Raw genomic sequence first — 144,179 nt, 5'->3', positions numbered from 1 at the left:
CCCCAGGGGTCTAATGTGTCCATCTCTCCCCCAGGGTCTAATGTGTCCATCTCTCTCCCAGGGTCTAATGTGTCCATCTCTCCCCCAGGGGTCTAATGTGTCTATCTCTCCCCCAGGGGTCTAATGTGTCCATCTCTCCCCCAGGGGTCTAATGTGTCCATCTCTCCCCCAGGGGTCTAATGTGTCCATCTCTCCCCCAGGGGTCTAATGTGTCCATCTCTCCCCCAGGGGTCTAATGTGTCCATCTCTCCCCCAGGGGTCTAATGTGTCCATCTCTCCCCCAGGGGTCTAATGTGTCCATCTCTCCCCCAGGGGTCTAATGTGTCCATCTCTCCCCCAGGGGTCTAATGTGTCCATCTCTCCCCCAGGGGTCTAATGTGTCCATCTCTCCCCCAGGGGTGTAATGTGTCCATCTCTCCCCCAGGGGTCTAATGTGTCCATCTCTCCCCCAGGGGTCTAATGTGTCCATCTCTCCCCCAGGGGTCCTGCTGCCCGGCCTGTTCGTGCTGGGCGTCGGTTTCCTAGACTGCACCAACTCGGTCTGGGCGGTGACGCTCCTGATCATGGGCGTCTCGATGAGTGGGTTCCAGTATGGCGCCGGGTTCCTGACGAACCCCTCGGACATTGCCCCACCCTATGCTGGCATCATCTTCGGCATCTCCAACACTTTTGCTACACTGCCCGGGTTTATAGCGCCGGCTGTCATAGGCTACATCACCAAAGATGTAAGTGTCATAGGCTACATCACACAAGATGTGTCATAGGCTACATCACAAAACATGTAAGTGTCATAGGCTACATTACACTAGATGTGTCATAGGCTACATCACACGAGATGTGTCATAGGCTACATCACACAAGATGTAAGTGTTATAGGCTACATCACACAAGATGTGTCATAGGCTACATCACCAAAGATGTAAGTGTCATATGCTACATCACACAAGATGTAAGTGTCATAGGCTACATCACACAAGATGTGTCATAGGCTACATCACCAAAGATGTAAGTGTCATATGCTACATCACACAAGATGTGTCATAGGCTACATCACACAAGATGTGTCATAGGCTACACCACCAAAGATGTAAGTGTCATATGCTACATCACACAAGATGTGTCATAGGCTACATCACCAAAGATGTAAGTGTCATAGGCTACATCACACAAGATGTAAGTGTCATAGGCTACATCACACAAGATGTAAGTGTCATAGGCTACATTACACAAGATGTAAGTGTCATAGGCTACACCACACAATTTGTAAGTGTCATAGGCTACATCACAGAGGATGTAGTCCCGTTGTTTGTTGTCGTTTGTTTTTGGTTTATTTTCAATTGTATTTAGGATGTAGATGTTTTGATAAATATTTTATTACGCAAAAAAACAAAGTTTTTGCCTCAATATTCCTAAATACCTCTACAGGTTTAACTTTTTACGAAACATTGAATTTATTTATTTTATATTCCTCTTTGGATTTTGCATTTCCCCTTGAAAAAAATCTTTAGCTTGAAACTTTTCTGGATTACACCTCTACATCCATAATATAAATTTTTAATACTCTTGTTTATATTTCATCTTTTAAAATTTTTCTTGTTTTAAAATATTTTTTTTCAAATCTGCATAATCCGACATTTTAACAAATTTTTGCTCCAGCAAACACAAGCCCAATGGCAAACTGTGTTCATCATTTCCTGCGCGATCTACGCTTTTGGCGCGCTTTTCTTCGCCATCTTTTCTTCTGGTGATGTCCAGCCTTGGGCCAGTCCAAACCTGAATCTGGAGAAGACGGTCGAGAAAGACAGCTCACTAAGTCCAACGGTCGAGAAAGACAGCCAACTAAGGCCAACAGTCGAGAAAGACAGCCGACTTTAGTTTAACAGTCGAGAAAGACAGCCGACTTTAGTTTAACAGCCGAGAAAGAAGGCCGACTTAGCCCAGAAAGACAGCCAACAACAACCTACTTTGAGTTCAACCGTGTGGATAATCTGACAGCTGCTGTCTCCACTGATATTCACGTGACACCAGATATTGACGTGACATCAGATATTGACGTGACACCAGATACTTACGTAACATATTGACGTGATAAAATATATTGACGTGACACCAGATATTGACGTGACACCAGATATCGACGTGACACCAGATACTTACGTAACATATTGACGTGACACCAGATATTGACGTGACACCAGATATCGACATGACATCAGATATTGACACCAGATTTTGACATGACATCATATATTGACGTGACACAAGGTATTGACATGACATCAGATATTGACGTGACACCAGACAGAAGAAATTGATATTCTGACAAACGGACCTGACATTACACTGTACGACATTCAGTTTCACTACAAACTAACCATGCACTACAACTTTGACACCATAAATTGACAATTCACTACGCGTATGACACTACATATTGACCAGACCAGTAATCGACCGGACGCTGACCTAACATCACCTAATGACCTGACACCACCCAATAACCTAACTCCATTAACCGACATCATGTTTTGCTTGTTATTTAAACCAGTGCTACTCTATTTTCTAGTCACAATAAATGAAATATTTTTTTAAACAAGACAGTGTTGGTCGATACAATTTTAACTGTTTAAATATTTCAAGAGGGACCGATTTTATGTCTCGAGGAAGCAATAATAAATTATATTTTTAAGTGCACTTTGAAGCTTATGGAACGGTTCAAATTCATCGTTTATTTTTCAAACTTTCAGATAGTTGAAAACTTTGCATACACGCTCGTTCATTGTACAAAAAAATTAGGCTTTGCGTGTGCAGTTAATAATTTAAACAATCTGTTTTCTCTATAGGGAAATTTGATTTCCATAATTTGAATATTTTTAAAAAATTGTGTACTGGGGATGGGATGTGTTTTGGGGGGGGGGGGGGAGGAGGGGAGGGGGGGGGTCTAGACATAAATCATAAAACATGAGTGATATATAGATATGTTAGACCACATATATTATAAGTTGTAGAAGATGGGTGACATTGTAATATTAATGTATTACAAAAACAACACGATCGGTTACGTGAGGGATTTATTTAACAAATGTCTCATGTTGTTCGTATTGTGAGACTTTGTTTTGACATCCCCCCCACTTCATGTGAAACGTTAACAAGAGCGAACGTACACGAAGGCACCAAATTATTTCCTCAACCAAAAAAACAACAAACTGCACCAGTTTACAGCCTCGGGTAAGGCAACGACGTGGTAAAAATTTCCAATAGGATGCATTTCACTTTTGGTCAAAGGTTATCACGTGACAATTACTTTGCTTTTATTTTTCTTCTTTAAGACTATTCTGCTGCTATTTTGGTTTAAGGCTAGGTAGGATTTGTTTCCTACCGTTGAGCAGTAGCCTTATAACGGAACCGCTTGTATTGTTCATGATAATTCCTAATCATAATTTGAAAAACCAGGTACTATGTGTGATACTAAATGTACGGCCTGTTATATATTAATCCGGTTAGGATAGTAAGAGTTAAGTTCTCTTTTTCAGACCAAACGATCCATAGTGCAGATGAAGTAGAGTTTATGTGTTTCTTGACATTGGCATATGAAGGGATAGTGTGGTCAGCCTAGCATGAGTCAAGCACCCATCGGGACGCCCCGCAGTCACGAGTTCGGATCTCGAGACTCTCGGGCCAACAGTCGAGTTCTGGTTAGGATAAGGACTAGGTTAACGAACCTGACGCCGAGCCAGGATTGCCTGGTACCCTTTCCCGCTACTGTACCAATTAAATTGAACCTAATCTAATCTACATTATCAGTCACGTAGATTTGGTCTCAACAATACGTGACAGTGCTTAGCTGGCACAAACAGAGCAAGATACAGCACACTGAACAGACGTGCCACATTGGCCCCAAAAAAAAAAAAGAAAACTGTAAAAACAAAAATGTTTACACAACGAAACAACTCGGAAAACCACAAAAGCGACCAAGACCCTTGGTACTTTGAAATTATTTCGGTTAAAACTAACAACACGTGACCTTTCAATCTACTTTTTTTTCCCTCAATCGGGAATATTAGTCTTTCAAAAAAGTAATAAAGTTACCGGAGAGATATTACTCAGGGGACGTATCATGACCAGTGGCGGAACTAGAAAAAAAAGGCTCCCCCGCAAAAAAAAAATTTGGGCCCCCCCCCTATATGTATATATATATATATATATATATATATATATATATATATATATATATATATATATATATATATATATATATATATATATATATATATATATATATATATATATATATATATATATATATATATATATATATATATATATATATACATACAATCATACATATATATATATATATATATAAGTAGCCCGCTCCTCTAAATTTTAAATAGTGTATTACCTGAGTATTTTAATCAATTCTATAGCAATGTATAACCACTCTGAGATAACGAGCCAGACAACAAAGTCAACAATAAGTCCGAACTCATTTCGGGCCCGTAATAATCGTGTTTTACAAATGATTGTATTACGCCTTATGGTTACCGAAATCACCAAATAATGTTGGCTGGTCAAAATTATATAAACACGTAATCTTGATTTTGCAATGGTTTCTCGCGTTATGTTTATTTTTATGATTTTTTGTATTTATATTATTAGTTTTGAATACATTCATTTTTATAGCTATAGAATTCTTTAGTATGCCTCATTTAAATAATAAATAAGAGAATAAATGGCTCTTTAATTTACATAGTACAAAACTATTTAAATGAGCTTTATGGGCACTTGTGTTTTAATGAAGGGCAGTAAGTCATGGAAGTAGTGTGAACGTTTGCCTATCTTTCAAAGCAGAGCTCTTGTAGATTTTATATTTTTCTACGCAACAGTGTGTGTTAGTTACTGTAGAACAATCACTGCTATAGTAGACCTGTTTGTTTTTTACAAAACCACTATCAAGGTGCACGAAAAACATTATTTATGAAAAGAAAATTCATTGTTTTTTTGGTCGGAATTGGGCCCCTAAACGTCGTGGGCCCCCCCCCGCATTGCGGGGTCTGGCGGCACTGTAGTTCCGCCCCTGATCATGACTGTGGCACTTTTAGAATGGGCGGTCCGAACTACAAGTTGACCGCGGGCCGAAGTGGCATGTCGATGTAGGTCAAGCAATTTTTCTTCAAGCTCTGGAATCACTTCCATATTGTGCATGATCACGTCAATCCCTCCCATATTGTGCAAGATCACGTCAATCCCCTCCATATTGTGCAAGATCACGTCAATCCCTTCCATATTGTGCAAGATCACGTCAATCCCTTCCATATTGTGCAAGATCACGTCAATCCCCTCCATATTGTGCAAGATCACGTCAATCACTTCCATATTGTTTAAGATCACGTCAAACACTTCCATATTGTGCATGATCACGTCAAACACTTCCATATTGTGCATGATCACGTCAATCACTTCCATATTATGCATGATCACGTCAAACACTTCCATATTGTGTATGATCACGTCAATTGTGCATGATCACGTCAATCACTTCCATATTGTGTATGATCACGTCAATTGTGCATGATCACGTCAATCACTTCCATATTGTGCATGGTCACGTCAATCCCTTCCATATTGTGCATGATCATGCCATTAATTTATAAAACTAATAACACTAGATTTAGTGCATATTTGTAATAACGATAGACACGATCATGGAAAGACAAAGCATCGAGGTGGTGAAGGGGTGGGAGGCACCAAATAGAGTTAAGTCGCAATTTAGAAACAGTTGTAAGAGGAGAGAACTGGTTGGGAGGGAGAGCGTATGATTGCAAACTTCAAAAGTCGCGAGTTCGGACCCCAGCCAGACGAGGCTCGTTAGCTACAAACAGAGACACATCTGATAGAGAAAACTTCAAAATAAAAGAAAAATGCTGAATAGAAAAGATATGGAAGCGAATTTAGAAAGAAAAGTATGCTGAAGTCAGAGTCAACAAGACATATGGCGCATAACTTCTTCGTTTTTAACACGTTTTTAAAACGTTTTTCTTAACTCAGCTTCGCGTTTGTTTGTTTGGATGTTTGTTGTTAAAATTGACATCGAAAATTAGCCCACTTCTGATTGCTCTACAGACCTGAAATTTGGCATGCATGCTACTTTCGCCTAACAATTTCAGATGCAATCATAAAAACTAGCAATTAGTGACCGTAATTAGCTTAATTTAATTACGCCCCAAGGACCATAAAATTGAGGACATGATTTCTAAAGATACCGACAAGACTTGAAGCCTATTGACACAGTTACTTCGGCCCCAATCGATGTGAGCGCGCTGGCCGTGATCGTATAGTGGTTAGTACTTCGCGTTGTGGCCGCGACAACCCAGGTTCGAATCCTGGTCGCTCAAGATTTTTAGTCCGTGTATTTATAAACACTTTTTTTAAAAACCACGTTTTTCATGTGTAGCAACGGACTAAAAAGGAGAACGGACACGGTAACACATTGTTAACGGTGACACGGTTGGTACGCTGGGCATGCTAAAATACACATAAACACGTTTTTCCTTAACTCAGCTTCGCGTTTATTTGTTTGTTTATGGGAGATTTGATCACGTGATTCGTGAGTAGATCTCCACGCCAGCAACGTAAATTACACCCTTTCTCTGTTTAAAGCGTATCGGTCGCTCAAGATTTTTTTAGTCCGTGTATTTAAAAACACTTAGTCAAGTCATACTTAATCAAGTGATTAGATAAAGTAGAAAATAAACTATATAAAAAACTTTTTAAAAACCACGTTTTTCATGTGTAGCAACGGACTAAAAAGGAGAAAATAAAATACTTAAAAAAAACTTTTTAAAAAACCACGTTTTTCTTGTGGACTAAAAAGTAGAAAATAACTATTTACATACATTTGATGACAAAAAACGTGGGTCGGGCAGATGGGTCGGGAAATTTGATGGTGAACGTACCCACGTTTTTTGTCATCAAATGTATGTAAATAGTTATTTTCTACTTTTTAGTCCACAAGAAAAACGTGGTTTTTTAAAAAGTTTTTTTTAAGTATTTTATTCTTAACTCAGCTTCGCGTTTGTGGATTTGTTTGTTTGTTGTTAAAATTGACATCGAAAATTAGCCCACTTCTGATTGCTCTAGAGATCTGAAATTTGGCATACACGCTACTTTCGCCTAACAATTTCAGATGCAATCATAAAAACTAGCAATTAGAGACCGTAATTAGCTTAATTTAATTACGCCCAAGGACCATAAAATTGAGGACATGATTTCTAAAGATACCGACAAGACTGTAGGCTTATTGACACAGTTACTTCGGCCCCATTCGATGTGAGCGCGCTGGCCGTGATCGTATAGTGGTTAGTACTTCGCGTTGTGGCCGCGACAACCCAGGTTCGAATCCTGGACGCTCAAGATTTTTTTAGTCCGTGTATTTATAAACACTTAGTAAAGTCATACTTAATCGAGTCATTAGATAAAGTAGAAAATAAACTATATAAAAAACTTTTTTAAAAACCACGTTTTTCATGTGTAGCAACGGACTAAAAAGGAGAAAATAAAATACTTAAAAAAAAACGTTTTTAAAAAACCACGTTTTTCTTGTGGACTAAAAAGTAGAAAATAACTATTTACATACATTTGATGACAAAAAACGTGGGTACGTTCACCATCAAATTTCCCGACCCATCTGCCCGACCCACGTTTTTTGTCATCAAATGTATGTAAATAGTTATTTTCTACTTTTTAGTCCACATGAAAAACGTGGTTTTTTTAAAAAGGTTTTTTTTAAGTATTTTATTTATTTATTGTATTATGTTGAAGGGGATTTTCCAAACACTCGTTGATCAAATGCGTGTACTTTTCTTTCACGCCTGAGTGGATTTCAATTGAATAATCACCCAGTCACGAGCGTGTCCCATTTCTCTACCCGGATGCTTGCAACACGTGTAGAAAAAATTCGACCGAGATCAATAATTAGGTCATAGGTTGTAAGATGACACGCTGGAAGTTTGACACAATGCAATGTCCGGGTCAAGCCGACTGTCGCTGTAATCATGTATCATTAGTATTAAGTGTTTTATACTTGTCTAGTTCGTTATTGACTGTATCTTTTTCCTATTGTAGATTAGATCGTTTGCAATCTTTGTTCACGTTTTGTAATTTATGATATGAAATTAGGTTTAGTATGTGTTTAATAATCAAATACATTTATCACTTAAATTATCAAGTAGAGGATGCGTATATTTTTCATTGATGGTCACATACGGCCCGCGGTTCGTCATATAAACGAACAGCAAGTCCCAAGTATCGCTGACTCGAGTACAGCTGCTCTGCCGGCACGTGCGATTGTTTACTCCCACTCACACATCGAGCACAGCTAAACTACTTACACACCAGTAATCTGGGTAGAAATTATGACACGCCCATCACAACTGTGTCCCAATTGTGGCTGTCCGAACCGTCAATATTTAACGGTTTTACGGTTTGCGTGTCGTCAAATCTGTGCCAAGTAACCAGCACACGTTCTTCAGAAACTGGGTCACGGCGTATGGCGGCCGAGCACATCCGTTATTTTTTTCTGGGGTGACCTAGTTGTCGGTGGAACAAGTAATATGAAAGGTGAGAGTCAATGTCTTTTGTGTTCGTTCAATTTTGTAATGATATCGTTCAAATTTCTAATGTAAGACACCGGTGTAATTACATCTGTAATGGAATATCTTTCTCATGTGACATACATATATATATATATATATATATATATATATATATATATATATATATATATATATATATATATATATATATGCATACCTACCCACACTTTATAAATATGGATATATATAAAATTATGGATATATATATAAAATTATGAATTTTGATATCTACATACATACAATCACTATATTCTACATAGCACTATTTATATATCTGACATTGTATAACTACACCAACATACGCACATGAGCCTTCACTGTGGTAAATCCCCCACGGACTCCACGTGACAAGTCTGACGTTTTAAGCTACAGTACAATAGTACAGTCAATTATTGAGCTCGTGTTCCTCTCAATCCTGTTGGGGATGTAACAACTCCTCAACTTTACAAGATTCACAATATATATATATATATATATATATATATATATATATATATATATATATATATATATATATATATATATATATATAATCTTCTAGCTGCACCACTATGGAGATCGACGAGACTGACCCTGGCTATCTTTGCATTTTTGGGGTTCCTCAACTTCTACGCTCTACGGGTCAACATGAGTATAGCTATCGTCTGCATGGTCAATCACTCCTCCCAGCATGCCTCAGTTGGACAGAACTCATCAGCGTCGTTTGATTTGTGTCGACCAGACAAGGATGATAACTCTTCCGGTCAGACTGGCTTGGAGGTGAGATTTCATCTTATTACGTGAGTGGGGGGGGGGGGGGGAGAAACTTGAACGGAGGCGCAACTACAATGTGGATTACAGAAACTTTTTTTAAAAAAAAACAACTTTAGAATAATCAGTCAGGTGTAACGAATTTATTTGAAACGATTCGATCGAGTTTCATTATTTTAAAATGAATAGCATGCATTGCTCGTCTTAGATTTGAATTGCAATTGCTTTCAAGCGTTGGACAATCGTTATAGCGTCTTTATTGTCTAGTTATCTCTCTAATGCACGGTATGACGGGACAGGGCTAATGGTCTGAACAATGTTTCTTTCAGGAAAGTCTACCCCCCCCCCCCCCCCCCGACGAAATTTATATAGAAAACATACACTTTTTACTTTTTACCACTGTCCGCCCTCCGGAAAATGTCCGTCCCCCAGAAAATATCAAGTGCCCCCCCCCCCCCCCCGGAGAAAAAAGTCTGGAAGAAACACTGGCTCTGACACATGAGACAGTCTACAAGCGGGGTGTATATCTTGCATTTCTTACATCCCTGTTGTTGTTTATTTTCTTCCGTTGTCCTTGTGCCCCCCCCCCCTTTCTGCGTGTTTTAGGATGGCGAGTTGAACTGGGACAAGGAGACCCAAGGGCTGATCCACGGCTCCATCTTCTGGGGCTATTTGGTCACCAATCTGGCGGGCGGCGTGCTGGCCACCAAATATGGCGGCAAACACGTGATCGGCCTCTCTCTGCTGGCGTCGGCGTTGTTGACCCTGTTGGTGCCGGTGGTTGCCAGGAGCAGCGTGCAGGGTCTGATGGCACTGAGGTTTTTCACAGGTGCTTCACAGGTAAGACAATCACAGGTAAGACAATCACAGGTGTCATCATAACACAGGTAAGACAATCACAGGTAAGACAATCACAGGTGTCACCATAACACAGGTAAGACAATCACAGGTAAGACATTCACAGGTGTCACCATAACACGGGAGTAGTGTGCAGGGTCTGATGGCACTGAGGTTTTTCACAGGTGCTTCACAGGTAAGACAATCACAGGTAAGACAACCACAGGTAAGACAATCACAGGTAAGACAATCATAGGTGTCACCATTTAGCACCATATAACACTAGTTACAGGATGTGTCACTATACTCATCACCAGATTTCTCTAAGCTGCGGCTTGCGCGGCCGCGCAGTATTTTTGAGCTGCCGCCCAGTCATTATGTAAAATACATATATCCTTTATTAGGCTTTTAGAACACCGGGCACACAAAATACGTAGCTCGTCACTGCTACCAAACCTCCTTTATGTCACCACATCATACCAACACACTTATCGGACTGTGTCACCAGCCATGTCACCATGTTATCGATTCATCACTCCATCAACTAATCACGTGATCTCTGCAGGGGTTCGTGTCACCAGCCATGCAGTCCCTGTGGTCCCACTGGGCGCCTCCATTAGAGAGCAGCAGACTGAGGAGTATCTGCTTTGCTGGTAGGTTCTGTGGGGAGGGTCGGTCTGCAGCCAGGGGACCGTAATTTGTAGTGGCCCCACGGTGTTGTTCTAACGTATTGCTATAACATGGCAAAAATGTTCTGTAGTGTTTCACATGAGCCATTGATGCCAACATCACCCACCCACATCACCTGTCCACATCACCTTCCCACATCACCTACCCACACCACCTACCCACATCACCTGCCCACATCACCTACCCACATCACCTGCCCACATCACCTACCCACATCACCTGCCCACATCACCTACCCACATCACCTACCCACATCACCTACCCACACCACTTGACCACATCACCTGCCCACATCACCTACCCACATCACCTACCCACATCACCTGCCCACATCACCTGCCCACACCACCTGCCCACATCACCTACCCACACCACTTGACCACATCACCTACCCACATCACCTACCCACATCACCTACCCACATCACCTACCCACATCACCTACCCACATCACCTACCCACATCACCTACCCACATCACCTACCCACATCACCTGCCCACATCACCTGCCCACACCACCTGCCCACATCACCTACCCACACCACTTGACCACATCACCTACCCACATCACCTACCCACATCACCTACCCACAGCACTTGACCACATCACCTGCCCACATCACCTACCCACATCACCTACCCACATCACCTGCCCACATCACCTGCCCACACCACCTGCCCACATCACCTACCCACACCACTTGACCACATCACCTACCCACATCACCTACCCACATCACCTACCCACATCACCTACCCACATCACCTACCCACATCACCTACCCACACCACCTACCCACATCACCTACCCACATCACCTGCCCACATCACCTACCCACCTCACCTATCCACATCACCTGCCCACACCACCCACCCACACCACTTGACCACATCACCTGCCCACACCACCTACCCACACCACCTACCCACATCACCTCCACACATCACCTACCCACACCACCTACCCACACCACCTACCCACATCACCTCCACACATCACCTACCCACACCACCTACCCACATCACCTACCCACACCACTTGACCACATCACCTACCCACACCACCTACCCACATCACCTCCACACATCACCTACCCACACCACCTACCCACATCATCTACCCACACCACCCACCCACACCACTTGCCCACATCACCTCCACACATCACCTACCCACACCATCTACCCACATCACCTGCCCACATCACCTACCCACATCACCTACCCACACCACCTACCCACATCATCTACCCACACCACCCACCCACACCACTTACCCACATCACCTGTATATCATCTCCCAGGTTCCCAGGTGGGCAAGGTCCTGACGTACCCAATGACGGCACTCCTGTGTGAGTACGGCTTTGACGGCGGCTGGCCGAGCTTGTTTTATCTGCAGGGTGAGTAGCACACACCGCTGTGTCGGGATTTGAACCCTGACCGCTGGGTCGGGATTTGAACCCTGACCGCTGGGTCGGGATTTGAACCCTGACCGCTGGGTCGGGATTTGAACCCTGACCGCTGGGTCGGGATTTGAACCCTGACCGCTGTGTCGGGATTTGAACCCTGACCGCTGTGTCGGGATTTGAACCCTAACCGCTGTGTCGGGATTTGAACCCTAACCGCTGTGTCGGGATTTGAACCCTGACCGCTGGGTCGGGATTTGAACCCTGACCGCTGGGTCGGGATTTGAACCTTGACCGCTGTGTCGGGATTTGAACCCTGACCGCTGGGTCGGGATTTGAACCCTGACCGCTGGGTCGGGATTTGAACCTTGACCGCTGTGTCGGGATTTGAACCCTGACTGCTGGGTCGGGATTTGAACCCTGACCGCTGGGTCGGGATTTGAACCTTGACCGCTGTGTCGGGATTTGAACCCTGACCTCTGTGTCGGGATTTGAACCCTGACCGCTGTGTCGGGATTTGAACCCTGACCGCTGTGTCGGGATTTGAACCTTGACCGCTGGGTCGGGATTTGAACCTTGACCGCTGGGTCGGGATTTGAACCTTGACCGCTGGGTCGGGATTTGAACCTTGACCGCTGGGTCGGGATTTGAACCCTGACCGCTGGGTCGGGATTTGAACCTTGACCGCTGTGTCGGGATTTGAACCCTGACTGCTGGGTCGGGATTTGAACCCTGACCGCTGGGTCGGGATTTGAACCTTGACCGCTGTGTCGGGATTTGAACCCTGACCTCTGTGTCGGGATTTGAACCCTGACCGCTGTGTCGGGATTTGAACGCTGACCGCTGTGTCGGGATTTGAACCTTGACCGCTGGGTCGGGATTTGAACCTTGACCGCTGGGTCGGGATTTGAACCTTGACCGCTGGGTCGGGATTTGAACCTTGACCGCTGGGTCGGGATTTGAACCTTGACCGCTGGGTCTGGATTTGAACCCTGACTGCTGGGTCGGGATTTGAACCCTGACTGCTGGGTCGGGATTCGAACCCTGGGTCTAGAGATAGTAGTTGTTAGTTTTAGTCTGGGACTGTGTGGAGCCTTGTTGAGCATTGTGAATGTATACATGATACGTTATTGTTGCTATATCATTTGATACAAGTTATGATGTTATATTGCGTTATTTGTGATAAGTATTTCCTTGTTTAACGATGTTTAGCTATCATTTAAAAGTGAAATGATAATGTTCTTTGTGACCATATAGTTCTGAATTATGATCACGTGTTGTGCACATGATGTGGAGTGATTGTGTGGGGGTAATTATGTTTCTGTATGAGAATATGTCAATATGTCAGAATCAGGATGTTATATATATATATATATATATATATATATATATATATATATATATATATATATATATATATATATATATATATATATATGTGTGTGTGTGTGATATGTTAGTTAAGATAGTTTGTAGAATGTAGTCCTGTATTGTCTCACCCCACCCACCAGGTATTGTTGGGGTAGTCTGGTTTGTTGGCTGGTGCCTGACGGTCTACGACAGCCCCTCCCAACACCCGAGGATATCTGCACGTGAGAGAGACTACATAGAGACCAGCCTAGCCGGCATGGTCAGCGGCCGATCACAGGTGAGACTAATGTCCTTGTGGCAGGTCACAGGTAAGTCCTTATGTCCTTGTGGCAGGTCACAGGTAAGTCCTTATGTCCTTGTGGTAGGTCACAGGTAAGTCCTAATGTCATTGTGGTAGTTAACTAGTCACAGATAAGTCCTAATATCCTTGTGGCAGTTAACATGTAAAAGGTAAGTCCTACTTGAAGTAAACAACCTGTCACAGGTACGCCCTACCAGCCTTGTTGCATTCAGTTAACGATAGGTTATACACTGAATGGACAGTATTGAAACCAGTAGTGATGATTACAGAGAAACTTCCAGTAGAGTATTTAGACCAGAGAAATTCATGTATTCAAAACAACAGAAAAGACGTGTTTGTAAGGATAGTGGATTAAATGGAGGCTATTACCAATCAGTTATGTTGTGAACACACTGACACACTTGTAAGAGCAGTCATGCGCGTCACACACCAGGAACTATGCAAAGTCTCTCTCTCTCTCTATCTCTCTCTCTCTCTCTCTCTCTCTCTCTCTCTCTCTCTCTCTCTCTCTCTCTCTCTCTATATATATATATATATATATATATATATATATATATATATATATATATATATATATATATATATATATATACATATATATATATACATATATATATATATATATATATATATATATATATATATATATATATATATATATATATACATATACATATATATATATATATATATATATATATATATATATATATATATATATATATATATATATATATATATATATATATATATATGCTTTTTTGTTTCCGAAAGAATTAAACAGATATGTATAGACAGACCGACACTGATGTTACCCTCTTGCCTTTCAGACCAAAACACCGTGGCTCTCAATCCTTGGCTCCGGTCCGGTGTGGGCCATCATCATTGCTCACATGTGCTGTAACTGGGGGGAGTACACGTTTTTAACCAACATCCCCACCTACATGAAGGAGGTGTTAAAGTTCGACATCAAACAGGTAGGCACTGTAGTTTAACGCTACAGGGATTGAATATTTTAACATAACACAGGCATTATTCTTTAAAATCCATGTCTTTGCAGTATCTCTCTTATTAAAAATAAACCGGGAGTGATCTCCCCTAAACTTTCTCGAATATTTTTATATGAAATAACAGGGGATGGGAACTCGGGCTATAGACATGATTTTTAACCCATTTTAAATACTTAAAGTTTTAAAAATAGAATAAAATCTCGTAGACAAATTAATTGCACACCAAGTGAACGCGAAATAAAAAAGCGCATAATAGTGCGCAATATTATTAGTACTTTTAAAATTTACATTAGTTTTTTGAGAAATCGGAAGTAGCGTAAATTACTACTTCCGGTCAACGGAAATTACTCAAAATTTAACAGAAGGTAGAGAATTAGATCTTTTACTTACATGTGAAATTTCATTTATCTATCTGAAATAGTACTCAAGTTATAGGCTTTTGAAAAATTCAAAGCAGAAAAAGTACCACTTCCGGTTATCGGAAATCGCTCAAAAGTTGATACGGATCTACGATTTTGATAAAATACTTATATATGAAATTTCATCAACCTAGCAGTAACGGTACTCAAGTTATCGTGTTTACACACGGACACACAGACACACACACACACACACACATACACACACAGACATACGGACAAGATTGCAAAATTATGTTTTTCCGTATCAGTGAGGTGTAAAACGTAGAGATTTGTAAAAATCTCGAATTTTTTTTTGCACGATTACAATACTTTCTCTATACTACGTATATACGAGAAAGTAAAAAATGAAGCGGGATTGATCACCCCTAGCCCTTCTCGTATAATAATAGTATATTCTTAAATAACAGTAAGGGTGATGGCACTTCTACTGCTATCGGTCTATATAGAAATGTTTTTGATTATTTTTAATACTTACATTTTTAAAATAGAATGGAATGGCATTGAAAAAAATACACTAAATAGACGGCAACAGATGTATGTTTAATGGAACGGAAAATTAGTACTTTATAAAGGAGACCTGGATTAATTTTTAAAAAGTTATTTAAACAACTAATCGAGTCACATTCTATGTCACAGTGCGTTGTCATCGAGTCTTAAGCTACGAAAAACGTTTGAAAGAAATCGGTCCGATAGAAGTGGTCGAATTTTTGCTCACGAGTTTCCCGTGACGGACGATAGACAAAGGAATCAAGTTATATAAATAGTGTAAAGTACTACTTCCGTTCACCGGAATTACTTAGAATTTGACAGATACCAGTGAATAAGATCTTATAACTATGTGTAAGATTTAGTCCACTTAGAAACCAGAAATTGAATAAAGCACCACTTCAGGTCCTTCAAAAGTTGAATTTAATTCACTTATAAGATATTTTACTGTTAGGTCAAATTTTATCTACTTATCTGAAACAGTACTTGAGTTATCGTTTTCCCACGGGAATAGAGAAAGCAGAGGCGTAGCGACCCTTCCCGGCGCCCGGGGACAAACTTTTCGATTTGCACCCCCCCCCTCAAACTTTCGATTTGCACCCCCCTCGAGATTTCAATTTGCACCCCCCCCCTCCTCAAACTTTCGATTTGCACCCCCCTCAACCTTTCAATTTATTTTTCCAACCCATTTTGGCGCCCCCTAAGGTCGGCGCCCGGGGACATATGCCCCCCCCCCCTTCGCTACGCTACTGAGAGGAAGTAGCTCAAAAGTAGTTAGACAATTGGGCATATAACTTAATACTTATATGTAAAGTTTCGTTCGCCTAACTTCAACGGTACTCAAGTTATAGGCTTTTGAGAGTCACTTCCGGTTACCGGAAATTGTTCAAAGTTTGAAAGAAAACTACTAAATAAATGTTATACATGTATGAAATTTCGTCGACATTACTGAAACGGCACTCAAGTTATCGTGTTTACATACACACAGACAAACAAACGGACAAGTTTGCTCTGTTTTTCGACGCAGGGAGTTGTAAAAAGTCGAGATTTGTAAAAATATGAAATTCTATTTTTTGCATGAGTACAATACTTCCTCTATACTCCGTATACGAAAAAGCTAAAGAGACTTAATTTAATAGTTCAGCTTAAACCTGATTTTAAATGGAATTAAAAGTGTTCGATGTCTATATAAGACAATCAAAGGAGATTGACCGTAGATTAAATGCTCGCGACGCTTTTAAAAATTCCAGAATGGCTTTCTCTCAGCACTGCCGTACCTCGGCTTCTGGCTTCTGATCACCGTGTCCAGTTGGCTGGCAGACCTGGTCAGGAGCAAACAACTCTTGTCAACAACAGCAACCAGAAAACTTTTTAACTCAGTCGGTAAGTCAAACAAAATTGAGGGGATTTCCTCTAGGCTTTCTCGTATGTTTTTATAGAATAAGGGTTGGGATGGTACTTCCAGTGGAATCTGACTTTAGAAATGGTAGCTGACAAAACCGATGGGTTTTTTCTTTTTTATTTGGGCAACAAGTTCTTAGATTATGCTACTTAATGACATAAAATTATCAAACACATTCTGAAGGTTTTTGAAACATCGAAGACGAAGTAATACTTCCGGTTACCGGAAATCGCTCAAAAAGTTAAAAGATACCTATTTACAGTATGAAACACTTGTGTCAAATTTTGTCCACTCTAATGACACAGTGCTCAAGTAATTGGTAATTTATACACCAGAAATAGAGTAAGCACAACTTTCGTTTACGGGAAATCGTTCAAAAGTTGATACAAAAACCTACGTGGAGGATCTAATCCTTGTGGATCTATATGAAATTTCGTCTACCTTACGGAAACAATACATAGCTTATCGTAATCTAACTCAGAAATTATTGTAAAACTGAGTTTTTACGACACAGGAAGGTGCAAAAACGTCGTGATTGAGAAAATTTCAATTTCAAATTTATGCACAATTACAAAACATCCACTAAACACCGTATCGGAGAAACTAAGAACACGATCCCACACAATAGCCAACTATCCGACTGTATTGAACCCATCCGGTCCGTAAAAAAACAAGCACCATCTAAACCAAGCAATGACACCACGGTGGTGGAGACTATGTCACGAGATGGCGGGATGGTTCGTGTTTTTCTGGTGCCCACTGGGACCCTGCAAGTAATAGCTGGGCGCGACCGTTGACTCTAATCAAAATTTACTGGGCGCGTGAATCTACTGCTAGACGCGCTTGGGAGCACAAGTCTTTTTCCCGCCAATCATCTGTCCGTTTTCTCACAACCGCACGCGTCTGTTAAACGTCTGCGGGGAATTCCCGAACTCGGGTATGACAGCCTAGGGCATTAGTAAATTAGACCGTTTCACAGCGTATTTCTGGCACCTTCCTTCGGCAGGGTTTCCTGAGTGGTATCTGGCACGTTTAATATCTCCAATTGAATTAGTCGTATCGGTTGCATTTAAAGCTAGAATTGTATTTCCGCTGCACAATTTAGTTTTAGCTGAGCAGCTTTTAGCTTCTAGAGTGTACGACTGGAAAATTATTCAATTAAGATTAGTTTTGTGGATGTGAAGCCGTCAATATTAGTCTGTGACGTCAATTGCTTGTTCACTTGTACAATTTGTTGTCTGCGCTGCTTGGCGAAAATGTCGATATAATATGACTAAAAATGTCCTTGTTTTTTCGTAATTGCGATATAAATTATGCCGATATCTGATCAAAACAATGTCCATGTATCCATATGTCGATACCTGACTCAAAAATGTCCATGTATCTTGGTAGCTATTGACTCGTACGTCTTATACTGTCATTATAACTTGTGTATGTGTCAATACACCTGTATCTTATGATGTTTTTTGTTTGTTAGCGTGTACTGATGTCTGTTGTGTCAGTGTTAAAATGTGAGCCTACTAGCTGTTTTATACGTGTTATTACAAGTCTTGCATGTATGGTTTCCAGTGTATTAATGCCCATCTTGCATGTATTAATGCCCACCTTGCATGTATTAATGCCCATCTTGCATGTATTAATGCCCATCTTGCATGTATTAATGCCCATCTTGCATGTATTAATGCCCATCTTGCATGTATTAATGCCCATCTTGCATGTATTAATGCCCATCTTGCATGTGTTCACGCCCGACTTGTTTGTCCCCAGGTAAATTTGTCCCTGCCCTGCTCCTGATTGCCGTGAGTTTTGTGGACTGTACCCAGCCGTACCTGGCCGTGTCCCTGCTGGCACTGGGCGTGTCCATGACGGGGTTCCAGTACGGGGGCGGGCTGTACATGAGTGCCGGGGACATCGCGCCCATGTACGCGGGGGTCATCTACGGGATCTCCAACACCGTGGCCACCATCCCTGGCTTCCTCTCACCCCTGGCCATTGGCCTCCTCACCCCAGACGTGAGTACACTCTCCTACCTTCTCTAGAACATTCTTATTGGCGGGACAAGGTGTTTGTGAGGTAGAGTACACTCTCCTACCTTCTCTAGAACATTCTTATTGGCGGGACAAGGTGTTTGTGAGGTAGAGTACACTCTCCTACCTTCTCTAGAACATTCTTATCTGCGGGACAAGGTGTTTGTGAGGTAGAGTACACTCTCCTACCTTCTCTAGAACATTCTTATTGGCGGGACAAGGTGTTTGTGAGGTAGAGTACACTCTCCTACCTTCTCTAGAACATTCTTATTGGCGGGACAAGGTGTTTGTGAGGTAGAGTACACTCTCCTACCTTCTCTATAACATTCTTATTGGCGGGACAAGGTGTTCGTGAGGTAGAGTACACTCTCCTACCTTCTCTAGAACATTCTTATTGGTGAGACAAGGTGTTTGTGAGGTAGAGTACACTCTCCTACCTTCTCTAGAACATTCTTATTGGTGGGACAGCGTGGTTGGGAGGTAGAGCACACGCTTACTAACCTAAAAGTTTCGAGTTCGATTTCCGGGCTCGATTCCTCCAACCACGAAGGGTACCAACTCCAGTCGTGGATAAAAGGACGTCTAATCTTATCATAGCTCTAACACATTACTCATTTACTACCCCGAGTCATAGAAATATAAATGGACCTCCAGAGCTAAAAAGGAACTTTATTTTTCGCCACCCATCTTGACTTAACAGAAACATAATTTCCTCTTCCTGTTTCCGGCCTACAGCAAACACAAGAACAATGGCGGCAAGTGTTTTACATCGCCGCGGCCATCTACGTGTTCGGGGCCATTTTCTTCATCGTCTTCAGCAGTGGTGATCTGCAGACGTGGGCCAAACAAGAGATGCAGGAGGCAGCTAGTCTTGAGCTCAAGGTCGATCTCTTGGACAGTGAAGCTTGTGGTGTTGCCAAACAAGAGATGCAGGAGGCAGCTAGTCTGGAGCTCAAGGTCGATCTCTTGGACAGTGAAGCTTGTGGTGTTGGTACGGACACGCCTAGAGACAGGCGACACATAGAACCGTGTGATACAGATATACGTAGTATAGAAGCAAGTGATAGAAACACACACGATATAGATCTTACTGATACAAACACACACAATATAGACCATAGTGATACAAACACACACGATATAGACCCTAGTGATACAAACACACACGATATAGACCCTAGTGATACAAACACACACAATATAGACTCAAGTGATACAAAAACACACATTATAGACCCTAGTGATACAAACACACACGATATAGATCCTAGTGATACAAACGCACACAATAGAGATCATAGTGATACAAACACACATTAATATAGACAGTCGTGGAATATACATTAAAACTAGACACACAAATGTTCTTGAAATACGTGTTACTGTTATTGAAGCATTAGATGGGGTATAACAATGAGCATTATTTGGTATCCAAATAATTTTAACAGCTTAAACTTGAAGTCTTCCATATTTATTTGTTGTTTTATAACTTTTTAAAATGTTACTGTATATTAAACACTTTAATATTTTTTACACTTGACTGAACGTTTTTATTGCACGAATGTTATCAACCATTTTTTGAATAAGTTATTGTTTATACCGTACTCACGCTCTAGGTAAAACCTACTCCCCACTAAATTTAGCCACACTTTTTGAACATGCCCCCTCCCCTCCCCAAACCACCACACATGCAAATGTTAAAGAAATTCTGAATTTCATATCCCCACTAGAATTGGCTCTCACTTTCTCTTTAGAAAATATTGAAAAGCGCCTCACGGGAATCCAAGTATCAAACAAAACCGCCACCCAAAGCGTTTCTCGCTGTCTATCAAAGCCCTTTCGTTCATCGAATATTTTATCCTCTCCTACCATTAAAAAAATTCGCCAAGAAATCTTCGATGTTTACTACACAGATAGATGGAGCCGATCTTATGGAATCGATGTTTTCAGCCATCGACAAAGTACTCATGCTAAACAGCACTACCCATTGACAAAGTATCCATGCTAAATAGCATAATCCGTCAGTAAATCCATACTGAACAGCGTTATCCATCGATAAAGTATCCATGCCAAACATCATTATCCATCGATAAAATATCCATGCTGAACAGCATTATCCATCTATAAAGTATCCATGCTAAACAGCATTATCCATCAGTAAAATATCCACGTTAAACAGCATTATCTTTCAGTAAAGTATCTATGCTAAACAGCATTATCCATTTACAAAGTTCCCATTAAAAACAAAGAGGTGTATCAACAAAGCATCGATTTCAAAACGCTATAATCATTGACAAAATATCCATTTAAAACTGACATATTTATCCATTAATCAAGCATCCATTTCAGACTGACATATATATCCATCAACAAAGCATCGATTTCAAAACGCTATAATCATTGACAAAATATCCATTTAAAACTGACATATTTATCCATTAATCAAGCATCCATTTCAGACTGACATATATATCCATCAACAAAGCATCGATTTAAAAACGCTATAATCATTGACAAATATCCATTTAAAACTGACATATGTATCCATTAATCAAGCATCCATTTCAGACTGACACATTTATCCATTAATCAAGCATCCATTTCAGACTGACATATATATCCATCAACAAAGCATCGATTTCAAAACGCTATAATCATTGACAAAATATCCATTTAAAACTGACATATTTATCCATTAATCAAGCATCCATTTCAGACTGACATATATATCCATCAACAAAGCATCGATTTAAAAACGCTATAATCATTGACAAATATCCATTTAAAACTGACATATGTATCCATTAATCAAGCATCCATTTCAGACTGACACATTTATCCATTAATCAAGCATCCATTTCAGACTGACACATTTATCCATTAATCAAGCATCCATTTCAGACTGACATATATATCCATCAACAAAGCATCGATTTAAAAACGCTATAATCATTGACAAATATCCATTTAAAACTGACATATGTATCCATTAATCAAGCATCCATTTCAGACTGACACATTTATCCATTAATCAAGCATCCATTTCAGACTGACATATTTATCCATCAACAAAGCATCCCTTGGAGGCCGACAGCCACAATCCCATCCATCGATCCACGGATTTCTTCTCTCCTAATTTCCTGAGTCTAGTCAAGCGAGACAACCGATTTAGGATAAAAAAAATCTCCATATGAAATTGTATTAAAAACGCCATTACAAATGGGTTCAATTTACTAACAGAGAAAACTTTATATTTAGCTTTTTTCACATCATTTACAAGAGCGACATTCGCTTTTTTTTAACAAAGTTGAAATATCCTATCTATTTTTGGCTTTAACTTTATGTTATAGTTTTCTTTGTGTGCTTTTTTTTGCACCTGTATGTTCTGTTTCTTACAGGTATATATATATATATATATATATATATATATATATATATATATATATATATATATATATATATATATATATATATATATATATATGTATATATATGTATATATATGTATATATATAATATATATATTTTATATATATATATATATATACATATATATATGTATATATATGTATATATATAATATATATTATTTATATATATATATATATATATATATATATATATATATATATATATATATATATATATATATATATACATACATACATACATACAAATATAACTGCAAGAAAGTCTTGATTCTATTCCATCTTGATACTGATAGAAATAAAAAAAATAACAAAAGAAAATCGAGTCTGAGAGACAGATTAGTTTGATAAGTCCGTCCGCCCCCTTCCCCTCCCCACATTATACAGTGACGTCCATCGCTTGAGCTGTTCCTCTGATGTTTAAGTCGATGCTTCCACGCTTCACTGCTCTCGGTGGAACTGACCAATCAGGACGTCATTCCAAATTGTCCAGCCATTTTTTGACCATGCCCAGCCGAGCAGAAGTCGTCGTTAGACCGATGTCCTCCAGATTCTGGGTCTCTAATCTCTTGTCTGTCGCCGTCTGCTGTGTCTGATGGACAGAGGCGTATCGTGTCAAGGTACAACGTGGGGTGCAGGACAGATGGGGTGGGGGGGGGGGGGGGGGGCTGGTGTCATTACATCAACACAGTGGGAATTTTTTGTCAAGATGACGCGAAGATTTTAAAATAAAGTGTGTTGTTTACTAGGTTATCACTCCCCAACAAAGGAGCCCTAGTTTTTATCTGACACAGATGTTCTAGTACTTGTTGATTAATTTATGAACCCCTCCCCCCACCCACCCGAGTAAACATGATCTTGCCATCGTCCATGGTTATTAAATGAACATTCGTTATATCTACACACCAATAGCCAGCCACGGCAAATGACATCTGTATGACACTAGCTAAAAACCACCTAAGACATTTGTATGACACTAGCTAAAAACCACCTAAGACATTTGTATGACACTAACTGAAAAACACCTAAGACATTTGTATGACACTAGCTAAAAACCACCTAAGACATTTGTATGACACTAGCTGAAAACCACCTAAGACATTTGTATGACACTAGCTAAAAACCACCTAAGACATTTGTATGACACTAACTGAAAAACACCTAAGACATTTGTATGACACTAGCTTAAAACCACCTAAGACATTTGTATGACACTAGCTGAAAACCACCTAAGACATTTGTATGACACTAGCTGAAAACCACCTAACACATATGTATGATACTAGCTAACAACCACCTAAGACATTTGTATGACACTAGCTAAAAACCACCTAACACATATGTATGATACTAGCTGAAAACCACCTAAGACATTTGTATGACACTAGCTAAAAACCACCTAAGACATTTGTATGACACTAGCTAAAAACCACCTAAGACATTTGTATGACACTAGCTAAAAAACCACCTAAGACATTTGTATGACACTAGCTGAAAACCACCTAAGACATTTGTATGACACTAGCTAAAAACCACCTAAGACATTTGTATGATACTAGCTAAAAACCACCTAAGACATTTGTATGACACTAGCTAAAAACCACCTAAGACATTTGTATGACACTAGCTGAAAACCACCTAAGACATTTGTATGACACTAGCTAAAAACCACCTAAGACATTTGTATGACACTAGCTGAAAACCACCTAAGACATTTGTATGACACTAGCTAAAAACCACCTAAGACATTTGTATGACACTAGCTAAAAACCACCTAAGACATTTGTATGACACTAGCTAAAAACCACCTAAGACATGTGTATGGCACTAGCTAAAAACCACCTAAGACATTTGTATGACACTAGCTGAAAACCACCTAACACATATGTATGATACTAGCTAAAAACCACCTAAGACATTTGTATGACACTAACTGAAAACCACCTAACACATATGTATGATACTAGCTAAAAACCACCTAAGACATTTGTATGACACTGCTGAAAACCACCTAAGACATTTGTATGACACTAGCTAAAAACCACCTAAGACATTTGTATGATACTAGCTAAAAACCACCTAAGACATTTGTATGACACTAGCTGAAAACCACCTAAGACATTTGTATGACACTAGCTAAAAACCTCCTAAGACATTTGTATGACACTAGCTAAAAACCACCTAAGACATTTGTATGACACTAGCTAAAAACCACCTAAGACATTTGTATGACACTAGCTGAAAACCACCTAAGACATTTGTATGATACTAGCTAAAAACCACCTAAGACATTTGTATGACACTAGCTAAAAACCACCTAAGACATTTGTATGACACTAGCTAAAAACCACCTAAGACATTTGTATGACACTAGCTAAAAACCACCTAAGACATTTGTATGGCACTAGCTAAAAACCACCTAAGACATTTGTATGACACTAGCTGAAAACCACCTAAGACATTTGTATGACACTAGCTAAAAACCACCTAAGACATTTGTATGACACTAGCTAAAAACCACCTAAGATATTTGTATGACACTAGCTAAAAACCACCTAAGACATTTGTATGACACTAGCTAAAAACCACCTAAGACATTTGTATGACACTAGCTAAAAACCACCTAAGACATTTGTATGACACTAGCTGAAAACCACCTAAGACATTTGTATGACACTAGCTAAAAACCACCTAAGACATTTGTATGACACTAGCTAAAAACCACCTAAGACATTTGTATGACACTAGCTGAAAACCACCTAAGACATTTGTATGACACTAGCTAAAAACCACCTAAGACATTTGTATGACACTAGCTAAAAACCACCTAAGACATTTGTATGACACTAGCTAAAAACCACCTAAGACATGTGTATGGCACTAGCTAAAAACCACCTAAGACATTTGTATGACACTAGCTGAAAACCACCTAACGCATATGTATGATACTAGCTAAAAACCACCTAAGACATTTGTATAGCACTAGCTAAAAACCACCTAAGACATTTGTATGACACTAGCTGAAAACCACCTAAGACATTTGTATGACACTAGCTAAAAACCACCTAAGACATTTGTATGACACTAGCTAAAAACCACCTAAGACAATTGTATGACACTAGCTAAAAACCACCTAAGACATTTGTATGACACTAGCGAAACACCACATATGACATTTATGTGAATCAAGCTAAAACCCACATTTCATCGATTCTATCTTCCAGCAAAAACAACGTTATTGTAATTTTTTAAGACCCTTCTAAACTGTTTACGCATGATGCTTGCGTATATATCGACAAATCTATTTATTCCAATATGCAGAGCCCGTATGTAATTTACATAATCTGAGTTTATCTCACGTTTTTTTATTACAAATTATTTCTGATTTAACTCATTTCTGATGTTTTTTTTAGCAAACACGTTTTATGATTTATTTCTGAATATTATTCAGCGCTTTAATCTGCACAATTTTATTTCTTATGTTAGTTTTATTAGTTAGAAGTTTTTTCTGTTAGTTCAATGTTGTTGATGTTTGTTCCGTGCGTTTGTCCTGATGTAAAAACAAAGTTGACAAAAAGTGATTGAGAAATATCTGATCAGCTGTGACCGACAACTTTGACGTGAACTATCGATTTTGTGGGGTCTGTTGTGCGTCATTAGAAGTTCCCCAGAGGGATTTCCTCTGCCCTCACTCCAAAGGGTTATGGCCCCTTGAATGATGGAAAGTTACCACCCTTGATGGGGAAATGTGCCATCATTATTTTTGTCACAGAATTGTACCATAGTCTTTTTTTGCGCTAGAATTTTACCATCATTTTGTGTGTGCTGGCATTGTACTATATAGCATCCATGTCGCTGTCCAGCCGTTATATATATATATATATATATATATATATATATATATATATATATATATATATATATATATATATATATATATATATATATATATATATATATATATATATATATATATATATATATATATATATATATATATAATATGTTTATATATGTAGATATCTATATATTCAAAACAAAACATTGATACGAAATATAGTTAGCTATCAGAATTTTTTTCATGGGAAAAATAAATTAGATCTGCATGAAACAAATGATAAAAAAACCATATGTTACATGCAAGTAAAACATGTTTTACTTAATATTTGACTACAATCTGTACCAGAGATTAATTTATCTTTTGTTCTCAACATAGAGATAAAAAAAAAGAAAGTTCATTCGAAATTTTAATATATTCGATAGTCATAGATTCTAGTAGCATTTAGGGGACCAGCTGGCCTTTCTTGACCCCTCCCCTACTTGAAGCTTCATGGATCCTGAGGCTATATCCTTCCCTTCCCCCACCTCCCCCGTCAATAAGGTCGCTTATTCCTGGGTGAAATCTATCAGAAAGAGCTTTTACTGGTTTTGTTGATGAGATAGAAAAACTGTGTCGAGTTTTTATGGAGTTATGGGGGATTTTTTTTTGTATTTGATGACGTTATTGGGGAAGATCTTTAATGTTTTCGTGGTGATCTTGTAGAAAACCTTTACTGTCTAAGTGATGTTCTTAAAGAAAATCTTTACTGTCTAAGTGATGTTCTAAAAGAAAATCTTTACTGTCTAAGTGATGTTCTTAAAGTAAATCTTTACTGTCTAAGTGATGTTCTAAAAGAAAATCTTTACTGTCTAAGTGATGTTCTTAAAGAAAATCTTTGCTGTCTGATTGATGTTCTTACATAATATTTACTGTCTAAGTGATGTTCTTAAAGAAAATCTTTACTGTCTAAGTGATGTTCTAAAAGAAAACCTTTACTGTCTAAGTGATGTTCTTAAAGAAAATCTTTACTGTCTAAGTGATGTTCTTAAAGAAAATCTTTACTGTCTAAGTGATGTTCTTACATAATCTTTACTGTCTAAGGGATGTTCTTACATAATCTTTACTGTCTAAGGGATGTTCTTACATAATCTTTACTGTCTAAGTGATGTTCTTAAAGAAAATCTTTACTGTCTAAGTGATGTTCTTAAAGAAAATCTTTACTGTCTGAGTAATGTTCTTAAAGTAAATCTTTACTGTCAAAGTGGTGTTCTTACATAATCTTTACTGCTCTAGGGACGTTCTTCAAGAAAATCTTTACTGTCTAGGGGATGTTCTTAAAGAAAATCTTTACTGTCTAAGCTAAGTGATGTTATTTTAAAAAATCCTAACTGTTCTATTGATGTTCTTAAAGAAAATCTTTACTGTTCTATCGATGTTCTTAAAAAAAAATCTTTACCCCCTAATGACGTTCTTTAAAAAATCTTTACCCCCTAATGACGTTCTTTAAAAAAAATCTTTACCTCCAATTGACGTTCTTAAAAAATCTTTACCCCCTAATGACGTTCTTTAAAAATATTTACCCCCTAATGACGTTCTTAAAAAATCTTTACCACCCAATGACGTTCTTTAAAAAATCTTTACCCCCTAATGACGTTCTTTAAAAAATCTTTACCACCTAATGATGTTTTTACAGAAGATCTTAACCGCCCCAGAGATGCTACTAAAGACAATCTGTTACGAATCGCTTACTTCCATGCTGGGAAAAGATTTTCCAATCGATCACGTGACTCTGCCAGCCTCCCGCCTCGCCCGCCCACTGATGGCATCGAGTCCCCAGACCCTCCCACAGACAACACCGTGTCACACGACGCTGTGCCACTCCGCTCTTCGCTCGCCATTTTATCATCGGCATTATTATCTATCTTATCGCAGGTAAGGATCTGGTGATTTTAGTTTTGCTGGATAATTTTTGGATTCCTGACAGTTCATGTTGTGTTTAGATTGTGATCGTTTGTATTTTAAAATGCTGTAGGTTATCGCGGGAAAAAACGTCCATCTTGACCTAAATAAAAATATTTTTTGGCTCACAATTGAGAAAATAATTCTGCCTCATTTTATTTTAAGCATAGGTCTATAGGTCTGATTGTTTTTAGTTTCGCGGCATTTGTGTCGTCGAGCTGGTCTTAATGTACGGGTCTGTGAATGTTACAGCGGTCATTGACTTGACTGACGTCACACTTGACTAATGTCCAGTCTGTAGAGTAGATACACATCACCAGGTGATTGTCCTTCTCAACTCACCTCCACACAACACACCACACATCAACTCACCTCCACACAACACACCACACATCCACTCACCTCCACACAACACACCACACATCCACTCACCTCCACACAATACACCACACATCAACTCACCTCCACACAACACACCACACATCCATTCACCTCCACACAACACACCACACATCCATTCACCTCCACACAACACACCACACATCCACTCACCTCCACACAACACACCACACATCCACTCACCTCCACACAACACACCACACACCCACTCACCTCCACACAACACACCACACATCCACTCACCTCCACACAACACACCACACACCCACTCACCTCCACACAACACACCACACATCAACTCACGTCTATTCTATCGCTCCTTGCATCGATTAGCCGTACCCACAACTGCTTAAAGTGGTAATGGCTGATAACGAGCATGTAATAACATAGCCTTTCTAACCTGAGTTCTTCAGCGTTTCTGGGTGATCAATTACGCAATAATTAAATCTGTTTAGGGGGCGGCCATAAATGACGTCATGTCATTTTAACCTATTTTTGTCCACCTTTTCATATCTCGTAACTTAATACCAGAGGCAGTAATTATTCGCTTACAGTCTCAGAGTCACAGCCTCATTTCCCCCCTCCTTCCCCCCCCCCCCCCCCACCTCTTTCACTCACGCATCGCTACAATTTCAGCGGGAAAAAATTGATTCATCATTATTTTTCTTAGGTCACATTTCGGTCAGGCCCCCCCCCCCCCTCCTTCGCTTGACGTCATTAAATTCGTCTAAAATCTGTAGTATCATCAGTTAATGACGTCACACTTTATTCACGTTTTTACCTCGCCCCTCCTCTCCGTCACACATCCTCACAGCTTACACACCCCCCCCCCTCAAAGTTGCACTTGAATTGTTTTCTTTTAAACCGATTTTTTTCTAAAATATTTCCTGAGCTCGACCAACACAGAGTACATCAATTTATTTCTGTTACAATGTATTAAAAAAGTTTTCTAAAATACCAAATAACTTCTAAAATTCAGTTTCTAAAATTACTTTTAAACGTGTGGCGTCACACTATCTGAACGAGTGTGACGTCTTCTATGTACCCCCCCCCCCCCCTTGTCTAGTTGTTAATCTAGTTACATGACTCTCTAAGACCTCCGTACATCATTTAGTCCTAGCTAACAACATTCCGTATTGACGCGATACCCAAAGTAATGTGTACGTATCTCTAGTATCTTTGTTCCCATAGCCCAGGGGTCGGTAACCTGCGGCTCGCGAGCCGCATGCGGCTCTTTTGATATCAAGATGCGGCTCTCCAGCTCCTTTAACAAATACTAATAATCTTTATAAAAAAAATATTTGAAATTAAAAAAATGTTAGTGGCTCTTTCAAACCAGGGAAATTTTGAAAATTGTAACTTTTGGCTCTTCCGCTTCAAAAGGTTGCCGACCCCTGCCATAGCCATTATAAAGAGGCATTAAGTTTCTTCCCGTCTCCTCAGATGTATAAAAATTTAAAATGTGTGTTAAATGTTAACTTGTTATTTATATTAATTTGATATTTTTAAAAATATATTAACAGTAGGCCTATTTATGTATAAATGTGTTTTTGCTGTATATTTAGTTTTCAAAAACGAATTTGGTGTCTGCGGTCGGCGTGGTTGAGTCGATAAAGCTCATGGCTACTAAACCGAAAAGTCTCGAGTTCGAACTCCAAAATCAAACATCTGCTGCCTTGTAGTTTGTTCTTGATTGGACAAAGGCTAGAAAAGCAGGCTGAAATCATAGTCAACGACATATGGCGCTTAACCAGTTGACACGTAATAATTAACTGTGTTGGAGGGATTCCTCCACCACTAGAATTAAGAACTAAGAAAAAGAAAAAAAAAACGAATTACATGTACTTAAAAAAATACATTGCCTCGGTTGTTGACTATTTGTTTTTTTTTTATCCGGATTACCCGGGTACTTGTCTAAAGACTACTCTCGTATATTGTCACCCTCCCCCCTCTCCATTTTTTTTCCCGCCCATACAAACGCTGCCCCACCCCGCCTATACAAACGCTGCCCCACCTACTATACAAACACTGCCCCACCCCACCTATACAAACACTGCCCCACCCCGCCTATACAAACGCTGCCCCACCCCGCCTATACAAACGCTGCCCCACCCCACCTATACAAACGTGCCCCATCCCGCCTATACAAACGCTGCCCCACCTATACAAACGCTGCCCCACCTACTATACAAACACTGCCCCACCCGACCTATACAAACGCTGCCCCACCTACTATACAAACACTGCCCCACCCCGCCTATACAAACGCTGCCCCACCTACTATACAAACACTGCCCCACCCCGCCTATACAAACGCTGCCCCACCCCACCTATACAAACGCTGCCCCACCCCGCCTATACAAACGCTGCCCCACCTACTATACAAACGCTGCCCCACCTACTATACAAACGCTGCCCCACCTACTATACAAACGCTGCCCCACCTACTATACAAACGCTGCCCCACCCCGCCTATACAAACGCTGCCCCATCCCGTTTATACAAACGCTGCCCCACCCCACCTATACAAACGCTGCCCCACCCCACCTATACAAACGCTGCCCCACCTACTATACAAACACTGCCCCACCCCGCCTATACAAACACTGCCCCATCCCGTTTATACAAACGCTGCCCCACCCCGCCCATACAAACACTGCCCCACCTACTATACAAACGCTGCCCCACCCCACCTATACAAACGCTGCCCCATCCCGTTTATACAAACGCCGCCCCACCCCGCCTATACAAACGCTGCCCCACCACACCTATACAAACACTGCCCCACCCCGCCTATACAAACACTGCCCCACCCCGCCTATACAAACGCTGCCCCACCTACTATACAAACGCTGCCCCACCCCACCTATACAAACGCTGCCCCATCCCGTTTATACAAACGCCGCCCCACCCCGCCTATACAAACACTGCCCCACCCCGCCTATACAAACACTGCCCCACCCCGCCTATACAAACGCTGCCCCACCCCACCTATACAAACGTGCCCCATCCCGCCTATACAAACGCTGCCCCACCGATACAAACACTGCCCCACCCCGCCCACACAAACGTGCCCCATCCCGCCTATACAAACGCTGCCCCACCCCCCCCCCATACAAACACTGCCCCGCCTATACAAACGCTGCCCCACCCCCCCCCCCATACAAACGCTGCCCCACCTATACAAACACTGCCCCACCCCGCCCACACAAACGTGCCCCATCCCGCCTATACAAACGCTGCCCCACCTATACAAACGCTGCCCCACCTATACAAACACTGCCCCACCCCGCCCACACAAACGTGCCCCATCCCGCCTATACAAACGCTGCCCCACCCCGCCTATACAAACGCTGCCCCACCCCGCCTATACAAACACCGCCCCACCCCGCCTATACAAACACTGCCCCACCCCGCCTATACAAACACTGCCCCACCCCGCCTATACAAACGCTGCCCCACCCCGCCTATACAAACACCGCCCCATCCCGCCTATACAAACGCTGCCCCACCCCGCCTATACAAACACTGCCCCACCCCGCCTATACAAACACTGCCCCACCCCGCCTATACAAACGCTGCCCCACCCCGCCTATACAAACGCTGCCCCACCCCGCCTATACAACCACTGCCCCACCTATACAAACACTGTCCCACCCCGCCTATACAAACACTGTCCCACCCCGCCCATACAAACGTGCCCCACCCCGCCTATACAAACGCTGCCCCACCCCGCCTATACAAACGCTGCCCCACCCCGCCCATACAAACGCTGCCCCACCCCGCCTATACAAACGCTGCCCCACCCCGCCCATACAAACACCGCCCCACCCCGCCTATACAAACGCCGCCCCACCCCTACGACTTAGAGCCATTCACCCAGTGAAATTAACTCACTCAAGCACCCGAAATAAATTAGCGAGGTCGTCACGTCGTACTGTCCCTATTCTTACCACTCGGTCAGCTGGTCAGCCTATAACTACCTACAGCCGGGACGGTCAATTCAATCTCAAATTTTCCGGCTTCCGATTCATTACCTCACCAGTCACGTCCGGATTAATAGATTGAAGTTGTCCCCCACTGGGTGCCCGGGGAGAATGTAGGGCTATCGATCAGAACATGTCCAGTAGGTAGACTTAAGGTTACTGGTGGACAGTGTTTCTTCCAGACTTTTTTTTCTCGGGGGGGTGGGGGGGCGGACACTGGTAAAAGTATATGTTTTTAATATATAAATTCCGTTTTGTTCGGGGGGGGGGGTGTAGATGCCTGGAAGAAACACTGCTGGTGGATGGTGATGGACATAGGACTGTTAGATTGTGTTTGCCTACAGGTTTAACTGGACATAGGACTGTTAGATTGTGTTTGCCTGCATGTATAACTGGACATAGGACTGTTAGATTGTGTTTGCCTGCATGTTTAACTGGACATAGTACTAGGACAAATATGTCGTGAGACATTAACTGGCTGTTTCTTCGCTGGTACCGCAAACCTAACCCTAACCCTAACCATAGTCATGAATCAAAGCTTCTCACTGACTTTAGCCATGACCTTAACACTAACCTTAACATAGATACGGGCAGAAAAAAGTCCATACGGAATTGTTAGTTATCTTTAAAAAAAAACGCGCAGATAAATTGTGTTGCGACTAATGAGATTGTTGGGGACGATAAAAACATCATTAAACTTTTCTCCCAGGATCTCAAGAAAATCTTCACACCATTTCAGTTGGGTAATGATGTGCTAGTAGAAAGTCAAGGACAATGGCAGGTCTTGAGCTGAAATTCCCGAACCAGACGGAGAACCAGACGAAAGACAACGAGTGGCTGAGGCTGATTCTACACGAGGACATACAAGAGCGCTACTTCGACTCGGCCACCGAGACCACACTGGTCACATGTTTCTCCCTCCTCATCACGTTTGGTGCTGTTGGCAACGGACTGGTCATGTTTGTGGTAAGTTTGTTAGGGTCGTTTTTGTGGTGTGGTCATGTTTGTGGTAAGTTTGTTGGGGTCATGTTTGTGGTAAGTTTGTTAGGGTCGTGTTTGTGGTAGGGTTATGTTTGTGTGCTGCGGTCATGTTTGTGGTAAGTTTTTTAGGTTCATATTTGTGTACTGTAGTTATGTTTGTGCCATGGGGTCATGTTTGTGGTCTTGTTTGTTGTAAGTTTGCGGTGGTAATGTTTGTGTGTGCTGTGCTCATGTATATGTGCTGTGCTCATGTATGTGTGCTGTGCTCATATGTTGTGACCAACATGTTGACAATGCCCCCTCAAATCTCTGACACACATAGAACTTCGTGGTTAAAGGCTTTATCTGTTTCTGACAGCTCGCTATAACAGTGCGACACAGTCCTTAAAGTACTTCCTCTACACCAGTACATGTCTAATTTTACACCCATAATTATTTTTAAAAGAATATATTTTTAAAAATACAATCGGTTATAGAAAATAATAAAATCAAGCTAAAAATTGATCGTCTGGAATTAAAAATAGAAATATCGAATGGCCAATGAACTTAATAGAAATACATAGATGAATCGTATGTTTTACGGCCTGTTGTTATTTCCGGTAACCTGCTAGTAATATTAAAACTAGTCCTGTATTGTTTCGTAAATGGTTTAACTTTGTTACCCCCTCCTGATTGACATCGTTTCAGATTTTATGTTTTAAAATATTTTGTCAAATAATCAGATTGTTTATTTCATTATTTTGTACGCGCTCAACTCTGAGCCAAAGCCAAATGCTCGTCTAAGAAACAAATTTAAAACTCGACCGTTCTCATGATATTCTCTTGATCCTAGAGGCCAACGACGGCACTAAATATTTCGGGCAGACGCGAGTTTTTTACGGGCCAAACCGGCAATCTCCATTACACTGGCCAATGTCCGATGTGTGTGACAATATACAAGACTGGGACGTCCTAAACTAATTTCGATGAGCTAATGCCAGGCTCCGGTCGTTATCCCAGCCTTACATCCTAAATCCCTTTGGCTGATTGCCCCCATGCCCTTTCGCAAACTGGCTGGCCAAAGTCCGAGATCAAGAAAAAGATCAGACATTGTCTGGCCGAACATCAGCAACACTTGCCAATATGCAAAATGCAGGTCAGATCGCAACATTTCCTGTTTCCTGGTTCGGCATGACAAAAACTGAATACTGTGCCAACTTGGGTGAAACGACCCTTCCTCTTCCCCCCCCCCCCCCTGTAACTACCCTACAGTTTGTAAAGTTTTGCATAGCGGGTGCCCAAAGAGATCGATTCACGACTGACAGGCCTTTCCGATTGCGAAAAGGTTTTCGAGTGGATCGTAACAGTTGAGTGAGATAATTAAATTTACAATCGAACTGACGACCGAAATGTTGATTGAAATCGTCTGCTTAATTGTTGATTTCAACGATTGTATTATTCTATTGATGATTGCAAAGATTGAACTATCCAACAAGTAATTTCAATGATTGAACTATTCAACCTGTGATAGAAATGATTAAATAATAAAATGTTCATGGCAATAACTGAATTATTCAACTATTAATTGCAATAATCGTACTAGTTAATAAGATATCACGATCATTAAACTATTGAATTATTGATTGCGATAATCATGCAATAATCAACTGTTGATTTTAATGATTGAACTATGTAACTGTAAGTTTCACTATTCAACTAGTAATTTCAATGATTGAACTATTTAACTGTAAGTTTCACTATTCAACTAGTAATTTCAATGATTGAACTATTCAACTAGTAATTTCAATAATTGAACTATTTAACTGTACGTTTCACTATTAACTATTGATTGCAATGATTGAACTATTTAACTGTTAGTTTCACTATTCAACTATTGATTTCAATGATTGACCTGCTGATCAACCTATCGATGAACCTATCAGGTGATGAGAAACCCCAGCATGAGGACACCACGAAATATTTTCATCATAAACCTGGCCATCTCAGACTTCACCCTGTGTCTGTTCACCCAGCCCCTCAACATGTACCTGCTGCTGTACAAACAGTGGGGGCTCGGGGAGTTCATGTGTAAGTTCGTTACCATGGCCCAGGGTACCAACCTCTTCGTCTCCACCATCAGCATCACGGCCATAGCTCTGGATCGGTTCCAGGTGGGTAGGACAGTTTCACATCCTTACAGTGTGGGCAGATATTGATGACTTTACAATATAAGAACATAATAAATGACAGGGGCATAGTTGCACATCCTTACAGTGTGGGCAGACATTGATGCCCTCACAATATAAGAACATATTTAATACAACAGATGTAGATAGTTTCACATTTTTACAATGTGGGCAGATACTGAAAACCTGACATTATAAGAACATAATTAATGACAGAGGTAAAGTTTCACATCCTTACCGTGTGGGCAGATATTTATAACCGTACTTTCAAAGTACATATTTAATACAACATAATATATAGTTTCACATTTTTACAATGTGGGCAGATATTGACAAATTTTTAACATAGAAACATATTCACCTTAATACAATAGAGATATTGTTTCATATCTTTGTGGGAATGGGGTGGTCGAGTAGTAGGGAACGTGAATTCTAACACGCAAGTTTAGTTGAGTGAGTGTGATTGTGACTCACTGAACTGAGCCGTCCAAAATAAATAATAATGACGCCACGATTCTTTTTTTTTACCCCCCTCCTCGCCACAAAATGTGGGGTCCATGCCCTCCTAAAATTACGTCAGACTTTAGCTTATTGTCGCTCTCCAAATTGCATTTTTTCTTTTTACAAAATAGATTGCCCTAGGTCAAGTTAGGACGAGTAAATTAGTTTTAATTAAATTTACAAAAAAATATTTTCAAATGCAAAATAGCTGCTGAATTAAGTTAAATAAATTACTTTTTTAAAATGCCAAAGTGTGACGTCACCGTTTCTTACCATCTCACTCGCCATACATTATCACAATTGACCCTCCCTTACCCCCCCCCCCCCCCAGTGTGTGATGGCATTTATGAACGGCATCTGGGTCTAATCAACTCTAATGGGTACCTTGTGCTAGTTGAGTAAAGAAAACATAGTGCTGACAGCACAATAGTTTTATATGCCGAGGCCAGAGAAACTAAAAAACTGCTTCATTAAAACCAGAAATTTATTTTTCACATCTTTCTATGTGGGAAAATATTGACTCACAGTATAGGATCTTTGAGAAACCAATAAATATGCAATAATACGACGGCGGTGAAATCATTCAAAATACAAAAATGTCGTTTATCAACTTAAAACTTTCCCCTCTGTGAAACAAAAAATGTTTACCAGCTTAAAACTTTCCCCTCTGTTGCAGGTTATTGTCTACCCGACCAAAGACAGCATGAAAAAAATCGGCGCTGCCATCGCCCTCATCTCCATCTGGCTCATCTCCTTCCTCATAGCTAGCCCCGCCCTTCTCTTCTCCGTCGTCCACCGTCGTCAGGCTCTGGCGGAAGTGCCAAACGTCTACGTGTACGTGTGTCTGGAGGACGTGACCTTGGAGATCGAGAAACGCGCCTACAGTGTGGCTCAGATGGTCGTGCAGTACGTGCTCCCCTTCTTCATCCTCAGTGTGGCCCACCTGCGCATCTGCAACAAGCTGCGCTACCGCATGGTCACACAGAACCTCACCACCTCGGCGACCACATCTTTCCAGAAAAAGAAAAACGAAAGAAGAAGCAGACGTAAGCGTAAAACCAATCTTCTGCTGGCTGGGATAGCTCTGGTGTTTGCGCTGAGCTGGCTGCCGCTCAACATCTTTAACTTGATGACCGACTTTAGGGGCGAGTTCTTCACTGGTCGAGTCGACATGAAGTTGGCGTATGCGATCTGCCACATGCTGGTGCTGTGTTCGGGGTGTCTGAACCCAGTCTTGTACGGTTGGCTGAATGATAACTTCAGGACTGAGTTCATGAAAGTCTTGTGTTGCCCCTGCTGCAAGATTGCCGAGGCTAGATGCAAGAGAGTCGTATGTTGTTCAAAGCAAGCTACGAGTGTCCCGGCAATTACACTAACCAAAGTTAGCAACGGCCAGTCTTTAGCGTTGGATGAAGGGATGAATGGAAAACCAGACTCGTTTACACTCCAGTTTCATACTCGCGTGCCATGAGATCACATGACCGGATGTAACACAATCTTCAGATGTGAAGAGTCATCGACTGATATTTTCTTTTCAGTCCAAAGTTGTCGGTCTTGAGATCTTCTAAATTTCAAGATAGGCCTAATATTTGGACGGCCAAACCCGGTACGACCAACAGTTTTAGACCAGATGTCATTGGTGTTCTTGTTGCACCAACCTTTTTTCCTTCTGGTTGGTCTAGGTTGCTGATGAGTCGAGTCCGTTATGGTTTTTTTTTTTTTGTGTTAACTATACAAGTTAAACTAAATGAATGGGGTTGTCATACCAGTTTACGCAATAATTTATTAATGTACGCAACATCAAGAAATAGAAGTACACTTGCTTCGAATCTAAACATGTTTTTTAACAATATAAAATCAACATTTCATAGTGATATTAAGAAAAGAAAACAAGATGGCAGAATTAATTTAGAAAGCACTTATTTAATATTATTAACGTTGACAACCAATACCATTTTATTGTACATGTAACATTTTTTTATGTTTATCATCCAACAATTTAAAAACATAAAGAATGAGCACAGAGCAGACTGAAATATTTTCCAACCACTCTTGAAAATATAAAGAAAAATATAAAATAATATTATAATAATAAAATAATATAAAATATACAGAAAATATAAAATTTATCACAGCGTGAATTATTTCCCCATAACTATGTAACAACTTTTTTTTCATTTTTTTTGTTATTGTGTTTTTTCTTTCTTTGATTGTTTTAAAAATAACTTTATTTAAATATTCAACTATTTCAACTGTATGGTAAATACATACAGTACCTTTACAATTTTTACTTACTTTACATTAGAAATCTTACTTTTACCTTTTTAAAATCTTAGTTAACAATACCTTTAAAATTCTTACTTTACCTTTCCAAAGGTTTCACTTGTGTTGTGGTCCAATGACCACAGTGTATATACACTTTGTATTTGCTATGGTAACTTGTGGTCCTCTAAGACAATGCATGACATGTCATTTGTAGGCTATTACCAGCACATGACATGTCATTTGTAGGCTATTACCAGCACATGACATGTCATTTGGAGACTAATACCAGCACATGACATGTCATTTGTAAGTACACCCAGAATATGACATGTCATTAGTAGGCTAATACCAGCACATGACATGTCATTTGTAGGCTAATACCAGCACATGACATGTCATTTGTAGGCTAATACCAGCACATGACATGTCATTTGTTGGTATATTAAGAACATGACATGTCATTTGTAGGCTAATACCAGCACATGACATGTTATTTGTAGGCTATTACCAGCATATGACATGTCATTTGTAGGCTAATACCAGCACATGACATAAGTATTGCACTTGACATATTCTATTCTAATTTCTTTACATTGAAATTACATTTTGTATGACGGTTACAATGCTATACTGGAGACAGTTAGTTCCAAAACTTAGTTGAATTAAATTATTTCAATATTTGAAGTGTTTGGGTTAGTTTCATTCAAGTTTTACTGTCAAATGTTACTTAGGTGAAATATTTAGTTCATTGATGCTTTTTAATTGAGAAGGGATTAAAGAATTTACTTTGACCAAATTGAGAGTCTGCTTCCATTAGAACTGATATGGATAAGACACTAAATATTAATTTTGATATAACCTGAAAGAGAAACATGATATAAACATAGTGTGGAAACAATATAAACATTTCAGTATATTCAACATAAAAACCCTTTTAAAAATATTTTCTGGAAATAATTAAATAATTTAAAATTTCTAAATTTTGCAGCCTATACTAAATTAAATTACTTCAATTTTAACATTTTACCACACACAAATGTTTATGGTTCTCTTTTGAGTAATTTTTACCATAAAAATCACATGCATGTTTAACAAGACAACTAAATTTGTAGCAATAAAACTTGCAAATTGTTGTTAATTATCCTTGGGCCGATTATTCACTAACAAGCTTAAATCAACCAAAAAGGTACCTTTTTTGCCCTATATTTCTTTCTGTACCTACATTCAAATACCTACACCCTGAATGAAAGTTGTGCAAAAATTAACTTAGTGGAAGATATTAAAAAGTGATCAAATATTGAGGGTAACACTGTGTGTCATGAAAAATGACATACATTCCATTAGCACAACCAGAATCATAAGGCCTGGTAGTGCCAGGTTTAATTGGTAAGTAATTCATTGAAGCATTGCTGGGGGTTGACTCGCCCACGAGAACAAGAGCAACAAACATGTGACGATTTCCTTGAGCATCTGGTTTAGCATAGCTGACAGAATATGAGGAGTTTACTGCAAAGTAGACACCTTTTCCATAAACTGTGCCTGGAATTTAAAATGCAGTATATGTTTGTTAGATTTGGTATGTATTCTTAGAAATCAAAATAACAGTGTTTCAATGATCAGAGGGACAGAAAAATTTTGATTGAGATTCTCCTGAAACTTGTCAGTATTTCTAGCTAACACAGAATAGAATCTTGTTGTAGTAGGGTACATTCACAGTTGAGCCAATTAAAAATCTACACTTAAAGAATTAGATTAAGGTTTTAAAACAACCACAAAAATGATAAAAATTATAGTAGGATAATTATGTGCTTCATGCTTTTTCAATTCTGAATAATGAACGTACCATTCATGCCACAGTAGCTTCTATTAAATCCATTATGAATTATCATTGGAATACTTTGGGCACTGGTGCCATGAAATAATCGCAGCTCATTTTTGTGACCTTTTGGATTTACGAGATCCAGCTCTCTTTTCTTGACAGAATATTGCTGGTAGAGGAACTTGTTTTGGATGCGTTCAATCTGGTGAATGTATATATATATATATATATATATATATATATATATATATATATATATACATATATATAGATAGATAGATATCATAATATATGTAGATATGTATATATGTATGTATGCATTTATATAAATATCCATATGTAGTTAAGCAACATTAAATGCAATCATTATGCAACATTAAGTTACTTAGCATCAAGATCAATTACAAAATTAGTTTTATTTTTAATAAAGAATAAAGTGTTTTGAATTATCCCATATTTACCTTCTTGATTGGAAGATTTGCTCCTCCTAGTATAAACAGCTGCTTAATTTCATTGTACTCACAACATCCATGATTTAGAGGTACAGTTTTCACAGATTCCTCGGTTGACATTGGAGTCCATTGGTCAGGTAAAGACTCTACCCCTTTAAAATCATTGCATAAAATTGTTGGTCACTATAAAGAGCAATGTTGCAATGAGGAGAAAAGAAAAGATTACAAGTTCAAAAGCTATTATAAAAGGACATTAAAATATCGAAGTTTTAAAAATACTTTTAAATGTAAACTACTATTCTATTACTATAAGTTCAAGTAGTAAAGTATGTTTTTATAGTAGCAACACTTATAATCAATACATTAATGGTTGTCTACAAATCAGTCATTTTCCCCAATTAGAGCTGTTGTCACCCGACTGACTTGATACAGGAATTTGACTTGAGTGGTTATAATACTGACTCTTCTGTTTCATTAAACCATTATATAGAATAAACCGGTAGTGATCTCCCCTAAACTTTCTCGAATATTCTTATATAAAACAACAGGGGATGGTAACTGGGGATATAGTTATGATTTTTAATCCATTTTAAATACTTAAACTTTTAAAAATAGAATAGAATCTCATAAAAAAAACATTGCGCACCAAGTAAACGCCGAATAAAAACGCGTATAATAGTGCGCAATATTATTAGTACTTTAAAAATTTACATTAGTTTTTTGAGAAATCGGAAGTAGCGTAAATTACTACTTCCAGTCAACGGAAATTACTCAAAATTTAACAGAAGGTAGAGAATTAGATCTTTTACTTACATGTGAAACTTCATTTATCTATCTGAAATAGTACTCAAGTTATAGGCTTTTGAAAAATTCAAAGTAGGAAAAGTACCACTTCCGGTTATCGGAAATCGCTCAAAAGTTGATACGGATCTACGATTTTGATAAAATACTTATATATGAAATTTCATCAACCTAGCTGTAACGGTACTCAAGTTATCGTGTTTACACACGGACAAACACACACACAGACACACACACACACAGACATACGGACAAGATTGCAAAATTATGTTTTTCCGTATCAGTGAGGTGTAAAACGTCGAGATTTGTAAAAATCTCGATTTTTTTTTTGCACGATTACAATACTTTCTCTATACTACGTATATACGAGAAAGTAAAAAAGGACAATATTTTCTTTAAAAAAGTAATGAAAACAAAACTAAGATGGCATCACTTACCAGCCTTTACTTTGTGCTTTAACTTACTTGTCAAGCTAAAACAAACACAAATATTTTACATTCTTATGTTACTTATTATATTAGATCTTTTTATCTCATATTTTAATGTATGCTTTATAAACAATTATTATATGATTGAAACACAGTAATTTATTTCCAATCCTAATAAGATTTATTTAATCACTTACCAATGGGATAAATTTTTCAATAAGAGTAATAAATTATTATCAAACCATCACTTAATAGAATAAAAAGTGAACATTACAAAATTCAAATGACTCATCAGTTTTTCAACAATGATTTTTTTATTTAAAACAATTTTTAAATATTTTTTAACCCACTTCCTGTTGGGATATTGTGAATGTTCATGACATTATTGCAAACCACATTCACTTTAGGACATTGTGAGCAGTGGGCAGAAATAGATTTGATAGTTATGTTACCATAACAACTCTTTTAATATATTGATATTCTATAGCATCCCTGTAAGTTTTTTACTACAAAACTTAAAATTAAATCTACTAGTCTTTGCAATTGAAACAAGTGTACAAATGGGAAGGAATACAGCAAATATTATCAACTTATGGGATGGAACACATTTCAAGATTGTCTGAGCTGAGGAAGCTTGTGACTAGCACAACACATTTCATCGCCTCAAATTTTGAGAACATAAGACTAAAGAAAAGGAGGCAAACAAACAAAAACCTGGCTTGGAAAAGAAAACAATGAAGATGGTGACTATGAGAATGAAGCATAGGTCATTCTAATTTGCAAATGTAGTAAGTCTAGACGCAATATTGGCAGATTTGTTTTATAGTTGGAAAAATAATATATTCTCTTGAACAAAGATATAGGTAAATGTATATGTGTTAAGTGACATATGACATACTGTTTCATAAACAACTACGCTAGAGTGTTTACCACCCACCCTCCCATCCAGCAATCTGTAGAAGTTTAAAAAAGCCAATTATAATTTTCCCAGCCAACATCCTGCTCTCTAATTTAATTTAAAACATATTCCATTTTTTTCTATAATAAAAAGTGTATATTGTATAACAAAATAAATGTAGAGTTGGACAACAAAAGCAATATGTTTATTTACTAGTAATCAGAAGTTACGAAATCTAATTTAAAGTATATTTCACTATATTATTAAGATTGATGCAGTGTGATATTGGGTGGTATATATATATATATATATATATATATATATATATACACTCTACATTAAAGTGTGTTTAGGGGGTAAACAATCATGCTTACTTACTAGTAATCAGCTGCTTAATGAATACAATTATTCTATTTATAACTATATTATTTAAATAATTGCTTTGTTATACAAAGCAGCCATTTTTTTAAACAACTGGAATCATTAGTTAAAACTGCAAACCTAGTGTTTAAAATGCCATGTAAGGTTTTAATGAGTGCAGCTTACTGGTTTATCTTAAATTTACTATGAAATCACCCCCCCCCCCCTAAAATACTATTTCTCCTGTTTTATTTATCTAAACAAACAACAGACGTTTTATTAGGCTACTATTTTTGTTTATGTGTATGAACAGATAAACAAAAATGTCTCAAAACCATGCCCAAAGAATAAGGTCACATAAACAAGGTTTTGATTATTGATAACTTACATAAGTTCAAAATCATCCCACTCTTCCCCCTCTATAGCTGACAGCAGAGATTTGTGAAGCTCTTCATGCACTACATATATTGAAAGAAATTTCTGCAGCAGTTTCTGTACCTTGACAATCCCATCCACTTTAAATCCCTGCATGAGAACTATTCCAGCCTCCTGCCTCACAGTCACCAAGACAAGGTTTTCAAATCCAACAGATTTTAGTTTTTCTATCTAAAGATATATGAAACTATCTTTTAAAATTGGTAAATATTGATGAATACTTATTATCGCACATTCATATAATTGCGAATAGAATTTTTAACAATTATTGAAAAATTAGGATGAAGACAAGTTCCTTATTATTATTTAAAGAATGGGGTCGGCTTGATCGAGTCGGTAAAGCTCATGGTTGCTAAACCGAAAAGTCTTGAGTTCGAACCCTCGGGCAGATGAGGCTCGTTAGCTGGGGACAGCCACTCTTCAAGGAGAGAGAACTCCAAAATTAAACAACTGCTGCCTTGTAGCTTGTTCTTGGTTGGACAAAGGCTATGGAAGCAAATCCAAAAAGAAAAGCTGGCTGAAATCGGAGTCAATGGCCTCAATGGCGCATAACCAGTTGACACGTATCCTTAATTGTGTTGGAGGTGTGGTCGAGTCGGCAAAAAGCTGATGATTGATAAATTCGAAAAAAAAAAGTCTCGAGTTCAAACCCACTGGCAGATAAATCTCGATCCCTTTCAACACTAATAATTAAGAACGAAGAAGAAGAAGATTTTAAGATTCATCACAAAAGATAACACACACCACATCCCTTTCAATTCTTTGTTTGAAGTGGTGAGATATCAGTAATGCTGATGAGTTAATAACACAAAATTGCGTGCATCAGGGACTTTTCTGAAAGTATGGTTGCCATGGTAATGGTGGCCATCTGGAAAAAAACTTTCTTTTGTGGAGGTTCAAAAGTTAATAAACTAACATATATATTGATCATATAATCATTGATCCTTCATTTTAAAACTCTAATAGTCAGCTGTCTAGTTTTTGTTACAGAAAAAACTCTAGAAATATTATTTTCAAAATTTGGTTTGGTGAAATACCATTAAAATTAATGATTTAACTTAATCATAATGCTGATAATATTTCCTTGGAAGAACTTGTAAAAAGTTTGCAAAAATTTCATTTAAAATGAGTTCATACAAAAATGAAAGTGTTTTTAAGAAAGAGATGGTAAAAATGCTCTATTTAAATAAAAGTAACAGACCTGCTTGGTGTTGAGTTTTTTCACATTTTCATCTCTTACACTATTCTCTTTGAATGAAGCTTTACATTCTTGCAAGAGGCTTTGTTTAGCCATCCTTATTTGGTATGGATGGTTAGAATAACATTCTAGAGTGACTTGCTCTGAAACCTTTGTGGTTGTACCTGAACCTTGGAAGACACAGACAGGCGTTATATATTTTACACTTGAAAAAATTACATGAATAACTTAGTTTATATATGCTCATCTAATTCTTTTAATGTTGAGTTAGATTATTCAATGTATCAATTTTTTAAATACAAATAGTTATTAATTTGGATTATGTTTTGTCACTATTGTATTAGTCTGTTTCTCTATTTTACCCTCTATGTTGTGACTCAAGTGTTTGCTCTGAGCTTGGTCAAGAAATTCATCCAAAACATATTGGTCATAAATGACCAGCTTGATTTGTGTCAATGACCTTGGTAAACTCTTGCCAAAATCTTCTATAGCGCCAAGAATCATTTTACTTAACAAAGGGATGTTGGCATTTCTTGCGCCTGTCAAAAATGTTTCAAGTTTCTGTTTAGAATTTACAAACACTAAGCAATCTTGATTTTTGAGAAAAATATTGAGAAACAAGAAATATTGACAACAAAGTGTATAGGAGTATCCTGTAGCAGATTTTGTTAAACTTTAGTATACTTAAGGTTTGTTTAAAATAATCTATCTTCTTCTTCTTCTTCGTTCTTAATTATTAGTGTTAAAGGGGATCGAGATTTATCTGCCAGTGGGTTTGAACTCGAGACTTTGTTCGAATTTATCAACCACGAGCTTTTTGCCGACTCAACCACACCTCCAACACAATTAACCAACACAATTAAGCGTTACGTGTCAACTGGTTATGCGCCATTGAGGCCATTGACTCAGCATTGATTTCAGCCTGCTTTTCTTTTTGGATTTGCTTCCATAGCCTTTGTCCAACCAAGAACAATCTACAAGGCAGCAGTTGTTTGATTTTGGAGTTGTCTCTCCTAGAAGAGTGGCTGTCTGAGCTTTACCCACTCGACCACGCCGACCCCTTTTAAAATAATAAATGTTTACATTTTTATTAATACATCTTTCATCTAGAAGAGAAACACATCTTTAATGGCATCTGACCTGTGCCAAGTGCGGGTATTGCCAGGGATTTTAATCCTGCCTTGTCAGCTTCAGCCAGCACTGCAGTGACTCCTTTATCCCAATGTTTAGCAAACTTATCCTGACTGACATGAAGGATGTGCTGACAGGACATGTTGGGGGCTGAGGTTAAAACTACTCCATCTTGGGCCATCTCACTTTCTGTAACAACATTCACAATTTTAATGACACATTTTTGGTGACAAGTGAGAAACAGAAAACAAACTTTGCAGTCTAAAATAATAAAATAATATAGAAAGCCATCATGTTTTATTTTTTAAATAAAAGACCTTAAAAAATTATCAGTGGTAAAAAAATAAGGCAGTGCCTTGCAGCAGAATAAACAAATACATTAGAGGTAAGTGGAGGTAGACTGCTATCTTTTATTAACCGATTGATTGTGCAGAAAATAGTCACCCAGAAATGGTGCAGCAAAAATTGATTGTCACCACCCTACCACAAATTTTACTTACGTTTATAAAAGCACTCATCCTGCAGTGTCTGGCCACACAACTTGAGCAGAGCCTTACATACTTGGCCTGGGGATTGAAGTTAGGTAGTTTTGTAGACTAGGTTAATAAACCCAGAGATCATCCTATATCAGTTGATAATGAGAAACACTGACTAACAACTTGCCTGTGTGTGCTACACAAAAATCTATTGGCCTAAAAAAATTAAAATAATCACCTGAGTGGTTTAAATCCATTGAGTCTTTTATGCCAATAACTACTCCATCACATTTCTCTAGAGTTATGTCCCCCTTTTCAATTACTAATGTAACAGCTCCATGTTTTGTTATGTTCTTTTCCTCATCTAAGTGTAAAAATACATTAGTTATCAAAAATAACAAAATTAAACAATGATAACACATAAGACAATTTAAATTGAAGAATACAATTTAAACCACTATTACGGTTTATTGTTCACATGTCATTTCCTGCAGAGAGATTTGTATAATACATTTCATTTAATGAAATTGGTTTCAAAGTTTTGTTGAGTCATGGGCGTCTTTCAGTCCAGTACTGTAAACTCCAGACTTTCTAATTAGTAGTTGCAGATTTTAGCTTGTGAGTTCCTACATTAGTCCAGTTTAAGATTGGGAGATTACATTCCTGCTCACCTGATTTTGATACATGGTGTAAAGTACACTGGTCAAAAGTGGCTTCAAACCTGTCCATCAAATCTTCAACATGATTTGGCTGAACATCACAGAAGTAAATGTGTGTCAGGGTTGGACTTCCATTCAGATAGTCATACAGTGCATCCATCATGCGAGCACATATAGTGAAAACAGGAAATTTTTCTGTTGATTAAATGTACGGAATTGGTTTTTACAAAAGCTGCTATTTTCATTTCTTTAGTAACACTAGACATACCAACAATAATGTCTATGGAAATTCTTGTAACATGTTTTTTTCAACTTAGAATTGTATACAAATTTTTTTTGCTTAAAAGTTTAAAGAAGCCATATTGAAACAATTTTAATTATTTATTTTTTTGTGCTTGAGCTTGTGATACTTTAAATTGTTAAAACTACATTTCATGAAAAAAAAATTTTTTACTAGTTTTTTTGTCCAACTCTTTTCTTAGAAGAAATTCACAATGAAACTGAGACATCCTGTTGCTATGTCACAGGTTGCCTGCGGCAGGAATAGTTATTTAAGAAAAAAAATTTCAAATAACACTGAACTTACGCCCTATCCCAATAACTGGTAAAGCAATGGAACTAAAATTTTGTTTCTGGCATTCCATCAGACAGTTGGTCACAGCTAAACGAAGTTTATCCAGGTCATCAATGGAGACTGGACAGACAACATTGAAAATAGCCTTGAGGTTGGGAATCTTGCTACATGTTGTTGGAATAACTGTACCCAATGATCCCTTTGATAACTGTTTTAGATTTTTGAATAAATCAGCTGGACCTAGATAAGAAATCACCAATACAATTACAAATTGCTAGTTAGAATTTTAAGTGTTAATACGATTTAAAATAAGAAACCAAACCACTGACCTCTAGAAATTAGTGATCTACTCAGTGCACTTGATGTTGCTAAAGAAGAATCCAATGGATTGACAATTACATCTGCTTTAATGGTAGTTATGTCCCCTTGCAAGAAATTTAGCTCAACATTGTTAACTTCTGTCCTGGCTATGACAGAAGGTTCAGCTATTCGATTTGACTCAGGGTTCAGAGCATCAAAACCTGCCATCATATCTTTACACATTAATGTACAATGTATATATATATATATATATATATATATATATATATATATATATATATATATATATATATATATAAATCCATAAACATTTTTGTTATAGCATAGGTAAGGAGGGACAAGCCTTTGTTCTAGCTCTTCCACTGCCCGGAGACCAGCTCTAACCCAATAGAGGCAGCTAACGCAGTGCACAAAGATGAAGACTAGAGAGACTTTGATTCAGAGGCAAGTAAAGCTGTGACTGCCTACATAACAATGGGGCAACTGAACACAATACCAAATATCAACAAGTATTTGTTTAGCAGACAAAAGGAATCTACTTATTTTAAATTTAGCTTCACAGGTTCACATTACTATGAGCCAAGTTATAAGTAAAATGAAACGGTTTTTATTTAATAATTAGGCACAGTAATAATGAGTAGTAATGCTCAATTTTTAAATACTCATTAGTTCAAATAATAAATTTATATTATTTTCTTTTTAAAAAATGTTTAAAACAAAGAAAAATAATGCTTCATTTGAAGGAAAACTTTTTAGATAAAAAATGCACTGTAACCCACCCCAACCACAACCCTACACTTTCCTCCTTTAGTCAGGCACCCATCAAAGCACGGTGGAGTCAGGGGCATCTTGTCAATTGAAGTCTGTAAATTCAACTTCAGACTTTAAAATTAGTAATCAATAACACCATCATTTAACTTGTTTATGATCCCATATTGAAGTTAAAGAACAGTTTGCTCTGATTGTTTCCTACATTAGTCCAGTTTAAGATTGGGAGATTACATTCCTGCTCACCTGATTTTGATACATGGTGTAAAGTACACTGGTCAAACTTGGCTTCAAACCTGTCCATCAACTCTTCAACATGATTTGGCTGAACATCACAGAAGTAAATGTGTGTCAGGGTTGGACTTCCATTCAGATAGTCGTACAGTGCATCCATCATGCGAATACATGTAGTGAAAATGGGAAATTTTTCTGTTGATTAAAATATAACCAAGTCTTCACAAAGGTTGCCATTTTCATTTTTTTAGTTATTGAAAGATTCTTTTTAGCTTTTAGCCTCTGATATTTTTAAAGTGTTAAAACTACATTTCATGAAAAAAAAAATTTTACAAGTATTTTTGTCCTACTCTTTTCTTAGAAGAAATTCACAATGAAACTGAGACATCCTGTTGCTATGTCACAGGTTGCCTGTGGCAGGTTTAGTTATTTATGAAGAAATATTTTTTAATAACACTGAACTTACGCCCTATCCCAATAACTGGTAAAGCAATGGAACTAAAATTTTGTTTCTGGCATTCCATCAGACAGTTGGTCACAGCTAAACGAAGTTTATCCAGGTCATCAATGGAGACTGGACAGACAACATTGAAAATAGCCTTGAGGTTGGGAATCTTGCTACATGTTGTTGGAATAACTGTACCCAATGATCCCTTTGATAACTGTTTTAGATTTTTGAATAAATCAGCTGGACCTAGATAAGAAATCACCAATACAATTACAAATTGCTAATTGAAATTTAAAGTGTTAATAAGATCTTAAGTTAAAAAAACCAAACCACTGACCTCTAGAGATAAGTGATCTGCTCAGTGCACTTGATGTTGCTAGAGAAGAATCCAATGGATTGACAATTACATCTGCCTTAATGGTAGTTATGTCCCCTTGCAAGAAAACTAGCTCAACATTGTACACCTCTGCCCTGGCTATGACAGAAGGTTCTACTTGTTTTGTTTCTGTTTTGGGAGAACCAAAAGTTGCCTTCACATCCTCTGATTTTATCAAAATGACACATTGGTTCTGATCTTCAACCTTTTTCACTAAAGATTTACCCTCTGCATTTTGAAGGAACTCTTGAATCCCAAAATATTTTAGCTCTATATCTTGAACAGTAATTTTTAAGCTGTAGAAAAATATAAAAACAAAGAAATTATTATTTGTTTCATTAATGAAATTAAGTTTTGAAATGTAAGACCAAAGTGACTAAATTGAAAATTGAAAACTAACAACAGACCTGAGCTCTTGCAGCTGTTCAGTAAGTTTGTAGACACTGTCCATGAGGCCTGTGACAATAAATCTGTCAGCAAGTTTTTCTACTTTAGCAGTTTTGTCATTGAGAATCTTGTCATGATCATTCTGCATGAACCTTTCCAACATTTGTTGTTTGCCAAAGGGAAATGCAACTTCTTTTCTGTTCTGCCTGACTTGTTTTTCTTTGAAAAGAAATTCTTCAACATTTTTGTGGAGTTTGTATTGCTTTTCCTGTGGTGAGATGTTGACCAGGTTCTCTTCTGCCTGGTCTAGCTGTATACACGCTGTCATTTGAACGCCACCAATTTGATCACACAAAATGATCAGAGATTTAATTACCAGACCAAGGTTGGTGTGGTTGGGTCGGTTATACTCATGGTTGCTGAACAGTCACAAAAAGATAAGTCCCAAGCTCAAACCCCTATGTAGATGAGGCTCAATAGCTGGGGACAGCCACTCATATATATATATATATATATATATATATATATATATATATATATATATATATATATATATATATATATATATATATATATATATATATATACATATACATATATATATATATATATATATATATATATATATATATATATATATATATATATATATATATATATATATATATATATATATATATATATATATATATATATATATATATATATATATATAATTATGTATTGAAGACTATAACTATAGGTAAGTGTAAGTTTTAACTTAAAGTAGACCTAGGCCTAGACATACATGATACAAAGGTGAAATTACTTGAAATTAGGTAGGCTATTATTTATTATATGCCTATTATATAGTATTATAGTGACTACAACTAGATCTACTAGTACAAGTAAAGTAAAGATCTACTAGACTAGTACTTTGTTGTAAAGTTCTCACAGTAGTATAGCTACTTTTACTACTAGACTAGCTAGTGAATATGATTATTAACTTAATTCATTATTAAAATAAATAGGCTAACAGTTTGTAATTTGTATTATGTAATAATGTAACTATTAGTTAGGCCTATATTTAATATTTATCTAATATCTACTATAGTATAGACTATAGACTAACCCAGACGGTAAATATTAATAAATAATATTTACTAAATAAACTCTTTACTCTATTATAGTTATTTTTAAAGTAGAGATCTATATTATATAAAAGACCTTTTGAAATGTCATATCTTTTCGGTTTAGTTGTTAGATCTAGACCTAGATCTAGTTCAAGATCTAGACTAGATGTATACTACTTATTTTTAGGATTTTAGATTAGATGTCTGTTAATAAAACTGCTTCGGTTTTAAAACGCATAAACATAAACATCTTTTATAAACATCAAATAAACATTAGATATTTCCGTTGCTATTTTTAACAACGTGTAAATTTCCAATTCACAGTTCATTTCCTCTCTCCCCCCCCCCCCCCCATGGATCGTTCAGTATGTAAACATTCGCCATCGCGGTGTACAGGTCCGCATTCAAAATGGCAATCTGTGCTGTGAAAGGTTGTGATACTTGAAGTGGAAGATCTAAAGGGATTCCTTTGTTTCGACTGCAAAGGGTTATATTAAACCAAGGCGTGCGGCGCCAAAACAGCCAATGACAAAACGGCCCCGACAAATCGGCCCCGACATAAGTGCCCCGTCAAATCGACCCGGTCAAAAGGGCCAGCAACATATGGACCCCGTCATATAGGCTCCCGACAAATAGGCTCCCGTCATTTAGGCTCCCGTCAAATAGTCTCCTGACTAAAGGGCTCCAGTTAATAAGACTCCCGACATATAGCCAATATGTCGGTGCCCTTTTGACGGGGCTATTTTGACGGGGCCGTATGACAGTGCAGCCCTATAATTAGATTTATATATCTTAGGCTTACACTAAAATAAAAATAAAACTGTTTTATACAAACATCAAAATCATCAAAATAATAAAGCAAAACAATAAGGTCAGAAAAGGTCGAATTTATTGTTAATGAAACAATAATTACATTAAAAATCAAGAGATAAATATTATATTTTATGTTTATCATTCAACAAATATAGAGAAAACAATGTTACATCCAACTGTATTATTAACAGACTATAGACAAACATTATTACTATTACGGCTGCAGTGACTAATGCATATGCACATACTTGTACGCGTATGCGGCATATATTCAATTTATAAGTGCACCCCCGGAGAAAAAAGTCTGGAAGAAACACTGACTGGGTGACACCCGACCTAGCAACACTACTGTTTTAAACACCCTTGACCACAAATGCAAAATGTGTACAATCAGTAATTTTCTAACACTGATTTTCTTTTTTCCTGTGTTTTTCTTTCTATGTATTTTTAAAATCCCTTCTTTAAACCATCTTACTTCATGCTAAATACTTGATTAAAAGTACAGTTCATTCACTAACACCTTAATACTTTTAAGGTTAACGTTTGGTCAATTAAGTTGATTTATTATGCTGATGCATTTTCACAAAATATTACATTTTAATATTTCTTTAATAGGACACAGATGATGCAAAAAATGAGCAGCATTCAATAATTTTAATAGTTTAAACATTGAATTATTCAAATTTAATTTACATTACAAAAAAATATCATTTGAAGCCAGATTTCTTTTCCCTCAAAAATTCAATGGCGGTGCTCAGTTTTAGTAAGAAATAAAGAAATTGTTTTGTCAAAGTTTGTTTTTTAGTATAGGTTAGTTTAAGACTGTAGATAATGATTTAGCTTAAGCCTAACAGGGCCAGAATAATGAAACCTCAGAGGCTTACAGGAGTAACATCGCTCCATGTAATACATATCAGCATTTATTAGTTAGAAGATAACATCACAGCCTTTTAAAATCTCAAATAGAATTTCTACATTGTGTGTGCACTAAAACAATGCATGCAAAGGAATAAAAGCTTTTGTGTCCTGTTTAATAGTTTTATCAGTTTTATCGTACAATGGCATACATCACTAATTAAGAAAAAAAATTCTAGTTACAACACAAAGCATTCAGATTGGTAATAATTTGTTGTCTGCTATTTAAGAAAAAAAAACTGGTATTCAAGCAACAGAATTTTAGTAAACCTACTTCAACTCAAAACCTGGTATTAAGATAATGTAATCTCATCCAAAATTTGACTTGCTGGGCAGTTATCAAAAGGTGATCATATATTCAGGGTAACACTGTGTGTCATAAAAAATGACATAGATTCCATTAGCACTGCCAGAATCATAAGGCCTAGTGGTGCCAGGTTTATTAGGTAAGAAGTTCATTGAAGAGTTGCTTGGAGTTGACTCCCCAACAAGAACCCGAACAACAAACATGTGACGATTTCCTTGAGCATCTGGTGCAGCATAGTTGACAGAATATGAGGATTGTACTGCAAAGTAAACACCTTTTCCATATGCTGTACCTGTAATTTTAAAAATGTTAGTAGTTAAGTTAGAATAAATTTGCATAAAACTTGTCAGCTAAATTAAAATAGAAAGAAATTATTGGTTGCTTAGTTTGAAGTTCCTGAAACATGCTAGTATTTGTAGCTGAAAATAAAGGAGGTGATTGACAAGAGAATTCGAGAAGTCTAAACACTGTGATTCCAAAGATAGGGACTGGGTAACTGAGTGGTAGAATCCTCAACTGCTAACCCAAAAGTCACAGTTCGGATCCTGGTCACCAGTCTGTACGACGCCCCTTAGTCCATCCATCTCTGATGGTTACATGACCCACATTAAGGAAACAGGCAGATGACCACACCATCCCCCTATATGACAGGGTCATTAAAACATGCACTTCATCTGCCCCATGTGTCTTGGGCACAAACGAGAAAGTTACACTTATGGTCAAGCTTTTTGAAAATCTTGACAGAAAAAAAAATATAATTTTATCTCAAGGAATACAGATTCAATACGAAAAAATATGATTATTCATGCATATTTTGTCATCTGACAATTATGCTTCGTGTAAGTTGTGTAAGTTTTCAAAAGGCCAACTCAAGAGATGAACTTACCATTGACCCCACAGTAGCTTCTATTAAAACCATTGTTAATTATCATCTGGATAGTATTTGCACTGGTGCCATGGAATAATCTGAGCTCATTTTTGTGCCCTTTTGGATTGTGCAGTTCCAGTTCTCTTTTCTTGACAGAATACTGCTGGTATAGGGCCTTGTTTTGGATGCGCTCAATCTGTTGGACAAAATAAAGCCACATAGTAAGTAGTTATATAATAAGTAGGCATGGGGCACATTGTCTTAGAACAACAGGTTGCCATGTTTTTGTAGTAATGCAACCGTGTTAAATACATTGGCTCTTCACCATGTGACCTGTTATTTTCTTTAAACAATACTTTAATGAATAAACAGTTTAAACAAACCTAGATTATTAAGCTCTCAAATTTACCTTTTTAATTGAAGCATTTGCTCCTCCTTGTAAAAAGAACTGCTGTATTTTAGTATATTCTTGGCTTCCTTGTTTTAAAGGTACAATTTTCACATTTTCATCATCTGCCATTGGAGTCCATTTTTCAGGTAAAGGCTCTCCCCCTGTTAAAAAAATGCATTAAAATATTGGCCAATATTGAAAGCACCTTTAAAACATCTACCACCCTCACAAAACCATGGCACAATTTGGAACTAAACATGTTAATTTATAATATAAAATAGATATCCAAGCCAGGATGTTGTTGCAAACATTGAGGTAGATCTAAGTAATAATTACCAGATTTAAGTGACAAATTCATAAGATAAGAACCATTGATTATGGATTATCAACCATTAATTGTTTTAGGAGTAGAATGATAGTTGTTTTACTTGTAGCAGAATCAAGAATTCAATATATTTTATTTGAAATAAATCAACACACATAAATCTGCTACATAATATAAATGTTAGATATATATGATTTCTCAGGAAGTAAACATATTTTTTTTGTCAGTAAAAAGCCATACAATATAATGAATTATCATAGCTAATTTACACAGATTCTAAAAGTATCAAATTTCTGACAGATCTAGTTACATATGTTAACAATAATAAAAACAAAACACGCTAACATCATATTAGATCATTTATACTATCTTAGTTGATAGATAATTCTGTCTCTATAATTATTAAAAAACAAAAGTAATGAGATAAATTTATCCTATTTTTAAAAAACTTAACATAAACTCACACATAAAATAAATTCTAGTCTAAAAATAACCTTAGAATACATCTCCTACAACTGTTGTTGATAAGGTTACTACAGTATAATGGTCTAGATTATTTAGTGATCAAGAAATTAGTACCACATCAGGTACATAAACCTAAACCTTGGTGTAACTACTATATGTATGTAGCCTATATATATATATATATATATATATATATATATATATATATATATATATATATATATATATATATATATATATATATATATATATATATATATAGTGTATCTTTAGTAGAATGGACTGTCTAGCTACAATAGGAGGTTGACTATAAAAAGGACGAAAAATTAATTCCGAAGATTTATTCACCTTTGGTCCTATCCTTCCTACGAATGTTTATACCATGTCTGGAATCTACACTGTTATCAATATCATCAATATAAAACTCTTTCATGGCAGTCAAATCAACCCGATACTTGCGTCCTTTGGCATCTGTAATGTCGTGGTGACTTGCTTTCTTTTGGTACTTTCTCTCCAACTCACTATTTAAGCTAAAACACAAATATTATACACACTTCTGTAAAGGTTCTTCTTTTTTTTTCTCAAAGTAGATAGCTAACAAATAATAGCTTTCATAAACAAAGAAAAATAGTTTGGAAACTTCATGATTATTTTCTTAACCTCTTTATTCAATCTATCTATCTGTCTGGCTATCTATCTGTCTGTCTGTCCCTCTGTCTGTATGTCCCTCTGTCTCACTTTCTGTCTCTCTGTCTGTATATATATATATATATATATATATATATATATATATATATATATATATATATATATATATATATATATATATATATATATATATATATATTTATATTTATCTAATATATAAAGTTCAATTCTGTATGTGGAGGACCGGGGATTACAAAGGAATATAAGAAAAAATAAGACTTTACGTCATCATAGTGTTATACTTCTACATTGCTCATCGTTTAAATTCATAATATAAAAAATTAATACTGAAGGTGTTGTAAAACAATTTTCATTTCTCAAACTTATCGTGATAATTGTTGGCATGTCTGTCAAACAAAATTTAAAAAAAAAATTATCACCATTCACAAAAATTCTAATGGTGTCTGAAAATGATTCACATTTAGTTCATTAGCACTCCTCACGTCCCTTGATAAATTAGGAAAACATAAATTATAAAAAAACATTACATCGGGGGGGGGGGGGGGGGGGGTGGTTTGAACTTTTCTTTATATTACTTTGTTTTGGTGCTGGAAAAAAAATAATTACGTAATTAGTGTGTATTGATCAAGTGCAATGTGGTGGGTATTTAAAATACCACCTTTTATTTATTTTATACTCTGAATGTACTGTTTATTAATTATTATTTTTAATCAATAACAGTTAAGAAGCCAGCTCCTAAATGTCCTCTATGTTTACTTCTTTCCATTTGCAGTTAAACTTAGAGTATTATAATTGTTCACTATATTAAAACCGGCGGTGCCCCGGCTGGTTTGATTTGGCGCTCTGGGTTATCCTGTGAGCGCTATGGTGCATAGTTTCCTTTTAAACAATAGACAGACTATGGATACAAAAGCTCTTTCCTTAAAGTAAACATTAAGTGATGTCATTGTTAAATGCGTTCTTGTCCCAACTATAAACACTTTTCCGGTTGCATAATTAAAATTGTTTTTCTACATTCGAATACGCCTTTATTTTTTATTTTTCTTCTTTAAATAAAATTGTGTTTATACATTTAAAACATCTACCATATTATTTTCAACAAAAGTCCTTATCAAGTTCTCCATATATCGCCGAAGATTCTGATTTGATATCCTGCAAAAATATTTTGCGGACGGAGAGAGAGAAGTGCACACATGGGCTTTTATATATTAGGATTATGTTTCAAGGAAGTCTGATTTTTTGGGGGCATTTTACTTTTAGCATAGATAAAAGCTTGTTATTATGACTATTTGTATATAGATAAAATGTGTTATTTGTTGCTTATTAGTTTAATAAAATATCATAACTACTGTGCATGTCAAAATGTATGTCACATTGCATTTTCATTGTAGCATAACCTACTTTTCAAGACTGAAATCAATTTGTTCAGCTTTACAAGTCAGATGTTGCAAATAAGCAAATAAAAGCTTGTACTAAACATAGTCCATGAGGCAGGTGAAGTAGAGTTCACCTGTTTCAGTGATTGACTATATGAAGGGATAGTATAGTCAGCACTACACCCAGCTGCCTTAACTCTCCCTGGGTGGACTCAGGGACAACACAGCAACAAGGTAAATGAACAAGGGCAGGAGAGCTAGTTCTTATGGTCAGAAAAACAAGGTTGCATCATTACATAAACATGGTTACAAGAACATAGATCAGAAAATGCCAATTAAACAATTTTAGAAACATTCTTACATTGGCTCAAAGTCAGTCCACTTTCTCCCCTTCTCATACTGCCACTGTATTGCTGAGGGCATATGTCTGTGGAGCTGTTTATGATGTTCATCTACAGCTTTCACAAGAAAATTCTGCAGAACTTGCTGTACCTTGAGCATGCCATCCACTTTAAAGCCCTGCATGAGTATGATCCCAGCCTCCGGTTTTACAGACACCTGGACAAGATTTTCATATCCCACAGACTTTAGTTTCTCTATCTGAAAATACATTCAATTACAATAATTATCAAATAGTATTTTTTAAAAATAGAGCCAGTTCTATGCAATTTCAGTATGTGTTCACAGTTCATTCTCTAATGTCACCCAGCCATCTTCTTGTCTTTTGCTTTCTTCCCCCCCCCCCCCCCCCCACTGGCACCATGCACTGCAGGATTATTTGAAAGGCCATTGGATAATGTCATGTATTCATACCATCTGGCTCAAAAATGCTTATCAGATTTTTGAAAGAACCAATCATATTGATGATTGTTTCATTGACCTCCTGATTTGTCATATGTAAAATCCTTAGAAGTCTGCTCAAACATCTAAGTGACTGTTACATGTCTAGAGCTCTGCATTAGGTATCCATGCCTTGGTTCCTAATAAGAAGGCCATGACTAACAAGAGCCTAAGTTTGACTCGTGTACTTGTACAAGTCTTTCTGTCAAGCTAAATGCACTTTAAGTTGTTAGGCAAATTTTGCTATTACTTTTTGTTTAGATTCCTTGTTTGATAACACAATGCCAAGTTACTTAGAAGAGTAGAATTACTTTAATCTGTCTCCTTTTACCAGTATTAAATAAAAATAGCTGCCTAAACTAAGTATAAGTAAAGTTCCCTTTTCAAACCTGACGGTCTATAGGGCAAGTGAAGTAGAGTTCACTTGTTTCTGTGACCTCGTAATACGAAGAGATAGTGTGGTCAGCACTATGCCCAGTCGCCTGTACTTTCCCTAATGGGAGTTAGGTACCCATCAGAGTTGGGTGGACTCAGGGATGGTCTACTGACTTGAACTCGGATTCGAACTCGAGACTTACGGGTTAGCAGTACAGCTCTCTACCGCTAGGCCACTCCGTCCCATGCCCAAACTAAGAAACCTCTCAACATATACCTTAAGTGACATTACAACAATCCACAGAAGGAAAAAAGGCATTCATAGATTTACAAGTTCACCACACCCACTGCACTGCATCCTTACACTACAATCTACAACAAAATTCAATTACTATAAACACTTTCATAATCATCAGAAATAACTTTACTAATTATCTTGAAAGCTAGATAGTATTACTATTATATAAGAAAAAATGTTTTAACCTAAAAATGTTTTAATAAAAGAATAAAAAATTATGGTAGAGACCTGACTTTTGTCCAGTTTCTTCACATTTTCCTCTCTGACAGAGTTCTCTTTGAATGCAGCTTTGCACTCTTGCAAGAGGCTTTGTTCAGCCATTCTTATTTGGGTTGCACGGTTAGAATAACATTTTAGAGTGACTTGCTCTGATACCTTTGTGGTTGTACCTGAACCTTGAAAGAAAAATTCACCTAGTAAGTATAGGGTACAAATAGACACAGATAGCTATAATATATTACACATGAAAAAGTTAAATGAATAACTTAGTTAATATATCCTCTTCTAATTCTTTGAACAATGCTTTTAATAATTTGGATGTATCAATTTTGTATAACTTTTAAAATTTGACTCTACTGTTACAATTGTTAAGTATTGTGTCTGTTTCTATAGTTATGTTTTACCTTCTGTGTTATGACTCAAGTGTTTGCTCTGAGCTTGCTCAAGAAATTCATCCAAAACATGTTGGTCATAAATGACCAGGTTGATTAGTGTCAATGACCTTGGTGAGTTCTTGCTAAAATCTTTTATAGCACCAAGAATCATTTTCTTTAACAAGGGAATGTTAGCATTTCTTGTACCTGTCAATAAATGATTAATATTTTTGTTAAAAGTTTAAAATAAATGATAATATATAGGCCTAGAGGAATCATTTATTTTTGGGAACATCAAGGAACAAGAAATTCTGATAATAAGAACTATAGGAGGATCAAGCAGCTGATTTTTATTACACTTTACAATAAGATTCAGCATTAAAAAACAGCAAAAGATTTAAATAACAAATCTTTCACCTAAATGTGACATTTTTTTTATCTGACCTGCGCCAAGTGCGGGTATTGCCAGGGATTTTAATCCTGCCTTGTCAGCTTCAGCCAGCACTGCAGTGACTCCTTTATCCCAATGTTTAGCAAACTTGTCCTGACTGACATGAAGGATGTGCTGACAGGACATGTTGGGGGCTGAGGTTAAAACTACTCCATCTTTAGCCATCTCACTTTCTGTAACAATATTCACAATTTTAATGACAGTTTTGGTGAGAAATGTGGAAAAGAAAACAAACTACACAGTCTAAAATAATAAAATAATATAGAAAAATAAAAGACCTTAAAAAACTATCAATGATAAAATATAAAGCAGTGACTTGCATTAGAATAAACAAACACATTTGAGGTAAGGGGAGGTAGACTATAGCTACCCTCTTATGACCAATAAATAGTGCAGCAAAAGCTGACCGTCACCACCCTACCACAAATTTTACTCACGTTTATTAGAGCATTCATCCTGCAGCGTCTGGCCACACAACTTGAGCAGAGCCTTACACACTTGGCCTGGGGATTAAAGTTGGTAGTGAGAACATTTTTTGTCTCTTTGTAGGCTAGTTTTATTAAACACAGAGATCATCTTATATCAGATGACTGTTTGCGCACAACTAATCTATTATAAAACAATTACCTGAATTTGTTAGATCCATTGAGTCCTTTATGCCATTGACTATTCCTTCACATTTCGCTTGAGTTATGTCACCTTTCTTAATTACCAAAGTGACTGCTCCATATTTTTTTATGTTCTTGCTCTCGTCTAAAATTTAAAATGTTTACAATATTTACTTCAAATATATTCTGAGGAATACAATATCAAAAACACACGTCGTATAAAAGCAAGTTAATAAAAACAGCAATATATACTAAGTGGATAACTCTCAACTTCAAACAGTTATGCGGCTACCAGCAGATGTCTTTAACTCTATTCTAATTTTACCTCTGCCAAAATGATCAGATCTGAAAGCAGCTTTATGAAAGGTTGAAAATGAAGCCCCTAAAAAATAATTAACAAACATTATTTTAGCAAGGGTCTTGGTAAAGAAATAATTTTTAAAAAAGCAATCAAAACATGAAATTTGGCACGTCTATAAATAAACAAAATTAATTTTATAAATAAATATTAATTTTATAAATAAACATTAATTTATACCTTGCTCATCTTCTTTTCCTTCTAAAACAGAACGGAATACCTGTAGAGAAAAGTTTAAACAAAATAGAAAATACTTTGGCAGAGAGGTTTTTGTGTTGGTGCATTTAATCTGAAAAATTCATTTAGGAAATAAATGTAAGCAAATCAGTTTCATGGACTGATGCATTTATTTTAAGCTGATGTAGTAATGGTTTTTTGCCATGCTAAATTTAACCTTGGGATCATGTATTTGTATAAGCCCAGCTTAGAAATTAGATAGTATTTGTATCCACAGAATATTTTTTTTAAAACATTATCTACATTGTGTAAAAATATGAATTCGAAACTAAAAAAATGAATTGTTAGTTAACTTTTTTTTATAATCTTAGATTAAAATAAACTAATCTTTTGTATAAGAGAGTCTCAAAAGTTTACCTTGACAACTTCTTGGTCTCTTGGGTATACAACTATATTTATTTGTTTAAGAGAGGATGCTGATGTTTTAGAAAACTTCCTGATAGCTTCAGAAATCACAGATGCAGACAAATCTGGAAATTTATAACAAGTTATAGAACAAAACCAGAAAACATTTTCATTCTTAGGAAACAAACTAGTTAATTATAATTTTAGTAATATAGTTTAAAGCATTGTAAATTGTTTTTTTAGAGAAGCTAAACTTAAGTTTTATTAATAAATTTAGCTCAGTAGCTTAGTAGGTGCATTGTAATCAGATGCTACTTTGTGGTAAAAATACAAATTTGTGCAAATATTGTTCAAGTCAGTAGAACATCTCTGAGTACACCTAGCTCTGATGGGTACCTAATCCATGTTAGAAAAGTACAGACAGCCAGCTGGGCATAGTGCTGACCACATAATCTCTTTATATGCCAAGGTCATAGAAACATGAACTCTACTTTGCTTGCCCCATGGACCATCAGGTTCAAAAAATGATCTTTACCTACAATATTGCTTTTAACGATTGACTAAAAAATTTTCTTTAAACACTCTATAGTCTATAGGCTCTTGCAATTAAAAAGTTTTTTAAAAAGTGTAGAAAAGGATAACTCACCAGCTGGATATCCCAAGTTTCCAGTGCCAAGGGCAGGAATTGAAATAGAACTGGCTTGTATTTTTTCTGCTCCCTCCAATAATTTTACAACCAGAGCCTCCAACTAAAATGTATTTATATATCAATGGGATTACCCTATAAATACAGTAACAGCTGTTTAGTAATATGAAGCTAGCTCCTGGTGAAACATGTTTTGTCCTTCTTGTTAGAAATGGTAAGGGAAGATTTTCCAATGACTTTAAGCTTATCTATCTATCTATGCCTATCTATCTATGCCTAACTATCTATCTATGCCTAACTATCTATCTATGCCTAACTATTTATGCCTAACTATCTATGCCTAACTATCTATCTATGCCTAACTATCTATCTATGCCTAACTATCTATCTATGCCTAACTATCTATGCCTAACTATCTATTAATGCTTATAAGAGATAGTTAAGTGGTCAGGGGTAGGATAAAGTTTATACATTATGAATCTAGTCAAGCAGAAATGATTTAAAGATTTAACTTAAATACATTTATCTATGATCAGAGAGTTAAATTCTTACCTCTTTATTGTTTCCTTTAAATCTGGACAGGGCAGCATGAAAAATGTTTCCACACCTCAAGTTGCCACCAGAAGACTCAGCAAAATCATTAAACTTGATGCCATCAGGATAACTAGGCCATAAAATATTAATTTTAAAACATTTTCACGTGACACCAGAAGACAGCAAATCATTAAACTTGATGCCATCAGGATAACTAGGCCATAAAATATTAATTTTAAAATATTTTCACATGACACCAGAAGACTCAGCAAAATCATTAAACTTGATGCCATCAGGATAACTAGGCCATAAAATATTAATTTTAAAACATTTTCACGTGACACCAGAAGACTCAGCAAAATCATTAAACTTGATGCCATCAGGATAACTAGGCCATAAAATATTAATTTTAAAATATTTTCACACGACACCAGAAGACTCAGCAAAATCATTAAACTTGATGCCATCAGGATAACTAGGCCATAAAATATTAATTTTAAAATATTTTCACGTGACACCAGAAGACTCAGCAAAATCATTAAACTTGATGCCATCAGGATAACTAGGCCATAAAATATTAATTTTAAAATATTTTCACGTGACACCAGAAGACTCAGCAAAATCATTAAACTTGATGCCATCAGGATAACTAGGCCATAAAATATTAATTTTAAAATATTTTCACACGACACCAGAAGACTCAGCAAAATCATTAAACTTGATGCCATCAGGATAACTAGGCCATAAAATATTAATTTTAAAATATTTTCACGTGACACCAGAAGACTCAGCAAAATCATTAAATTTGATGTCATCAGGATAACTAGGCCATAAAATATTAATTTTAAAATATTTTCACACGACACCAGAAGACTCAGCAAAATCATTAAACTTGATGCCATCAGGATAACTAGGCCATAAAATATTAATTTTAAAATATTTTCACGTGACACCAGAAGACTCAGCAAAATCATTAAACTTGATGCCATCAGGATAACTAGGCCATAAAATATTAATTTTAAAATATTTTCACACGACACCAGAAGACTCAGCAAAATCATTAAACTTGATGCCATCAGGATAACTAGGCCATAAAATATTAATTTTAAAATATTTTCACACGACACCAGAAGACTCAGCAAAATCATTAAACTTGATGCCATCAGGATAACTAGGCCATAAAATATTAATTTTAAAATATTTTCACATGACACCAGAAGACTCAGCAAAATCATTAAACTTGATGCCATCAGGATAACTAGGCCATAAAATATTAATTTTAAAACATTTTCACATGACACCAGAAGACTCAGCAAAATCATTAAACTTGATGCCATCAGGATAACTAGGCCATAAAATATTAATTTTAAAATATTTTCACATGACACCAGAAGACTTAGCAAAATCATTAAACTTGATGCCATCAGGATAACTAGGCCATAAAATATTAATTTAAAAATATTTTCACATGACACCAGAACACTTAGCAAAATCATTAAACTTGATGCCATCAGGATAACTAGGCCATAAAATTAAAATATTAATCTTAAAATATTTTCATGTGACACCAGAAGACAGCAAAATCATTAAACTTGATGCCATCAGGATAACTAGGCCATAAAATATTAATTTTAAAATATTTTCACATGACACCAGAAGACTCAGCAAAATCATTAAACTTGATGCCATCAGGATAACTAGGCCATAAAATATTAATTTTAAAATATTTTCACATGACACCAGAAGACTCAGCAAAATCATTAAACTTGATGCCATCAGGATAACTAGGCCATAAAATATTAATTTTAAAACATTTTCACGTGACACCAGAAGACTCAGCAAAATCATTAAACTTGATGCCATCAGGATAACTAGGCCATAAAATATTAATTTTAAAACATTTTCACGTGACACCAGAAGACTCAGCAAAATCATTAAACTTGATGCCATCAGGATAACTAGGCCATAAAATATTAATTTTAAAATATTTTCACACGACACCAGAAGACTCAGCAAAATCATTAAACTTGATGCCATCAGGATAACTAGGCCATAAAATATTAATTTTAAAATATTTTCAAATGACACCAGAAGACTCAGCAAAATCATTAAACTTGATGCCATCAGGATAACTAGGCCATAAAATATTAATTTTAAAATATTTTCACACGACACCAGAAGACTCAGCAAAATCATTAAACTTGATGCCATCAGGATAACTAGGCCATAAAATAATTTTAAAATATTTTCACGAGACACAAATAGTCTACTAAACAAAGAAATGGGGTAACATAATTTTTTTAAACTAAAACTATTCCAGCCTTTTTAGGAAGTTATGCTATAGCATGAGAGTATGTGATGATTTATTTCTGTCATTGCTACTGGCTATGTGGTGGTAATAATAATCGCACTGTAACAGTTATTTATAAATAAATCTAATCTTATATAATTTATAGTACTACATCTCACAATGGATTCTGATCAAAATTTTAGTAAAAGAAAATAGAGATTAAACTGATTTTTACTTTGACTGTAGTTCCTGTTGAATTGATGGCCCTCCTTCTTCCAGAATAGTTTTTGCTAGTCTCCCCTTGCTCAAATCTAAATGTCTGTCTACAGTTACTACAATAACATCTGTCTATAATTTTAAAAAATTGAATTAATATTAAAAATGGTCCTTGAAAATCAAGGTAGTTACAATTATACAAAATGTATAGCCCAATAAAATGTTTGGTAGTAAGAATGAGACACAGATCTGAATGGCTCGAGTTTGAAGTGCTGAGAGAGACTAGGATGTCTTTGAGTCCACTCAGCTCTAAATGGTGCCTGACACATATGAAGGAAAGTTGAGCTTAGAACTGACATAGTGACAGAAACATATGAACTCTATATCCTCTGCCTTACTGACCATCTGGTCTTAAAGGGAGTGTTTAATAACTTTTTTTTTTCAAATATATGTTAAAAAATTACACTTTCAGTATTACAAAAAGCAATGGGGCACTTGTTTATGTGACTTTTAACTTATGAAGATATAGTATGGTCAGTTCTTTTCCCAACCACCATTATTTTCCCTAAATTGAAATCATAATTGGGTGTACCCTGGGATGAGCTATAGACCAAGAGTGAAATCAGCCTTTCAGATAAACAACCCCACAACCATTTTGCCCCTACTGTTACTATCTGGAGGTTTGGTCATTGTTTCAATGTTATTTACTCTTGCCCATTTCTTTTAGAATGAATCAGTTTACCTGTTGCTTGTTTATTTCTCCAGTGACAAAATTCACTTTGATGTTCTTTAGGTTTAACACAGACTCTTGTTTTTTAAAGTGTTTTGGTGCCTCAGGTGCCTGTTTCCTGTAGCTTGTTTCTTGATAAGAGCCCAAAGAAAATTTTGGAAGAGGTGCTAAATGAGACAAAATTGATAAAATATTAACTCTTGTCACTTTATTAAAAGAAATAACAAATGACTAGAGATTAGATGCATGCTTACCTAGTTTAGAAACATGCTGTAAAGGGCACTGGTCAAACTTGGCTTTAAACCTGTCCATCAACTCTTCAACATGATTTGGCTGAATGTCACACAAGTAAATGTGTGTCAGGGTTGGACTTCCATTCAGATAGTTGTACAGTGCATCCATCATGCGAACACAGGCAGAAAGAACAGGAAAGTTTAATATTTCTGTTGACAAAATCAGAGCAAATGTTTTACACAGTCTAATATCTTTGAATATAAGCCATTAAAATTTGTAACCGCCTTTATTTTAAATATAAAGAAGAAACAAATAAAACTTCATGCAAATCTGATATACTGAAATTATTTTATATGAGATTAAATTTCTATTAAAAGCACACAGCTATTATTTGGTTTGTGCACTTGTAATTTTTAGTTTCACTAGAATTTGAAAAGTATTTAGTTATAGATTTACTGCACTTTTTTTTTTAGTAAGATGCAATTTTTCCCAAAGAATGGGCTGACATTTATTTTCCGTGACGCAGTAATTTGGCTCTTTGTATAAAAAATAAATTTTAAAAAAAAGATACAATTAAGATACAATTTTAAAAAAATTTCTCTGAACTTACGCCCTGTTCCAACAACTGGTAGAGCAATGGAATTAAAATTTTGTTTCTTGCATTCCATCAGACAGTTGGCCACGGCTAAGCGAAGTTTGTCCACATCTTCATCATCATCAGTGGAGACTGGACAGACAACATTGAAAATAGCCTTCAGGTTGGGGATCTGACCACCTGTAGTTGGAATAACTGTACCCAGTGACATCTTTCTTGATTGTGTAAGATCTTTGAACACATCAGCTCCACCTAGAAAACAAATTAAACAAATATTTAATAATGCTTATAGAGTAAATTATTCACAAATAGAAGTCAAAAACTGGTTTGAAGTAACAAGATAAGAATCCAAACCACTGACCTCTAGAGATAAGTGATCTGCTCAGTGCACTTGATGTTGCTAGAGAAGAATCCAACGGATTGACAATTACATCTGCTTTAATGGTAGTTATGTCCCCTTGCAAGAAAACTAGCTCAACATTGTTCACCTCTGCCCTGGCTATGACAGAAGGTTCAACTTGTTTTGTTTCTGTTTTGGGAGAACCAAAAGCTGCCTTCACATCCTCTGATTTTATCAAAATGACACATTGGTTCTGATCTTCAACCTTTTTCACTAAAGATTTACCATCTGCATTTTCAAGAAACTCTTGAATCCCAAAATACTTTACCTGTATTTCTTGAAAAGTAATTTTTTCGCTGTAATAAATAAGAAAAAGAATTTTTGTTTTCCCACTAAAGACATTAATTATTACAATGTGTTGCCAAAGTAACTAAATTGAAAAAAAAAAAACAGACCTGAGCAGTTGCAGCTGTTCATTAAGTTTGTTGACACTGTCCTTGAGGCCTGTGACAATAAATCTGTCAGCAAGTTTTTCTACTTTAGCAGTTTTGTCATTGAAAATCTGGTCAAGATTATTCTGCATGAACCTTTTCAACATCTGTTGTTTGCCATAGGAAAAAGCAATTTCTTTTCTGTCTGGCTGGTTTTTCTTGAGGAATTCTTCAACTTCTTTGTGGAGTTTGTATTGCTGGTCCTGTGGTGAAATAATGACTAGGTTCTCTTCTGCCTGGTCTAGCTGTATGCAAGCTGTCATTTGGACACCATCAATTTGATCACACAAACCAGACAAAAAATTTGCCCCAAGTTGAGATTTAAGCACCAGGACCAAGTCTTTGTTTACTTTTATTTTTCTTACATCAACTTGGGACTTGATCTGTTCAATCATTTTGTCTTTGTCTGCTGTGTTTATGTACTGGAGGGTCAGGACACCATCAGGTGAAAAGTATAGGTGTCCTTCATGAAGTGAAGAGTTCACTTTTTCAAGAAATGTTGCTTTCTGAAGAAGAAGATTTTGTTCAGCTGAAAAGTTTTCTAGTTTCACTTTTGCCAAATCATCTTGACATTTCTTCAATGACTCATAGCAAGCACTGATAACATCAGTCTTATCTCGACCTTTAAAAAAAACTTTAAATTCTTTTTCATCATACTCAATTTTTAGATTTGGATATTTTTCTCTCGTGGGCAAAAAGAAATTGCTTTTTTTTATCAAAATGAACTCATCTCTTTTGAATGGCATGTCTTTGACTTCAGTCAATTCCTTGTCTGGCAAAGTTTCTTTAGGAATTTCTGTAGGTTTGTTTTTATTTGCATATGGTAGTTCATGGTCACTTTGATGTGCTGATTGCGGGCTGGCATAATTTATGGCACCAAGATTCATGGGTTGAGATAAAAATTGGGAATAATTTTCATTCACCAAAGCGATGAGGTTGCTAACTGTGTCCTCTCCAATAATGAGGGCAACAAAAGAAACATGATGAAAATATATATTGTAATGTGATGTTTCTGGATGTCTGAAAAAGTTCTGAAAATCTTGAATCTTGTCTTGTGGAATTTTAAAAGTAACAGCTCTAAACTTGCTGAGGAAATTTACCATTACCCCAATAGCCTGTTCTAATTTTTGTTTAACTTCCTGGGCTGTAATTTTGTTTGGCCAATCTAGCCAGAGCATAAGCTGGGTCCTATTCTTGAAAGGCTTTAGCTCCATTTTACAATGTGAGTCTCTTGCAACTTGCTCCATCCTGTCTTGGTACTTTTTTAGAAATTGAAGAGCCTCAAAAATTAGATCCAGGATTCCACAATAAGATTTTTTAATATTTTTAACATTTTTAAAAGTCACAAGTTGAACCTCTTGACCTGACAGGTTTTCTGTCATATATTTTTGTATTCCAGAGTGATGTACCCTTGATGGTATGGACTGGAGTGGATGAGCTATTGCAGTGGGTTTATTAGGCTGATTTTTTTGGGGCTGAATTTCTTCTTTGTTGAGACATGGGTAATATTGCTGAACAGAAATAGCACATCCTTCTAGTGAATGATCAGTTTTGGAGAGTACACATTCATAGTCTGAAAAAAATATGCACAGGCATTAACAAAAGCAATTAACCTAATTGCCTCGCCTTTCTTGCATCAAGTCAGATGTGTAAACACTTCTGCAAATCAGCTCTACAAAATCACAGCTTGTACACGGAAGACGTGGAAGACGATTTGGTGCCACGTGGACTGGAAGGTTCGGATCCCATTTAGTTTAAAACTGCTCTGTCTAAGACTATATTCTGTACCTTTGTCTACCCTTGGCATTGAAATATCCCTTTCATTTTATATTGCTATTTCAGTAACAACGCATGCTTCCATCCCCTCTACACGTAGGCATTAACAATTAACATAACATTTGTAATAATATAATATGTAAAATATTTGATTCTAATAATAATTGATTGAAGAAACAATAAATAAAATAAATAAAAACAATTTCAAAAAAAATATTTACCAATTTCTTCAATAAACGCAACAATAGCCTTTGAAGGGTTTAGTTTGTGGACTGACTTGACAGAGCCCCCTCCACTACGATTCTTATTTGACATATATCTCCTTAAGAGATCTGGGGCAGTTTCAGGTTTTAGATCTGACACCAAGACACAGAACTCCTGGAAGACTGGTCCAGTTATATATGGCTCCTCTAGCAGTCTGCTGCACTGCCATGTCAGCTCTGATATGTCTGATACCAAGAAAAAAAAATAGCTGCTAGTAATGCTGTAGAATTCACTAGTTCAGGTGGGTTAAGCTTACATGAATGGAAACTGTCTTTTGTCTACCTTGACTATACCCTGTATAGGACTATTCATACTTTGTTACAGATAAAGAAAATTGGGAGCCATTAGCATCATCCATTATTAGCAACTGGCAACTTCAGTTTTTAAGAGCCTATCAGTTTTATTGAAATAATTAGGATAAGTATTCACCTGTACAATTTACCTGCCCACGTCACAAAAAAGTGTTATCACCATAATGTCTAATAGACTACAAGGTAAAGTTCTTCATGATTACAATTTGCTTTTTAATTTAAATACATTTGGAAATGAAAATATTCTTTTAAAGAATATAGATCTAAATATTGATAGAATAAGAAGCTATACTTTTAAATGTAATATTAAAATAACAACAGCCATCACTATAAATTGTATGTTTTAAGTGATAACTTGGTAAGTAATCATCACCATAACAATGATATGTTAAATGGATAGTCATGTACCTGTACACTCTTCTGAATCAAAAACAAAGATGGCTGCCCTAGTATCCTGTTGTTGGATGACATCATTCACTTCCATAGCACAGGCCTCTGAGATCAAAGCTCTCAATCTCTTCACATCAAAGTCATCATTTACTCCCCTTATATACAAAAGGTTGTTGTAGGTATTAAAATCTGCTGGTTCAGCTAGTTGGACTTTTTGAATGTTGCTGTCCTTTGGTTTGTGTTTTACTGAGCAAAATTTCTCAGCATCTGAAAAATATACTTTTATAAAAAAAACTGACCATAAAAAAATTTCAGATAAGAATCGTAAATGTATTTTCCCTTTTAAAATAAAATGTGTAAATGGTGTATTGAAATTGTCATCTTGGTTTAACCCATCCCATACACAACTTTTTTCCAAAGCTTCACCTGCTCTTGTGCCAATTAGTAGAAAAATCTTCCTAATAGAACATTGTTACTGAATAAAAGCAAACATTAGGCACTATAATTACAGCATGTACATCAGTAAAATGACAACAAATTCTATAAATATAACATCTATAACAATATATTTATACATCTCTCTGAAAAAATATATTGTTCAGTTTCTAGCTATCTTACCTTTCTTATGGTGGAATGTCACATAAACAGATTTGTTATGACCATCTAACAATAAGCTCTCTTCAATAAAAGGCCCTGAATTGATACTTTCATCTTCCAGATAAAGCAAATAAAAGTCTTTTGTTTTAGTAATGTCTAGAACAAACATTTTCACTGTGTTTTCACAGAAATCAGTTTGCCTTTCTTCTTGTGGCTTTGGTTCATCACTAGGTTTAGTTTGTTGTTGGGGTGGTTTAGGTTTTGACTTTTTCTTTTTATGAACCTCTGCACAGGGTTTGTTGACTGGAGTTTCTGGGGCTTTAAAAAATCTTTCAACTCTTGAATCTTTGCCTAAAATATTCACCACTTGTGACGGTCTGCCCATGATTAAATCAACAGCTATTAAAAAAAAAAATTAATGCTTCAGTAATCATATAATTAGATTAATTAAATTTCTTGTGTTTTATAAGTATAGAGAAAAATATAAATAAGAATTTTGACATAAAAATATGTATCTAAGATTCTTATAAATTCATTTAATTTAAAAAAAAACAAATTTTATTAAATCTGTTAATAAAAATTATAAATTTTCTAGAAAATTGGAAATATTTGGGTGTTTGTCTCTACTTGTTATTAAGTATTTTTCTTATTTCCATGATTCAAACATTTTTTAAAATTAAATGTAAAAAAAAAATTAACCTTCAGCATCTTTAAAAGTGATGATAGCAGAATTTGTTTTGTTTTCCAAGATTATTTTCTCAATAGGGCCTCCTCCTTGTCCTCTTTTATTTCTAAATATAGTCATTAACTGATCTTCTGTAACATCGGGGGGAAGGTCAAACACTCGCAATTCTCTGGTGTTTTCATCCATTTTACTTGGTTAACTGTAGAGAGAAAAATTTATGTTTTTTTAAACATGGTAATTAAAAATACAACGATAAATCACACAGTTTTTTTTTAAATAGGCCTACAATTCTAGATTGGACTTGCCAACCACCTCCAATAGTCCCCGCCCCCTCCCAATTTTTGTGTTTGCTTGAAACAGTATAAATTAACAGTAAAATTAAAAGTAAAACAACAGTTACATTCTACCTTTGTTAAGTATGAGGTAGATGGCAAAATAAGCTACATCTACAGTGTAGAATATATACTGATGACGATACCCAACACACCAATGACTTTATCTACAGTCAATGATTCAATTTTAAAGCCCTTGCCTACCTGGATCATAATGCCTACCACTAGAGATCACTTTTTAATTTTTTTAGCCCATAGTCATAAATTTTTAAAAATTAATTTCATAGTCTACCAATGTAGATCTGTATTTAGTTTAAGTAGGCCTATTGAATATTTGATCTTTTTTCTATGTGGCAGTTTGCTGGCTACCTGCACATAATGATAATGAATCTGACAATGTCAGTAAAAAATGACAGTATGGTGCAGTTCAGAGCCAGAGGATAGATTTTCTAGAGGTTATTTCTTGAAATGAATTCATTATGGATTTAGATTCCCACTGTCCGGGATTCAAAGGGTCGATTCTAAATAATAGTAAATATCATCCAGAATATTTTCTAGGTCTAGATCTATATAATACTATATATTATATAAATTCCATAATTCCATTTGGGGGGGGGGGGGGGGGGGGGGGGGGGAAACTTTCTTTCCTTGCCCCCCCCCCCCCCCCCCCCCAAAGCCCGAAGAGATGCCTGGAAGAAACTCTGCTAATGTTTCAGTTTTTACAAGCTTTTATTTAACTCGCTTCCTCTGTCGTCAGTCGTCAGTCTGTCTGTCTAGATCAAAACGCTGGAGTGAAAATTCGGACACTTCTACTTGATCGATACCATTCACATTTGGCACGTGGGTCAAGACATGAAGACAATGCAATCTGAAATTAAATTTGACTTAATTGGATGCCTAATTAATTTTTTATGAATTAATTAAAATTTGGACCGAATTAGTAGGCATGTCTATCCAACCACACCACACGCGTCATCACGTTCAATAGCCTGCGCCATCACGTTCAATGGCTGCGCCATCATGTTCAGTAGGCACGCAATGGTTTTTAGTCATGTAACTCTGTTGTAAATAAAACATGTAAAGTACTGAAAAAAAATTCATAAAAAACGTTTTAATAACAAGCTTTTATGTAATAATGCACTAAAAAGTAGAAAATAAATTATAGACTACTATTTAAATAACTATAAAGAAAAGCGTGGGTGTCTTCCTTAACATTAGTAAAGGTATCCAATAGATACTAAAGTGACCCACGCTTTTCTTTATACAGTAATTTAAATAGTAATAAATAGTAATAGTAGTCTATAATTTATTTTCTACTTTTTAGTGCATTATTTATTACATAAAAGCTTGTTATTAAAACGTTTTTTATGAATATTTTTTTTAGTATCTAGAATCTAGATTCTAGATCTAGATAACACAATCTGCTTGACACTAGATCTAGATTTTCTAGATCTAGATTCTAGATTGACTAGATCTAGAATCAGAATGTCACTTCTCTATTCTCTAACTCTACACTCTAGTACTCTAGTGAGTCTAGTCTAGTCTCTGATCTCTAGGCCTAAAAAATTAAAAACAACTTTGAAAAAAACAAACCTTGGGTTCAGACTTCGATGCAGATACACTAATACAGTTGATTAGTAATAATTTATAATAATTATTCCAAATTTTAACAATCACTATACTGGCAAATACCTCGGTCAACTCTATCAATACGATTCACAAAACGAAAATGTATTACAGTACCAACACTATCTTAATTTCCTAGAACACAAATCATAATGTTGAAGCTTACGATTACGTTTTAGAATATTTTCCCTTTGCTATTTTAGTCACTGGAAATTTCCGATTGAGGTCTCTCCCATCCACCACGCTCCCCCCCCCCCCCCCCCCCCCCCCCGAATAGATGCCTGGAAGAAACTCCGCTTACTGTGCGGGTTTATTACGTGACGTGTTTATTTTAAAAACATTATCCAACATATTATTGGCATCATATTAATAAATCGTATGACCACTTTTGGCATAAACGTAATCATCTTGTCCAATCCACCAACAACACAGTTTCCACCTCAACCATCACCATAGCCTCGGCGTGATCGAGTCGGTAAAGTTCTTGGATGCTGTTTTAAACCGAAAAGTCTCGAGTTCGAACCCTCGGGCAGATGAGGCTAAAATCAAACAACTGTCTGTTCTGGGTTGGACAAAGGCTATGGAAGCAAATCTAAAAAAGCAGAAAAGCAGGCTGAAATCGGAGTCGATGGCGTCAATGGCGCATAACCAGTTGACACGTATCCTTGATTGTGATGTCGGCTAAAGCTCAGGGTTGATAAATTCGAAAAAGTCTTGAGTTCGAACCCTCTGGCAGATAAGGCTCGATCTCTTCCAACACTAAAAATTAAGAACGAAGAAGAAGAAACGCCTGAATGAACTTTTTCATTAACCCACAGCAATTCATAAACAAATCGAGCTCTCAACAGCACAGTGACGCTAATTAAAATTTTTTGATGTTTTATTAACCACACAAAGATCTATTTTCAGGCTAAACCTAAAGGCAGCTGTATAAATATAGAGGTAAGCTAGAGAACTTTAATGGTAAAAATGGTTTTGTGAACCACACCTTCCCATCCATGTGATGTTATATTTCTTCAGTGTTGCTTCATTTCACTGAACAAATCAAATTGGGAAAACAATCACCTGCATAAAATGAGCCTAATTTACTGGCTTTATTGTCATAACTAAATTGAATATAAAAATAGAAACACCCTTTATCAGCTCACTACATCTGTTACATGAAGCTCTAAAATTACAATTAATGTAGTAAACATACATTAAAACTAGTTACATTAAACCCTCACACAACTTATTCTAAAAAATATTCCATAGAAACAACTTATAACAGACTAACAGATGGTAACAAATATTAGCACAGCACACGTAAGTAAGAAAAAGAAAAACAGACTTAAGGCAACCTCATTTTATTCAATTTAAGACATGGTAAAAGTAAAAAGAAACCAACAAAAAAAAAATGTTTACTCATGTCAATACCACCCAATGTACTTTTACCCTAATTCAATCTTTCAGATAAACTGTTGTTCTGTTGTTCATATAATGCCCTGAATATTGCTATGCTATAAACATCATCCCTTAAATCATTTTAGGACTATGTTTTTCAAATAATACATAGAATTATCCTCTAAACAACGAGAAACTTTCTATAAAAACAGTGGCAATAAGTTTTAACACTATAAATACTTTTTTACTGATGGCGCAGCAGAGGAAATTCAAAATTCATATTAGAGCAAAACACTTAATAAATGACAATTCAGATACTGTGAACAGAGAAAATGTGGGTAATAGACACACTCACATACTTTTATTATATGGCAGTGGCAACATAAATAGTACTTGAATTTGTATGCATGTGACTTAAAAGCTGAAGAGTTACAAGCAGTTTTGGTAGTTTAATTTCTATGGGGAAAAATCTTTTTACAAGTGTTTACAGATAAAATGTTTGAATCAATAAAGGACTAGCTGTGATACCATTTTGCTGATGCTGGTGATAGTGTCAAATTCACAAATTTTGCCTGAGCAATCTATAAACAACATTCTGACATAAAAAACTCTTTTGTACAAGACAGAAAAAAATGTGGAACTTAAATATTTAATTTGGCCTTCTAGTCATGAGTTTAAAAACTTAGCTGTAATACACAGAGACCAGTACAAATGTATATCCTTTAACAAATTAAATGAGCACTAAACTAATGACATCTGATGGTTTATACATCTTGACAGCTAAGTGCAGAACATGACATCTGTCAGCTAAGACCAGCACATGACATCTGTCAGCTAAGGCCAGCACATGACATCTGACAGTTGAGACAAGCACAAGTCTAAGAAAACACCAGGTTACATAAAGCCATCTCCAAAGATCAGATCAATGGCTGCCTGGATGTCTCCGCCTGTAGCTGCAAGTGCCTGCCGCGCCACATTTTCATCTGAGATTCCCATGTCCCTTAGCTGCTGTAAAGCTGCCTGATCAAATTAAAAATGTCCAAGAGTAAGCAATTATTTACAAAAAGATATTAAATTGATCTGATGTTGAGTGTAAATTGTGAAGGATCTAGTTTTTATTGATTGGATAAGGATACAATCAAATTAGTGAGAAATATACTTTGATTAATGTGAAAAATTAAACCACTACAAATATTAGTGAAACTTACATCAGAAGAAGCTGTCTGAGCATGGGCCATGGCTTGTTGAAAGAAATCACTGGTGATTGACTAGAAATAAACAAATCTATTACAGCTGATTTATGTTAGTGGTGAAGTTTAAGTCAGCGACAGTAATCAAGAAATGCATATTTAGTGACAAGTGTCAACATGGTTCACATCTGATATGCAATTTATCATTGTAGTTTACTTCTCACATACAAAACTTTCCAGTTAAGCAACAAGTGGAGCAGCCAGGCAAAATGATAACAATGAAAATGATCATCATACACTTATCTAAAACTACTCACAGTTTGAGAGTTGGAAGCTGTGGCTGCTGATGATGATGGAAGCTGAGATGCAGTAGCAGAAGCTGTGGCAGCTTGTATAGCTGCAGCTAGCTGGGAAGCTGTTATGCCATTACCCCGACCTCTACTGGGCTGAAATTATAAAATATGTTCGGTTTAAGTACCAAATGAGATTTTAGTATGGTGTTTAATTTTTATTGATGAGAAAGTGTAAATACTCACCTGAGGAACTTCATCCTCTTCATCTGACATTTGGTCCATGGAATATGTCACATTTGCTAAAAACAAAAATTTGATTCAGAATAAGGAAACACTGTATTAGAGAGTTAGCCATTTATTCAAGTAGTCGAAATAATTTATTTACAGAATAATGGCTATTTGGATTGGCTTTTTCAAGCTGTATTGTTAACCCAGACTACTCAAGCTAACCCAAACAAATGTAACCCTGCATAAAACACTAACCCAAACAAATGTAACCTTGTATAAAACATTAACCCAAACAAATGTAACCCACATAAAACACTAACCCAAACAAATGTAACCTTGCATAAAACACTAACCCAAACAAATGTAACCTTGCATAAAACATTAACCCAAACAAATGTAACCCTGCATAAAACATTAACCCAAACAAATGTAACCCACATAAAACACTAACCCAAACAAATATAACCCTGCATAAAACACTAACCCAAACAAATGTAACCCACATAAAACACTAACCCAAACAAATGTAACCCACATAAAACACTAACCCAAACAAATGTAACCTTGTATAAAACACTAACCCAAACAAATGTAACCCTGCATAAAACACTAACCCAAACAAATGTTACCCACATAAAACACTAACCCAAACAAATGTAACCCTGCATAAAACACTAACCCAAACAAATGTTACCCACATAAAACACTAACCCAAACAAATATAACCCTGCATAAAACACTAACCCAAACAAATGTAACCCACATAAAACACTAACCCAAACAAATATAACCCTGCATAAAACACTAACCCAAACAAATGTTACCCACATAAAACACTAACCCAAACAAATATAACCCTGCATAAAACACTAACCCAAACAAATGTAACCCACATAAAACACTAACCCAAACAAATGTAACCTTGTATAAAACACTAACCCAAACAAATATAACCCTACATAAAACACTAACCCAAACAAATGTAACCTTGTATAAAACACAAACTCAAACAAATGTAACCTTGTATAAAACACTAACCCAAACAAACTTAACACAGTATGAAACACTAATCCAAACAAATATAACCCTACATAAAACACTAACCCAAACAAACTTAACACAGTATGAAACACTAACCCAGACAAATATAACCCTGCATAAAACACTAACCCAAACAAATATAACCCTGCATAAAACACTAACCCAAACAAATGTAACCCACATAAAACACTAACCCAAACAAATATAACCCTACATAAAACACTAACCCAAACAAATATAACCCTACATAAAACACTAACCCAAACAAACTTAACACAGTATGAAACACTAACCCAGACAAATATAACCCTGCATAAAACACTAACCCAAACAAATGTTACCCACATAAAACACTAACCCAAACAAATGTAACCCACATAAAACACTAACCCAAACAAATGTAACCCTGCATAAAACATTAACCCAAACAAATATAACCCTGCATAAAACACTAACCCAAACAAATGTAACCCTGCATAAAACACTAACCCAAACAAATGTAACCTTGCATAAAACACTAACCCAAACAAATGTAACCCTGCATAAAACACTAACCCAAACAAATATAACCCACATAAAACACTAACCCAAACAAATGTAACCCTGCATAAAACATTAACCCAAACAAATGTAACCCTGCATAAAACACTAACCCAAACAAATGTAACCCTACATAAAACATTAACCCAAACAAATATAACCCTGCATAAAACACTAACCCAAACAAATGTAACCCTGCATAAAACACTAACCCAAACAAATGTAACCCTGCATAAAACACTAACCCAAACAAATGTTACCCACATAAAACACTAACCCAAACAAATGTAACCCACATAAAACATTAACCCAAACAAATGTAACCCTGCATAAAACACTAACCCAAACAAGGTGTCCGGTCAAAAACCCCCTGGACAAAAACCCCCTGGACATAAACCCCCCGACATAAACCCCCTGGACAAAAACCCCCCGCGACATAAACCCCCTGGACAAAAACCCCCCCGCGACATAAACCCCCTGGACAAATACCCCCCGCGATATAAACCCCCCGGATAATAACCCCCGGACTGAGGTTTATATAAAGAAAAAATAACGATGATGTGAACCAAGAAATTAAAAAAAAATTACATTAAATTAATTTAATTTTTTACGACTAACAAAATAGTTTCTACCTAAAAAAATGCTTTTCGAAATCAAGGAGTGACCTTAGTTGTATTTGATCAAAGATCGGGCACCGACAACACCTTAGATATAGGTCATCCACATGTGGGAGCCGTGCGGATCAAAGCAACACATTCTTAACAATTCAAAAGATGTGAGGGATTCACCGGCGGAAGCTTGGTTCATATCCACCTTGGCATACAGAACCATGGTATAAATATAAAATCAAATTTATTTCTCGACAAATCGTATATTTTCTGGAATGGAGTTTGTTCAATCCAATAAAGGAAATTTAAAGGTGATTTTTGAAGGCTATGTTTATGTCAAGCAAAAAGATCTGGCGAACGGCGTTGTGTCATTTGAGTGTTCCAAAAGACGCAACAAGGCAGAATGCAAAGCAAAAATAAAGATTCATGGTGAACAGCTTGTTGGACGATGTAATGAACATTCGCATGGACCAGATCCATCTCAACTGGAAGTGTGTAAAGTAGTGCAGCAGATGAAACAACTGGCAGAAGAAACGGAAGCAACACCCCAGCAGATCATCACTCAGTCCATTACTACGATTACTGAAGATGCCAAGGCTAAGCTGCCCTCGATTCCACACATACGGCGTAACATCAGGCGTCAACGTCAAACGCTAAAACACCCACTGTCTGATCCAAGGAATGTTGATGATATAATCATTCCTGAACAATATACAATGACACAAGATGGACAACAATTTCTTCTGTTCGATTCCGGTGCCAAATCAAAAGGTAGGATGTTTTTGTTTGGAACCAAGGACAACCTTAGGTTATTGGAGGTTAATCAGCACTGGTTTATGGATGGTACATTCAAAACAGCTCCTGCATTGTTTTCACAACTGTACACAGTCCATGCATTGGTCAATGGACGCACTGTTCCATGTGTTTATGCCTTGCTTCAAAACAAAACACAGGAAACATACACAGCACTCTTACAGCAGCTAACGGTCTTAAACACAAACCTGCAACCAATTTCTATTATGATTGACTTTGAAATGGCTGTGATAAAAAGTGTTGAAAGGGTATTTCCAGAGTGTGAGGTAAAAGGATGTTTCTTCCATCTTAGCCAAAATATATACAGAAAAATTCAGGACTCTGGCCTTCAACAACTCTACCAAGTTGATAGTGAATTTGCTCTCAAGCTCAGAATGCTACCTGCGTTGGCCTTTGTTCCCATCGAACACATGAGTTATGCCTTTGAAAAATTATTGGAAATTTTCCCCCAAGAAGCAATGCCGATTGCAGACTACTTTGAGGACTACTATATTGGCAGACCACAACGTCGAGGTCGAAGACAACCTATGTTTCCACTTGACATTTGGAACATGCACACACGTGCAGAAGACCATATGCCAAAAAAACAAACAACTCAGTTGAAGGCTGGCACAGAAGTTTTCAGTCGCATATGGGATGTTGCCACCCAAATATTTGGAAATTTATTGACTTTATTAAAAAGGAACAATCTCTCCAAGAGGTTTATTGTACACAGATTAATTCAGGTCACTGTTTACCAAAACAGAAAAAAAAATATATTGATAGCAGCTCTCGAATTTTAACTGTTGTTAAAAATTTTAATGAGTCCACCATTATTGAGTATTTGCGAGGCATCGCTCACAATCTGTCTTTTTAAAGTTATAATAAAAATAATTTTTTTTTTCCTAATGTTTGTTTTGTATTTTTATATTAATTTTGTTTCTCGTCATCTTTGGTTTTTCCTTATATAAACCTCAATTGGGGGGTTTTTGTCCAGGGGGTTTATATCGCGGGGGGTTTTTGTCCAGGGGGTTTATATCGCGGGGGGTTTTTGTCCAGGGGGTTTATGTCGCAGGGGGTTTTTGTCCAGGGGGTTTATGTCGGGGGGTTTATGTCCAGGGGGTTTATGTCCAGGGGGTTTTTGACCGGGAGCCCCCAAACAAATGTTACCCACATAAAAGACTAACCCAAACAAATGTAACCCACATAAAACACTAACCCAAACAAATGTAACCCTGCATAAAACATTAACCCAAACAAATATAACCCTGCATAAAACACTAACCCAAACAAATGTAACCCTGCATAAAACACTAACCCAAACAAATGTAACCTTGCATAAAACACTAACCCAAACAAATGTAACCCTGCATAAAACACTAACCCAAACAAATATAACCCACATAAAACACTAACCCAAACAAATGTAACCCTGCATAAAACATTAACCCAAACAAATGTAACCCTGCATAAAACACTAACCCAAACAAATGTAACCCTACATAAAACATTAACCCAAACAAATATAACCCTGCATAAAACACTAACCCAAACAAATGTAACCCTGCATAAAACACTAACCCAAACAAATGTAACCCTGCATAAAACACTAACCCAAACAAATGTTACCCACATAAAACACTAACCCAAACAAATGTAACCCACATAAAACACTAACCCAAACAAATGTAACCCTGCATAAAACACTAACCCAAACAAATGTAACCCTACATAAAACACTAACCCAAACAAACTTAACACAGTATGAAACACTAACCCAAACAAATATAACCCTACATAAAACACTAACCCAAACAAATATAACCCTACATAAAACACTAACCCAAACTTACCCAGCCCTGGTTTCTGGCCAACCTTAGCACCCTCTTCATTAACAGCTGTAGCTATTGTAACAGCAGCTTGGGCAAACGTTGGGTGAAGCCGAAGCAAGCTAAAAATAAATTGAAATGTTTGATCTAAGAAAATATACTCAACCACAAACATTATTGCAAGGTGATATTTAAAAAAAGAAACATTTTTGACGACAAAAATGTTTTTTAAAAAAAAAAAACATACCACAATCACAAAATACCATTCATATTGCACCAGATTAAAATCACCTCCAAGTCAAAAATGTACAAGGCAAAGAAAGATGCAAACTATTTTTATCTAAACTAATAAGTTTTAACTTTTATAGGCATACATTGAGTTTTAAACATTGGTGCACTATATACAACTTGTGACAAAAAGATTTATAGCACTAAAGAAGGGTTAATTTAAAAAATGTAAAAAACAAAAAAGTCAAGAAAAGACCTGATGAAAATGAGACTGGTCTTTACCTGTCCATGTTACTGGGGTGCGCCATCACAGCCAAGAGTTCAGGTTCCTGTAACATTGCTAGAGAAAAAGTAAACAAACATTTGAAGGCACAAAAAATTAACAAGTTCCTCAAGCAAAGACAAGCAATAACAAAAAACATCATACAATTGAAAAACTCATGAACAGCTCACAATTACAAGCATGAATTTACCCACATAACAGTTTATAATTGCATTCATATTTTGTCACAGTACAAAACTGAGGTAAGAAGACAGTTTGGTCTCAAAATACAATAAAATATATTAAGTATAAGATTCTATACTTATATATGAAATTTGGTCCGTCTAACTGAAATGGTACCAAGTAATAGTTTCCCACAAAAGTTGGAACCTATCTACATAATTAATACTCAGATGTGAAATTTCATTTAACTATCTTATACAGTTATCAGCTTTTGGGAAATTGATAAATTGAAATTTATAAACCCAGAGTTCTTACATTTTTTAAAAAAGGTATAAATATGTAACTGTAAGGCTGATTCCATCCAAATTGTAAATATATATATATATATATATATATATATATATATATATATATATATATAATCTCATGTCTCCAACTAGGATTTAAGAATAAAGAAACAGAAAAAATCTACAAATATTTGCATCACTATAGTTAGCAGGAAAACTGGGTTGGTTACCTAGAACACAAGGATCTTTGTCCAGCCCAGGAGTTGCAGCGATGATGTTTTCCACTGTGTCTGGTTCATTTAACATGTTCTCAACCTACACAACAGTAACGATTATTATATACCAAATTTCAGTCAGCTTACAGACAAAAATATGTCTCTTCAGTTATTTACAGAAGTACCACTAACTAGAATCCAATGGATCTAGTTTATAAAGATATGTTTACTTTGTTTCCAACTTACAATTGATCTGTATTCTAAATTGAGCAATGCTGACTGTATTGCCATTGTCACTTCATTTTTGTTTGGACCCCCGCAATCTGCTGAACACAAAAAGTATTACAATTTACAAACCTAAAAGCTAGTGCTGCAACATGTACATAATTCTAGTTTATATTATTAATGAACCTATTCATCCTTTCAGCCAAGTGATAGTCAAGTTGTTGACTGAAAGTCATGACAAGACGAGTGTACAAGTCTAAAATATTAAATAATTTTTAAAACTGCTAATGAACTCAATGCAATTTTGTACTGCAGTTGCAAGTCTGAGCAATTTAAAAAAAGCAAAGTTAAATAGAAATGTTTTAAAAATTGATTTTAATACATTATAGGCAGATTCAATGAGTTCAAACATCTAATACATGTTTGTAAAAAAAAAATAATCATACAACCTCTACTGCAATTATTTTTTAGATACATAGCCAGCACAAGATAAAATCTATCTACTCACCATCTGTGCTAGAGCTGGGTTTGTGGTCTGTCTTGATCACATATACTGTGGACTGAGGTTGAAGGGGGTAGGCAGACAAGAATGAGTCAGGATTCAATAGTTGGCCACAATAAACAATACCTGGTGAAAAAGGTGTTCAAAATTTAAAAACAAGAAGAATCTACAATTGGAAGCAGTGAATGGTGTAGAGCATTCAATCCATTGTTCGTATCCACCTACTTTTTGAAGTGTGTGTTAAAATTGTACTAATCTTCTATATAATCAAGTATTAGATATTAAAAATAGGGATTTTATAGTAATCAGCTAATCTAATCATCTGCTTGCATGTTTCATGAGAGGTAATACCCAGTCAAATAAAGTAAAGAAGTATTAAAGATATCAGATATCTGGTATATTTATATGTAAAAAATTGTTTTTATTCTCCAAGTGACCATAAAATTCACATTTGAGGATGCCATTATCAGAAAAATTGTCAAAACCAGTAAAGGTGAATGGACCTTGTGGAGCTTCTAGTTGTATTGCCCATAAAACCATTGTCCATTTAGTTTTCATTGAGTAGGCCTACTAGATAAATATTAATGATTGTATGGTTATTTTAGTAATTGAAACTGCCTGTCTAAGTTCATGTGGTTAATTAGGGTGTAAATAATGCTAGCATTAACACAAAATTTCTTTGTGAGAAACAAGCTATATGGGTAATGGTAGATCCTAGTTTAAGTGTTATTATCAATTAATTAATAATCATGATAGTGCTGCCCTAAAAAAAAATATTTTGCTTGTTTTATTCATATTTATTTAGGTGAGGTCAGGGCATATCTGCAAATACAAACTGTTAACCTTTCTTGTCTGCGGTTTTGTTAATAAAGTCTCCTTTTGCTTTGTTGGCAACATTTATCTCAGTGGGTTCATTAGCCTAATTACCAAATTTTAAGTAACATTAGAATAATATAATAGCACATTAGTTTTGTAAAACTAAGCACATTTTCATTTTGAATTAAAAGGAATTTTAAAGGAAATTAGGGTAAGTAATTTTTTTTTGAGGTCACATGACCAAGTGTATTTTTTTTACATAACAATGATAGCCTGACATTACTTTGTTTATAAAAATTATTCTAGACTGAAATTAGAGAAGACTCTGTGTGACACCTTTTCTAGCAAATTTTCCTCAGGACCAAGCCAAGATAAAGGATGGTGTGATCGAATGGTAGTAGAGCGTTCAGCTACTAGCCGGAAAGGTCTCGAGTTTGGATCTTGGTCTGGACTTGGGACGTCCCAGAGTCCACTATAATAAGAACTTGGCTCATGTTGGGGAAAGTAAAGGCGGCTAGGCATAGTGCATCGATTAGTAGGCAGAGGTCAAGAAACATTAACTCTACTTCATCTGCCCTATGGATCTTTAAGTCTGAACGGGGAGCTTTACTTTTTACCAAGCAAGGATGGGCTGGGCCATTTCTAACTAATGTAAAATGGATTATTGTTAGATAGAATATAATTCTAAAGTCTAAAATTACTAATCTGTCAATTTTAATATTATAATTTTAAATAATCCATCCAGACACTAAATTAAATTTGAAGATTAGAGCTTAATTGAGGCTAAAATGGTCAACTTAAGTATTTAAAGTTTCCCTTTCAAACCTGACGGTCTATGGGGCAAGTGAAGTAGAGTTCACTTGTTTCTGTGACCTCGGCATATGAAGAGATAGTGTGGTCAGCACTATGCCCAGCCGCCTTTACTTTCCCTAACGTGAGTTAGGTACCCATCAGAGTTGGGTGGACTCAGGGACGGTCTACTGACTTGAACCCGGATTCGAACTCGAGACTAACGGGTTAGCAGTCCAGCTCTCTACCGCTAGACCACTCCGTCCAACTTAAGTATTTAGGTCTTCATAATGGCCAGAAATTGTTCAGATCAACCCTCGCTTTGGAGGCGCTTGTAAAAATGTCATGATGTACTTGACACTTAAAGGTAAGGATTTGATAGTTCTCGGCTAAATAAAGTACCCAAAACTGCGACTCTACAATATATTCAGTTAATTAAGACCTAGAATCATGTGCATGTAACCTGATTAATTGACCTCTAATTGATTACACAAGAGCTGTGCATGTGAAAGACCGTTGTCTCTTGCTGGATGTTTCAAGGCCAAGAAATCAAAGTGGGTTAATGATTCAAGATCTATATTTGTCTAAACAAGTAGTAATACCTCTTAGTCTCAATCAATCCCACTACAACATTATTATAATACATTCATGGGTGTAGATTAATTTTCAGATGATGGCGACCATGTAAATTCTTCATTTGTTACACAATTAAGGTGAGATTAAAAATAATAAACCAAAACAGAGAGGGTGAAGGGGCGGGGACAGACACAGTCGGTAATAAAATTGGCCTCTAGGTAAAATAACTGGACGATATTTTGAATTGTCCCTTTGAATCACGGTCAGAATGTCGTCTCCCCCCCCCCCCCCCCCCCCGCCGGCCTCAACCAACCAGTGGGCTTATTCATATTTTCCTGTTTGTGCCCAAGACACATGGGGCAGATTTGTTTCAATGACCTCAGAATTAAGAATACAAGGGGATACTGTGATCAGCACCACGCCCTGCCGCCTTTGATTACCTAACATCAGTTTGGTACCCATCAGAGCTTGGTGGACTCAGGGACGTTCAACTCATTTGAACCCGGATTCGAACTGGATAATTTCGGGTTGGCAGTCTAGCTCTCAACATCTAGACCATTAAGTAAAAATTATAAATACAAACTGAAAATTAATTAGGCTAAATATTAAATAGGCCTATGGATTAGAATTATAGATTTAGGGCATTCTAGGCTAAATTAAACAAAACAATCTCATTGATTGAAATAGAAGCGTCTCCATTTGGTCGGCAAAAGATAATTCGGCACATGCGCAGTGACCTTAATAGCTGAGCTAGGGTTACTCGGATTAGGGCTAGTTAGGGCTGGGGCTAGGGTTAGGTTTTTATTTAATTTAGGGATAGTAGTAGAGTTATGCGGTTTGTTTGTAAACACGCAGGCGCAGTACCATCGAAAACATCACAACAAAGGAAAGTCATAGTTTCTCTCCATTGCGCATGCATATCTTTTTCCGGTTAGAATTGGCCTTAGTAAGTAATATTCTAAGAATCTTCTAAGTAGTAAAGTAAGAGGTAAGTTTAATTAAGTCGTAAAGTCACTCACACTGGAAACTCAGGTTTTCATTCAGGTAACTACTAGATCTAGATCTAGGCCACTAGCCGACTAGGCCTATCAATTTTTATTTATTATCTAGATCTAAATCTAACATCCTTTTCATTTTCCTTTTTAAGATGATTCCAATTAGATCTAGCTAGATGTTTAACACTAACACAGTAAAACATCCCAAACCCGCACAAAAACAGCGTAAATCAAAACGAACTTCATTAATTCAACCAAACAAACAAAGAAAAGAAAGAAGTGAAGATTTCATGATTAATATTAATAATAGTAAATGGTAATCTATCGTTTTGGGTACGTAAAATCGCCCGCGATTTGTAATGTGAAAAACAGGTGACTCCTTAAGTTTTAATAATTATTTCACATTTTCAGGAGGATTTATGTTTTAAAAAATTCAAAAATGTTTCCTTGATTCATTTATGTACCTGTTTTTAAACAATTGAATTAAAACTATTCCGTAATAAATGAAGACTAGCGATGTTTCCAACAGATGCAACCATGCTCATCTACTATAGCAGCCATCTTGTCTAAGTTTTATTTTTATAAGCTTTTAGCGCCAGATTCAGGGGGAAGCCACTCTATTTTACAAATGGCTGCTGTTTATATAGCAAATCTTGCTCTCAGACACTGCTGTTTAAAGTTAATTTCTGGCCTATATCGATATATTTAGCCATTGATTTAGGTTTAGTATTCATTTATCTATAATATTTGACACAAAAGTATGACAATATACTTCTATTAAAGCCTTGACAATGAGGTAACGTTTTCGTACATAAATAGCCGCGGGCGATTTTACGTACCCAAAACGATAGATTACCTAGTAAATTAATAATGACCAGATCTAGACTAGATGTTAATGATAGGCTGAGGCTAAATCAGAGTTATTTAACCTACCAAAATCACTTAAGTGTATGTGCTTATTTATTTCATCTGCTAAAGTTTTCACTGAATTTTCGAAGCTGACAGTTACTTGAAAACGCTTAATTCCGTCCGAATGTCTAGCACAAACATTCAGAGTTGCCATTTTGATGGCTGAAATCAGAACTGCGTTGCCAGAGAAAAAGTTTAAAATGTGTTTCATTTTTTTTGTTTAGGGAAAACCCGTTTTGTTAAATGTCTGAATAGTAAAAACAGACCTATAAAATTGTGTATGATTATTAATAACGTTTTTATTTAATATGCACTAAAAAGAAAAATAATTAATATGTGTATCATTCAATTTAAAATGAACTTTTTATTGCAATATAAAGATTAATAAATTAAGTTATAAAACAAGCATAGGCTGCTTAAGCTTGTAGTACATCTAGTAAAGGTAGGGTAAAGCAAAGTTAAATAAAATGAATAAACTTCTTACTAGACTATTAGCCTCCAGTCAGCAACCCACTTGCATAAAATTCCCAGTAAAACTACTAAACTACATTGAGGTAACAACTTCTGCTGTTCTACAGTCAAGTAGTGGATTCAACTTTTGTAATGTTTGACTCTCAATCTCAAGGTTCAGCAGGGAGAAGATAAAAGTGGAATTAGCAGTACTCCTCAAAATTTCCCACCTCCATAAAACCATCATGCAAATTTTATTTTCAAAATTAATAGAGCTTAGGAATTTTTGGGCCACTCATCATAAGCCATTTTCATGGTTGCTGTACTGTTATATTTTTATTTTGTTGATTCTGAACATTGTCTTGATTTTCCATCATTTTTAGTTTATCATTTCAAGAGTAAAAGTTTATTGATCAACATCATGCTAGTTTTTTTTATAGTAATAAATTTCTGAACGGCATTAAGCAAAACCCAAGACATCTGATACTAGTCAGATAAATTTATAATCCTTAATTCCCCTTATTTGGGGCAATAAAATCCTGCCTGCACCCATCTCTTAAGACCTAGCAATCAATCTGGCAAGTGAAGTAGAGTTCACCTGTTTCTGGGACGTTGGCATATGAAGGAATAGTGTGGTCAGCACCATGCCCTGCCACTTTAACTTCCTTAACATGAGTTAGATAATGACTTAATGTGTGATTCTATATTGCTCCATAAGACAATATTTAACTTATTAATCAAACATCTAACTTAATCTAAGTCCCTGTCATACTGCAATGACCAACATTTTAAACACAAATGAAATCGTATGCTGGAATGATAAACAATTTAAATACATTTTTAAAAAAATATTTTCTGCATTAGCTGTAGTTCCATTACTAGGTTGGAGATAGATTCTTAAATCTAGATTTATATATATTGAAATAAATTGTATAAATACCCATTCAACAAGATCATCTTCTAGCCAATAATATTATTATTCAAATAAAAAAAGAATTTGAGAAAAGTATGTTTCTATGTGATCTTTTTATACAAATGGAGTTAAGAAATAATACTTGGAATTTCATCATCTAAATTGAAATATAATCTAATAAAATATCGAATTTGATATTCAATCTGTGAATTAATGTGAGAAATTAGCCATATAAGTGGTGGTCTAATCCAGGGGTCTCCAAACTTTTCAGCCCGAGGGCCGCATTAACTATCAAATATTAGTTCGGGGGCCAGAGTTTCTTCCAGGCATCTCTTCGGGGTAGCTGAAAGGCCTTTAGTTGGGTGTATAGAAACTATATTTCCCTCTCTTGTAGTTATGGGTTCAGAAAATTTAAATGACTAGTTATGTTTGCATCAGAGGCCAATTTCTATACCCATTCTTCACCAGACATTAATGGACGTGTCTTGCCTACTTTTCAGGAAGTCACCTATTTCCTTTCTTAACTTAAATACTCTGCTCAGAACTTTCTCACAACTTAACCATCGTACTGCTGTGTAATATAGTAAATATTGCGATTCTGTGTTTGTATCTTTCAACATGTCTTTGAACTATCTGGGTTAAGCCCATGTGACCTTATTAAATTCACCATCTTCATTACAGGATTCAGTACACTGCTAATGTCCATATAGTTAGCACACATAGCTTGCTGCAAAACGGCGGGCAATGGTATTGCAACCAAAGCTACATTTTCAAACTGTTTTGAATTTTCTGGGCTAAGTTCCTCAGCCACCTACAAGAAACATTTTTTTCCGTGGACAAAAAGATCTCCGCGGGCCGGATGAGAGGACCTCGCGGGCCGCATCCGGCCCACGGGCCGTAGTTTTGAGACCCCTGGTCTAATCAATGGCTACTACTATGCACAGATTAATGAAAATAAAATCATGTGCTTTTGTATACATGTATTATGTAGAAATTAGGAAATATATGATGCAACACTGTTGGATAAAATATTTTTATTGCCAGCCCAAGACACCAAAAAATAGTCACAAATCACAATAATGTATAAATTTATCAAGTGTATGTGTATAAATAATTTGCTCAATGGTGTGTGTGTGTATATATGTATAAATATATATATATATAAAACATATATACATACACATATATTAATAATGACACACTAGGTGTACACATTGCAGGCAAAGTATAGAATCCAGATATTCTATTAGATGACTAGCAAGTAAAAATCTCAAACTAGTACAGTTTGAGTGAATAATGAAAATGAGATATTTTAATATGAAACAATAAATATATATTTAATAGCACTAAAGTTTTATGAAAATGAAGAAAAGTTTCTGTACTATGAAGTTTTTATGCACAAAATCAAAGCATTTGAAACCTTACTCTGCCCCAGTGTCCAACCAGATCTCAGTAGGGCAGGCTGTGTAAGTTGAGGGATCAAAGACTTCTATTAAATGCAAATTCTTAAGAATATTTGAACTTCTACTTAGCTGGCAATGTATTCTACTATATATACATACATACACATATGTATATAAACATACTGTAAAATAAACATGATTTTTTTTAAGTTTGTCAAAAACTTAACAAGAGATAAGTGTCAGGGTTGGAATAAGATAACCTCACTACAACATTACTATGACAAAACAACATCATGTTTTTATGGAAATAAACATCACTAATTTCAATACCGGTACAGTGATCATAAAGATGGCTTTAAAAGAAATAAAAACAGCCCATTTAAAAAGGAAATGTGAATTTTAAATAAAATAAAACAATGGAATGTATATCACAATGTAGAAATGGTTATGCTTTGCTTTTGATTTTCTTAGGAGCCAAGTACTGTGTGTTATCTTCAGGGTCAAGCTCATGATCACTTTCTTCTGTACTAAGAGGATCAAAGCCTTTGTGTGAGTTGCCAATGATGCCTTGAAGATTAAACATTCTTTTTTTGTTATGTCCATAACACTTTAATTTACCTGAGGAAAAAAAAATATTTTTAAAATTAGAAAACATAAATTCCAAATAAATAATAAATATTACATTATACCGATAGCTTGATCTAAATAAGAATATGTGGTGAAAATATACTGATTGGATAATATCACAAATAAAAAGTATATAATAGTAATAAAACAAATGAATTTTTTTTCACACTTTTCTAAGGGATATGGGCAAAAGAAAAACTTATGATTAAGCAAGATCAGAATGAATGGTGTTTGTACTAAGTCAATTATTCTATTTTTTTTTTGCTATTGGTACTGCTTGAAAAATTTAAGAATAATTAAAATTTGTTGAATGTCATGAAATACAAACAATATTTTTAAACTATAAAAAATTGTTTAAAAAATTAGTAATGAAAATCTTGACAAAATTAAAATTAAACCCTCTTTACCATAATGGGTATAAGTAGTATAACATGACAAAAGTGAAACCTATTAAGTGAACTATTTCCAAAGAATCTCCAACTAACAATGGATATTGTTAACACTGTCCAGAAATTTTATATCAAGTTAACTGTTCAACAAACTAAATCAAAATGTACTAACCTGACTGATGTGCTCTGACTAAAAGTGCTAGCACCAACAGTAACACAACAGGTATAACCAGTAAAATCCCAATGATCACTGATGGTGAGAAATCATTGGATTCACTAGGAGGACTGATTGTGGCATTCAGAGTTTGCTGAGACAAGGAGGTGTCTTCATGATTGTCCAGTGTCTTAACAGCATCTGGAAGTAGATGCATTCAGGGTAACTAGTCACGTAATTATAAACTGGTAGTGTCATATAACCAAAAGGTCATTAATGTCAAATACTTGTGACAAATAAAAATCTGCAATTGTAAAAAACTATACAAGAATTACCTTGAGGAGTTTTTTGTTCCGTAGTTCTAGTAAGCTTCCACACTTGTTGAGGGTCCAGCTCTCCAACAAAAACTGAGTGTGAACTTACATCCACACAGACATCATGAGGGTTCTTAAGGTGCTGCAAGAAATGTTTTATTTTCAGTTGCTGTTTTGACTTGGTACAAGTTAAAGGCAATCCTTTTTTTTATCTCTGCTTTTGTTAATTTTTTTCATTATTCTATGAAATATCAATAATGTATTTTTTGTTGAAATTTCCTGTGTTCTTTTTAACCCACAAATTTATTATATAATTATATAATACTGGGAATCTTCTCATCTACAGAGCAGCCATATATAAATAATGTCTGATGGCTCCAGCTAAACAAGCCAACTGTTATTCCATGCTTTAATGATTATATTTTACATAGTAAAACATGTTTTGTTACCTGTGGTACATTCCATATTTCTAATAAATCCCCAGTCTCAATATCTAAAGTGAAACCTTGTACAATAAAATCTGTTGGGCCATCATACCCAGGGCCATTTACAGCATACAGCAACCCACCTGAAGATAAAGATTGCAGTTTATCATTGGATTTCACATCCTGTTTAACAGAAAGTTTTAGAGAAGCACTAAGTTAGTGTCTTACCATGTTCTGGTGAACTTTCAATGGCAAACAAGCGAGGGCCAAACTGTGGATGCTGAATGATATGCTTGTTATTGCCCTCCAAGTCAAAACACTGAATCCTTCCATTTTCTCTGTCAGCTACACAAACTAGTTGCTTTTCTTCCAATACTGTTATACTATGAGGGATATCAAATGTTCCTGCAGGAGGTGCCTTACCTGGTTAAAAAATTTTGTTCATTTGAAATGTCAAGATTTTCAACAGGGATCAAGAATTTTAAATAATAAAACAAAGTGAGACAACCTAAGTTATTGTTGGTATATAAACAAAAATAAAAAGCTAATTAAAGAACTTACTGAACTGGGAATTACTTTGACCCCAAGATTTTAAAAGTGTTCCATCTTTTGAAAATTTCAATACTCTACTGTTGCAGTATCTGTTGAATAACATTTTAGTTCATCAATTTTTTATATAACAGTACAGTCAATTTTATTTATTCATATCAATACCTACTGATCACTTAATTAAAAGATACATTTTTGGAAAATAGTTTTTCATAATTCAACTCTTAAGGCGAAAGGCTTTAAATTTTTGTTTTCATTGTTTCTATATTCATTATAAAATGCATTTTACTTTTGATAATTAAATTATAAAATATGTCAATTGTTTTAATTTAATAACAATTGTATATATTTTTTAATCCACTGATTTTTTTTAAATGTCAAAAAACTAAATTATAAAAATTAATTGAATACACTGCCTAAATACATGTAGACCTGTCATCCTTTCAAATCACAGTAACAAAAACTCATTTTCTTACAGCAAGTATCAGCAATTAAACACACAACCATTTGAATATAAGGCCCATTCAACAAGATGAGCCTACACATCTAAACTAGCAATGAAAATTTTACCCATCAGAGATAAAGAAATCTCCATTGGAAAGGACAGCTACATCTGTTGGTTTACAGAACAAGGTTGTATCTTCACCATGCTGAAAACGCTGACCAAGAGTCAAGGTAGGCTTGCTTTCACCAGCAGCAATTTTAAATACCTTTAATAAGAAAAGGTTTACAGAATACTTGGTAGGTGAGAGATGCATATACATCTGTACACATTAGAGATAATATGTTTAAGTTATATAGGACTAGAGCACACTGGACTGTACAGGAATTGAAGCAATGTTTATTGTAGGGACATGGAGGTGTCATGTGTTTACATCATCCAAACTTGTGTACATGTGGTGAATAGTATGGGTCCAAAAATCAAATGACAATGTGTATTAGTTTATATACTAGGTAATGTTATGTATTTGTTCTCACATCAGGTGATGTTACTTATTTTCTAATTATTAAATGATGTTATGTATTTGTTCATGTATCAGGTTATGTTATGTAATTGTAGCCTCTTCCCCACCCCCACTATATATAGAGGTACATTTAGTGGACAGCAGTTGCTTGCATGGTCTGTCCTTAAAACTTGTCTTAGTGTGGTTAAAGGAAAGTTGTTACATGTATTCAAGTTTATGGTTCTTTTTTTTTTTTTTTAAGTATTAGAGCTATTTAAACTTATAATGAATAAGTTAAAGATCATGACAAATAAAAGCAATAGAGGTATAATGAAATACATTACAAGCAGGGTTCCCACAATTTTCTGATCAAATAAAACCTTTTCCCAAAGATTTCCTGCTATTTTTCATCATGTAAACAAAACTACTGAACACTAACTTGCAAAATAATATGAAATAAATCCACAAAATAAGGCAGAAACAATTTATTTTAATGAGAATCCTGAAATTCGATCCCCAAAATTTTACCAATATTGAAACCTAAATTGAAATTTTAAAAATATTTCCAGCTTTTATGATGATTTCCCAACTATTTTACTTTCCTGGCCAGTAAATTTTAAAATTCCCGTCTTTTTCTCCAGCTCTGTGGGAACCCTGTACAAGAGTTGCACAGGGCAGATTAAAACAGTCTACATACCTGATGCAATGCCACATCTGTTACCCAGATATTACCTTCTTGATCCACCTCAATACCATGTGGCATGAAATATCTGCAAAAAGTTATAAGCAATTATTTCACAACTGCATCATTTAATTTTAATGACTATAATTTAATAGCTACAATGCCCAAAGGGTGCCTTTACACAGGATGATAATAGTTATTAATCCAGTTCATCACATAGAGAGTGTCAAACAGGTGTAAATTGATACCCAGTATGCACAAATCTATCTCTGGATAACGTATTAGCCATACTGCAGCTACAATGTTCATTTATCTTGCCTAAACAGCAGGCTGTTCTTATGCAAAAGAGATATAGTTACTTACTGTCCTGCACCAAACTGCCGAACTAATCGACCTTGCGAGTCTAAAATGACAATGACATCTTCAGCAATAGGTGTGTCAGTGCGCAGAAAGTTGTTGTCTAAACCAAAGGAACTAAAGATCAAACAAATTTAGAAATATTACTCTAGCACAAAAAACTGAAACATCAGGATCTTGTAATACATTATTTTTAAAAAAAAAAAGTCTTTTTACTTACAAGGGAAATGTAGTTTTTCTAATAAGTTTAAGTCACATTTTTTGAAATTAAAAAAAAAGAATACTAGCCTATCCTAAATTTAACCCAAGATAAAGCTCAAACATAGTCATGACTTACTCTGCTGTCCACTGCCTAGAACCACGATGAAAGATGTACACATTGCCATGTTTATCTGTAGCTAGGCCTCCAATCTGCCCGACCTTGAGTGTTTTGTCAGGCCAAGGACTGTTCACCACCAGGGGGTGATCAAAATGTATTCCTGAAATAACAACCATTTTAATGATTTTTGTTCACTTGAGACAATATTTGCAATTATAATGAAGACCATTACTTTTAACATATTTAAGAATTATATTAATAAATAAATGAATTGAAGAACATATTGCTTCAGCTAAAAAGAATTAAATCCAATTTCTACAAAGCAGAAAATATTTGTATTAATAAACAGAATACAATTCTAAACCAAGATAGATAATTTTCACAAAAACAAAATAGTTAAAATTAGGATAAAATCTAATTTTTCGCAACAGAAAATCGCAAATTTTGCAAATGAAACATCAATATGTAATAGCTAATTACATATTGTAAGATTCTACATGCAATTATCACACATATGCAATTAAAATCATAATGCAACAATACAGAAGCTGTTAAATACGGTTACACCACATTATATCTATTTATACAAAAGTGAATAATAAAATTGTATGATAGCAATACATCTACACATCAGCAAACACTGGTTTAACATAAATGCAAAAAAAAAAAAAAAAAACAATTTTATTTAAAAGTTCTGGTTTTAGATAGCAGCAAATATTACACATATACACCAATGCAATAGCAAATGATGGGCCTACATAACAAAAAATCTTAACACAGAGTAATATAGCAATATTGCAAAAAAATGTCTACACATCAGCAGATGTCTAATCATCACCACAACAAGTATTTTCATAACAGTAAGAATCAAATCTACAACACAACCAGTATCAATTTTTGTTCCACAACATTAAACATCAAGCTACATCAGAGAAAGTATCTTAGCTTCACAACAGCAAGAATCAAATCTACACAACAGCAATAATCAAATGTTCCACAACAGTAAACATTAAGCTACATCAGAGAAAGTATCTTAGCTTCACAACAGCAAGAATCAAATCTACACAACAGCAATAATCAAATGTTCCACAACAGTAAACATTAAGCTACATCAGAGAAAGTATCTTAACTTCACAACAGCAAGAATCAAATCTACACAACGGCAAGTGTCAAATGTTCCACAACAGCAAATGTCAAGCTACATCAAAGAAAGTATCTTAGCTTCACAACAGCAAGGATCAAATCTACACAACGGCAAGTATCAAATGTTCCACAACAGCAAATATCAAGCTACATCAAGCCAAATATCATAGCTTCACAACAGCAAGAACAGCCAACTCACGACTGTGGGGTTTGACAGCTGGCTGTATGGACTGTTTGCTCTCAGCCATCAGCTGATGCGGAGCTTGTGCTGGCTGCTGCAGCTTTTTGTTGATAGCTTCAAAATCTTTGTTTCTATTGCGGCTTAGTCCCTCTTCTAGCTTACCCTGGCCATACATGCCTTTCTCTCTAAGGTCATTGGCTGAATAGTCTTCATAGTACTCACGAGTTTGACGTTTCTTTACAAATTTAACTCTATCCATTACTACATAAGAAATTTTCTTGTGTTTACTTCCCTGGCCATGTTTTTTACCAGCTTTATGATGTTTAGATAATGGCTTTATATGTACAAAAGGTTGTAGGTCTGTGAATAAATGTGGTCAAAAATGGTATTGTACATGTCATCAGCTCAACAGTGCATTTGTTTACAGAGCTCTAGTTGAACAATTTATTTGAATGTATCTATGCAGTGTATACCTTAGTGACACTTTAGGTCAGCATCATGACAAACAATAGAATAAGTTTTAAAGAATCTGCAAGATATATTTTGCTTAGAATGTGCACTTTTAATGCTGTGTACTGTACCTGTGTTCTGTGAACCAGGTGGCCCACCATGGTGATGTGTTCCCTTTGCCTCTTCCTCCAACGCAGGATTAGGTGGTAGTGGAACACTAACATCAGGAGGGAAATTTTTTCCAGTGATTTGAGGTATATCATTACCTCCACAAGAACCAGAAGGGTCTTGTACAGAGCTGTCTGTATAAAACATTATGTAGAAGTTGCACATCTCATCATTGCCTGTTGACCTGTCAAACAAAATAGGACAAGTGTCTACAGTCAGGGCCTGTATAAAGTTAAATATTTTAAGGAAAGATAAGTATTATTAATGGCTAGCTATGAAGGGAACTACTTATGTAAAGTAAAGTTTCCCTTTCAAACCTGCCGATCTATGCTGAGGTCACAGAAACAAGTGAACTCTACTTCACTTGCCCCATAGACTACTTATGTACTTAAAGTAAATACATGATTTATTTAATGCATATAGTCTATTATGCCAATCAGAAATAAAGTCTTTACCCAACATCGACTGTCCTGTCCATAGAAGTTGAATCATAAGTACATCTTGCTGCCTAGAGAAGATATGGAACAAGCTACAAAACCTGTGAGATCTCAATAACTTGAAATGTTATAAATGTATATCAATTTTTGTGATTCTGGTATAACTTATGGTGTATCTGCTACTGCTCCATTAGAAAAACTAATACAAAAAAACAACTTACCAAAGAATCTCCTGGTTTAATCTCTATTTTTTCTTGAACAGGATAAAATGTCTATATGCCAAAAAACAACAATAAAACAATTGTTAACACATGTCCCAAAGACTGTGAAGAACACTTATAAATATTTTCTATGGAAGTGATAAATATTTCAGCTTTAAATTTCCCGTATCCAATGCATAGAGGAAGTACTGTAATCGTGCAAAAAATCAAAATCGAGATTTGACATTTTCCAACTCTCTGAGTCTGTATGTCTGTGAGTGTGCGTGTGTTTGTGAACACGATAACTTGAGGACCAATACAGCTAGGTTGATGAAATTTCATATATAAGTACTATCAAATTTGTATTTCTGTATCAACTTTTCAATGATTTCCGGTAACCGGAAGTGGCACTTATTCTACTTTTGGTTTTTCAAAAGCCTATAACTTGAATACTGCTCAGATAGATAAACGAAATTTCACATATAAGTAAAAGATCTAATTCCCTGCCTTCTGTCAAATTTTGAGTAATTTCCATTGACTGGAAGTAGTACTTTACTCAATTTCCGACTTTTCAAACCATGCGAATGAATTTATTTTTAACTTGATTCCTCTGTCTTTCTTTATAAATTATACACATATTATTTGCTGTTCATTTGGTGTGCTATTCTTTTTTCTACGAAATTCTATTATATTTAAAAAATTAGAGAATTGCTATCCCCATTAGTATTATCTAAGAATTTGAGAAAGTTTGGGAGAGATCACTCCCGTTTTATTTCTAAAAGGCATATTATGACAATCTATCTTCACTTTATTTTCCACTATTTTCAAATTGAAAATCCCACCAACTCACACCCATTATATCATAACAAGAGATAAAATAAATACCTGTGGCCACTGTGGGTTGCCTTTTCCGATTGTGTGATATGTCCCATTATATTGATATCCTGTAATAACACGTCCTAATTTCAAAGAAAAAGGTTTTCCGTCATCTTCCATCATTGTATAATATTTAAACGTATTTATAATTTAAAAAATAAATAAAAACAATGTGCAATTCAAACAGTGAAAATGTTTTATTAAATTATAAGTTTGCAACAATTAATTGGGACTGTGTAGCCTATATAGCATTCACCAACCAATTTCTCTCAATCTGAAATAATCTGGAATGCCTATGGTAGCAATTGTGTACCTCAACATTCCACAGACAAGTTGTACTTAAAAGCTTACCAAGTCCATGAGCATGTGTCCTGTAAGCAAATGGAACAATACTCTTCTCCATTGGAAACTTACAGCTTATGTCCACTGGATAAGCTGTAGAAAGTGATTGCAACACAATAATGTATACAATATGTATTCTGTATACTCGAGTTAACTTAGTTTGAACTTAGTTTAAACTGACATTAAAATTTTAAATTACAATATTTTATTTTGATTAAACATTAGTGTTCAAATAATTTCCTAAAACTCTAAGTAGATCTTCATATTTCAAAGACGGTGCAAAAGTAATAAATAATTAATTAGCAATTGTTTACCTGGATTCCCCTTGGGGATGGAGAAGAATGAATCAGCCAATAAAAATATACCAGCAACAAAATCTTGCCTTTAGAAAAATACATGTTTGATATTTAATTTTATTATTTGCATTTAAACATCCACATATGACAAAAACCTAGAATATTTTACGATAATTGGGGATTATCTATAATTTCTATCATGCATTTAAAAAGTTAAAAATTACTGAACTAGTTTTCTTTAGTTCTACATTGTGTACAACTATGAAAAGCCATGGCTTTTATACAACTAGTATTACTAGGCTGACTAAAGCATTTTGATGCCAGATATTAATCTTTAACCTCAAAAAGTGGCGGAATAAAAATATAATAAACTTACTTATGATGAGTTGTATAGATTTTTAATCCTGAATGATCTTCTTTCTCATTTGCTAGAAAAGAGAAAAAAAGACTTTGGCATACTAAATCTTTTCAGAAAACTAAATAACTAGCTTATATTTAAAATTAGAATAGATTTACAAACTATTAAGAAACACCTACAAGTGAAAGACTTGGCATAGTGGACTTGAAGTACTAATGTCTTTACAGTGCTCTTTTTCCCGATTCTAAGCCCAACACCTGAAATCATACATTAGAACACACTTATGAGTACTGGAGTTATTTTACTGACAAGCTGCAAAAATGAAGTCACTGGAGTTTTTAAAAAGTGCAGGACAGCAGAGTTTACCTGTTGGTAGGACTGTTGGTGGAGCATTTTTAGCCCAAGCAAATAAAATTGAGGACTGGCCATCTTTACACATGGATGGACATGGCCTAGAAAGAACAGTTGACAAGTCTTAAATTTAATTTATTTTCTACTAGATATATTTTATAAAAAGAAGAAAAAAAGCAAGGAATGTATATTTAACAAAAGAATATACTTATTGAAATCAACAATATAGATCATCTAAAATTAGAAACCTTACCAGATATATACAGTATAAACAGTGACAAGATGTATTTGACAAACATAATAACTAAAAAAAGTGCATTACTGTCCAAATAAATACAATGTATTTGTGACCCCAGTGTACTGACATTTATATTCTATTTTACAATCTGATATTTCACTTTATTGAAAAACATGAAAGTAGGCCTATATCCAAAGATTACTGACCAGATATCTTCTGAACTGTAAGGGTCACCATTACAGCCATACAGCAGCATGTGATGAACTGTAGCTGCATCAGCCAATGCCTCAAATTTGTCTGCAATTGTAAAAATATGTGTTAGCCATTTCAATCACTATAATTTCATTGCACTGCATGTCAGTAATGAAATGCATACAAAAAAGGAAAGGTGAAGTAGTGTTTATATCTTTCTGTGACCATGCAATAAAGTTGTTGGATTATATAGAGGTTTAGCACAATTAGCCAGGTTGTCTTGAGTGACAGACCAGAGCCTGAATGTGGGCAAATACTTTTAAAAAGCTGAGCATTAAATATTGGCCCTGTTGCACACATTTATAAACCACCAGTTGACTTTGAAAATATTTACATTCTACAAAAAATTATATTGATGTTGCACTAACAGGGTGTGCCTAGATGTAAACAACATTCCTAACAGAAACCACAAGCTCATCATGCACAATGAGACAAACTACCTTTATCAGACAAACTGCCTTTCAATAAAACAAGCTTTTGCTGAGTGCATAATGTCTGTCTGTTTGTGGATGTGTTTTTGGTCAAATTAAGAAACTCAATTTTGCAGCCAATTTGGTGCAGCACATTTATTCAAAATTTCCAGATAAATTTCTTTTTGAGACAATGCAAAAAAAGCTACTTTTCAGTGTAGATAGGTATTTAAATTATTTACAATTAACTACTGTATTAAAATGACAAAAGGGGAGATAATAGGATTAAATTGTAGCAACCAATCAATCAGGTAGATGGTAAGTTGTGTTCATGGATGTTTTAAACTTGTCAACCACCACTGACCTGAATAAGGGGCTGACTTTTGTTATTTAAAGTTGAAATCATGGGGCAATAACAGGTCTTATAGCAAATATTTTAGACATGTTGGGTCTCAAATTAATTCAAAGCAAATCAAATGGGAAAAAAGGTACCAATTGTTTTTTAAAAGTTAATCACTATTTTAATTTTAAAAATTACTAATTACTAAAAAGTAAAATAAAGAAAAACAAAAATACAAAACAATACAAATACACTAATTTTAAAAAAATCTAATTGCTTGTCAAAATGTGTTAGAGATTTCATGGGCAACTAACACTTTTATTCAAGAAAAAGTTTTTATTATCTATTTTTTGTGCTTTAAAGCTTGTTTTTATAAAAAAAAAACATTGTGATTTAACAACCTAAAAAGTCCTAGGGTATCATGATGTGTCAAAAGTTAAAGCAAAATACAGAATCTTTGAACATAATCAACATTTTAAAAAAAATATTTTAAACTTTGGTGAACACAAGTATCTTATTTTGAATATGGTGAGTCTTTATTTTATCCTATTTGAATTGATTTAGCTGAATCTTCAAACAAAATACATGTTTAAAAAATTAAAAAAAAAAAACAAACATTAAACAAACCTTAGAACACTTCGTAGCTTGTTCTAAAAAAGTACATGTCATTTTTAATTTATTGAATTTTGTATAAAATGAAAATCAAAGAAATGTCACCATTCTATTAGCTTAATGTGTAAAAAAAAAACTTTATTATTTGCTTATGAAGTTCAAAGTAACATTTGCACAAAACATTAAAAATAACTGACTTACATATAAAGTATTCCTCCTGATCTATATGGTATGCAGTGCAAAGATAGGCATCAGGCTAAAAACAAGAACACAATACAATACAGCAAATGTTAAAACAAAAGAGAGGGTAGAATTAGCAAAATTGTGTGGCTATGACAATAGAAGTCTTTAGCTTTTAACTTATGTAGTATTAAGCATCAATTGCTAAATATATTTCTAAAATTTAATGTTTTTTGTGTACGAATATTTTCAAATAATTTCATTATTACTTTTGGATTGCTTTTACAGGTATGTAATTATTAGTAAATTACCAAGGTATAGGCTTAGCTAGTAGTCAGTAGCATGGAGCTATATTTAAAATAAGTATGTCCCTGTTCTTTATATACAAGATAGGTGCACGGTTAACCTGTTTTAATGTGCAGAACCTGTTTTAATGTGCGGTTTATATTTTTAAGTGTCATAACAAGCTATGTAGCCATCTGTGATGGGAAGTTTTTGTGAATCTTTATATAGACGTTATAAGTATATTATTATGACTTCTGTCTTCCTTGTAAAGAGATCAGAACTGTTCTTGATTCCGTACGTAATAAACAATGAACTCACTCAAGAATAACAACAAAATATAAAACTTTAATCTAATTAAATACAACTCCACTACAAATGCATAATTCCTTTTATGCTGTACCCCCAACTCTTTTGTCTTGTCTCCTATGTAATCTCTATTTTTGTCATGTAATAGTAATACTCACACTCCACAGATACTATCAAGTAAATAAAAAAAAACCACACTCTCCGACCATATACTACTGTCAATATAAACTAAATTTAAATCGTCCTTGGTCCTTATTACATTCTGTTTTAGTCTCGTCATATAGTTATCTAGGCTATCACAGCATCCACCCTAAAAAAGCTAATTTTATGACACAAAACTGAATTAAACAATTTAAGGGTTTTCTGTGTTTTTTTAAACATTTTAAGTACGATTTATATTAATGGAAAAATAAGTTTAAAACAATTCGTTCTGCCTTGATAAATTGTGGTAACCAAAGTTTAGTAGGTCTTTGGTCTTTTTACTTGATTATTTTACACTACATTTAACTTTTTAACATTTATTAACCTTATTTTGTCTTTGTAAAAAATGTCTCTAAAATTGTCAAACCTAAGATAAAGTACTCTTTTTATTACCTAGAAGTAATAAACTCAGAATAACTGTTGAATAAGTCAGCAGTAAAATATTTATTTTTTAAGGTGGACCACTTTTTGCATATGGATAAAACAATTTCCATAAATCATCAGTAAAAACGTTTGGTGCATTTTTTAGCATAATATTTCAGAAAAATTTACTCTCAAAAGAAAACAGACAACTGATATAGATTTATGTTACACCTCTTATAAAGAATGTGAAACTACCTCTGTTGGTTTAGCTCCTTTCATTAAAATTTCTTCGGTCTGGGTATCGTCAATTACTGAAAAGAAAACAATTTTTTAAAAATTAAGCAGATAGTTACTCCTCATTAATAAACATGTATTCAATAGCAAACTGTGTACTTGGGTTAGTAACTTTCAGATAACATGGTAAGTAAGAAATATTTAGCTAAAAGGTGGCAATGTGTAGTTGAAAGTCAGTGCTGTAGGCTGTACCTGTGTTGTGTGTGCCAGATGGCCCCCCATGGTGATGTGGTCCTTTTGCCTCTTCCTCCAAGTCAGGGTTGGGTGGTAGTGGAACACTAACATCAGGAGGGAAATTGTTCCCAGTGATTTCAGGTATATCATTACCTCCACAAGAACCAGAAGGGTCTTGTACAGAGCTGTCTGTGTAAAACATTATGTAGAAGTTGCACATCTCATCATTGCCAGTTGACCTGTCAAACAAAATAGGACAAGTGTCTACAGTCAGGGCCTGTATGGCTAGCAATGGAGGAAACTACTTATGTACTTAAAAATTGATTTATTTAATGCATATATTATGCCAATCAGAAATAAAGTCCTTACCCAACATTGACTGGCTTGTCCATAGAAGTTGAATCATAAGTACATCTTGCTGCCTAGAGAAGATATGGAACAAGCTACAAATCCTGTGAGATCTCAATAACTTGAAATGTTATAAATGTACATCAGTTTTTGAGATTCTGGTATAACTTATGGTGTTTCTGTTTCAGCTCCAATAGAAAAATTAGAACTAATACAAAATAAAAACTTACCAATGAATCTCCTGGTTTAATCTCTATTTTTTCTTGAACAGGATAAAATGTCTAGAACAAAATAATAAACATTTTTAATGTATGTATCAATGAGGTCGAAGCTTAGAACCCAAGAGTATTAGGGAAAATACATTCTAGCAGCAGAACCCATGCTTGCCAATCCAAAAGTCACCAGCCACCATGTTACAAGTGAATGGTTCTTGTGTTGTTGATATTCTAGCCTTAGCTTTTAAAAAAGCACAATAGAAAAATGCGGAAATAGAAACTCATTGCATTGACTGTTTCCAGTGGACTTGCTTATAGGAATTTTACACCATTAGATCATATACATGCACTACACTCTGTCATTCTACTCATACCTGTGGCCACTGTGGGTTGCCTTTTCCAATTGTGTGATGTGTCCCATTATATTGATATCCTGTTATAACACGTCCTAATATCAAAGAATAAAAAAGAAACCGAGTGTTATTAATTTAAAACGTATAATTTTAAACCTATATGGTCTATACTGGTGTCTGCAGAATCATGCCCATTGTGCAGTAATAGTTCACCACAAACTTACATTACGTGATGTAATCTATGACATTAATAATAATATCTAAAAGTGTTGAAAAGTTGCAGATATGAACTTACCTAATCCATGGGCATGTGTCCTGTAAGCAAATGGTACAATACTCTTCTGCATTGGAAATTTACAACTTATATCCACTGGATAAGCTGAAAAGAATGACATACATTGAAACAGGTTTGCTGAAAAGATAGTAGAAGTACTTGAATTTTGTTAAAAATATTATCTTGGTAAATTAGTTTAATAGTATTAAATTTGTTTCCCAAAATTTATAAATGGATTTATAAATTTAGAGACTTACAATATTAAACCATGTGTATTAACTTACTACAGCTTACCTGGGTTCCCATTGGGGATAGAGAAGGATGAATCCGCCAATAAAAATATACCAGCCACAAAATCTTGCCTTAAAATAATTCAATTATGAAATATATTAGCTGACTAAAAAATTTTTGATCATAGTTCAAGAGAATATTGTTGATGTAAAAAAATTATACTATGTTTGTAAATATGGGATGGTGTAGTTAAATGGTGGAGTACACAATAGCCAACACTAAAATCATCAGCTTGGTTCTGGCTTGGTTTGTAGTACACCCCTGAGTCTATAAGCTCTTTTGAGCATCACATTTGAGTCAGTGAAAGTATACAGGAATATAGAAATGACCCCATTGTCATTTAGTATGCAGAGGAGTAAGAGATGAACTACTTAATCTGTCCTTTAGACCATCAGATCTGAAAGGGTACTTACCAAACATATAAAGCACTTGGTTTCAAGAAGCAATTAAACTTTTATACAAAAAAATTTTCATTTTTTCCTAATAGACTGTGAGTTAAAACAAACATAACACACTGCCTGGATGTACATAACAAAGTGCACCATGAAACAATTATAAAACGTCTTTTATCAATCACATTTATTTTAAATGATACTCACTTTTGATGGGTTGTATAAAGCTTAATTCCAGATGTGTCTTCTTTTTCATTAGCTAACAATTATAAAAATTAATTAAAATTTAGACAGCAGACATTTAGACCAGAGCTAATAGAAAAAAAGGAAAAGCTTTAGAAATAGGGTTATCTTGCTAAGTAAACACTGAATATCCAAAACTATGAACTTAAGTCCTTTGACAAGAATATTTAAATAAAAGAAAAGACCAACCAGTGAAAGACTTGGCATAGTGTACTTGGAGTACCAATGTTTTAATGCTGCTCTTTTTTCCTATCCTAAATCCAACACCTGCAATTGAAAATGAGAAAATTCTAAAATTAATGTTGTAAAAGTAAATTACAGAAAAACTATACAAATTATCGTCACTTCGTAGAAGCATTAACTTTATAAAAAACAATTAAAGGAACGACAAAGCTTACTTGGTGGTAGGACTGTTGGTGGAGCATTTTTAGCCCAAGCAAATAAAATTGAGGGTTGAGCATCTTTACACATGGCTGGACAATGCCTGAACAGATGTTGAAAGAGAATGTCTTTAAAAAGTGCTACCATATATATATATATATATATATATATATATATATATGTATATATATATATATATATATATATATATATATATATATATATATATATATATATATATATATATATATATATATATATATATATATATATATATATATATATATATATATATATATGTATATATATATATATATATATATAGTATTACTAGATGTGTAATGCCAATGTAAAAACTACATGATGTATATATACTCCATGATTATAATTTGAGTGACTAGACCTGAATGTTCTATAAAATAGTCACATATTTACTGACCAGATACTTTCTGTACTGTAAGGTTCACCATTACAGCCATAAAGCAACATATGATGAACTGTAGCTACATCAGCCAAAGCTTCAAACTTATCTGGAATAAAAGATTTTGTTAACAGTTTATACAAAATCCTTACAACTCTCATTAGCAACAATTATTCAACATCCTTACAGCTCTCATTAGCAACAATTATTCAACATCCTTACAGCTCTCATTAGCACCAATTATTCAACATCCTTACTATTGTTATTAGCACCAATTATTCAACATCCTTACTATTGTTATTAGCACCAATTATTCAACATCCTTACTATTGTTATTAGCACCAATTATTCAACATCCTTACTATTGTTATTAGCACCAATTATTCAACATCCTTACTATTGTTATTAGCACCAATTATTCAACATCCTTACTATTGTTATTAGCACTAATTATTCAACATTCTTACTATTGTTATTAGCAAACATCTCACAGCAGGTTTGACATGTCACAGTATATTGTATGGAGAGAGCTGAGCAACGATTATAGTTCTAACAATGACCTGATGCTGACCATCTTACAGTCAACAAGTCAGATACAACAGGCATGTTTGACAGGTCTGAATGTAATATGTGAATAGCCAGTGTCTGGGTGGAGTCTAGCAATTTTCACACAATGACCTGATGTACACACTGGGCAGAATGAAAACTATAAACACATCTTCAGAGAACTATTTTCTAGTTAAAAAAAACCATGTAATGTAAATGAATTCAGTAAATGCAACAAAATCTATAAGTCAGACATAAAAAGTACAAACAATTCTGTTAAGCTGCTTTTGTGATTTTATAGCAAACATCTGTGACAGAGTACACTGGTCCGCCTACACTCTCCCATATATATATATATATATATATATATATATATATATATATATATATATATATATATAGATAGATAGATAGATAGATAGATAGAGGAGTGGGTTGAGTAAATTATATTTAACTGTTTGTATGGACAAGTGGACCATGCATGCATGTTTAGTTTCATGTCAACTATAGATGAGTAAGACAGAGGTCTACTACCTTTATGATATGTGTGAGCAGCATGTCATCTGAATTCCCAGTAAATGGACACAAAATTCAATTTTCACTAAAGTTAGTACAATAGAACTGGTTATTTTCATTAGCAGCTAAGCATAGTATATTTACTTACATATAAAGTATTCTTCCTGATCTAAATGGTAGGCTGTGCAAAGATAGGCATCAGGCTAAAAAGGGATAATATAATAAAATATTTCTAAAAGCTCTATGAACATAATTTACCTCTTTATCAGTTTAAACTATGCATTATTTAGAAGCTTTTAAGCTAATTCTATAATGTCAATCAGTCAAAGCACACCCACTGATAACTATAATTAATAAGGGATAGATGCAAACTGTCACAACAAAAGCAGTAGAGCCTTCACCTTGCCAGTGACATACTAAAGTAAAACTCACTTATAGACTGTTAAAAACAATTTGTAATTACCTGTGTAGGTTTGGCTCCTCTCATTAAAATTTCTTCAGTCTGAGTGTCATTAATCACTGAATAGAGAAAAAAAATCATATCAGCCGCACAAAATAACAACTAAGTAAACAAAAACAAGATATAAAGTAATTTTGTGAACTAGAAAGACAATGCTGTGTACTATACCTGTGCTATGTGAACCAGACATTCCACCATGGTGATGTGTTCCCTTTGCCTCTTCCTCCAAGTCAGGGTTAGGTGGTAGTGGATCACTGACATCAAGAGGGAAATGTTTTCCAGTGATTTCAGGTATATCATTACCTCCACAAGAACCAGAAGGGTCTTGTACAGAGCTGTCTGTGTAAAACATTATGTAGAAGTTGCACATCTCATCATTGCCTGTTGACCTGTCAAACACAATAGAACAAGTTTTTACACAGTTTGTAAAAAAAAATTCATTTTGTAAAATGAGCTTTTTTGAAAGTTGGTATGTCAAGAACTCTATAGATTCTAAGAACAAATTCATTCCTTAAGTTTTAAAATGATGGTTTTTAACTTTTTGACACTCTAAAATGTGGTGTGTTTGAGGGGTTATATCTGTAAAAATATTTGACACAAATTCTATCTTTTGGGACTCATCGCAAACACACATACAAAGAGAACACGTCTAATGTTTATACGCAATTATATTATTAATTTTGAATAAATTCCTTTTTATAGCTGTCATTCTTTACAATGCCTTACTTTAATAAATAATAATTAACAGAACAAATTGCTTTTTAATTTACTTAGTACAAAACAATTTAAATGAGCTATTAGACTATTTAAGGAGTGGCATTAGACATTGAAGTGGTCTAAAGGTTTGCTTATCTTTCACACTACAGCACATGTAGTTGTTTTATTTTTTTTCTACACATAAGTGTGTGTTAGTTACGGTAGAACAATATAAGGTAGAACAATCACTGCTGTAGAAGTTTTTTTTTTTTTTACAAAACCACTAGTCTATCAAGATGCAATTGTTTTTTTTTTGGGTCAGATTTTGGGCCCTTAATGGCCTGCCCCCCTACATTGCGGGGTCTAGATGTATAGTAGTTCAGCCCATTTCTACCATTTGACCTCAGGTTTATATGTATATTAATGTTTCATCCTTTGGTTTTTAACACCATGTGAGTAAAGTATTTGATTGTATACTCTCATTGTAATTGCATGATAATTCCACTGATTAGATTCCCATGTCTTAATAATTTATTTCATCACTATGCTGACAGGGAACTTGAATGCTATGGCTTGCTATGAGTTTAACAGTTGTTTAAAATACAAACAAATAAAATTCTAGAGAAATAATATTCCTGACTGTGGTATGTCTGTCCCTCATGGATCCTCCCAAGTAACAAGTGAACCAGAAGCCCTGTTTAATGCCACACTGAGTATAATCAACATTACAGAGGACACATTTATTTTCACGAAGTTTGACAAAAACCTACCCAACAGAAACAGGATAAACCATAGAGGTAGAGTCATAAGTGCATCTTGCTGCCTAAAAAAAAACAAGCTTTGTTTATTAGCAGTTATCATAAAATATTTCAGTGCTACCCATGACTGGCAGAGGAATATGTCATGGAGAATATAACAATGAAAAGATGAAAAAGTGATGTTCATGAATGTTGTTTGTGTAGACCTACAAAGAATTAGAGATAACTGCTTTCAGGTTTTGTATAATTCTTCTGTTAGTAGAAAGTATGAAGTAGAGTAATAATTTAAAACACAATGGTTAATGTGAAAATCATTTACCAGAAAATCTCCTGGTTTAACTTCAATGTTTTTGTTTGCAGGATAAAATGCCTGAAATATAATAACAACAATTAGAGATATGATTCTTCATCTAAATAAAATATTCATATAACTGATGACATTTCTAAACTAATTAAATCTCTCAAACAGATGGTATTTCTTATAAATATTTTCAATAATGATAATTTTTAAAAAAAGTTTTTTTTAAGCACCTGAGGCCACTGAGGATTTCCCTTGCCAATTTCATGATAAGTTCCATTATACTGATATCCAGTAATGACACGACCTAAACATTTATAATTAAATGCAAATATTTTATTAAAAAATTCTTTTGGTTGATACATTAAGTTTCAGCTCTGCTTTTAAGGGTTGGTTAAATATTTTAACAATTTCCCAATAAAAATGTGTACAGGTTTTCTGGTTTTTGACTACAAACAAAATTTATATTGCGCAAGTGATATTTCATACCCCAGATATAAATAGCCCCTTTAAAAAATATTTTGCTAACAAGAAATAACTAAATGCCTTAGTTTGAAACTATTGTTTTCTATTCTCTGAACATAAAGAACAATGTGTAAAACAAAAACAAAATTAAAGGAAATTATAAAATTAAAAAAAAAATTACACTAGCTCTTATATCCATACAGTGATAATAGAGAAAAAACTGCACTATATATTAGTTTTCAGACAATTTTTATACAAGTATGAATAATAACACAAAACATCCCTAATACATTGATATGAACAGTTTACTGAAAAGTTACTAAGACAACACATGCAATTAACAACAATAACAAAAGCTTACAAATAAATATATTACAATAACAACATCACACACATGGGCATACTAAACAATAACACCTTAATTAATGAGAAAAAAAAATTATTCCAATATAACCGTCTTCAAACAGAAACTAACCTAAACCATGTGCATGAGTTCTGTAAGCAAAGGGGAAAATACTTGCATCCATATAATTTTCACATGAGATATCAACAGGATAAGCTAGAAGAAAAATGACGCAATTATTTTTAGAAAAAATTAATATTTAGATGTTCCATATAAACTTAACAATGGAGAAGGGTAATATACATGATAATAACATTGTAAATAGGAATACAATGGTATTTCTATGAAATTGTAAAATAAAAATATAGTTGGTATTTTAAACTGTCAAAGTAAAACTAAAGAATAGGTAATAAGAAAAATCTAAATGTATAGTAATTGTTGGGATATTTTTCAAAGACAAAATTTGGTTTGAAAACAGTGAGTTCATCAAACTTACTTTTCTTGCCATTAGGAATAGTAAATGATGTGTCCATTAGAAGAAAAATCCCAGCAACAAACTGTGGTCTACAGAATAAATTGGTAGATTGTAATTGAATGCAGTGTTAGTACTTAATATACTTAAAAATCTCCCTTAAAAATATAAAAAAAATAATCAGTTTATTAAAAAACAAAAAAATGCCAAGTAAAAGTCTAATGGTATGCAAAAACAAAACAAATTATGTGCATGTAAATAGTGCCTACAAAACCATTTTTTCACCTCCAAATATTGCATTAATAATAAAGGAAGCATTCTTTTGGAAAAAGCATTGAAGTGCATTTAGTGAGTTTTGGGAAAGATGAGGATGATATTTTTTCTATTATTGAAATGTCTCAATTTAAACTATTGTATCCATCTTGGTAACTTTTTCCATGAACCAATTTTACAAGAATGTTACAGTAAAGGAGATTAAAGAAAATATAATTAGTAATTTTACACTGATTCATTCACATAAACAATTTCATTTATTTAAAAAAAGTGCCCTCATTTTTAAAGAATGGTATTTCACAGAAAAAAGTAAATGGGTGAAGGGTTGGAAAAAAACAAAAGCTACCAAGGTATGACCACTAATAGGACTGCAGAGTGGGTTACAAGTGCTCTCAAATTTACCCAACTCCTTACAGGTTAGCCTGGGGTAATGATGCTGCATAAAAACAAACAAATCAATGTAGTTGAAAAACTATGGTAAAACACTTATTGTGAAGATTTTAACTCTGATTATCTACTATTTACATATAGAATTCCTTAGAGAATAAATATCTTTCTCATGTTACTACACATTTTTAAGAGAAATGGCCGAGCTGTTAGACAACAACAGTTATATTGTGAAGTAAATAAGTATTAACAAAAATATTTTTTTTGGGGGGGGGGGGGGGGGGCACATGGAGATACTAAATCATCTACCTTGCCATATATGGCAGAACATATTGATAATGCTAATGGCCATACTGCCAAAGGAACAAAAAATACCCTCACCATTGGACAATGCAGATCCCCAAACCAGTTTTTTTTAAATTTAAAAATAGACATGTAATCAAAATCCAAGACTTCAAACCAAGTACCTCTCTGAAGAAGTGAGATAATAAGGTAATTACCCAACCTATAGCACAGCGCTTTAGTGCATTTGCACAGTTATGCAACAGTCATTGGTCATGTCAAAAGAGCAACAAAGCTATCATATCATATAGCTGAAATTACTTACTTTGTCTGTGTGATATAAATCTTCATACCAGAGTGATCTGCTGGATCAGATTCTAGACAAAAGAAATCAGACAATTTTAAAAATGTTAATCCTGCCTTAAACATGTTTAAAACTAAATGATTTACATGTGAGAAAAAAATATATAAATATCACCTTCAAACTGTTTGGCATAGTGAACTTGTAGAACCAATGTTTTGATACTTGTGTTTGAACCAATTCTGAAACCAACATCTACAAAACAATTGAAAGACAATGCATTTTCACTTTCCAGAGAAGTATAGTATATGTTTTTAATGAGAAACATGTACAAATTCATAAACTAATTCTTAAACAAGTTGCAAATTGAAATATTCATATAAAATGGAAATACCTTTAGGTAAAACTGTAGGTGGTGCATTTTTAGCCCAAGCAAATAAAATGGAAGATTTTGATCCTTTACACATAACATGACAGGGCCTGAAAAGAATTGTCTACATTTTACTTCATAGTTAATGTAGGATCAAAATATTATAAACCATGTTTAGCTTTTATATTTAACTTTTTGAAACAAGGGTCATAACATCATCTGTAAACACCAATACAGTTTATCTTGATTTATTAATTACGAGCCGACCAGTGGCGAATCATACAACGCTATTTAGTTGTTTTATTTTCTACTTTTCAGTTATTCATAATTTGAATGCTGCCACTGAAAATATTTGCTTCAAAACACTAAAACCCTCCTTTCTCCCAACCCCTACCCCCCCCCCCCCCGTTGAAAGCAGCCTCCTCTTAGTTACCTCCCCTAGGTTTAAAATCATTTCAAACTAAAATATATGCCCTTAACAGCCGTCACTAAAGCCGGCTCTATGATTGTAAACATTTAGCGTGAACCACAGCTCACCACACCATGTGGGGGTGGGTGTGGTAGCGATATGCCTAGAGAGGAAGAGAGGGGGCTGCTAGGAGGTGCGCTTACAGCTTGGTGTTTTCTATGGTCTCCAAGAAGAGAATTATATATATAGATAAAATAATTCAACCCTGTCTTGTGTGATTCTCGCTAAAAAAAATTCAAAAACTAATTATTCAATACTCTTATAGAATTTGCAATTGATTAGGCAATTAAATATTAAACTTTAAAATAGTTGCATTTCTATCATTATATAAGCATATGTTTTTTAGATAGGCTTTAAGTAAAATTAAAATCAACGATGTTGAATACTCTTTGGTACAATTACATAGCAATGATAATGGGTGAAGATTATATCCCTAAAGATATGAGAATTTTTCTACTTAAAATATACAACTTTTTAAACTAGTTTGTATAATACAATAGGGAACTAATGTGTGGGGCTAGACTGGTTTTCCCTATATATTATTGAATTATCCCTTCAGTCATTTACTTGTTCTAGAAACCAAGACAATTGATTTAGACCTACCATATTTCTAGACTAGAAAAAGCTGGTCCATCACAACCATAGAGCAACATGTGATGAGCAGTTGTTGCATCAGCCAAAGCCTCAAATTTATCTAGTAAAAGTAAAACAACAGGTAACTTTCTAGATACAGCACACTTAACAAACTGTTGGTATATTTTCTGTTATCTGGTCATGCACAAAGGATGGAATATCTGCTAAAAAACTTTTTTTTTTCAATTTAGTTTCTCTAAATTTAAAATATCTTTGCTTAGACACCAAATTTGAAGCAATGAGAAAATACATGAAAAATCTTACAGATATATGCTTCAACATCAGAGACAGGATGAGCTGTACAGAGGTAAGCATCCATCTGAAACAGATAAAATTGTTTGTAAGCTGAGCTTTGTTCATGAAAGAATAGAATGTCAAGTATGCCTATTTATGTAATAAATAATTTATTCACAATTTTTGCCTGTTTAGCTGTAGCAACAAGTGAACTAATATTCAACAGAACAGAAATGATGAATTTAAGGGCATGGGCGGGTGATGAGTACCAACTTCCTTATTTCCGAGTCTAAAGATGTAATACTTGGCTAATAGTTATAACTCAAAGAGATAAGCATAAAAATATTTTTTTTAATTTTTTAAATCCTCCGTTGCCATGGTGACGGCGGCCATATTGGATTTTATTGACGATTTTTAAATGGAAATAACTCAAAAATGGTTTGTACAAATTTCATAAAAACTTAATATAGTCTGAAGACACATGTGTTTAACACTTCTGATAGATTACATTTTCAAAAAAGACGATAGTTTTTTTTTTACTTTTTTTTCCTATACATCACTGTAAAAATTTCATTATTTCGTCCAATTTTTTCACTATTTCAACAATAAAAAAAATTTTTTTTTTAAATTTCCAAAAGTGTTCTATCAGTTTTATTTGAACATATATACAGAGTAACTGGAGCAAATTTAGTTCAGTTCTGATAATTATTAACAAAGTTATTTCACTAATTGTACACAAAAGTATCAAACTGAGAAAAACGCAAAAAACCAACAAAAAGTTGCAAAAAAAGAAAATTTACAGCTGTATGTCACTAAAATTGACCACATTTATTGCCTGAAGTATGGTGCTGCTGAATATATTTCTTCTGAGCTTGTTCAGCTGTTAGTTTCCTTTTTTTCTGGCTTTCTTTGTTGTACCTAGAGCTGTAGTAAAGCTGTTGCGAAGGCGTCTTTTTTGGCGTCCTTCACTGAGTCTTCGACTATGGTTTCCTTCTTTTGACAGCAATTCTATAGCATGCATGGGCCCAATACTGAATTATGCTATCGCAGAAACAGCAGTATATTTTGCATGGTCTCATGTCTAAAGCCAATTATGATAAGACGATGTCTTTGTTTATTATGAATGGCCTTGTTCTGGATTCTTTTGCAGTTGTATACATACGGTTTACAACATTTTTATTACTGCCACACCATGCTTGAAGCAAACCCTTTACACTTTTTTCATCAATAGTAGCCACTACATCACAGTTACACTCTGGGCAAGGAAATGTATTGATAACATCAAGAAGCAAATCACAGTCGACAATAATTCTGCATGGCTGTTGTTTACAATTAGCACTACCATACTAGATGTAACAGTGCTTTCTTCTGTCTGTAAAAACTGTCTTACATTGCCGCAGTTTCTTAGTAAATGTGCATATTACATCTGCACCAGTGCTTGTCTGAATAGTGCTAGATTGAGTAGAGGTAGATGCAATCAGTTGCATTCGGACGTGCCTTTGCTTTAGTAAATTCGTTAGATGTGTGTATCTATTTTTAGCGAGTGTTTTGTTCTACCCATTATCGAAAGAGAAACAAATTAAATCGTCTGACTGCTTATGATAATTCACACAAACTAATCTAAACTGTTAAAAGTATATTTAATTTAAATAATTATATGTTAAAATAATGTAAGTATTTCACAGAAGCTTAGAGAAACAAAACTAGATCAAACTTAGCAACGCGCTGAAACTAAGGGATTGTTTACTTACGAAGCGAAACGACCAATCGCTAACTAGCTTCCGCCGTTGAATGCCAATGAAAAAATTGAGGTCAAAAATTTGCATACCGGAAAAACCCGACTGAGTAAAATAAACAACTTTATGACGTAGAAAAATAATCACATTAAAATAGGTATTTTGATTGGTCCTTTAATTTTAGAACAAATAAAGAAAGGAGGTCACGGCCTTTCCATTGATATGAAACACATTAGGCTTCCGCAAAATCTAATAGTACTTTTCTAGGTCGAAAAATGGCTATTTTTACCGAAAAAGTGAACAAATTACCCTGAACACACTACTTTGAACCCGGTTTTTCATAAATAAATAATGTTTTCAGGGTCATAACAATGTCATTTTTAGATTCAACGATGGTTATTCTGTATAGATCAAGTAAAAGTGGGAAATCGATGATTTAGTGGATTTATGACGAAAAGTACACCCGCCCATGCCCTTAATCTAAATCATGACATATATTAACATCTGCCAATATTATGTTTGTTTAGAAGCCTTTTTATTCTTTTTGCAAATGACATGTAAATAGAAATTTGTTTAAACAATGCAATGTAACTGCACAAACAGGTTAACCTATAGTTACAACCACCAGAAATTTTATCTTACCCCCACCTTAGGGAGCAAAGAAAATCAATACACAGCTGCAAGAACATACACATCTCTCTGCTGTTGCAAGCAAATAATACAATAATACATAGATCTGTGCTAAGCCTAATTAAGTTATATTTGTTCACAACGGCTGGAGTAAATATTGTAATATGATCATGTGACTAAAAATGAAATAAAATATTTTCAGACTACCATGAAGAAAATAAAATACAACAATCTATAATTTAAAAACAGCTACTGTGAATAATACTCTTGAAAGAGGAATTCTATTTTGAATTATCTAAATCCTTTTAACCAAGCAATTACATTTGCTTGCCAGACTAAGGTGTTAAAATCTGAGATTAGGAAACAAAGCTTCAATAAAATGTTTTTGCCATATTGCATAGGACAGAATTCATCTAGACAATATGTACATGTTTTCTTTTGGTTCCTTGAATAAATTATTCTTATCTTATGATTCACTAGTAACAGCAAACAAACTCTGTAAACATGTTATGTTGGGGTACACTGCCCACTCATCCTTAACACTTCCTCAATGAACCAGTTTACAAGTAGAGCAGAACATGCCAGCAGATAGCTATTACATACATTAGTCTGCATAAAAAAAAGCTAAAAACATGTATTTAAAAGCTCCAAAAACCTGTAGCTGTTTGTGTTTAAGGCACCATGTACATGCCGGTTAAGTGTTAAATAATATAACTCTTAATAGCGAGTGTTCAATAATATAACAAAGAAATGTATGTGTTAAATAAATAATACAACACAGATCTGTAACTGTAACAAGGTATAAGCACAAAACATGCTTTGCTCTAGGTAATGTAACATTTTCTGTGGGTAAAACATTAAACCTATTGATATAGAAAAAATGTTATAGAATGTACCTGCTGAGGTTTGGCCCCAGGCATTAAAATATCCTCTGTTCTTGGTTCACTGACTTGCACTGCTGTTGTAATCCCTGCTAACAACATCAGTAGACAGCAGGTAGTCTTTGTTAGCATCATGTTTGAGTGTTTACCTAAGTTGTGGGGAAAATATAATTTATTATTAATTGTTACAAAACACTTTAAAATATAATAAGTTTAAAATTTTCGTGGGACTATTTTTTTGCTTAGTTTTACAAATGAAATGGAAAGTTGCTTTAATGAACATAATATCCATTTTAAGGGATTTTATTTAAGATATTTTCTTTGTCACCATTGTTTTAAATTTCTACATTTGGGCCTGAGTGTGCCTTTTGTTTAACACAATTTTTGCTTTTAACTTCAAAATTCTAATGTCATTAGTTCTGGTTAGAATAAAGCTACATTTAAAAATGGTAAAGCAAAGTTTAAACAAATTAAGTTTATAAGCCTAAAGTTTTGACATTTTTTTTTACTATTGTAAAGAACATTTTAGAAACAGATTCTAATACTATTTTTAAAAAATATAGGCCTACATATTGGATAAAGTTAAATTACTGTCATTTTAATATTATTCTACATTAACTTGGTTATTAAGAACTGTATACTGGCGAGTGAGGTTCTAGATTATAGTGATAAAGTCAAAGAGCTGCCTAATACAGCATTTACATAGAAGAAAAAACAAAATGAAAACCCAATATAGATCTATGTTGAGTTAAGAATGGTTGGATGAAGAAGTAGTAAGTAAGTAAAGTTCCCTTTCAAACTTGACGGTCTATAAGACAAGTGAAGTAGAGTTCACTTGTTTCTGTGACCTCGGCATATGAAGAGATAGTGGTCAGCACTGTGCCCAGCCGCCTTTACTCTCCCTAACGTGAGTAAGGTACCCATCAGAGTTGGGTGGACTCAAGGACGGTCTACTGAATTGAACCCAGATTCGAACTCGAGACTTACGGGTTAGCAGTCCAGCTCTCTACTGCTAGACCACTCCGTCCCACTGGATGAAGGAGTAGTTAACAGAAAAACTGTCGGTGACATTATTGTTTTACTTTCAAATGCTCTAATTGTAAATATAATATTCTTATAGCCTAGAATAATAGAATATTATCAATTGAATCAAATAAACGTTGATAAAGTTTGATAGTACAATTATAGTTCCACGCTTTAGGTGTGAAATCAAGTAGAATCTAGAGTAAAGTGGCGTCTGCGGACAGACGTAGCAAAAAAAACGGAAGTGCCGATTTCCATTGAGCGCCATTCAGTAACCGCTTCACATAGAAACAAACCGAAAGTACCGTCTCACTCCGCATTCTTTCTAGTTTAATCACGTCTGATTCATTTTGTATTCATACGCATAGCATTGAATGTATTAACATTTTCAGTGGTGAGACTCTGTGCGGACAGTAAGTGCACTTTTTTTTTACATTTTATTTTCTGTGCGCACACTTGCTCCTTATGCGGACAAGGCATATTTTGTTCATTTTATTTCTATTTAAATGATTGAAATAGACACGTTTGATGATCAAAAATATTTTTAAAACCTAAAAACATTACTAAAAACTTATAGATCTAGATTTAGACTTAAATTTAAATATAAATCTGGAGTATCAAGATTAGTTCAAAGCTCCTTTTTACTTAAAGTGTAAGAAATATATTCTACTCTGATTTTTCATTAGTGTCCGCAAAAGGTTAACCCTAAAAAAAGATGCGGACACCCCAATTTTTCCTCTAAGATGGCTTAAACAACCTTAACTATGATATTTATAGCTTTCTATATATATATATAAGCTATTTATAGTTAACCCAGTTAACTAAGCTATGATTGGTTCGATTTATTCCTCTAATCCGGAGACTAGTGCTCTTCATCCGGGTGAGGTTCCCTTTCATAAAACGTCATACATCGCAACTTTGAAAAATTCCAATTAATCTCCCTATTGAGTGAAATAGAAGAAATGGACTCAGATGTGTTTAAAAATGGACATGCTTTGTGTTGTTTGCGTTAGTTTCCTATAAAACATTCATACAATTATTGTTTAAGCGAAAAACAGCAAGGTGTCCGCACAGAGGCAACTGTCCGCATACGCCACTTTACTCTAGGACTCTATGCAGTGGCACATAAAATGTGATTGTGAGTTTAATTTAATGAAAGTGAAAGCAACAAGTCCGTTGGTTGGTTTGGGTCGATTCTAAATATTGTAAATATCATCTGTTAGTTTCTGCGACTAATACACAATTGATAGGCCTAATAGATTTAGAGAATCTAGAACAGATGTAGAATCTAGAATTCTAGATCTAGATCTAGATCTAATCTTAGTAATCTAGATTAGATTTTACTTTTAGATTCAAGATTATTTTATTATTTTAAAATTACAAAATTAGTCTTGCCTACTCTTTCCCAATTAATTAATTAATTATTACTAGATTCTAGATCTAGAGATTAGAATCTAACTCTACTGCATCTCTACTTGAAGATATCTAGATTCTAGTTCTAGATCTAGATATCTAAATAGTAAATAAATATCTCTATCTAAACTCTCTAAAACTAAAGTCTGCTAATGCTAAACTAAACTGCCCCCCCCCCCCCCCTTTCCTACAAATGAAGAAAAAAAACACGTAACTGACCTGTGATTTAGAATCTAATTATCACGATTTTATGTAATCTTTACCTAAGTACAAAACTGTGTATGAAGAGATAACATTTTAAAAGGAAACCAAAGAGCAGCACACTAGATCTCTAAATCAGTTCCTTTTTTTTTTCACCACAAAACGTTACGTTTTATTTGTTTGGTAGAATAAGGGAGATAATAATATAGCATAATCGGACATTATCAATACTACAAAAATACTACTTTAGTAAGACGATTACGATACTAAAAAAAAACTTGAAAATTTAAAATGTAATACTGATGTACTGATTGATATATATAGATCTAGTCCAAAAAAGGACTAATAACAGAATATTATTAAGCCATTGAAAATCAATTAAACCCATAGGCGTCGCGAGGCGGGGTTGGGGGGTGCGGACAGCACCGAGTGACACCATTTAGTGGGCGAAAAATTGCTATATATATATATATATATATATATATAGAAGAAAAATGCTTTTTGCCAGTTCAATTTATATGAGTATTTTGAATAACAAATAAGTGAATCAACGACACACACACACACACACACACACACACATATATATATATATATATATATATATATATATATATATATATATATATATATATATATATATATATATATATATATATATATATATATATATATATATATATATATAAAACAGGTTTTTTTTCTGGGGGGGGGGGGGGGGTGACATCATGAGGTCTCGCACCGGGTGAAACCCGACGCTACAGATTTAACCTGTACATGCAAATATCATAAATAGGTTTACGCCTTCTCTCTCCCTCCCCCCCTCTCTCTATGTCTATGTCTATGTCTATGTCTGTGTCTTTGTCTGTGTCTATGTCTTTGTCTGTGTCTATGTCTATGTCTATGTCTATGTCTATGTCTATGTCTATGTCTATGTCTATGTCTATGTCTATGTCTATGTCTATGTCTATGTCTATGTCTATGTCTATGTCTATGTCTATGTCTATGTCTATGTCTATGTCTATGTCTATGTCTATGTCTATGTCTATGTCTATGTCTATGTCTATGTCTATGTCTATGTCTATGTTTATGTCTATGTCTATGTCAATGTCTATGTCTATGTCTATGTCCGATGTTTTCTTTTTCTTGTTATTTTTTTTTTCATTAGCTCTACTGAAAGAGGAACGTTATTTACTTCAATGTTTCTCAGATAAAATCGACCGTTGCTAAAATTAATGGCTTTGTTAAATACCTAAAAAAAAAGATCTATTCAATCGTGGGCGGAATGTGGGTGGTCAAGCGGTTATGGAAACAAAAAACGGCCGTAATAGCTCACTTTAATTTTCTTTTATTAGGACTACCATACTGTTCCTGACGGTCGATGAGCCTAAATTACGTCAAAAAACGGAACTAAACAGATGTTAGCAAAATTAACGCGAGAAGTTGGGGGAAAGGTGGCCAGGTATTTGACACAGCACTTATAGTGGACAATTTTAAAATCTTCACCTATTTGTTGATGTGTAGTCTGTAGTCTATAACTGGAATTTTAGAAATTTAATAACTGTGTTCCAAAACAAGTAATGAGTTTTATTAAAAAAAATAATGAGTTGAACATAATTTAAAAAAAAAAAACAACTTGAACCCCATGTGTAGTGTGGACTTATCTAAAAACAACGTAAACCACATCGTTAGGTACAAAGTATCGATACCGCTTTTAATGTCTTAGTTCACCCAGTTGTTGCGCATGCGCATAATGCAAACTAGAGTCGTGATGTCTAGCAGACACCTAAAGATTGTATTTTTTTTTGTTTCAACAAAATGTACGCTTATTTTACTTATTGACTTATTGTTTGAATTGTAAAGGTTTAGAATGCCTTTTTTTTCATATTTAAATTTAGACTAAACCTATTATGAATTTTTTTTAAAAATGTATAAGAAAACTATTAAGAATCTACTAAACTTAGAGAAGAGAAACGCCGCTGCTAGATCAATAGCTTATACTACTTATAGATCTAGATCTAGATCTAAGCCAGGGGTCTCCAAACTTTTCAGTCCGAGGGCCGCATTAACTATCAAATTTCAGTTCGGGGGCCAGTTTCTTCCGGGCATGTCTTTGATTTTTCTGGGCAAAGTTCCTCAGCCATCACTAACAAACGTTTTTTTCCGTGGACAAAAAGATCTCCGCGGGCCGGATGAGAGGGCCTCGCGGGCCGCATCCGGCCCGCGGGCCGTAGTTTGGAGACCCCTGATCTAAGCCATACGCAGTGTTTCTTTCGGGCATCTCTTCTGTAAGGGGGGAGGGGGATTCCCAGACGGGATGCCTGTAGTAGACGACAGTTAATGACTTGATGAACGCTAGTCCTGACTTCGTTGTTGTAGTTTTCGTATATGTACTTGTCTTGGTATAACAAAATTTACATTCATGTTGTGCGTGCAGAGGGGTGGGAAGAGGGCGACGTGGGGGGGGGGGGGGAGGCCCTTAGGATCTATATCAAGGGGCATTAGACGGAGTGATTTATTATTATTTTTTGGAAGAAAGTTAAAAGTGTTGATGTAGCATGTTTTCTCTATCATTAGCAGGTTTACGTCAATGTGTCACCACCCCCCAACCCCTCCACCCTTGTCGGGATTTATCAAATTTGCTCTTAAAAGACTATTTAACACTTTAATTAAAAAAAAAGAAAATAAAGTTCCCTTTCAAGCCTGACGGTCTATGGGGCAAGTGAAGTAGAGTTCATTTGTTTCTGTGACCTCGGCATATGAAGAGATAGTGTGGTCAGCACTATGCCCAGCCGCCTTTACTTTACCTAACATGAGTTAGGTACCCATCAGAGTTGGGTGGACTCAGAGACGGTCTACTGACTTGAACACTCTAATTAACCACTTTTTAATGTGGAACTATAATTTTTTGTATATGTTTTTTTTGCCTTGGTGTCACCCCCCCCCCTAAATGGTGTCACGCGGTGCGGTCCGCACCCCCGCACCCCTCGCTACGCCCCTGCTTTTATATTAATTAACAATTAGTCATCAACAAACAATTTAATCAACTTTATTTTCCTAATTATTTGGCACATGATTGAATTTTCTTAAGCTATTTGGTTTGAATTACATAACTGTCACATAACTGTCAAAAGTGATTTAATATCTTAGCAAGGAATAAAAAAAACTAAGAACATTGGGTTAAAACGTGGGGAGAGGTAAAACATCTGTTATTAAAGTCTTATAGACTCCAAAACATTTATGTGTTATTATGTGTGTACGCATATTATATAGGACTATACACACACACACACACACACACATATATATATATATATTATATATATATATATATATATATATATATATATATATATACATATATATATATATATATATACATATATAATATATATATATTTATATACATATATATATATATATATATATATATATATATATATATATATATATATATATATATATATATATATATATATATAATGGAAAAAAGAAGGCCCCGCGCGGATGGTTGGCCCTAGGCCCCGCGTATTCCTAACGCCGGCTCTGCCCCCCACCCCCCACCCACCCAACGAAATGTATAATTCATATAGAAAATATGGAAATATGGTAATCTATCATTTAGGTAATAAAATATATACTTTTACCTGTGTCCGCTCCGCCCCCCCCCCCCCCCAACCAAAGTTTGTTTCACGTGCCCCCCCCCCCCCCCCCCCCCCCCCCACCCGGTAGAAAAAAGACTAAAACAAACATTGGCCACTAGTGTTGTAGAGAAATGGTTTAATATTTTATGAATTTAAATACTTTAAGAATGGTTAGTTCTTTAGGCAGATATACTACTAGGCCTACTAATTTACAAACTATATGAAAACAGAATTTTTTCTTTCTGTACATTGACTTCCAGGTTCGAAAAACTAGTTTTTTAATGCATTGAAACAGTTCCATCACATGCTATATTTCTATTGTGACGGCCATACCTAGACGTCTCTTCACAAGCGGGCGTAATCAAACGAACGACAAAAGCCAAACAGGTAGAGAATATTGTCTATTTATGCTTAGATAACGAATTTTACACTGATATATCATCAAACTATTGATTGCAACATGTGTAAACATTTATTTGGTTGGGCACTAATGATCTTTGTGAAGGAAGCTTTGGTTAAACGCAAATGCAGGCATAAATTGTAGAAATACAACACTGTCAGTGGCATCGGCAAACTCGCAAATCAGATGTGTGTGTGTGGGGGGGGGGGGGGGGGGGGGGGGAGGGTGTGTGTGTGTGTGCTAGAGCAGGTTTTAGGAGTTGGGGGAGCGGCGGGTGCACAGGAAGGTGCCAGCATCTCTTTATATATATATATATATATATATATATATATATATATAGTATATATATTATATATATATATATGTATATATATATAATATTATATATATATATATATGTATATATATATATATATATATATATATATATATATATATATTATATATATATATTATATATATATATATATATATATATATATATATATATATGTACTTGCGAATGTTTCAATCTAACTGCCTACCTTTCTGATTCACATAATCCTACTGTTAAAAAAGATTTTATTTTAAGCAACATATTGAAAAGCATGAAATATATGGACAAACGAAAAAAAAAAGTAAAAGAAAAGATGGGAAAACAGCATCGGACGTGTTTAACCTGGGTGGCCGGAAAGAACCGCAACGGAGAAAAAAGCGCAACGGAAAAAAGCGCAAATCAAAAAAGCGCAACGGAAATAAGCGCACACGGAAAAAAGCGCAAAGAGAAAAAAGCGCACACAGAAAAAAAGCGCAGAAGAGAAAAAAGCGCAAAACGGAAAAAAAGCGCAAAGAGAAAAAAGCGCACACAGAAAGAAGCGCAAACTAGAAAAAAGCGCAAACGGAAAAAAGCGCAAAGAGAAAAAAAGCGCACACGGAAAAAAGCGCAAAGAGAAAAAAGCGCAAACAGAAAAAAGCGCAAAGAGAAAAAAAGCGCACACAGAAAAAAGCGCAAACAGAAAAAAGCGCAAACGGAAAAAAGCGCAAAGAGAAAAAAAGCGCAAACGAAAAAAAGCGCAAAACAGAAAAAAGCGCACACGGAAAAAAGCGCAAACGGAAAAAAGCGCAAACGGAAAAAAAGCGCAAACAGAAAAAAGCGCAAACGGAAAAAAGCGCAAACAGAAAAAAGGCGCACAACAGAAAAAAGCGCAAACGGAAAAAAGCGCAAACAGAAAAAAGCGCACACAGAAAAAAGCGCAAACAGAAAAAAAGCGCAAACGGAAAAAAGGCGCAAACAGAAAAAAGCGCACACAGAAAAAAGCGCACAAACGGAAAAAAGCGCAAACAGAAAAAAACACAACGAAAAATGTGCAAAAGAGAAATTTAGCACAAAGACCATATGGACTAGATGGACACATTTATACATGACTGTTAGGGCTGCTGTGAGAGTGTCGTGTTGATCACGTGATCTACTACCATTTAAAGCGTACCACTACCATCTGCATTCCCATCATCACGATACAGGCGATAATCACTTTACACAATGCCTATTATTTTCTTGGTCAATAATTATTGAACTTACTATTCTCGTATAAACATAAAACTATCGACATTACACGAAGTATCTTTCACAGTATATACACAACATATATATATATATAGTATATATATATATATATATATGATATATAATATATATATATATATATATACGATATAGATATATATATATATATATATATATATATATATTATATATATTATATATAATATATATATACATATATATATATATATATATATATATATAGTACTATATATATATATATATATTTATATATATAATATATATATATATATATATACCGAGGGGTCTATGGGGGGGTTATGACCCCCCATAAACCCCCCCCCCCCCTGCCTACGCCACTGCAATATAACTTATTATTCGCATAGATTTAGAGTAGCGTCCCTTTTGTTTACATGTTTTCATTCCCTTCAAACAAAAGTCTATTTTAGTTATATTGAGATTAAAGAATGTAAATAAATAGTATACACAATTCTGTAGAATAGGAACGATTGGGAGGGAAGTGACATTTAGCGCAGTAAATTTAGAGGTTAGGTAGGGTATAATAAAATGGTGGGGTAGGAAAGTTAAGGGGTCCATTCTCTAATAGGTAATCTATGTCTCTTTCGTACTTTCGTATTGGTTTATTGTCGAACCTGTCCTCACCTCACATCACAACAGTTGGGTGACGCTTAACGTGTAATGTTAAAATAAATAGCATGTAATTGAGTTAGTTCGAAGTGAGTTTTCATACAAGCCCAACGCACTAATTAAGGTTGTCGCAAAATGTAACATATATGTAACATATGTCAATGAGGTCAATGAATTTTCATTAAAAAAAAGACGTCTAGTACAGTTTACGAAACTTACGAACTTCGCCGATACTTTTTTGGTGAGTAGTTTGGTAAGTAAGTAGGCGGGTAGGTGGCTAGGTGGGTAAGTGGGTAAGTGGGTAGGTGGGTAGTTAGGTAGGTAGGTAGGTAGGTAGGTAGGTGGGTAGGTGGGTAGTAGGTAGGTAGGTAGGTGCGTCATGATGTGAAAAAATATTAAATACAAAATTGTTATTTTGTGCGAATGAATGTTGTTACGAGAGATATGACGAATGAGCATGTTTGATGACGCGGATGAAAGAGATTGAAGTTTTGCCATAGGAACGGGTTGTTATAGTATGCAAGCTAGGTAGTTCGGACTAGGGAGAATGTGAAAGATACTTCGTGTAATGTCGATAGTTTTATGTTTATACGAGAATAGTAGTTGAATAATTATTGACCAAGAAAATAATAGGCATTGTGTAAAGTGATTATCGCCTGTATCGTGGTGATGGGAATGCAGATGGTAGTGGTACGCTTTAAATGGTAGTAGATCACGTGATCAAACACGACACTCTCACAGCAGCCCTAACAGTCATGTATAAAGATTGTCATCTAGTCCATATGGTCTTTGTGCTAAAATTTCTCTTTTGCACATTTTTCGTTGTTTTTTTCCGTTTTGCGCTTTTTTCCGTTGCGCTTTTTTCTGTTGTGCGCTTTTTTCTGTTTTGCGCTTTTTTTCCGTTTGCGCTTTTTTCTTGTTTGCGCTTTTTTCCGTTTGCGCTTTTTTCTGTTTGCGCTTTTTTCCGTTTGCGCTTTTTTCTGTTTGCGCTTTTTTCCGTTTGCGCTTTTTTCCGTTTGCGCTTTCTTTTCCGTGTGCGCTTTTATCTGTTGCGCTTTTTTGCGCTTTTTTCTCTTTGCGCTTTTTTCCGTTTGCGCTTTTTTCTGTTGCGCTTTTTTCTGTGTGCGCTTTTTTCTCTTTGCGCTTTTTTTCTGTTTGCGCTTTTTTCTCTTTGCGCTTTTTTCCGTGTGCGCTTTTTTCTCTTTGCGCTTTTTTCCGTTTGCGCTTTTTTCTGTTTGCGCTTTTTTTCTGTGGTGCGCTTTTTTCTCTTTGCGCTTTTTTCCGTTTGCGCTTTTTTTCTCTTTGCGCTTTTTTCTGTGGTGCGCTTTTTTCTCTTTGCGCTTTTTTTCCGTGTGCGCTTATTCCGTTGCGCTTTTTGATTTGCGCTTTTTTCCGTTGCGCTTTTTTCCGTTGCGGTTCTTTCTGGGAACCGTTTAACTGTGGGAGATGAATGGAGGGGGGGGGGGTGATTTAAAACAATTGTGGGGGCACGAACAAAAAAAAACAAATTGTCTGTTAGAAAGCAGAGTGCATAAAACTAACAGTCTGTGGCGTCGCGAGAGGAGGGAGGGTGGGTGGACCAAACAGGATGACATCAGTTAGCTAGAGATGACACCAAGGCAAAATATTTAAAAATTTACAGATGAGAAATGTTTTCCCCCTAGTTTAATTAATCATTAATTAAATTTAAACAGCCATTTAAGAAAATGTCATTTTCGCTCAGTCATTTTCGGGCACACATTATCTGTGCAATGAGCAAGCCGAATTCACTTGTAAATTGTGGACGGTGACCAGAGGCGTCGAAAGGCGGGGACGGGGGGGTGCGGACCGCACCGGGCGACACCATTTAGGGGGTGACACCAGGACAAAACAAAATTGCAATATAATTGCAATATATATATATATATATATATATATATATATATATATATATATATATATATATATATATAGCCTATACTTTTTCCTTTGTTGGGGGGGGGGGGGTGACAGCATGAGGTTCCGCACCGGGTGACATCGGACCTAGCGACACACTGACGGTGACTTAAATTAATTGAAACTGACCACAGCTGAGATCTTATAGCAGAACGGGAATGTGAGTCGCAGCTGACCTTGCAAGGTCTGTCCGTCGGACTTCCCTCCTGCCCCTATCCCACCCTCCCTATACCACCTGACTATTTGGCCCGGTGAGATGCAAACCAAACGTTACTTAGGCTAGATAATGTGTTCTATTTGTGTTTGGTTTAAGGATTTAGGTGTCACCCGTCAATACAGAGGGGATGGAGGGGATGAAAGCAAATCCCAATAGAAAAGCAGGGTGAAGTCTGAGTCAACGGCCTATATGATGCATCCATGTTGACACGTAATATGTTAATTGTGTTGGAGGGAATTCTTTTTTATAGTTCAATTAAGGACGAAGAACAAGAAGAAGTACACGGTGATCCAGTACAGGAATGTGTAATAGTAATGTTCATTTAATAGTATTGAAAATTGTAACTAAACGTACAGTATAGCTTCAGTTTCTGATCTCAGTATCATGAGGTGGAATCTTGAATATTTACGCAAGATCCGAATCCCTGCTATTAAAAAGTAAAAACTCAACTAAATGACAGACAAGAAATTAGTCTATATTGCTGTGTAGAAATTAAAAAGCTCACTTAAAAATATTCATAGTAATAAGTTCTTTTGTATCATACAACTTTAGTCGATTTTTCCTTACAAATACCCACCTTTACAATTTTGTGTCATGGGTTGTCAATATACAGGCCCCCCACCCCCCTCGTAAAAATCAACAACAACAACACATTGCTAAACTAACTTTTTACTTTCTCGTATATAGTCTACGTAGTATAGAGAAAGTGGTACTTTTTCTACTTTGAATTTTTCAAAAGCCTATAACTTGAGTACTATTTCAGATAGATAAATGAAATTTCGCTTGTAAGTAAAAGATCTAATTCTCTACCTTCTGTTAAATTTTGAGTAATTTCCGTTGACGGGAAGTACTAATTTACGCTATTTCCGATTTCTCAAAAACGCATCTAAATTTATAAAGTACTAATAATATTGCGCACCATTATGAACATCTTTATTCGGCGTTCACTTGGTGTGCAATACTTTTTTCTATTGAGATTCTATTTTATTTTAAAAAGTTTATGCATTTAAAATGGATTAAAAATCATAACTATATCCCGAGTTCCCATCCCCTGTTGTTTTATATAAGAATATTCAAGAAAAGTTTAGGGGAGATCACTCCCGGTTTATTTTCTGACAATTTGTAAATTACATTTTTTTAGTCAGTATTCACATCTGCACATGTCCCCTCTACTCCCCCCCCCCCCCCTACGTAGCACATAAAGTATGATAAAGTAAAAATAAATTTCAAGACGAAAATCTGGCGGTGGGGTATATTCTCAATTTATTTGACTCCACAGCACCCGAGAGACGGGCGACAGAACACGTGACTTGTCTGCAGCTCACCAGGACCAACAGCATAGCGAGGTTACGATTTTTTTAACTTGAACATGGAGTTGGTTCTTTGCTTCTTGTAATCCTTAGGCCCAAGACTCCGTAAAATCTGTAGGGACGAATTGATGTAGCGTAAAAATATACAGCGTAGTTCTTACTTCAGTGTGATACGTTTATTATAGTAATTAAAAGTAATACGTCTAATATCATTATATCCATTATATTCGGCGTGGTCGGGTCGGTAAAGATCATGGTTGCTGAATCGAAAAGCTTCGAGTTCGAATCCCCCAACTGGAGACAGCAAACTCTTCCAGGACAGAAAACTAATATATAGGAGTCAACGTCCTTTGTGGCGCATAACAAGTTGACACGTAATACTTATTTGTGTTATTTGGGAATCTCATCCAACACTAAAAAAAGAACGAAGAAGATATCCTTAATGAAAGTTAATGTTGTAACTCATGCATCAACGTAAGTTTCACTCTCTCGTCATACTTCCGGTTCACTGATACACGTTTTTTTTTTCTCGATGGTGCACGTATTTTATTACATTCAACAATGTCGAACTTACCCTATCATTATATTCATTGATGCCTACAATCATGGAATGAAATACATATGCTACATGGCTCTTCCAGAGCTGTTTGACGGCTGGGTGTCATCGTTTTGTCCATCGACTCCACGAAAAATAAGAAACTTTCTTCAAAAGCCATCACGTCCTTACCTGTCACATAGAACTGAAAGAAATTGAGTCGCTTGACAAAAGTCCACACATCATATATCATATGGAAGTAACGCTGGTGACATGGACAACTTCTCGATAGTGAGGCAACAAACAGACATTCACATGTACAGATACTTATATATATATATATATATATATATTATATATATATATATATATATATATATATATATACATATATATATATACATATACATATATATATATACATATATATATATATATATATATATATATATATATATATATATATATATATATATATATATATATATACATATATATATATATATATACATACATACAATATACATAATATATACATATATATATATATATATATATATATACATATACATATACATATACATATACATATACATATACATATACATATACATATACATATACATATACATATATATATACATATATATATATATATATATATATATATATATATATATATACTATATATATATATATATATATATATATATATATATATATATATATATATATATATATATATGAAACTCCTCCGTATAAAATTTTATAGTGCACACTTTTTGTAGGGGAAGGGACGGGAAGGAGCTGGTTGGCTAACCCGTTAGTCTCGGGTTCAAGTCCCTATATACGTCACGTTTGAAAGGGAACTACTTTTTAACACTTTATGTACATGTACTGATGTACTAATGTATAAAAATGTCTGTAACTCTAGAGGAAACAGCTAAAGAATCATAACAGGGAATAAGAAACTGGTTTCTTAGATTCAAATATAGATACACAAAGGTACAAATAGGTTTTTGAATTAAGCATTTTTGTTGAGAAAATTGTCTGGTGACAAAAACAAATAGAAATAAAATAAAGAGGGAGTGAAATCCCCTAAACTTTCTAGTATATTCTTTCTTGAGATAACACACAAATGTAAAAAAATGTTTTCGCATACGCTTCATCATTTTATGAGAATATGTTATAAAATCAAATTCTGAAGGTTTTGGAGTAGTCAGAAATAGAGCGAAATACCCCTTCCGGTTATCGAAAATCGTTCAGAAATAAATGGCAAACACATACATGCGAAAAGTTCTTAAAATTGTTGTTTTGATTTATAACGTTTTAAAATGTGTTTTATAAATTTTTTGAAAAAAACTAAACAACAAAATCACACAGAAAATAAATAGTGCACCAAACGAACGCAAAAAACGCTGTAGAAGCTAATTGTTTAATATTCTTCTGGTAGTCCAATATTTTTGATAACCAGTCAAAGGCAAAAGAGCGAAAATAATAGTTTAGGAAATTATTTGGATAAAATAAAAAATAAGTGGTATAATCCTTACTCGAGCCCTACAGTCTTTGAACATCAGTTCGTAAAAAAAGGAAACAGAAAAAGAAAAACAAAGGCAGGAAAAAGAGCATAAGCTATTAGTACGGCAGGCCTTAGTCTAGGTCGGCTTGCAAACACGGAAGTCACAAGTTTAGTAGAGGGGCGGCTCAGGGAGCGCAGAGTTACAAATCTAAAATTCTCGATCCACGGACAGACGAGGCTGGGGATAGCAGAAACTTCAAAAGCAAACAATTCCTGCGTTGTAGATTGTTCTTGGACGGTTAAAGGCTATGGGTTATATCGAGAAAGAAAAGTAGAATGAGGCCGGAGTCAACGTGCCGCAGCTGCGCATAACATGTTGACCCGTAAGAAAGGAAATGCCCTCCAATGTTACGATTAATAAAGAACGAAGGAGAAAAAGAAGTGGATGACCTATCACGTAGGTATTCATGTGACCTACGCAAAGCGCATGTGAAGAACAGGCCAAAAGTGCTGCCATCTTAGATGCAAGAGATATTTATTTTCCCAATACACACGCTGTGGTCTGCCTTGTTTATGAGCAAAATGTTTATAGAACATGAATAAAATATAAAGGAATATGTACAATAAAATTTATATTTGCAGTTTTATTGTAGATCAAGCATTTTTTTGCCTCCAGCAAATCAATGCTATTAACTGCAATAACGACCAGCAAATCAAGCAAATACTAAAAAAATATTTCATTTCAATGATGAAAATGCCACCAACGCCCCAGTGGCACCGAGAGCGCCCCACAACGCCCCTTACATCCGGGCGTCGGAGAAGTGTTCTACCTCACTAGTACGGAGGGTGATTAAAATGCAGTCTATGCTTTCATATAGCAGGCGATAGTGTGGACAAACCAGCGCCAATGTTTACAAAAATATATTTTTTAGAAAACGAGATCTCACCTCTAAAATAAGCAATTAGTATCGTGTTGATAAAACCATTACAAAACGTGTTGTCACTCTGGTGTGTACAACTAGATCGCGGATACCGGTACGCAATATATATATATATATATATATATATATATATATATATATATATATATATATATATATATATATATATATATATAGGGCCTATATATATATACTAGGCATGCTGCCCAGCTTCGCTTAGGCTTTCGAAAACATTGAGAATTTGAATGCTTAATTAATTCGCCCATATAAGGCGCCGGTCAGTCGAGGTCAGTTTTGACCCCCTCATCGTAGACTTTTCGGCCAACCGGCCCCCGTGTTCCGTCGTCCCAAGGCAAGATGCTGCCAAATTTGAAGCGCCTGCGGCGCCGGAAAGTGCCATATCGGGCACCCGACAACTTAGCTTTATATATTATAGAGATTAGCAAATTGCATAGATAAACAAAGATTTCAATAAAGTAATTAAGGCCTGAAATACTTTAGTATAGAAATTTATTATTTGAATAGATTCTAGATCTAGGTAGGGTCTACATCTGTGTAAGTCTAGTTTTTCCGTAGATCTAGATCATCTAGATCTAGAATCTCTAGATCTAGATGATCTAGAATCTCTAGATTTAGATGATCTAGAATCTCTAGATCTAGATGATCTAGAATATCTAGATCTAGAATCTCTAGATCTAGAATCCAGATAGATGAAATATTTTTTTTAAGTTTAAGTTTAAGCCGAGAAAATCGTATTGTTACATTTCATAGCGTACATAGCTCTAAATCATATTCGAATGAAATACTTCATTTCTTTTATTCTAAAACTCGGAAGATGACGTCATCAGTTTCTTGCTCTTTTTTTTTTAGTGTAAACGATAAGCGACGTCATTGTTAAATGCGTTCTTGTCCCAAGTTTTAAACACATTTCCGGTTGCATAATTAAAATGGTTTTTCTACATTCGAATACGCCTTGATTTTTTTATTTGTCTTCTTTAAATAAAATTGTGGTTATACATTTAAAACATCTAACATATTATTTTCAACAAAAGTCCGTATAAAGTTCTTCATATATCGCTGCCGTTTCTGATGTGATGTCCGGCGAAAATATTTTGCGGACAGAGAGAGAGAGAGAGAGAGAGAGAGAGAGAGAGAGAGAGAGAGAGAGAGAGAGAGAGAGAGAGAGAGTGAGAAGTGCGCACGGGGTCTTTTATATATTAGGATAGGGCCTATATATATATATATAGGCCTATATGCATATATATAAATATCCCGAACATTTGGATGCCTTTTTTTTAGTTCAGCCACTTCTTACCAATGAAATCTTATTACCTCTGCATGGAAAGCACCGAGTCTTTTCAAAGTGGTTTGAGCAGAGCTAAGATTTTGATTAAACGCCATTTCAAAGCAATTTATAATGACTCTGTTCACTTCTTTTTGATGATGTGCCACCTTTTCATCCTGTCAAGTAGATTATATATATATATATATATATATATATATATATATATATATATATATATATATATAATATATATATGTACTTATGTATATATATATATATATATATATATATATGTACTTATGTATATAATATATATATATATATATATTTATATATATGTACTTATGTATATATATATATTTTATATATATATATATATATATATATATATATTTATATATATATATAATATATATATATATATATATATATATCGGTATATATTGCTAAAGTTATGTATTCGTTTTAAACCACCGCACCCTCCGACCTATCAAATTTTTAAACTGCTTAGACGCATGCTAAGACAGTCCCGGTGTGGGATTTGGCATAAAATTTAGCCTAAAAGAGCCCTTGTGTATTTACTTCCATTTTCTCAAAATAACGAAAACATTCGTTCAACTTATCTCTGCCATTCTGAATACTTTGTGTATTCTTTTTCAAAAGCTTCCATCAACAACAAATAAAGCAACTTTTCTCTCGTTGCATTCACACTTTTAAAGGAAATCACGTTGAAAATAACTGAAAATTGAGTAGGCTTATTTCAATATTTTATTCCGTTTATACTGTCGTATTTCTCTTTACCTGAGAAAGATACGGTATAGACGGTATGTCTACATTGGTATTTGAAAAGTAGTAGTCGAGTATATCAAATTGTTTGGAGAGCCACTGTGAAAAGTGGTGTAAATCTTGGTCGGGGTTGGGAGGGTTGGTCACTATCTTGAGAGACGCTCGAAGTTTCTCAACGTCTTTGGGATCCAGGGTTGGGCACTTGTCTACCGTAACAAACACGGACGATGTGTTGTAGTTGTTGAGGATTCGGTTGATTCTATGGGCATTGATGATCTCAATAGGCATGCTCGATAACCTATAGCAAAAATAAACAAAAACGCAGCTTTTTTCTGTGGGCATTGATGATTTCAGTTAGCATGCACGATAACCTAAGGCAACAGGAGTCAAAAGTACTATTAGGACAATCAAAGAGTACCATGGGCGTTCTCCAACGCCTCTGAGGTTGTGTGACATGGAGCACCCCATGAGCACTATAATCATTTACATTTATAATCATAAACAATCATGTTCAAGAACGCCTTACTCTAGGGATACGGTAGGCTAAGGATGGTTGCGTTCGACGAGGGGTGCTCTACTTCACCCTTGCGGAGGGTGATCAAGGTATACTGAAGGTCTGTTGTTATTTTTTTATGAAATGTGCATCTTATTACAATGAGTGATCAGCGAATAGCTTGAAAACGAGGTAAAATAAATTACACAATTGGTAGCATTAAATAATCATAATTTAAGTTTCCTTGAATTTCGTTTCTTCTGAGATCGTAGGAACGCGCTAGGGGTTTGCTAGTTTGAGATTATTAAAAGAAAGAGAGAAAGGACGAGATTCAAGAGCTATTCTCATTTTAGGCTAAATCTTAAATAGCTTTGCGAAAACACAACATAATAAACCGGGAGTGATCTCCCCTAAACTTTCTCGAATATTCATATATAAAATAACAGGGGATGGGAACTCGGGCTATAGACATGATTTTTAATCCATTTTAAATTCTTAAAGTTTTAAAAATAGAATAAAATCTCGTAGACAAATTAATTGCACACCAAGTGAACGCCAAATAAAAAAGCGCATAATAGTGCGCAATATTATTAGTACTTTAAAAATTTACATTAGTTTTTTGAGAAATCGGAAGTAGCGTAAATTACTACTTCCGGTCAACGGAAATTACTCAAAATTTGACAGAAGGTAGAGAATTAGATCTTTTACTTACATGTGAAATTTCATTTATCTATCTGAAATAGTACTCAAGTTATAGGCTTTTGAAAAATTCAAAGTAGGAAAAGTATTACTTCCGGTTATCGGAAATCGCTCAAAAGTTGATACGGATCTACGATTTTGATAACATACTTATATATGAAATTTCATCAACCTAGCTGTAACGGTTCTCAAGTAATCGTGTTTACACACGGACAGACAGACAGACAGACAGACACACACACAGACACACAGACATACAGACAAGATTGCAAAATTATGTTTTTCCGTATCAGTGAGGTGTAAAACGTCGAGATTTGTAAAAATCTCGATTTTTTTTTTTTTGCACGATTACAATACTTTATACTTCGCATATACGAGAAAGTAAAAATTGACAACAAGATTAGCCGACGAGGAAGGCGTCACAGTGTACCTACACTACATCTCCCTGATGAAGGCTTACAAACTTATCAGCCCGTTCAAAATGGTTTACATTTCTAATGATAAGTAAGTGAGATGGAATGTCGAATTTAACAGCTTGTAGAATTAAAATCAACCAAACCAACAGATAATTAATGATGACGCGATAAACTCGACTATAATACTACGTCCCATACCAGCAACCAGCCACCCGACATCAACTACAACACCCCCTCCCATACCAGCCACCCGACATCAACTACAACACCCCCTCCTTCCATACCAGCCACCCGACATCAAACACCCCCTCTTTCCATACCAGCCACCCGACATCAACTACAACACCCCCTCCTTCCATACCAGCCACCCGACATCAACTACAACAGCCCTTTCCATACCAGCCACCCGACATCAAACACCACCTCCCATATCATCCACCAGCCACCCGACATCAACTACAACACCACCTTCCATACCAGCCACCCGACATCAAACACCCCCTCCTTCCATACCAGCCACCCGACATCAACTACAACACCACCTCCCATACCAGCCACCCGACATCAACTACAACACCCCCTTCCATACCAGCCACCCGACATCAACTACAACACCCCCTCCTTCCATACCAGCCACCCGACATCAACTACAACACCCCCTCCCATACCAGCCACCCGACATCAACTACAACACCACCTTCCATACCAGCCACCCGACATCAACTACAACACCCCCTCCTCCCATACCAGCCACCCGACATCAACTACAACACCCCCTTCCATACCAGCCACCCGACATCAACTACAACACCAGCTCCCATACCAGCCACCCGACATCAACTACAACACCCCCTCCCATACCAGCCACCCGACATCAACTACAACACCCCCTCCCATACCAGCCACCCGACATCAACTACAACACCCCCTTCCATACCAGCCACCCGACATCAACTACAACACCAGCTCCCATACCAACCACCCGACATCAACTACAACACCCCCTCCCCTACCAGCCACCCGACATCAACTACAACACCACCTCCCATACCAGCCACCCGACATCAACTACAACACCCCCTCCCATACCAGCCACCCGACATCAACTACAACACCACCTCCCATACCAGCCACCCGACATCAACTACAACACCCCCTCCTTCCATACCAGCCACCCGACATCAACTACAACAACCCCCCCCCCCCTCCTTCCATACCAGCCACCCGACATCAACTACAACACCACCTTCCATACCAGCCACCCGACATCAACTACAACACCCCCTCCCATACCAGCCACCCGACATCAACTACAACACCCCCTCCCATACCAGCCACCCGACATCAACTACAACACCACCTCCCATACCAGCCACCCGACATCAACTACAACACCACCTCCCATACCAGCCACCCGACATCAACTACAACACCACCTCCCATACCAGTCACCCCACAACAAATAAATTAGCCAACGTATACAAAAAAATAAGCTGCTTGATGGTGGGTATTCACCTGAAGTACATCTTGCCTAGCTCGAAGACTCCAATACAAGTGCTTCTTTCATGCTTTACTCAGGGAGAAGGAAAGTAGAACTTCAACCCAATTCCCCAGCAAAATAGAAAACGTCTATTTAAAAAAAATTTTAACAAAGGAAATTCAACCCCCCCTCCCCCCACCACCCACCCATCACGATGAGACGCCTGCAAGAAACAAGTATTTTACGTCTAACCGTATCACTAGATCTATACTAGATCTATCAATTTATCATTTCTATTTGCTATTAAACCCAATAAACCTGACCATATTTCCCCGATACGGTACCTCAATGATCCTCTTGGTGTAGAAGAAACAGACGAGCGCCCTGAAGCTGACGCCCCGCGTGACCGTCGCCGCTCCACGATTTTGGCGATTTCCGGAGACTGCGAAGAGCCATGCGAACTTTTAAAGATGGAACAGCCCATGGTTGTTTTTATTTTCTCATAGAAAGCCTGTCATTTGTGCTGAGTTTATAGTTTTTTAAAAACATGTACTTCCGGCAATACAAAATTGGTAAATTAAAAAGTATTCCTTCGTAGGTGTATTTTATTTCATGTTTTGCTGTAAACGTTCCTAATTATCAATCATAGAGTTCAAAATATATCGGACATTTACTAATGTTCATTTAATTATGTCAGCATTGTTGTTACACATCAAAGGGCCGGTTTCTAACGTTTAGCCATTCTCCCTTTCTCCAAGCTATAAAGCCTTTATAAAGGGTACCTTAATCTCTATCATTTTGTTAAGATTTTGTCAAGTTATCGGTTTCAGATTATACTTATATGCTGTTTAAAAATAAAGAAAGATATTATTTATAAATGCCAAGCAACATAACCAAAGCAACATAACTCAAGCAAAACTTCATCGAGGGACGGACATAGGGTAAAGACGATCACCAAAGCTTGTATTAAAAGTTTGTGAGGGAGGGGGGGGGGCTTTAATAATCATTTGGCTGTTAACAGAATGATCCGGGCTAATGATTTTATTTTCAGTGTTGTTAAACAAACTGTAAAAAGTTAATTAGAAGGCAATTCTTTGCACACATTTTCGGTATTTCCCAGAGGGAAATTTTTTTTAGGTTTCTTTTTTCAAATTATTTTTAATTACCGAAAACAACAAAAACGTCCGAGCTATAGGAAAGGTACAAACACTACACAGTCAAGATTTTGTAACCAAATGTTTGAATAACCCCGCAAACGATTTGAAAAATATTTATTGGTCCCATAAAAGAAAGCGTCAAATGTGTTCAATGCTGAATAATGTTTGTTTTAAATTTTTTAAGATTCTTAGCTAAACAAATGTCTGCCCTCACGTTCGTAATATGGCTAAGCTAAACGAATGTCTGTCCTAAAACTCGTAAGGTGTCAAAGCTAAACAAAAGTCTGTCTCAGCATTCTAAAATTAAGATAGCTGGACTAAAATGTCTGCCTCACAATTCAAGATGGCTGATTGAGCTCCCGGCAATTTTCTGACCGGGCCGTCAGTACTGACGTCACAGAATGTAACCTTTGAGTTTTGACAGGCCTTCACTCGATGTTGACAGGGTGGTGTCAGTATTGATCACAGACTCTGAGAGTCAGTATTGATTACAGACTCTAGGAGTGTGTTTCAGGCTCGGGCTAATGACCACTCGTCAGTGCTGGATGTATTGCAATCACTGGTCAGTGGTCAGTGTGTTCTAACTGAATTACACGTGGATGTGTTGTAATCACTGGTCAGTGGTCAGTGTGTTCTAACTGAATTACACGTGGATGTGTTGTAATCACTGGTCAGTGGTCAGTGTGTTCTAATTGAATAACACGTGGATGTGTTGTAATCACTGGTCAGTGGTCAGGCTGTTCTAACTGAATTACGCGCGTTTTTTTTTACCTAGATATTTGATTCATATTGCCATTGATAGCAGAAACTATTTGTGAAAACATGAGAGAGAACAAGTTAAACTTAATAGCAGGTTTCGATTTTAAAAGTTTTATTTATGAATTAGACGTATCACTTTAAAATTGTGTTAATTGTTTATTGAGCTTCGTTATATTGAAGATTATGTAATTGTTTCAGTTTACTTATTATAATAAATGAGAAAAAAAAGCTGAATCAGTATAAAGACAGTTGTCGAAGTTTCACCACAACTAACCTAAAATCACTGATCCACATTTTAGAAGTCATAGTCATAACCTTTACCCTAATCCAGGGGTTCCCAACCCCGTACCCGCGGGCGCCATGGCGCCCGCCGAACGATTCATATGTGCCCGCCTCTCACTATTCGACAAAGACATAATTTTTTTCAAAACATTATTGAACGGTTGTAGGGGATGGAAATCGAAAGTTTGAGGGGGGGGGGGGGGGGGGTGTGGAGGGGTGCAAATCGAAAATTTGAGGGGGGGGGGGTGTGCAAATCGAAAATTTGAGGGGGGGGGGGGTGCAAATCGAAAGTTTTGTCCCCGGGTGACGGGAAGGGTCTCTACGCCTCTGGAAGGAGTTTATCGATTTAAAATAGGTGGTGCCCGCCACCCTACCGATAGTTTAGAATGTGCTCTAGAGTAAAAAAAGGTTGGGAACCCCTGCCCTAATCGCTTGTCGCACTATGTCTAAAATAGAAGTCTTAATCTAGCAATGTTTGAAGCTTGTGTTTTAACTTTTTCCATTTGCCGACCACACTATAATCTTTTATTTCGTGTTGGAATGCTTGTCAGGCGTGTTGAAATGATTGAAATTTTTTTACGATTTGAGAAGCATTAAAAAAACGACCTAGCTAAACTCAAATGTGATTAATATTTACAAGCTAAATTTGCCATTCTTATGATTAATTTATTAGTTAGCAGTTAATCTATTTTTACCAAAAGCCAGTCATTGTAGCTGCTACCTTCTAATTATAGGCCAATACCGATGTTTTCAAAAAGTTATAATCGCACTTTATAACCGTGGTTTTGATTTCGGTTACATTCATCCATTCAACAAACGTGTATTACAAGTTAATAGTCTCCCTCCCCCCCCCCAAATCTGTTAAACTGTCTTAAACATCACCGTAAACTTCAGTTTTTCTAACATGTTAGCTAAGGTTAACTTACGGGTCGAACATCAATGATTAACACTCATAGACTCATAAGGAAGAGGGAGGGATTCGTAATTTTGTGACGATATTGTTTTGAGGAAAAGAGGGAGGGTCGGGGATTGGGAGGAGGGGGTCAGATGGTGTAACGTTAAGCTCTTGCATTTAAAAAAGTATTGTTTAAAAACTGTATTTTAGCCGCTATTTGGCGCTTCAGAAAAATGTTTTTGTGAATTGTAATAGAAATTAATATAATCTAGGTTGACCAAGCTCAGTGGTTATTTTTTAAATGAATAAATATATGTTTACAAATATTTAAAATACTAACTTATAAAAGAATTACAACAAAAGGTAATGAGTTTGGGGAAAAATCGATGTTCCATTCCAGGGTACTACATTTGACTAGGCTGCTAGTGTACGGGTTTATTCTTCAAGGGAGATCATTCATTTAATGCTGTATTATTTTTATACCTTTGGGAGTTAACGTTCCTAAAATAAAATTTTCTTTTTTCTTTCTTTGACACAAGCATTAATTTAACTGCAAATAGCACATTATATTTTTAACGAAATAAAATAATCTGTGTGGTTGTAAATTGGTTTTGTTATTGCTATGTCAATCAGGTATGTTATTTACTGTGCTGAGGTTTTCGATTGTAGGATTTTACATTAGATAAAACATCGGTAGTGTAGTGATGCTTACATTAAATGTATTTTTACTGTCATTACATTTTTATGGGCATTAGGTATATAATCATTTAGTTCAAAATTTTATGATTTCCTATATTTTAATCTATATATTTTATTTCAATATTAGTGAATTTGTTTTCGAATTATCGGGCAAAATATCCATGGCAGTGTCGATGCTGTTTAGCGAGGATACATACAACTATTGTTGGCAACAGATGGGATAGTAGCACAGCTGGCTTAAATTACACCACAATTACCGCGGACCTAGGCAAATAGTTTTTAATCCTTTGTAGTCGATAGCCATCATTTATATATAATTATATATCTGAGGGGGAAGGGGGGGGGAGTCTGTGTGTACATTACAAGACGTATACGTTTATATATATATATATATATATATATATATATATATATATATATATATATATATATATATATATATATATATATATATATATATATATATAAATAAATATATATATATATATATATATATATTTATTTATTTATTTATATATATATATATATATATATATATATATATATATATATATATATATATATATATATATATATATATATATATATATATATATATATATGTAATATATATATATATATATATATATATATATATATATATATATATATATATATATATATATATATATAAAGCTAGAGAGAATAAAAGCGACCTCATATTCAGACAACTAATCATAAAACGTAGTTTCTCGAGTGAAATAAGTTCGGATGTAAAAACTACTCTAATGACATGATATAGGTCAGAAAATAATTCACCAAACTGTAGAGACGATGCCAGTCCGTGGGTGGTCAAATAGTCCCTGACCACAGGCTGTGTCGGTCAGAACAAGACCGTAAGTCCAGACAAAGGTTACGTTCCATTATGAATACACAGAAGTAGTACCCACATTAGCATATCCTGTTAGTGCCTCCCAATGGTCAATCAACAATGAATCATTAATTTATGGTGGCGGGTCTCATGTAATTAATTGGGTTGATAGGCAATTACTTGCTTGAGAAATAGAATTCATTGCCCGTTGTTTATCATCTTATAATATGATAATTCGCTCCCTTGACGATTTTTGGTTTGTGAGTTCTATCCCCTGGTAGTGCGCATTTAACTTGTAACGCGAATTTATTTTAATGTCAAACAATTTATTTTTGTCAAGATAATTAATACCAATTACCTAATTATGTCTCGTGTCGCCATCCTGACAACTTCTGTGTGCTTAACTAGCAGCAGATAACTAGTTGATTCGTTATATTTTACTAGGTCCTACATTAGAAACCTATGCTAAACACATATATCATAACATATGTCCGACTCTGACATCATAGTTTATACTTAATTATAGACATCATAAACCTATACCCAATACCGACATCATAAACCTATACCCAATACCCACATCACAAACCTATACCCAATACCCACATCACAAACCTATACCCAATACCGAAATCATAAACCTATAACCAATACCGACATCATAAACCTATACCCAATACCCACATCACAAACCTATACCCAATACCGACATCATAAACCTATACCAATACCGACATCATAAACCTATACCCAATACTGACATCATAAACCTATACCCAATATCGACATCACAAACCTATACCCATACCGACATCATAAACCTATAACCAATACCGACATCACAAACCATACCCAATACCGACATCATAAACCTATACCCACTACCGACATCATAAACCTATAACCAATACCGACATCATAAGCCTATACCCAATACCGACATCATAAACCTATACCCACTACCGACATCATAAACCTATAACCAATACCGACATCACAAACCTATAACCAATACAGACATCACAAACCTATAACCAATACAGACATCACAAACCATACCCAATACCGAAATCATAAACCTATACCACATACCCACATCACAAACCTATACCCAATACAGACATCACAAACCATACTCAATACCAACATCACAAACCTATAACCAATACCGACATCATAAGCCTATACCCAATACCAACATAACAAACCATACCCAATACCGACATCATAAACCTATAACCAATACAGACATCATAACCTATACCTAACACAGACGTCATAAACTTAAGCTAAACACAACAGTTTAGTATTTGTTTTAACACTTTAGGTCTGGTCAGCTGTCTAGGACATTTGAGTATCCGTGTAAAGTAGGAAATACAGTATTTGCCAAAAGTAATAATTATTAAATCTGTAGGTTGTTTAGCCGTCACTACAGTCGTAAATAAGGCATATAGCTTCAACCCGCTAGTCTGTACATAAG

General features: G+C 35.3%; 8 protein-coding genes across 16 annotated transcripts in view; 3 read left to right on the top strand and 5 right to left on the bottom strand.

Annotated features, from left to right (window-relative positions):
* The window catches only part of LOC131950552 (putative transporter slc-17.2), a gene marked incomplete at its 5' end in the record, with an annotated part of 8,975 nt that extends 6,415 nt beyond the window's left edge, over positions 1-2,560 (top strand). The window contains 2 exon segments of the mRNA XM_059312768.1: positions 481-725; positions 1,657-2,560. Of these exon segments, the coding sequence (XP_059168751.1) occupies positions 481-725; positions 1,657-1,875 (464 nt within the window).
* A 5,974-nt stretch (positions 2,561-8,534) lies between these two features.
* Positions 8,535-20,888, top strand: LOC131950536 (sialin-like). Of its 2 annotated transcripts, XM_059312737.1 has the most exons (11): positions 8,535-8,619; positions 9,196-9,413; positions 10,011-10,244; positions 10,807-10,894; positions 12,235-12,330; positions 13,848-13,984; positions 14,839-14,985; positions 17,177-17,309; positions 19,096-19,340; positions 20,091-20,237; positions 20,313-20,888. In XM_059312737.1, exons 1-11 carry the CDS (start codon positions 8,613-8,615, stop codon positions 20,673-20,675), a joined length of 1,815 nt encoding a protein of 604 aa, XP_059168720.1. In that variant the 5' UTR covers positions 8,535-8,612; the 3' UTR covers positions 20,676-20,888. The 2 variants fall into 2 exon arrangements, with proteins under 2 accessions (XP_059168720.1, XP_059168721.1); XM_059312738.1 differs by lacking the exons at positions 8,535-8,619; positions 9,196-9,413; positions 10,011-10,244 and adding an exon at positions 10,340-10,437 and having other exon boundaries at positions 20,091-20,888.
* A 7,555-nt stretch (positions 20,889-28,443) lies between these two features.
* On the top strand, positions 28,444-39,539 carry LOC131950539 (neuropeptide F receptor-like). 2 transcript variants are annotated; one of them, XM_059312745.1, is made up of 4 exons: positions 28,444-28,535; positions 33,687-33,913; positions 35,851-36,078; positions 37,271-39,539. In XM_059312745.1, the coding sequence occupies exons 2-4, from the start codon at positions 33,722-33,724 to the stop codon at positions 38,063-38,065; spliced, it is 1,215 nt and encodes a 404-aa protein (XP_059168728.1). In that variant the 5' UTR covers positions 28,444-28,535; positions 33,687-33,721; the 3' UTR covers positions 38,066-39,539. The 2 variants fall into 2 exon arrangements, with proteins under 2 accessions (XP_059168728.1, XP_059168727.1); XM_059312744.1 differs by having other exon boundaries at positions 28,448-28,535; positions 33,657-33,913.
* Positions 39,493-52,014, bottom strand: LOC131950538 (protein mono-ADP-ribosyltransferase PARP14). Of its 3 annotated transcripts, none has more exons than XM_059312740.1 (18): positions 51,831-52,014; positions 50,645-51,104; positions 50,199-50,533; positions 49,880-50,107; positions 49,426-49,608; positions 48,420-48,611; positions 48,103-48,330; positions 47,529-47,711; positions 47,096-47,221; positions 46,882-46,947; positions 46,391-46,570; positions 45,613-45,789; positions 45,254-45,420; positions 44,006-44,223; positions 42,369-42,403; positions 41,140-41,282; positions 40,703-40,880; positions 39,493-40,398 (listed from the first exon to the last, which is right to left on the bottom strand). In XM_059312740.1, the coding sequence occupies exons 2-18, from the start codon at positions 50,950-50,952 to the stop codon at positions 40,139-40,141; spliced, it is 3,207 nt and encodes a 1,068-aa protein (XP_059168723.1). In that variant the 5' UTR covers positions 50,953-51,104; positions 51,831-52,014; the 3' UTR covers positions 39,493-40,138. The 3 variants fall into 3 exon arrangements, with proteins under 3 accessions (XP_059168723.1, XP_059168725.1, XP_059168726.1); XM_059312742.1 differs by having other exon boundaries at positions 50,645-51,043; XM_059312743.1 differs by lacking the exons at positions 47,529-47,711; positions 48,103-48,330; positions 48,420-48,611.
* A 595-nt stretch (positions 52,015-52,609) lies between these two features.
* LOC131950537 (protein mono-ADP-ribosyltransferase PARP14) lies at positions 52,610-74,164 on the bottom strand. Its single transcript, XM_059312739.1, has 26 exons — positions 73,995-74,164; positions 72,084-72,268; positions 71,406-71,783; positions 70,806-71,054; positions 70,044-70,271; positions 68,011-69,619; positions 67,577-67,911; positions 67,231-67,467; positions 66,641-66,829; positions 66,399-66,553; positions 65,676-65,788; positions 63,169-63,280; positions 62,617-62,719; positions 61,983-62,095; positions 61,569-61,608; positions 61,356-61,412; positions 61,050-61,175; positions 60,860-60,925; positions 60,416-60,595; positions 60,002-60,178; positions 59,607-59,773; positions 58,227-58,465; positions 56,169-56,350; positions 55,049-55,191; positions 54,658-54,835; positions 52,610-54,063 (listed from the first exon to the last, which is right to left on the bottom strand). Exons 2-26 carry the CDS (start codon positions 72,253-72,255, stop codon positions 53,804-53,806), a joined length of 5,808 nt encoding a protein of 1,935 aa, XP_059168722.1. The 5' UTR covers positions 72,256-72,268; positions 73,995-74,164; the 3' UTR covers positions 52,610-53,803.
* A 1,193-nt stretch (positions 74,165-75,357) lies between these two features.
* On the bottom strand, positions 75,358-88,115 carry LOC131950551 (ubiquitin-like protein 7). Of its 2 annotated transcripts, none has more exons than XM_059312765.1 (10): positions 87,943-88,115; positions 83,840-83,959; positions 83,353-83,432; positions 83,122-83,206; positions 82,442-82,499; positions 81,956-82,053; positions 77,137-77,192; positions 76,918-77,046; positions 76,619-76,678; positions 75,358-76,430 (listed from the first exon to the last, which is right to left on the bottom strand). In XM_059312765.1, the coding sequence occupies exons 1-10, from the start codon at positions 88,070-88,072 to the stop codon at positions 76,305-76,307; spliced, it is 942 nt and encodes a 313-aa protein (XP_059168748.1). In that variant the 5' UTR covers positions 88,073-88,115; the 3' UTR covers positions 75,358-76,304. The 2 variants fall into 2 exon arrangements, with proteins under 2 accessions (XP_059168748.1, XP_059168749.1); XM_059312766.1 differs by having other exon boundaries at positions 83,353-83,429.
* A 2,183-nt stretch (positions 88,116-90,298) lies between these two features.
* Positions 90,299-120,379, bottom strand: LOC131950542 (peptidyl-glycine alpha-amidating monooxygenase B). Of its 4 annotated transcripts, none has more exons than XM_059312749.1 (48): positions 120,269-120,379; positions 117,585-117,718; positions 114,353-114,407; positions 114,059-114,149; positions 113,011-113,096; positions 112,794-112,871; positions 112,641-112,692; positions 111,398-111,465; positions 111,034-111,117; positions 110,327-110,400; positions 110,115-110,165; positions 109,808-109,860; positions 108,510-108,730; positions 108,345-108,400; positions 108,030-108,084; positions 106,838-106,928; positions 106,416-106,501; positions 106,207-106,284; positions 105,982-106,033; positions 105,386-105,453; positions 105,113-105,196; positions 104,839-104,912; positions 104,480-104,530; positions 104,271-104,323; positions 103,920-104,140; positions 103,689-103,744; positions 102,300-102,354; positions 100,691-100,781; positions 100,262-100,347; positions 100,075-100,152; positions 99,914-99,965; positions 99,556-99,623; positions 99,251-99,334; positions 98,909-98,982; positions 98,045-98,095; positions 97,842-97,894; positions 97,350-97,570; positions 96,787-97,128; positions 95,463-95,604; positions 95,132-95,242; positions 94,784-94,856; positions 93,713-93,852; positions 93,155-93,234; positions 92,822-93,016; positions 92,618-92,736; positions 92,190-92,310; positions 91,873-92,055; positions 90,299-91,302 (listed from the first exon to the last, which is right to left on the bottom strand). In XM_059312749.1, exons 2-48 carry the CDS (start codon positions 117,702-117,704, stop codon positions 91,130-91,132), a joined length of 4,650 nt encoding a protein of 1,549 aa, XP_059168732.1. In that variant the 5' UTR covers positions 117,705-117,718; positions 120,269-120,379; the 3' UTR covers positions 90,299-91,129. The 4 variants fall into 4 exon arrangements, with proteins under 4 accessions (XP_059168732.1, XP_059168731.1, XP_059168733.1 ...); XM_059312748.1 differs by having other exon boundaries at positions 120,225-120,367; XM_059312750.1 differs by lacking the exon at positions 120,269-120,379 and adding an exon at positions 118,557-118,604.
* Positions 120,380-129,855: 9,476 nt separating this feature from the next.
* On the bottom strand, positions 129,856-138,590 carry LOC131950546 (uncharacterized). The gene is made up of 5 exons (XM_059312756.1): positions 138,402-138,590; positions 134,985-135,267; positions 134,231-134,359; positions 130,478-130,643; positions 129,856-130,015 (listed from the first exon to the last, which is right to left on the bottom strand). The coding sequence occupies exons 1-4, from the start codon at positions 138,539-138,541 to the stop codon at positions 130,491-130,493; spliced, it is 705 nt and encodes a 234-aa protein (XP_059168739.1). The 5' UTR covers positions 138,542-138,590; the 3' UTR covers positions 129,856-130,015; positions 130,478-130,490.
* Positions 138,591-144,179: the final 5,589 nt, after the last annotated feature.

This window comes from Physella acuta, unplaced genomic scaffold, assembly GCF_028476545.2.
Source record: "Physella acuta isolate Inbredline_101_S28 unplaced genomic scaffold, ASM2847654v3 ptg000770l, whole genome shotgun sequence".
Classification (NCBI taxonomy): domain Eukaryota; kingdom Metazoa; phylum Mollusca; class Gastropoda; family Physidae; genus Physella; species Physella acuta.
The sequence above is the reverse complement of the archived record's forward strand: the minus strand, read 5'-3'. Positions and strand labels throughout refer to the sequence as shown.

Coding starts and splice junctions, on each gene's coding strand:
- LOC131950551 (XM_059312765.1), bottom strand. CDS start 88,072: ATGGCAACTCTGAATGTTTGTGCTAGACATTCGGACGGAATTAAGCGT. Junction 83,960..87,942: donor CATACACTTAAGTGATTTTG/GTAGGTTAAATA, acceptor CTTTTTCACCAG/GTATTGTTTATTGTGGCCAA. Junction 77,193..81,955: donor TGGCCAGAAACCAGGGCTGG/GTAAGTTTGGGT, acceptor TTTTGTTTTTAG/CAAATGTGACATATTCCATG.
- LOC131950546 (XM_059312756.1), bottom strand. CDS start 138,541: ATGGGCTGTTCCATCTTTAAAAGTTCGCATGGCTCTTCGCAGTCTCCG. Junction 135,268..138,401: donor ACACCAAGAGGATCATTGAG/GTACCGTATCGG, acceptor TTTTTGCTATAG/GTTATCGAGCATGCCTATTG. Junction 134,360..134,984: donor CTATACCGTATCTTTCTCAG/GTAAAGAGAAAT, acceptor TCTACTTGACAG/GATGAAAAGGTGGCACATCA.
- LOC131950542 (XM_059312749.1), bottom strand. CDS start 117,704: ATGATGCTAACAAAGACTACCTGCTGTCTACTGATGTTGTTAGCAGGG. Junction 110,166..110,326: donor GAAATCCTCAGTGGCCTCAG/GTGCTTAAAAAA, acceptor ATTATATTTCAG/GCATTTTATCCTGCAAACAA. Junction 95,605..96,786: donor AGCTGTCAAACCCCACAGTC/GTGAGTTGGCTG, acceptor TTGTTATTTCAG/GAATACATTTTGATCACCCC.
- LOC131950538 (XM_059312740.1), bottom strand. CDS start 50,952: ATGACAGCGTGTATACAGCTAGACCAGGCAGAAGAGAACCTGGTCAAC. Junction 45,421..45,612: donor CTTGAGTCACAACATAGAGG/GTAAAATAGAGA, acceptor GTGTCTTCCAAG/GTTCAGGTACAACCACAAAG. Junction 40,881..41,139: donor CAAATCTTCCAATCAAGAAG/GTAAATATGGGA, acceptor TACATTCACCAG/ATTGAACGCATCCAAAACAA.
- LOC131950537 (XM_059312739.1), bottom strand. CDS start 72,255: ATGGATGAAAACACCAGAGAATTGCGAGTGTTTGACCTTCCCCCCGAT. Junction 65,789..66,398: donor GAGAAATAAACAAGCAACAG/GTAAACTGATTC, acceptor TTAAAATTATAG/ACAGATGTTATTGTAGTAAC. Junction 54,836..55,048: donor CAAATGCTTCAATTAAAAAG/GTAAATTTGAGA, acceptor TTTGTCCAACAG/ATTGAGCGCATCCAAAACAA.
- LOC131950539 (XM_059312745.1), top strand. CDS start 33,722: ATGGCAGGTCTTGAGCTGAAATTCCCGAACCAGACGGAGAACCAGACG. Junction 33,914..35,850: donor ACGGACTGGTCATGTTTGTG/GTAAGTTTGTTA, acceptor TGAACCTATCAG/GTGATGAGAAACCCCAGCAT. Junction 36,079..37,270: donor TAGCTCTGGATCGGTTCCAG/GTGGGTAGGACA, acceptor CCTCTGTTGCAG/GTTATTGTCTACCCGACCAA.
- LOC131950536 (XM_059312737.1), top strand. Junction 10,895..12,234: donor GAGGAGTATCTGCTTTGCTG/GTAGGTTCTGTG, acceptor ATCATCTCCCAG/GTTCCCAGGTGGGCAAGGTC. Junction 20,238..20,312: donor CAGCTAGTCTTGAGCTCAAG/GTCGATCTCTTG, acceptor CTGGAGCTCAAG/GTCGATCTCTTGGACAGTGA.